The 114,787-nt window shown below is 40.7% G+C and overlaps 7 protein-coding genes and 1 long non-coding RNA gene across 16 annotated transcripts; 5 read left to right on the top strand and 3 right to left on the bottom strand.

The window, feature by feature from the left end:
- Positions 1-4,466: 4,466 nt before the first annotated feature.
- LOC120545217 (transmembrane protein 150C-like) lies at positions 4,467-11,674 on the top strand. Its single transcript, XM_039779357.1, is given in 9 exon segments — positions 4,467-4,670; positions 4,877-4,981; positions 5,850-5,903; positions 7,071-7,106; positions 7,186-7,253; positions 7,474-7,601; positions 8,826-9,003; positions 11,254-11,421; positions 11,424-11,674. Coding segments are annotated over 8 exon segments (750 nt in total). The 5' UTR covers positions 4,467-4,670; positions 4,877-4,907; the 3' UTR covers positions 11,468-11,674.
- Positions 11,675-14,702: 3,028 nt separating this feature from the next.
- On the top strand, positions 14,703-19,952 carry LOC120545218 (transmembrane protein 150C-like). The gene is made up of 7 exons (XM_039779358.1): positions 14,703-15,099; positions 15,696-15,749; positions 16,892-16,927; positions 17,007-17,068; positions 17,296-17,429; positions 17,782-17,959; positions 19,416-19,952. Exons 1-7 carry the CDS (start codon positions 15,026-15,028, stop codon positions 19,628-19,630), a joined length of 753 nt encoding a protein of 250 aa, XP_039635292.1. The 5' UTR covers positions 14,703-15,025; the 3' UTR covers positions 19,631-19,952.
- Positions 19,953-21,391: 1,439 nt separating this feature from the next.
- enoph1 (enolase-phosphatase 1) lies at positions 21,392-27,105 on the bottom strand. The gene is made up of 6 exons (XM_039780775.1): positions 26,717-27,105; positions 26,168-26,269; positions 24,998-25,200; positions 23,886-24,018; positions 23,540-23,663; positions 21,392-22,358 (listed from the first exon to the last, which is right to left on the bottom strand). Exons 1-6 carry the CDS (start codon positions 26,798-26,800, stop codon positions 22,219-22,221), a joined length of 786 nt encoding a protein of 261 aa, XP_039636709.1. The 5' UTR covers positions 26,801-27,105; the 3' UTR covers positions 21,392-22,218.
- A 719-nt stretch (positions 27,106-27,824) lies between these two features.
- Positions 27,825-35,589, top strand: LOC120544907 (heterogeneous nuclear ribonucleoprotein D0-like). Of its 5 annotated transcripts, XR_005636601.1 has the most exons (9): positions 27,825-28,332; positions 28,616-28,784; positions 29,399-29,560; positions 29,732-29,863; positions 32,105-32,204; positions 33,820-33,975; positions 34,081-34,172; positions 34,532-34,633; positions 35,452-35,583. XR_005636601.1 is itself a non-coding variant. In XM_039778776.1 (8 exons), the coding sequence occupies exons 1-7, from the start codon at positions 28,166-28,168 to the stop codon at positions 34,146-34,148; spliced, it is 954 nt and encodes a 317-aa protein (XP_039634710.1). In that variant the 5' UTR covers positions 27,825-28,165; the 3' UTR covers positions 34,149-34,168; positions 35,452-35,589. The 5 variants fall into 5 exon arrangements, 4 of the variants coding, with proteins under 4 accessions (XP_039634710.1, XP_039634709.1, XP_039634708.1 ...); XM_039778776.1 differs by lacking the exon at positions 34,532-34,633 and having other exon boundaries at positions 34,081-34,168; positions 35,452-35,589; XM_039778775.1 differs by having other exon boundaries at positions 34,532-35,583.
- A 240-nt stretch (positions 35,590-35,829) lies between these two features.
- Positions 35,830-41,102, bottom strand: si:ch73-234b20.5 (uncharacterized protein LOC449923 homolog). 2 transcript variants are annotated; one of them, XM_039778779.1, is made up of 3 exons: positions 40,971-41,102; positions 38,783-38,953; positions 35,830-36,476 (listed from the first exon to the last, which is right to left on the bottom strand). In XM_039778779.1, exons 1-3 carry the CDS (start codon positions 40,971-40,973, stop codon positions 36,339-36,341), a joined length of 312 nt encoding a protein of 103 aa, XP_039634713.1. In that variant the 5' UTR covers positions 40,974-41,102; the 3' UTR covers positions 35,830-36,338. The 2 variants fall into 2 exon arrangements, with proteins under 2 accessions (XP_039634713.1, XP_039634712.1); XM_039778778.1 differs by lacking the exon at positions 40,971-41,102 and adding an exon at positions 40,540-40,870.
- Positions 41,103-42,956: 1,854 nt separating this feature from the next.
- Positions 42,957-55,439, top strand: mat2al (methionine adenosyltransferase II, alpha-like). The gene is made up of 9 exons (XM_039778780.1): positions 42,957-43,515; positions 45,423-45,500; positions 46,580-46,702; positions 50,305-50,417; positions 51,344-51,487; positions 53,227-53,445; positions 53,540-53,722; positions 54,784-54,917; positions 55,005-55,439. The coding sequence occupies exons 1-9, from the start codon at positions 43,440-43,442 to the stop codon at positions 55,105-55,107; spliced, it is 1,173 nt and encodes a 390-aa protein (XP_039634714.1). The 5' UTR covers positions 42,957-43,439; the 3' UTR covers positions 55,108-55,439.
- Positions 55,440-56,365: 926 nt separating this feature from the next.
- On the top strand, positions 56,366-79,386 carry LOC120544911 (aryl hydrocarbon receptor-like). Of its 4 annotated transcripts, none has more exons than XM_039778783.1 (11): positions 56,366-56,763; positions 60,960-61,138; positions 70,272-70,384; positions 70,479-70,568; positions 71,124-71,244; positions 72,409-72,548; positions 73,424-73,626; positions 73,722-73,831; positions 74,679-74,820; positions 75,413-76,937; positions 77,393-79,386. In XM_039778783.1, exons 1-10 carry the CDS (start codon positions 56,705-56,707, stop codon positions 76,899-76,901), a joined length of 2,646 nt encoding a protein of 881 aa, XP_039634717.1. In that variant the 5' UTR covers positions 56,366-56,704; the 3' UTR covers positions 76,902-76,937; positions 77,393-79,386. The 4 variants fall into 4 exon arrangements, with proteins under 4 accessions (XP_039634717.1, XP_039634716.1, XP_039634715.1 ...); XM_039778782.1 differs by lacking the exon at positions 56,366-56,763 and adding an exon at positions 60,588-60,789 and having other exon boundaries at positions 79,054-79,386; XM_039778781.1 differs by lacking the exon at positions 56,366-56,763 and adding an exon at positions 60,591-60,789.
- On the bottom strand, positions 70,476-82,348 carry LOC120544912. Its single transcript, XR_005636602.1, has 3 exons — positions 82,119-82,348; positions 71,114-71,271; positions 70,476-70,575 (listed from the first exon to the last, which is right to left on the bottom strand). It is a non-coding gene; the product is annotated as an uncharacterized LOC120544912 (long non-coding RNA).
- Positions 82,349-114,787: the final 32,439 nt, after the last annotated feature.

The following is a 114,787-nucleotide window of genomic DNA, read 5'->3' on the forward strand; positions in this document are numbered from 1 at the left end:
AAATAGGGCCCTTAGTGCGTTAACTTTTTGATATTAATGAGCGTGCGTTACATTCAAGCCATTGCCAAATGAGTTGCTACAAAGCTAAGACATTTAAAGCAAAATGTCTTCTTTTTAATGTACCTAATATGACTTTTGTTCGTACTCTAATCCTTATATAATAATCTTTCTGTTTTCTCTGGCTTACTTTCACCACTGGTGTCACTACGTAGAACACATTGGACCAAGATGTTGTCAGTGTGTGGGATATGTCAATGCAAAGCAATGCAATCCCATTTGTCAGAACGTTAATTTTTTATTTCTTTTTTTATTCTTTTTTTTTTTTTTTTTCAGTGTAATCATGAGGCTCAGCAGAGTGCAATGGATTTAAAAAAAAAAAAAAAAAAGAGAGAGAGACTGTGCTTTTATGGAATTTTAACGTATGCATGCTTAAACAAACGCTAACAGTCGTCTTTAATGGCATCAGAGGTAATTATCGGCTAATTAATCAGACCTCAGAAGGAGACTGGAAGGAGACTTATAAGTCATTTTCATTAAGGATGATGAGGGCTGTAGTCTGAGTGGTCAACCTCAGTTTACGTTGTCAATAAAGGAAAACAAGTCTTTGTTTAAGATTGACTACATGCGATATTTTCAATAAATAGTATTTATTTACAATATGATGTTGCGTCATTTTGATTTTACTTGCTTTCTTTTGAATTAAAATCGTTATGTACATAAGACATGGCCTACACCTGTGCTTTGTCTCCAGATTGAATTTTGTTTTTTTAATTTGATTTTAAAGCATCTTTCAGATAGATTCTGTCTTGATAGCAAATGTTCTAGAGAATGTTTAGCCAAAGCAGAAGATTAGCAAATTAACTGGATGCACAATAAAAACACCTGTTTCCCCACATGAAGGGCCCCACACTGCCACAAAGTTCTGGAGTTGAAATGCTGAAACTTTTATTTATTATTTAGTTTTCTTAAAGTAGTCCAATTTAAATATTCTGACTCTTATCAAGACAAAGAGTTTACAGCCACAACAGCAGCTCTGTGTTTATGTTTATCATGTTCGCCGTCTTAGTTTTAACGTGTTAGCATGCTAACATTTGCTAATCAGCACTAAACACAAAGTGCAGCTGAGGCTGATGGGAATGCCATTAGTGTAGGGCTGCGGCTAACGATTATTTTCATTGTTGAGTTTTTTCTCAATTAATCGATTAGTTGTTTGGTCTTTAAAATGGGGAAAATTGTGGATCAGTGTTTCCCAAAGCCCACGATGACGTCCTCAAATGTCTCGTTTTGTCCACAACTCAAAATATATTCAGTTTACTGTCACAGAGGAGAGAAGAAACTAGAACATATTCAAATTTAACAAGCTGGAATTAGAGAAATCTTCCTTTTTATTTCATTTAAAAAAAATGTCTCACTCTTCAGGATGGAAAACAGTGTAACAATTTGTGATACCAATTTAACATTAAAATGGATGAAAGAGGCTTTGTTTTTACAGAATGGAATGTAACTATGTATTTTAACTACTTTTTATTGACAGTATTTCCATAATCTTTCATGTGTAGTACTGTACTTGGGATCGACCGATACTGGTTTTTCAAGGCCAATATCGATATTCTGGTTATTAGTAGTTAATGAAACCAATATTTGGAACCGATATGCATTTACAGTGAAAATTAAAATCTTTTAAGTGCTCGTATTATGCTTTTTGGCTTTTCCCTTTCCTTCATCGTGTTATATATCTTTTTTTGTGCACATTATAGGTTTACAAAGTGAAAAAGCCCAAAGTCCCCCCCAAAGGGACTTACCATCTCCAACAGAAAACACTGTTCACCAACTGCTCCAAACAGCTCTGTTGTAGTCCAGCCTTTACTTCAGAGACAGACGTGGTCACTTTGGAACACATGTTATAATGCTCGCCTAGCTGCTAGCATGGTACACCCTCATACTCTGCTTCTGACTGGCTAGTAGTCCTTACCTAGCTACTGTCAGGGCGCGCCCTCATACTCTGCTTCTGACTGGCTAGTAGTCCTTACCTAGGTACTGTCAGGGCACACCCTCATACTCTGCTTCTGACTGGCTAGTAGTCCTTACCTAGCTACTGTCAGGGCACGCCCTCATACTCTGCTTCTGACTGGCTAGTAGTCCTTACCTAGGTACTGTCACGGGGCAGCCCTCATACTCTGCTTCTGACTGGCTAGTAGTCCTTACCTAGCTACTGTCAGGGCACGTCCTCATACTCTGCTTCTGACTGGCTAGTAGTCCTTACCTAGCTACTGTCAGGGCACGTCCTCATACTCTGCTTCTGACTGGCTAGTAGTCCTTACCTAGCTACTGTCAGGGCACGTCCTCATACTCTGCTTCTGACTGGCTAGTAGTCCTTACCTAGCTACTGTCAGGGCACGTCCTCATACTCTGCTTCTGACTGGCTAGTAGTCCTTACCTAGCTACTGTCAGGGCAGGTCCTCATACTCTGCTTCTGACTGGCTAGTAGTCCTTACCTAGCTACTGTCAGGGCACGCCCTCATACTCTGCTTCTGACTGGCTAGTAGTCCTAACCTAGCTACTGTCAGGGCACGCCCTCATACTCTGCTTCTGACTGGCTAGTAGTCCTAACCTAGGTACTGCGCATGTGCGACTCCAAACAAAGATGAAACAGAAGTGAGATGTCGCTCTCTGTAGCTAAAACAGAGAGCTCAACACACAGGGTGAAAAGAGGAGCTGCAGCAATGTGCAGTACAACAAAAATATGGTGGTTTTTTTTGGGGAAAATTAAACCATGTAAACCTATTCTGGTACAACTTCTAAATACAATTATGAACCTGAAAATGAGCATAACATGAGCACTTTAAGAAACTTTGTTTAAATGCTTTAAGCAATTATTTAATAAATTAAGAAACTTTCAACATAATACACAGTAAAAGTCAGATGGTGTTGTGGGCGGGACATTAAGTCAGACTCAGTGGGGAGTGAAACAGAAGCAGAGGAACAGACACAGAGCTGGAGCCGTGCCAAAGTAGAACACTTTTTAATTCATTAACTTTATCAGTTATCGGGCAAATAAAACGCAGATGCATATAATCTGCAAACTGTCAAACAGCCCGATTATCGGTCTATCCCTAGTCTGTATACCGGCATAGACGGTACAGTTAATCCCACTTTATTAAAAGAAGGATATACACAATGTAGATGGCAGGATTACAGCTTTGTTTTAACTCCCAAAAAGCAGCTTCAAATTAAACAGTTGTGTCACATTCCTTTCACTGTTTAAAACAGTGCTTCAGATAAAAGTTCTGCTCTGTTTACCAAAGTCTTCTGTGTTTGTCATGGCTGGGTGATCCTGTTTGGGGCGTCCCGGTGGAGATGTGCTGTTGAACCGTTGTTGCCCCCGACAAATACTCCTTCCTGTACCAGAATACTCCTCTTCTTCATCTCGGTTACTTTGTGGTTATTTGATAAAACATACACAATATATCTACTGTTACTTACTTTCCACCATTGCAGACAATAGCTATAAACATATATCCAGTGATGGAAAGTAATTTTATTCAAGCACTTTTTTTAAGCTGTTCACAGAATACAAAACACTCTGAGGACTTTCATCTCCCATTTTGTTGGACGTCTCTTAAAATATAAATTGAAATGGAGAGGACCATCTCTCCTGGCATCACTACAATCAACATCTACATTATCATCATTCAAAAACATCAACAATGACTTTTAAGATCTTATTGTAATTCATCCCATTTTGTACACTTTTTCTAATTTTCACCGCTGCTCAGTCTAACTGGTTTCTAACCTCCCCTGCACAATGTCCTACCGTGTGACTAAACTAAACTGTAACTTATGTATAAATTCCTTGCTACTGTTACTTTACGTGAGTATTTCAACTTGATGGTATGTTGTACTTATACTCCACATTTCAGAGGAAAATATTGCACATTTTACTCCACTACCTTATTGTAGTTACTTTGCAGAATCTGATTATTAAGAAAAATATGAATCAACAAATAAATTGCAAATTATTCATTTCGTAAGATTCCTTTATTGTTACATCTCAATTATACAGGTATAAGAGTCAAATAATTTGGGTTTGGCTCCCCAACATTGCAGAAAAAAATAGCATAACAACAATAGGCTATATTATAAATAATGTGCATATAGTGTGTGAAAATATGCATATGGAAAAGAAGCGGCAACATTTGCATCACTAATTATAATAATACTTTTAATAATATCTGCTAAATTTGTACTTTTACTTTTGGTACTCTAAAGTTTATTTAATTATACTTTTGTACTTTTAAGGACGATTTTAAATGCAGGAAATGCTCTTGTAATACTGATACTTTTACTTAAGTAATAAATTAAAAAAATCCACCCCTGCATAATCGGATACTGTCTTTATTTATTTACAATTCCACGCTTTTATTTTGAAGGACAGATACCCAAACCGGAAGATCTGTCCTGCCAGGATAAATGTAGTCATACCTGCTCTATGACGCCACGACGACATCACTACAACTCTATCAGCAATGAAAGAACTGTTGCGACGTGTATTACTGACTATATTTACAAGATAATGTAGAGGAGACGTTTATGTGACGTTGCCGTATTTCCAGTCTGCAAACATTTAGCTGAACCACGGAGCGGTGAGAGAATCGCCTCAGGGCGGACAGGTGAGGCAGTTTCATCTACAGTTCGACCGTTCATTTATGTTACAGACCAACAAGAATAACCTGTTTCCCATCCTTTATGTTTATTTTGAAGTGCTGTGTTCTCCTGCGTGCTCACTTCCTGTATCTCTCTTTGGAAGTAAGTGTGCCCACACCATGGCATCTCCCTTATTATAATAAAACGTTGTTAACAGATTCATATCTTCCAGACAAACTGTGTGTGCTGTCAGAGGAGACGCGATGTGGAGCAGCAGTCGGTGGGCTCTTCTACCTCCCGTCTACTCTGTGCTCACTGCTGCCGGACTGTGGCTGGTGTAAGTTCTGTTCATTATAGGACTTCCTCTTTTTTTTTTTACTTTTTTTTTATAAATGGAAAACAGAACCCACAAGTCAAGCTTTCTTTGACACAGTGTGATTAGGCCTAAATATAATCTCTGCAGAGGTGTGGCAGGAAGCTTTGGACAGTGAGTCAAATCACTTCTCTTTGTCTCCAGTGTTAAAGAAATACTGAAGTCAAGGTGCAGTTACAGCAACTATAGAGAAATGCAAAACAACTACAAAGAGACACAAATGACTACAAAAAGACAAAAAGTTGCAAATAATTACGAAAAGACGCAGAATACTACAGAAAAAGAGCCAAATGACAACAAAGTAGGGTTGGGCATCGTTTGGATTTTAACGATTCTGATTCCAATTCTGATTCTTCCTTTCGATTCTGGTTCTTATCGATTCTCGATTCCGATTCTTTGAGGGGTTGAGTTGAAACGGGTCACATGCCTATTTTCACAAATAAGAGCAAAGTTTTATTTTGATTCAACGGTGGTTTGCAGTTTTACAGCTTTTTCAACGTAAAATAAAGCCACACTAGAGCGCCGCTTACTGTGCTCCATGACTGCAACACAACAAGCACCTGGCTGCTACGGAAACCCAAACTTGCGCTTGTTAAATTGGGAAGTGATGATCGGATTTGAAACCAAATCCTCCAAACGATTCCAAAACAGAAACGATTCCGATGGAATCGTAATTTTTGAACCGATTCCGATTAGGAATCGGTTCTCGATGCCCAACCCTACAACAAAGTGACAAAAACAACTACAGAAAGACGCAAATGACAGGTGACGCTACAGTATACTATAACTTCTATTCATCTTTAATACTATATTCCCTCCTTTGTTCTGATAGATACTTTGTAGCTGTAAATGATGAGAAGATCGCACCCCTGGGTTCATCATACAGGTAAGAATAGGGCTGCATCATATGACCTAAAATCTAAATCACGATTCATTGCACATTTTATCTCGATAACGATAATTAATCACATTGTTCTAAATAATCTTTTCTGAAGCCAAACTGTTTCCAGACGGACACTGCGTTTTTTGGGGGGCACAAGTTGCTCAGTTGACTCGGACTCGGTGTTTGAGTTATCCTCCATGATGCTTTCCATGGTCCGGGTCCAAGTCACGTGACTACACACGCGGTAGAATGTTTTTTAAGTGCTCATATTATGCTTTTTGGCCTTTTCCCCTTTCCTGTATTGTGTTATATATCTTTTTGGTGCACGTTATAATGCTCGCCTAGCTGCTAGCGTAGCACGCCCTCATACTCTGCTTCTGACTGGCTAGTAGTCCTTACCTAGGTACTGTCAGGGCACGCCTTCATACTCTGCTTCTGACTGGCTAGTAGTCCTTACCTAGGTACTGTCAGGGCACGCCTTCATATTCTGCTTCTGACTGGCTAGTAGTCCTTACCTAGGTACTGTCAGGGCACGCCCTCATACTCTGCTTCTGACTGGCTAGTAGTCCTTACCTAGGTACTGTCAGGGCACGCCCTCATACTCTGCTTCTGACTGGCTAGTAGTCCTTACCTAGCTACTGTCAGGGCACGCCCTCATACTCTGCTTCTGACTGGCTAGTAGTCCTTACCTAGCTACTGTCAGGGCACGCCCTCATACTCTGCTTCTGACTGGCTAGTAGTCCTTAGCTAGGTACTGAGCATGTGCGACTCCCAACAAAGATGGAACAGAAGTGAGATGCCTCACTCTGTAGCTAAAACAGAGAGCTCAAAACACAGGGTGAAAAGAGGAGCTGCAGCAATGTGCAGTACAACAAAAATATGGTGTTTTTTGAAAATGAAACCATGTAAACCTATTCTGGTATAACCTCTAAATACAATTATGAAATGAGCATAATATGAGCACTTTAAGGAGAAAGTAGGCCTATCAACAGGAATAAATAATTGAAATTATCGTCATGGGAAAAATACGTCAATAACGGCTTCAAAATTTCAATGTCAATACATTTTCGATTAATCATCCAGACCTAGGTAAGAGTCACACAATATCATCCAAAGATGACTTTTCATCTCTTTATCTTTTGGGTTAATCTTCTTTTTATGTGTTTTCAGGAGAAGAAATGGATCGTTTTATCCTCCCTACATTAGGTACATACTCATCATTCTTTCCTTATTGTTGTAAATCATTTAATATTTTAGCGACAAATCCAAATGTTTCCCATTCCAGTGTTGCAGGCAACTTTTCACCAGCCAGCTGCATCTTCAGCGAGGTCATGAACTTGTCTGCGTTTGGGGGTGAGAGCAGCGTTGATCACGTTGATCGTTGTAATACTAGATGTCACAAATGCAAACGCTGATATTTTAAGGACCGACACTTCAGTATTTTGTTATTTCCAACAAATCCCATGAAAAGACTAAACCAATGTTGCGTTGGTGTGTCTTTAGGGTTTTTATACACACAAGGCTTGTTAGCAGGATTGATTACATGGTTTCCATTTGTTCTTCTCTATTTCAGGGTTCATAATTGCTGTCCTCAGATACCTGCAGCTGAAACACAGAACATACCATCAATGGCTGAATGTCGGTTGTCTGGTGGCTTTCTCTATCGGCTGCTTTGGGATGACGCTGATTGGAAACTTCCAGGTAACGTGCACCACTATACTATAAAATACATGTATTATTTATAAGGGATGGATGGATGGATGGATGGATGGATGGATGGGTGGGTGGGAGAAATAAGATAAGTAATACACCATGTACAAATAATGATAAAAAAGATAAGTAATATCTACAAATAAAGATTAAAAAAAGATAAGTAAAACTCTACCGGTCAAAAGTTTGGGGTCACTTAGAAATTTCCATTCCACTCATTCCAGACAGAATACCAGCTGAGATCAGTTGCATTGTTTTTTTATCAGGGCAGCAGTTTTCAGATTACATTATGAACTTACATAATTGCAAAAGGGTTCTCGACTGTTGTAGACAGAAGTGGCTGATCTTTAATGCAATATCTACATTGCCCGTTATCAGCAACCATTCATCCAACGGTCCAAAGGCAACTTCTGTTTACTAATCTGATATCATTTTAAAAGGCTAACTGAGAAAACATAGGAGAACTCTTTTGCAATTATGTAAGCACATAATGTAATCTGAAAACTGCTGCCCTGGTTAAAAAAACAATGCAACTGATCTCAGCTGATACTCTGTCTGGAATGGAGAGGAATGGAAATTTCTAAGTGACCCCAAACTTTTTGACTGGTAGTGTTGACTGGTAGTGTATGTAGTATAGATAAGTAATATGTACAATACAGTTATACATTCTAAATAGTGCAAATGTAAGGCAAAATCAAATTGTATAGAAAACTAAAGATGAAGATATTGAAATGTGAAATATAAAAGGAAGAGTTCCTGAGTGTCTTCTTTTATATAAAGTGGCCAGTGCATATCCTAATGGCGGGGGATGTTCAGAGTCCAGCGTTCTTGGGGGCTGAGGGGAGGGGAGGGAGAGAGGGGAGGGAGAGAGGGGAGGGTGTCGAGCTTCCTGACAGCTTAGGGAATGAAGCTGTTGGCCAGTCTGGTGGAACAGGCTCGCATGCTCCGGTATCGTCTCCCAGATGGAGGCAGAGTGTGTGATCTTGGTGAATTTGTTTTTGTTAGAAATGGTGAGCATGTTGAGGAAACAGGGGGAACAGTACAGCAGGATGGGTTGGACGATACGATGCTTTTGTAAAGTAACAGCAGGACGTGTGGAGCAACAGAAAGCGCTCTGAGTTTACGGAGGACATGTTATCTCTGCTGAGATCGTCTGTGGATATCGGTGACGTGTTGATCAAAACTGAGATTATTGTCTTAATTGATTGGTTTTAGGTATTTACTGAGGAGATGATCCACAACGTTGGCACCTTAATGACGTTTGGACTGGGAACGCTGTACTGCTGGGTGCAGTCCTACATCACCCTGAGAGTGGATCTGAAGAATGAAGGGAGGAAGGCTGGGATCATCCGCTTCCTGTTGTCTGGATCCATCACCGTCTGCTTGATCCTCTGTATCCTTTCACTCTGACCGCTTTAAGAGTGGAATGAACATATTGTTTAAAAGGTAACGACAGCAACCTGGCATCATGACTACGCGTAAACATACACGCCACTTTCCTAAAGCCAAATGGTGCGTTATCTGTACGCATTTTGAGCTATCTGCGTTTATGTCTACGCTGTATACAGCCGATGTAAACATACACAACACGTGGCGTCGCGAGAACGTGCTAAAGTTGGGTTTAGGAAAAGAACATTGGGAAAGGCTTTAGTAACACAAAAAAACGACACCGCTCTCCTGGGTGAATGTCCTGTGTTTGACCCATCCGCCACCCCAACCAGCCTCCCTCCACGGACTTCCGTCCTTTCATACTAGGGCTGAACGATTAATTGCATTTGCGATAATATCGCGATATGTTAAAACGCGATTTCCTAATCGCAAAGGCTGCGATTTGGTCTCGATTTGATGACTCGCAAAGAGCAAATCAGTCTGCACTACGCAGAGAAAGCATCAACTTAGCACGCTAACGCTACACTGTACCTTGAGCTGATCTCTGTCATTCAAACAATTCTGAGTTGAAGTTTAAAACTTTTACGCCATTTTAATAAAATGAAGGGTTTTGTTTGGGCTCGAGTCCATACATGCAGTTAATGGATACAGGCACGCAGAACTGAAGGCTCGGTTGGCACGGAAGCTAGCTCTGATTAGCGGTTAGCTCCGGTTAGCGGTTAGCTCCGTTATAAAGATATAAAGATATGGGTGGAGGAGCTGCCACTGAGAGGGGTAACAATCAGACTGATAAATGACGGTTTGGGGAGCTTTCACAGCAGCGCGTGGCCGCGTGTTTCAACGGTTTTATTAGTACAGTTAATCCCACGGCAAGACCACAGCAACTAACGTAACGATAGCCTCTGGCTGAGCGTGCGTGTGACGTTGTTGCGCACTTCCACCGAGGGGGGGGGGCTGGAGGCAGCTCCTCTCTGTGCACTTAAAAAATATATGTGTGTGTGTGTATGTATATATATATGTGTATATATATATATGTGTATATATATATATATATATATATATTATATATGTTTATTTGTTTTCTTATTTAACTGTCTAGTGTGTAATTGTGTGTTGTTCATACTATACAATGATTTATTGTTTGTCTTTGTTGAATAATACAGAAGACAAAGAGCTTAAAAAAATAATCGAATATCGAATCGCAATCGCAATATTTGGGGAAAAAATCGCAATTAGATTATTTTCAAAAATCGTTCAGCCCTATTTCATACTACTCGCTACGGCGGTAATTCCCACGTAACATAGGTCAATGGAGGCAAACCGGCGTCGATAAACACGCTAAAAACCGAAAATGGCATACAAATGAATTACATCAGTCTGACGACTGACAAACTGTACTGTATGTTGTGAATTTAAAGGGGCCCTTTGACTGACAATCATTTGAGTCGTTGGGTTTGTCAAAATTAAGAAAATAGTAAAAGAAAAAATGTACATCATAAGATTCCTAAAGCCCATGATCTTTGAATTAATTGTTTTGTTTGGCCAACAATCCAAAACCCAAAAATATTCAAAGCAGCAAATCCTGGAATCGGCTAGCCTGGCTCTGTCCAAAATGTGCCTTTTTTACACAGATTAAACTAATAAAATATAATGTGTCAACTTCTGAGCTTTAGAGGTGCTGGTAGATGGATTTTGTCACATTTGGACAGAGCTTCTGTAGTTGTTTCTCCGTGTTTCCAGTTTTTATGCTAAGCTAAGCTAACTGGCTGCTGGCTTTATTGCCAGACCTTCCTCCACAGCGCAGCGGAGGAGGGTCTGGCCAGTCCACACAGCATTCTTGGATGGGAGAAAAACATGCTCTGGTTTATCGGCATTTCTTTAAACCAATCACAATCGTCTTGGGCGGCGCTATGCACCGGACGGAGCAACGGTGCCTCTGGAAAATAGCCTCAGGAAGGAACTTGTTTTGGTGGAACATGTGTACGGTCAAAAGTTGTTTTAGTCGTGCAACAGAAAACTCAGAGTGGACAGATAGTCTAGCTAGCTGTCTGGATTTACCCTGCAGAGATCTGAGGAGCAGTTAACCAGAGTCCTCAGAAATCAGCCGGAGGTTAGAACGCCAACACAAAGGAAGAGGAAGGTGACGGACATCCGGCAGAATTTCTGCCGGCACCTGAACGATCCCGACAATTAAACATCGCAGATAAAGATGTTTTCATGATCTGTAATCTCATCCTTAACTCACCGGCTGCAGACTTCTCCCTGATGGGTCAGCGCCTCCACATGCAAGCAGCTCAGAGCCAGTGGGCGCTGGTCATGTTCTTCATCACCTTCCTCGGCACTTTTGCCATCGAGTTTCGCCACAACCGCTTCGACATCGTGTGCACAGACAACTCTGGGCGTACAGCGAAGGCGGCAGAGGCGTCTCTGAAGCGTCCAGGTACCAGCCGGACCAAATGTTGGGATAAAGATATTCAGGTTAAACTGCAGGAGGCGCATGGATCAGCAACTTTGAGATGCATTTATTCCATCTTTTTTTACTCTACTCACTCTTACCAAATAATCACCACTTCATGTACGCATGTCTGACTGTAAGATATTTTTTATCTACAAACATTCAAAAGTAGAAAGTCATTGTACTCATTTCTCTTTATATGCAAGGACACTTTTTTTAAACATTAAAACGTAACAATCTAAAGTTTTACTTGTCTATATCTATCTATAGATGTTATGAATCAAAACGCAAGTTTGCACAGTACGCAATCAGTATCAATAAAAAGACAGCAACATTGTTTTTGTAGTCTTCAGTGTCGATAAATTTAGCACCTTTTGAGTTTTCACACTGTTTTCTTGAGTAGGTTTTTCCAAAGAAAACAGTCTTGTGGTGATCTATTGTAGATATATAAAAATGTGGGTGGGGGAAAAGCAGTAGCGCTTAGCATAACGAACGGAGAGCATGGCGCTTGGCTCTGTGAGTAAATTAAAGTCTATAGTTAAAACTTTTTTTTAACAGGAACATGCTGACTTATTAGGACTTTGTCTTATTCACTATCCCCAGAGTTAGATAAATCATACATACCCTTCTAATCTCTGTGCATGTAGGTTTTTGCATGCATTTTATCAGCACAGCAGCCTTATCGACTAGCTTAGACATCCTGGGGGTAACCGCTCCATCTAGCCTACTGCTCTACCGATAACTGACAAAATAACGCCAACATGTTCCTTTTTACATGCTGTGATTTGTAGAGTCACAGCGTGTACAAATAACAAGGTCACATGAGACACAGCCATCTTCTAACCATATACAAACGGAACTATATTCTCAGTAAGGTGAAGCACTGCTACTTCTGCTACTCAGGCGGAGTGACATTGGGGCTTCTCCGGTGCTGCGAGCAAATCACTCCGCCCAAGTAGCAGTGCGCCTTTCTGAGAATATAGTTCCCAGTATGTATACGGTTAGAAGATGGCTGTGTATCATGTGACCTTGTTTGTACACGATGTGACTATGTAAATCACAGCATGTAAATAGGAACATGTTGGCGTTATTTTGTCACTTATTGGTAGCAGTAGGCTAGTTGGAACCAGTTACCTCCAGGATCTGTGCTAAGCTAGGCTAGCGGTGGGTGCGTCAGACAGTTACGACACGCACAGAGATGAGAAGGGTATGGACTTATCTAACTCTGGGGGATACAGTGAATAAGCTAAAGTCCCAATAAGTTGGCGTGTGCATTTCCAGAGGAATTTCTTTAAAGGAACTCCATTTTAAAAGGAATAGTACAACCAAGGCCGCTTTAATGCACAGGCTTACCTGGGCTGAAGCCCAGGGGCCTCCCAAGTTCAGGGGCCTCCCATGTTCAGGTTCATGATGAGCTGAAAAGGTCATATTGTTTTGTAATTTTTCAGATTTTCTGTCAATCACTCTAATCACACCTTACATGGCTGCTGACTGATCCAAATTAGGAGTGACCCACGTGGCCCCATAGCCTATGGCCCGTGGGCTTACCTATCAGAATGTCTCTAGTTAGTTTTGGGGTGTGTCCCTCTATGATTGAGTGACATTAAGTGGAAAATGCCGGGGAGGACGTTTGAGAGTGGTGCCCAGAAAAGAAAAAAACTTATTAAGAAGGAGTTGCGCGAAAAAGATCTACTGAAGAGCATCCCAAAGCTCACCGGATTTTTTAAACCAGCTGCTACTGAAGATGGACCCAGCACCGGAGCAAGATCGCTATCCCGCACACCGGAGGGAGCGGAGGAGGCGCAGGTGGATGTAGCTGGTGAGCATGGAGAGGAGCAGGGGACCGCCCGCAGCAATGGAGGGGGGGGGAGCACACGAGACCCAGAGAGAGGACCAGGCCGCAAAACAGGAGGAGACGAGTCAGATGACCCATATAACTGTGACCCGGGCCGCTGGGGAAACGATACAAAAATGTGCGGGCTTATTGGGCGGAAATGGGACCGGAGTCCTGTCAAAATAAAGATGCTGATGTGTCGGCATCGGAACGCCAATATTAAACAGCAGAGGAGATTTTTCTCAAAAATGCATTTCAAACGCAAACTCAGTAACGGAGAGTATGTGCCCAGAGAATGGCTCTGAAAAATAGACTGCGATCAAGCATGCAGCAAGACCGAGTCAGTCATCTCACAGTAATGTCTATTGAGCATGACATCCTTCATGATTTAGATTTTAAGGACATAATTAGGGCCTTTTCTTAAAGACGAAAGCACTTCAAAAAAGGTAAGAAAGTGCTGTATTTATAGCTTGTGCAGGTTTTTTAAATTGTGATGGTTGTGCATTGTTTTAAGAGAAATGCACATTTATACTGCAAACCTTCTATAAATGTTGCTCAGTTTCATCTTTTTGGTACCTGGCACTAGCCCATGTTGCTATCATGGTGCATGTGATTGGTTCACAGGGCCCGCTGAGGCCAGAGAAGAGGCTCCTCCTTTGATCTGCTGCGGTTCTTTGCTTATACTGTTATCAGTTATTATCAATGTTTATGCAGAGTCTGCAGACAGGTGATGGCTGGTGACGTTTTTCATAATATCGTTTGAAATCATACTTTAACACATTTTGGTTTTATTATCACCATATAAGTTGCTGTGTGTGGTTGTTAAATGAAATGTCTTGTGTTTATGCTCAAGTGGGCTCAGTGATATGTTAATAACAATATGATGGTGTTTTCCGGCTCAAAGAGGGAAAACTCACTGTTGTATGTCTCCAGAGAAACTAATGCATTTTGTGATGTAGATTACCTAGATATTACACTTTTTTTAAATGAGACTCTGTAAATCGAGGGGATGGGGGGCCTACAAAACCTCTCAGCCCCGGGGCCTAACATTAGGTTAAGGCCGCCCGGAGTACAACATTGTGGGAAATGCACTTGTTTTCTTGCTGTAAGACGAGAAGATTGATGTCACTTTGTGTCTGTACGGTAAATATGAAGCTGCAGCCAGTTAGCTTAGCATAAAGAGCGGAAACAGCTAGCCTAGCTCTGTCCTAAGGTAACAAGATCCTCCTCTAAAGCTCACCAACACGTTATATATTTATTGTACAGACATGACAGCTGTATCAATCATCTTTAACCCCTTGGCGAAAAAAAGTCAAATATAATTGTATTTCACAAAATGTAAAAATAAACGTCCTTTAAGTAATAAAAAAAAAACCCACCCCTGCATAATCGGATACTCTTTATTTATTTACAATTCCACGCTTTTATTTTGAAGGACAGATACCCTAACCGGAAGATCTGTCTTGCCAGGATAAATGTAGTCATACCTGCTTTATGACGCCACGACGACATCACTACAACTCTTATCAGCAAAGAAAGAACTGTTGCGACGTGTATTACCGACTATATTTACAAGATAATGTAGAGGAGACGTTTATGTGACGTTGCCGTATTTCCAGTCTACAAACATTTAGCTGAACCACGGAGCGGTGAGAGAATCGCCTCAGGGCGGACAGGTGAGGCAGTTTCGTCAGACTGGCAGACAGGCAGACTGTGTGTGCTGTCAGAGGAGACGCGATGTGGAGCAGCAGTCGGTGGGCTCTTCTACCTCCCGTCTACTCTGTGCTCACTGCTGCCGGACTGTGGCTGGTGTAAGTTCTGTTCATTATAGGACTTCCTCTTTTTTTTTAAACTTTTTTTTTATAAATGGAAAACAGAACCCACAAGTCAAGCTTTCTTTGACACAGTGTGATTAGGCCTAAATATAATCTCTGCAGAGGTGTGGCAGGAAGCTTTGGACAGTGAGTCAAATCACTTCTCTTTGTCTCCAGTGTTAAAGAAATACTGAAGTCAAGGTGCAGTTTTTAACTACAGCAACTATAGAGAAATGCAAAACAACTACAAAGAGACACAAATGACTACAAAAAGACAAAAAGCGAGTACCAAGAGAGACAAAACGACTGCACGGATAAACAAAATGACCAAAAGGCGCACAACGACTACAAAGAGACACAACGGATTATCAAGAGACAGAAAATGACAAAAAAAGATGCAAAAAGACTACAAATAGACACTAGGACTACAAGAAAATGCAAATAATTACGAAAAGACGCAGAATACTACAGAAAAAGAGCCAAATGACAAGTGACAAAAACAACTACAGAAAGACGCAAATGACAGGTGACGCAAGAGTATACTATAACTTCTATTCATCTTTAATACTATATTCCCTCCTTTGTTCTGATAGATACTTTGTAGCTGTAAATGATGAGAAGATCGCACCCCTGGGTTCATCATACAGGTAAGAATAGGGCTGCATCATATGACCTAAAATCAAAATCACGATTCATTGCACATTTTATCTCGATAACGATAATTAATCACATTGTTCTAAATCCTCTTTTCTGAAGCCAAACTGTTTCCAGACGGACACTGCGTTTTTTGGGGGGCACAAGTTGCTCAGTTGACTCGGACTCGGTGTTTGAGTTATCCTCCATGATGCTTTCCATGGTCCGGGTGAAGTCACGTGACTACACACGCGGTAGAATGTTTTTTAAGTGCTCATATTATGCTTTTTGGCCTTTTCCCCTTTCCTGTATCGTGTTATATATCTTTTTTGTGCACGTTATAGGTTTACAAAGTGAAAAAGCCCAAAGTCCCCCCCAAAGGGACTTACCATCTCCAACAGAAAACACTGTTCACCAACTGCTCCAAACAGCTCTATTGTAGTCCAGCCTTTACTTCAGAGACAGACGTGGTCACTTTGGAACACACGTTATAATGCTCGCCTAGCTGCTAGCGTGTGAGCACCTCATACTCTGCTTTTGACTGGCTAGTAGTCCTTACCTAGGTACTCGTCAGGGCCGCCTCATACTCTGCTTTCGACTGGCTAGTAGTCCTTACCTCGGTACCTGGTTGTCGGGCGGCCCTCATACTCTGCTTCTGACTGGCTAGTAGTCCTTACCTAGGTACTGTCAGGGCACGCCCTCATACTCTGCTTCTGACTGGCTAGTAGTCCTTAGCTAGGTACTGAGCATGTGCGTCTCCCAACAAAGATGGAACAGAAGTGCGATGCCTCACTCTGTAGCTAAAACAGAGAGCTCAAAACACAGGGTGAAAAGAGGAGCTGCAGCAATGTGCAGTGCAACAAAAATATGGTGTTTTTTGAAAAGGAAACCATGTAAACCTATTCTGGTATAAACTCTAAATACAATTATGAAATGAGCATAATATGAGCACTTTAAGGAGAAAGTAGGCCTATCAACAGGAATAAATAATTGAAATTATCGTCATGGGAAAAATACGTCGATAACTGCTTCAGAATTTCGATGTCGATAAATTTTCGATTAATCATCCAGACCTAGGTAAGAATCACACAATATCATCCAAAGATGACTTTTCATCTCTTTATCTTTTGGGTTAATCTTCTTTTTATGTTTTCAGGAGAAGAAATGGATCGTTTTATCCTCCCTTCATTAGGTACATACTCATCATTCTTTCCTTATTGTTGTAAATCATTTAATATTTTAGCGACAAATCCAAATGTTTCCCATTCCAGTATTGCAGGCAACTTTTCACCAGCCAGCTGCATCTTCAGCGGTCAGCTGAACGTGTTTGTCTGAACGTTTGGGTGGAGAGTAGCGCGTTGATCACGTTGATCGTTGTAATACTAGATGTCACAAATGCAAACGCTGATATTTTAAGGACCGACACTTCAGTATTTTGTTATTTCCAACAAATCCCATGAAAAGACTAAACCAATGTTGCGTTGGTGTGTCTTTAGGGTTTTTATACACACAAGGCTTGTTAGCAGGATTGATTACATGGTTTCCATTTGTTCTTCTCTATTTCAGGGTTCATAATTGCTGTCCTCAGATACCTGCAGCTGAAACACAGAACATACCATCAATGGCTGAATGTCGGTTGTCTGGTGTTTTTTTCTGTCGGCTGCTTTGGGATGACGCTGATTGGAAACTTCCAGGTAACGTGCACCACTATACTATAAAATACATGTATTATTTATAAGGGATGGATGGATGGATGGGAGAAATAAGATACGTAATACACTATGTACAGATAAAGATTAAAAAAAGTTTGGGGTCACTTAGAAATTTCCATTCCACTCATTCCAGACAGAATACCAGCTGAGATCAGTTGCATTGTTTTTTTTTAATCAGGGCAGCAGTTTTCAGATTACATTATGAACTTACATAATTGCAAAAAGGTTCTCGACTGTTGTAGACAGAAGTGGCTGATCTTTAATGCAATATCTACATTGCCCATTATCAGCAACCATCAAAACTGAGATTATTGTCTTAATTGATTGGTTTTAGGTATTTACTGAGAAGATGATCCACAACGTTGGCACCTTAATGACGTTTGGACTGGGAACGCTGTACTGCTGGGTGCAGTCCTACATCACCCTGAGAGTGGATCTGAAGAATGAAGGGAGGAAGGCTGGGATCATCCGCTTCCTGTTGTCTGGATCCATCACCGTCTGCTTGATCCTCTGTATCCTTTCACTCTGACCGCTTTAAGAGTGGAATGAACATATTGTTTAAAAGGTAACGACAGCAACCTGGCATCATGACTACGCGTAAACATACACGCCACTTTCCTAAAGCCAAATGGTGCGTTATCTGTACGCATTTTGAGCTATCTGCGTTTATGTCTACGCTGTATACAGCCGATGTAAACATACACAACACGTGGCGTCGCGAGAACAACGTCACACGGGTGTAAAAAACAACAACTTGGGTTTAGTCCAAGATAAGAAAGAAAGTCCTGTGTTTGACCCATCCGCCACCCCAACCAACCTCCCTCCGCGGACTTCCGTGCTTTCATACTACTCGCTACGGCGGTGATTCACAGGTAATGTAGGTCAATGGAGGCAAACCAGCGTCAATAAACACGCTAAAAAACTATTATGCGTCTTGATAACGCGCCAAAATGGCATACGAATTAATGAGATCAGTCTGCCGACGGACAAACTGTACTGTATGTTGTGAATTTAAAGGGGCCCTTTGACTGACAATCATTTGAGTCGTTGGGTTTGTCAAAATTAAGAAAATAGTAAAAGAAAAAATGTACATCATAAGATTCCTAAAGCCCATGATCTTTGAATTAATTGTTTTGTTTGGCCAACAGTCGTTTGAATCGTCAAATATTAAAAATATTTTCAGCTCTAATATAAAATATATTTATTTTTTATAGTTCGCCTATACCTTTAACGATACCACTCTCATGTCTGTACTGTAAAATATGAAGCTACACTTAGCTTAGCATAGTATAAAGACTGGAATCGGCTAGCCTGGCTCTGTCCAAAATGTGCCTTTTTTACACAGATTAAACTAATAAAATATAATGTGTCAACTTCTGAGCTTTAGAGGTGCTGGTAGATGGATTTTGTCACATTTGGACAGAGCTTCTGTAGTTGTTTTTCCGTGTTTCCAGTTTTTATGCTAAGCTAAGCTAACTGGCTGCTGGCTTTATTGCCAGACCTTCCTCCACAGCGCTGCGGAGGAGGGTCTGGCCAGTCCACACAGCATTCTTGGATGGGAGAAAAACATGTTCTGGTTTATCGGCATTTCTTTAAACCAATCACAATCGTCTTGGGCGGCGCTAGGTGCCGGACGGAGCAACAGTGCCTCTGCAAAATAGCCTCTGGAAGGAACTTGTTTTGGTGGAACGTGTGTACGGTCAAAAGTTGTTTTAGTCGTGCAACAGAAAACTCAGAGTGGACAGATAGTCTAGCTAGCTGTCTGGATTTACCCTGCAGAGATCTGAGGAGCTATTAACCACAGTCCTCAGAAATCAGCCGGAGGTTAGAACGCCAACACAAAGGAAGAGGAAGGTGACGGACATCCGGCAGAATTTCTGCCGGCACCTGAACGATCCCGACAATTAAACATCGCAGATAAAGATGTTTTCATGATCTGTAATCTCATCCTTAACTCACCGGCTGCAGACTTCTCCCTGAAGAGTCAGCGCCTCCACATGCAAGCAGCTCAGAGCCAGTGGGCGCTGGTCATGTTCTTCATCACCTTCCTCGGCACTTTTGCCATCGAGTTTCGCCACAACCGCTTCGACATCGTGTGCACAGACAACTCTGGGCGTACAGCGAGCCGGTCAGAGGCGCTCTCTGAAGCGTCCAGGTACCAGCCGGACCAAATGTTGGGATAAAGATATTCAGGTTAAACTGCAGGAGGCGCATGGATCAGCAACTTTGAGATGCATTTATTCCATCTTTTTTTACTCTACTCACTCTTACCAAATAATCACCACTTCATGTACGCATGTCTGACTGTAAGATATTTTTTATCTACAAACATTCAAAAGTAGAAAGTCATTGTACTCATTTCTCTTTATATGCAAGGACACTTTTTTTAAACATTACAAACGTCTACATGTTTTACTTGTCTATATCTACCTATAGATGTTATGAATCAAAACGCAAGTTTGCACAGTACGCAATCAGTATCAATAAAAAGACAGCAACATTGTTTTTGTAGTCTTCAGTGTCGATAAATTTAGCACCTTTTGAGTTTTCACACTGTTTTCTTCAGTAGTTTTTTCCAAAGAAATCAGTCTAGAGTTATTGTAGATATATTAGAGAGATTTATTATAGTGTGGATTGTCTTTCTGGAAAGATGAAGCCAGCAGTAGCCTAGCTTAGCATGAAGACGGGAAACCGATAGCTTGGCTCTTTGAGGAAATTAAAGTCTATAGTTAAAAACTTTATTTTTTAAAGGAACATCAGACTTATTAGGACTTCAGCTTATTCACTCTGCCCAAGTAGCAGAAGTAGCAGTGCTTCACCTTTCTGAGAATATAGTTCCCAGTTTGTATATGGTTAGAAGATGGCTGTGTCTCATGTGACCTTGTTATTTGTACACGATGTGACTATGTAAATCACAGCATGTAAAAAGGAACATGTTGGCGTTATTTTGTCAGTTATCGGGAGCAGTAGGCTAGATGGAGCCGGTTACCTCCAGGATCTGTGCTAAGCTAGGCTAGCGGTGGGTGCGTCAGACAGAGTTAACGACATGCACAGAGATGAGAAGGGTATGTATGGATTTATCTAACTCTGGGGGATACGGTGAATAAGACAAAGTCCCAATAAGTTGGCATGTGTATTTCCAGAGGAATTTCTTTAAAGGAACTCCATTTTAAAAGGAATAGTACAACATTGTGGGAAATACTTGTTTTCTTGCGGTCAGACGAGAAGATTGATGTCACTTTGTGTCTACGGTAAATATGAAGCTATCGTTTGCAGCCAGTTAGCTTAGCATAAACATACCTGTAAACTTGTCGCTTTTCGGCGAAAATCGCCGTTTTGAATGGGAAAACGTCATCCATGTGAATCGTGTAGATCCGAAGAGTTTTTATGGGGCGACCCGGTGCTAATACGGCACCAGTGCCTTAAAGACAGTTTTCTACCGGACCGAATAGCAACGCGGATTTCGGTGCCTTATTTCGGTGCCACTTAAATGCCTGCACTTCTCTCTGATGCTCCGAAAACAGACGTTAGAGGGAACTGGGGGGTGATGTGTCACCTTTTTCAGCCCTTCTGAGTTTGCAGGTATGCATAAAGAGTGGAAACAGCTAGCTTAGCTCTGTCCTAAGGTAACAAAATCCTCCTCTAAAACTCACTAACACGTTATATATTTATTGTACAGACATGACGGCTGTATCAATCATCTCTAACCCCTTGGCGAGAAAGTCAAATAAACGTCCCTTAAAAATGTTGGCACATGAAACCAAAACAAATATTTGTATGGCTCAATACCAGTACAGATAATTGAGAAACTTATTTTTTGGACCCTTTAACCATTTTAGATTTACACTAAAGTGTTTAATGTACAAGCTTTTCCGTTACATAGAACATAGAATATTTTTAGACACAGTAAAAACAAACATTTGGACTGAAGGGAGAAGACAGGCTTATGTGTGAGACAAGGCATTTATTGGAAGCAAGATTTTAGACGATCATTTCCTGAATCATAACACTTATGTTTCACACACATTAATCCTCAATTTGGCAATTTATTTCGGGTAACTTTCCAACACCAACGTTACGAGGATGGCACATTTAAATAGACACCATTCACCAGCTGAGTAGACCAATTAAGACAACGTTTGAAATGAGAACTTCCTGCCAGCAGCAGCACCACTGCTGAGTGCATCTACACTGTAGTTCTACTTTCTAAAACATTACAACGTTAAACAGTTCAATCACTGGTTAAAACTTCAAAACATCTGCAACACGTGTGTACGGTATGTGTAGAGGGGGAGGAAACGGCACACGGATGGAAAATGTTCACTAAACGGTGACGAAATACAACACATACAGTTGGAAAGTTTGGAAGCGGTTTGGCGACCAAATACGGTTCATCTAAAAAAGGTAAAGTAACTTCACAGGTTATGTGCAGTTTCCATCAGGCTTTGTTCTCTTCTCAGTCAATCAAATGGTCCGACTAGCGTGACGCTCCTACGTAGATCTGTTTCCGTACATGCGAAGGGCATCCTAAAAGACCTGTGTAGATTGACTTCTTACCGACTGGGACTATGTTAGCCCTACTGGTGGCTAACTGGAGTCCCGGCAGCATCTCCTACACTCCTTGAACTGTCAACGTGGCACAAACAAAAACAGAGTTGCAAAAAGGAGGGAGGTGAAGGGGGAGCTGGGGAGGGCTGGAGAAGGAGGAGGAACAGGTCAGTATGGAACGAAGTCAGAGACGTTCTCCCAGTCTTCTTCCACACGCACCCTGTTAAGCCCGTCCCGTCAGTTCGAGTTGGCTAAAGGATGTAACGAGGTCGTAGTGGGCCCTCTCGTCATCAGTCAGCTCCATGTTTCCAGGCCGGACCACCACCACCACGTTCACCCCGGCTTCTTCAGCTGCTTTAGCCTCTGCGGACGACAAATACACGAGTGAATATTAGCATTCCTGTATTTTCCATGACAGTACTGTATCAATACCCGGACGCCAAGTATCTATCTTTTATTATATACATTGCACATGAGAATTTAACTTTTTGGTACTAGAATAATATTTGTTTTGTCAGTCCACTAGATGGTGCAGTTGTGAGAAACAAACAGAAGTTTAGATGAAACAGATGTTGACTAAGTTTTCCTTTGGGGGGGGACATCATTTGAAGTTGGAAAAAAAGTTCATAAATTGCAATATATCGCAATAATATCGTATTGTGACGTAGGTAATCTGCTAATATTGCGAGGTATATATTATCGAGGGACCTTTGGTGAGTCCCACCCCTAGTTGAATATATGGATCCAAAATGTAATGCAACATTAACAGAGCCTTACTGCAAAATGAAATGCGTTTTGTTTATTTTTTGGCATTTTGTGCCCATTAAATTTAGTATAATCCAGACCGCGATTAGCGGCACTGGGCCTCATTCACAAATATCTTTTTTTCTGAAATCTGTTGTTGAGAAAAGGAGCGGAGAAAAGTGCGTCAGATCATGACGTGTTTTTCAAACCGCGGCATTGTTTGCACATTTGTTACACCTCAAACATAGGCACAAGGAGTTTTCTAGAGTAACACCGAATGTAAACAGAAACTTTGTGTACGTGAAAACTCCGCAGGGCACCTTTAACGAGACTAGCAGCTTTGTGAGGAGGTGCTTCAAGCTAAATGCTAATGTCAACAGACCAACATGCTCACAATGCTAGCGTGCTGATGTAATGTTTATCGTCTTAGTTCAACATTTGCCAATTAACAGACTCAAACGAAGTCCGCAGATGTTTTTTACAGTTTTCAGCGATGATCTAGAATGAAAATCTGCGGAAGATAGCGGACTGTTTTTCTGCTTGAGGTGTGAATGTGTTTAATTTTTATTTTTAATTTTTTTTTTTTTTTAAATCGCCGGAAAATTCTGCGCCCTTAGATTTCGTGTGGCCCCCGCGAATCAGCACTAAACACACATAACAACTGATAATAGGCTGAGGCTATGATAACACAAAACTTAAGTACCGTACTAAATCACATAATCATATTAAAAAGGAACACATTCTAGTATGTATTATTAGCAAGACTTCCACAAACATACTGTTGCCATTAACAGTCTTACCACGAGTGACGTCGGTCAAGAACGTGATTTCCTCCGGTTGACAGCCAATCCGCTCAGCAATTCTCTCGTAGCTTTTGCATTCCACTTTAGCTCCTATACTGGTGTCAAAGTGACCATCGAATAACTGAAACAGTTTGAAAAAGAACATCTCATCAGCCACAAACAAACAAACATATCTATCTATCTATCTATCTATCTATCTATCAATTAAAAACAAACAAACAAATTGGTGTAAAAAAAAAATAAATAAAAAAAAAAAAGACATATGGTAAACAATGTTTGTATTGAAAAATGTTAATCTTCTTATGAGTATTAAACACACGATGAGAGAGGCGGCTGTACTTACATCTAAAACATCTCCTTCGACAGAGTATCCAAACAGAAGTTTCTGTGCCTCCACGCTTCCAGACGAGTAAATGTACACTTTTAGTCCCTGTCCTCTCCATCTTTTGATGGATGGAATAACATCCTGGTAGACCCTGTTGGCAACAAAATCAGAAGATAAACATTATTTTAAAGTGCTCATATTATGCTCATTTTCAGGTTCATAATTGTATTTAGAGGTTGTATGTTTACATGGTTTAATTTTCAAAAAACACCATATTTTTTGTTGTACTGCACATTGCTGCAGCTCCTCTTTTCACCCTGTGTGTTGAGCTCTCCGTTTTAGCTACAGAGTGAGACATCTTCACTTTCACAATCTTTGTTGGGAGTTGCACATGCGCAGTAACTAGGTAAGGACTACTAGCCAGTCAGAAGCAGAGTATGAGGGCGTGCCCTGACAGTACCTAGGTAAGGACTACTAGCCAGTCAGAAGCAGAGTATGAGGACGTGCCCTGACAGTACCTAGGTAAGGACTACTAGCCAGTCAGAAGCAGAGTATGAGGGCGTGCCCTGACAGTAGCTAGGTAAGGACTACTAGCCAGTCAGAAGCAGAGTATGAGGGCGTGCCATGCTAGCAGCTAGGCGAGCATTATAACGTCTGTCTCTGAAGTAAAGGCTGGACTACAATAGAGCTGTTTGGAGCAGTTGGTGAACAGTGTTTTCTGTTGGAGATGGTAAGTCCCTTTGGGGGGGGACTTTGGACTTTTTCACTTTGTAAACCTATAACGTGCACAAAAAAAGATATATAACACAATAAAGGAAATGGAAAAAGCATAATATGAGCACTTTAAATACTTTTAGAAAAGCTCATCTCAGAAATCAAACACTTGTCACGAAGGAAATTCTCGCATGCTGGAATAAATGAATGTTTGGCATTTTCCAGCATTTCGGTACGCTTGGATTTTTCCAGGTTTGAAACAAAAACCAAGGGGAATGGTTTCAAAATTACAAACCCATCAACCGATTCGGACCGAAGCAAACCAGCTCTAGGTGTGAAATGCCCTTACATTTCTAGAAACCTTGCCAAGTCATGACTCGAGTTTTTGAAGTGAGGAAAATGATAAGTGTACTTACTCGCCTTTGATTCTCCCAGATGAATAAGCTGCCCTCCACATGTGCCCCTGGAGCTGTTTGAGTGCTGTTGACTTCCTGTCTGCTGCCATTTGCCAAAGCACATTATCCATTACTTCCCTAATGGCCTTCTCCTCGTCTGTGTGAACCGTCTGGTCCACGGTGTGGACAGGGCAGGACCGATTCTGTCTCATGTCCTCTTCAATCTGCAAGGACAGTCAGGCTTTTTTATTATTAAGGGAACACCATTAAAATCCTCGGGTATCAGGAGCAGGAAATGCTTTTTCACCATGTTTTGGAATCACATTTATTGGAACATTTTGTTGTCCACAGGTGTAGCATTCCCTGCTTCAAGTCTCAATATTTTAAGCAAAATGAAGGCTATTTAGGACTTAAATAAACTACATTTTGCAGGGACAATCTGCAAAGTCCTGCATCCTGACACATTTGTTATGTAACGTGGACTATGAGGTTAAACTTTTGACTTTCTAATGTATGAGTGTTGACATCCGAATGAAATTAATTTAGACAAATTAACATTAAGATTTGGTTGCAAATGTTTTGCAATATTATTATAAATATACAACAAACCCATCATCTGTGCAAATCACCAAAATATAAAATGGGGAATCGGGACATCATTTCATTTGAAATGAACAATTCTCTACAAAATGTAATATATTGGTTTGTTGGAAAAATGTATGCCATATACGTCAGTATATTAATACACACTGTAGAGCTGAAACTAGTATTTACAGTATATTCTATATTATAATCAATTAATCATTTATTCAAGCAAAAATGCCAATATTCCACTTTCTCAAAGGTTAATCTTTCCTAGTTTTTTTTAATCTCATATGATACTAAACCAAACATACTTGTGTTTTGGACTGTCGGTTAAACAAAACAAGCGACATTAAAAAGCTAACTTAAATTTTTTGGGAAATTATGGAAATTTTTTTCAATAATGTATAATATATATATCAATAAAATAGTGAACAGATCAGGTGATCAAAACTAATCAATAGCCTCTGGCCTAATACACTGACATACATGTCGAGGGCCAAAGTCTCCCCTCATTCACTCACTGAGCCGTTGACACTAAGAGATTGTCGGCAGGAAGAGGTTTGTTCCTAAATTTGATTAAATCGTGAAAGCTCGGCCCTGCTTTACCTGTTTCTTTAGGAGATGAACATCTTGTTTGCACTCGTCCTCCTCCCAGTGAGTAGACAAATACTCCTCAAGATGCTCCCTGATGTATGGAAATAAGATATCCTGGAAAACACAAAGTGGAGTCATTAGGTGGCTGCTTACAAGGGGGAAAAATTAATAATTCAGACATAAAATGTACTGGTTCGTATTCCTAAAAAATTTAAAAAAAATCAAGCTTGAATACTAAGAGGAGGCAAAATGGTCTAATAGTATTTTATAAAACCATTTTTGTGTGTTCTGGTTTAAAAAATGATGAAGAACAATTAGATATAAAGGCTCTACAGGATGATTTTTTTCCCCTTAGCAACTACAATGTTTTATCCCAAATAATGTACAGATTTTATAAGAATAGCGATATCTAAAACTGTACAGATATGTGTTAGAGAATTGAAATGATTCATTGTGCGCCGCACATAAAAAAAAAAAAAAAAATGAGCGCTACACAATTAGCTTATAATGCTATGGCATTAGTAATATTTCAAAACAGCATTTCCATCAAATAAAACGTACCTTTACAAATGTGATTGGTGTTGTTGTTCCTTCGATATCCAGCAAAAGTGCATTGGTACAAGCAGGAATTGAAACAGTGGCCATTTTTTAGGAGAGTCTGCTGCAGCTGGTTAGCTGACGTTAGCTTATAAATTAGCAGCACCACAGTGTTCAATGTAAGCGCTCTTCTCTGGTTGTCTGACCCCGGGATAGGTGAAGCAGAGTGAGGAGTATCCAGGCGCGAAGAGATGTACCACCTGGTTAGATGTGAAGCCACTCGCTAGCTGTGCTTTGCCATCAGCTGATACTGACACTGACTGTTCTGAAAGAGCAGTGAGCACACATGTTCACACAGCTTCCAGTCAGAGCTGTCAGTTCAGGCTGCAGCTGGGTGGGGGCGCTACTGAGCGTGTTCTTCTTCTTCTTCTTTCGGGTTTATTGGCGGTTGGCAAGCAACGATTTTGGTGCATTACCGCCTCCATCTGGTATGGAGTGTGGATCAGAATATAAAATATGTACAATCATAGATAGTAAACACTGAAACCAAAAACGTGGTATATTTAGGAAATAATAGAGAGGATTTAGTTTTTTTTGTGTTTGTTTGGATTTGTTTTTCTGCTAATTTACTGCTCCGCACACCATAGACCAGTGTTTCTCAAATGGGGGGTACGTGTACCCCTAGGGGTACTTTGGAGGACTGCAGGGGGTACGTGAGATATTTAACAAAATGTTTAATATTTACGAGGCTGTTGTCCAGAACACTGTTCCTCTTTATGTAGATTTTTTTTTTTTCCTACCAAAAATGTGACATTTGTGTCGCCTTCTTTGGACCTAATCTATCCTTCCTTCTATTGTCCTTCTACTTTTTACAAGTTTCTCGCTTTTTTCTTCTTATGTCACTGTTTTTGAAGTTTTTGATACTATTTTCGACCTATTCTTGTCTTACTTCCTTCCTTCTTTCTACCATCTTTTTTTCTTATACAGTTTTTGTCTCTTTTTCTCATTAGCATTTCAATATTTTTTTTAATTACAAGGCTATTGTTTAGTAAATGTATCGCTGACATCGCTGTACTGTTCCTGTTTATATACACTGTTTTTCCAGCAGGTGGCGGTAATGCGCCTATAAAGACGTTTGTTAACCGCCAATAAAACTCAAAGAAGAAGAAGAAAAAAACGACGCTCACAAACCCCCCTAAATTGTAGCAACTGAAACTAAATTTTGTCTCTATGAAACACATTTTTACCTGAAACCAGACTAACTTTGCAGTTATATTAACTTAGACAAACGAAATAACTTGCTCTAATTAACGACAACGAGTTACAGCTAACGATACATGATAACAACAATATTAGCTAGCCGCTAGCTAGCATTAGCTGTCAGCAAGCCAACTAGCTAACGTCAGCTTTTAGCTTTTGCAAATAATTCTGACGTTGCTCGAGTTCAGCGACAACGTTTAAAAGCCAAAAACAATGTCGGACGACTATGAGTTCAGCGACGACACGACCATGATGAGGATGGAAGAGGACGGGGAGGCAAACAGCGATGAGCCGATGTCTGCAGCCGGGGACTGTGGCCCGGTGGGGGGCGAGGCCGAGGGATCAAGAATTGACGCCAGTAAAAACGAGGAGGATGAGGGGTAACGGCTACATTACACTTATCGTAGAGATGGAATGAGTCTCTCCACAATTAAACATGTCTAGCCAACCATTGTGACTCCATTAAGATACCGCAGCTGTGTTGTAAACACCAAACCAAGTGCTGTTTCCCAGTAGTGGAATGTAACGAAGTACATCTACTCTACTCTAGCGTTACTTAAAGTGGTGTGCTAGCGAGTGTGAGTTCAGTGTGGTGATGGCTTGTGGAAAGAATTGTGGTTTGGTAATTGTGGTTCCTTTTTAAATGTGCTGTTTTGTCAACAGTAAGATGTTTGTAGGAGGGCTCAGCTGGGACACGACTAAGAAGGACCTGAAAGATTATTTTTCCAAGTACGGGGAGGTTGTAGACTGCACTTTAAAACTGGACCCCATGACTGGCCGTTCACGGGGCTTTGGCTTTGTGCTCTTCAAAGAACCAGACAGTGTTGACAAGGTACTGGCCTGCTCCCGTGCATTAATAAAGTACTTCTAAGTACTTTAATGCCACATGCACAGTGCTGACCTTTTTGTGTAATGATAAATGAAGCTGCCAAAAAAGGGAATTAATCCTGTATTATTGCTATACCTTAGGAACCCGCGCTAGTTTTGCTTATTTTTAGGCAAATCGGATGTTAAGCTCTATGACTTGAATGCAAGGGCAAACTGGGGCTGAGTTAACAAAAAACATTTTTTTTCAAATTTAAATCTTAAATGGGATTATTTGCTGCTTCTCTCTGTTGTAGATCATTGTGAATTGAAAATCTTTGCGTTTGACACAATTTGCAATTTTAAATGTCACCTTGAGGTCTATGAACAGGATTTGTAAACTTCTCCCCACACATTTTTGTGATTATTTAATAAAAATGATGAATTGACAAAATAACCGTCAGATTCATTGATAATGAAAATAATTCAAACGACCCAGTCTGACAAAGAAACATCCTTTGCATTGGGGTTATATGTCTTTAATAGAAACAATCTCCTACAAAAAATAATTGTGAATTAACACTTAAAGATTTTTTTTTTTCTAAATGAGCCCTTTTGTCAATTATTTGTTTTGCCATGTAGGTTGCCACACAGAAGGAACATAAACTCAATGGAAAGGTCATTGACCCCAAAAAAGCCAAAGCCATGAAGAGCAAGGAGCCCGTCAAGAAGATCTTTGTTGGTGGTCTCTCTCCAGACACTCCTGAAGACAAAGTCAGAGAGTACTTTAGTGCCTTCGGAGAGGTACACGCTTTTTCTAACATTCCCATATTTAGCTTTTAGTTTGTGCTGTGGCTCATTGGGATCATTTAAAAAAAAAAATCAATTTAATGAATTTCTTTCTCGTGGCTCTGCATGACTGTAAATCCAAATTAACTTCCTCGTTTCTATTTATAAACATAATTAAACACTTAGCTGGAGTCAATTGAACTTCCCATGGAAAACAAAACCAACAAAAGGAGAGGCTTCTGCTTCATCACATTCAAAGAGGAGGAACCAGTTAAGGGCATCATGGAGAAAAAGTACCACAATATTGGACTAAGCAAGGTACACACTTCTTTTTCTCTCCTGCCAAATAAGACTTTATTACCTGGTAATTGCTTTGACTATATATATATATATATATATATATATATATATATAAATATATATATATATATATATATATTAAAAAATACTGTTCACAAGTCTGTCTAAATCTGTGTCAGTGAGCACTTCTCCTTTGCTGAGATAATCCATCCACCTCACAGGTGTGGCATACCAAGATGCTGATTAGACAGCATGATTATTGCACAGGTGTGCCTTAGGGTGGCCACAATAAAAGGCCACTGTGCAGTTTTACTGTCCTGGGGAGGTCCGGGGGGCTCCAAAAACCACTCGGTATCTGGTGTGACCACCGTTTGCAACCCATCTCCTTCGCATAGAGTTGATCAGGTTGTTGATTGTGGCCTGTGGAATGTTGGTCCGCTCCTCTTAAATGGCTGCGCAAAGTTGCTGGATATTGGCAGGACCTGGAACACGCTGTCGTATACACCGATCCAGAGCATCCCAAACGTCCACAATAGGTGACATGTCCGGTGAGTATGGAACTGGGATGTTTTCAGCTTCCAGGAATTGTGTACAGATCCTTGCAACATGGGGCCGTGCATTATCATGCTGCAACATGAGGTGATGGTCGTGGATGAACGGCATAACAATGGGCCTCAAGATCTCGTCACGGTATCTCTCAATAAAATGCACCTGTGTTCGTTGTCCATACCATACGCCTGCCCATAGCATAACCCCACCGCCACCATGGGCCACTCGATCCACAACGATGACATCGGCAAACCGCTCACCCACACGACTCCAGAGAGAACACCTCTCCAAAGTGCCAAGACGCCATCGAACGTGAGCATTTGCCCACTCAAGTCGGTTACGAGGACGAACTGCAGTCAGGTCGAGACCCCGATGAGGACAACGAGCATGCATATGAGCTTCCCTGAGACGGTTTCTGATAGTTTGTGCAGAAATTCTTTTGTTATGCAAACCGATTGTTGCAGCAGCTGTCCGGCTGGCTGGTCTCAGACGATCTTGGAGGTGGAGGTCCTGGGCTGGTGTGGTTACACGTGGTCTGCGGTTGTGAGGCCGGTTGGATGTACTGCCAGATTCTCTGAAATGCCTTTGGCGACAGCTTATGGTAGAGAAATGAACATTCAATTCACGGGCAACATCTCTGGTGGACATTCCTGCAGTCAGCATGCCAATTGCACGCTCCCTCAAAACTTGCGACATCTGTGGCATTGTGCTGTGTGTAGGGCTGGGTATCGTTCAGAATCTTTCGATCCGGTGCCAATTTCGATACCTCAGTTTCGATACCGATTCCTAACGATACTTTTTTCGATACCATATGTTTTAAAATCCATTTCAACATCAACAAAAATACATTAAACACAAAGCTTTTATTTCCACCTTAATTGTGAATCAAAACAGTTATCAAAATTAAAAAAAATCTGGTAAAACTGCTCACTCGGAGTAACATTAATAAAAGTGCCTTGCCTTGCAAGCTCAGCCTGTCAGTCAGTCATCAGGGCAGAGAAACCACCGTTGTGGCTGCTTGTATGAGGGAAGTGGAACGTCAACAGCACCCGACCGCTTTCGGCTCGCCATTAATATCATATCGCAGCAAACGCTGTCTGCGTGAAGTTTTAAAAAACTGTAACCACACTTGAAACCAACCGTGACTCTCTGTGACTTCAACAAAACTGCAGACAGTTTACTCCGTCCGCACCTCTCAGTGTGCGTATGTTGGTCGGAGCTCCGCTCTGTGTCAATATGCAGAGAGGACAGATAAGCTTGCGCTTACACGCTAAGACGCTTTTGGAACCGAAATTTGGCACCGAAAGATAAAGAATTTTTCGATACTCATAGGATTGGAATATTTTTTTCGATACCATAAAAGTATCGACGTTCGGTACCCAGCCCTAGCTGTGTGATAAAACTGCACATTTTAGAGTGGCCTTTTATTGTGGCCACCCTAAGGCACACGTGTGCAATAATCATGCTGTCTAATCAGCATCTTGATATGCCACACCTGTGAGGTGGATGGATTATCTCAGCAAAGGAAAAGTGCTCAATGACACAGATTTAGACAGATTTGTGAACAATATTTGAGAGAAATAAGCCTTTTGCGTACATAGAAAAAGTCTAAGATCTCATGAAAAATGGGGACAAAAACAAAAGTGTTGCTTTTATAATATTGTTCAGTGTAATTACTGTGGACATTCAACTTTACTGGTGTTCCTTCAGTGTGAAATAAAAGTGGCAATGTCCAAGGAACAGTATCAGCAGCAGCAGTACTGGGGAGGCAGAGGTGGCTACCCATCCAGGTCTCGAGGAAGAGGCGGTGGTGAGTGGAGAGAACTTTGCACGTATAGAAAAATGTAAATAATGCACCTTTTTCATCCTTAACAGTAAATTCAGAACTTTTGGAATAAGAAATTACAGTATAGGACCAGGCCCCCGGGAAGTGCGTCCGGCTTTGAAGCAAACCTACCGGCCAAATGGTGGAACTGCTACTCCTGGCCCGTCACGTGATGCCCTCTGGTCCGTAGACTTCCATTGAGAAAGACACATCTGTAAATCAGTGGATACATTTTTTTTTTTTCAGGAAATAAGCATATTCACTTTCTTGCCGAGAGTTAGACGATCAACATCAGTTTTATGGCTGCACAGTAAATATGAAGCTAAAGCCAGCAGGCGGTTAGCTTAGTATAAAGACTAGAAACAGGGAAATATCGTCTCTAAAGCTCACTTATGAACACGTGGGGTCTTGTTTGTCTAGTCTGTACCATGCAGCGGAGTAAAAGTGACCGGTTGTGCTGTTGTGGCAGCTTATGAGCCTGACTGTTCTTGGCAGGAAAACGTGACTTCTTGGAGTTTTGTCGACTTCGTGGGACCTCAGTAAGGGCCTTTTTACAGTGGCCGCAGGTGAGCTGGCGCGCGCGAATGTGACGTCAAAATGACGTAGATCTCGCTGCTGCCCCAGGATTTTGAGTGCGCGACAAAGCGGAAAAAGGACCTATGGACGAGTTCGAGGGCAACCGGATGCCAGGTCTCTCAGAGTGACTGCAAATCTCTCTTGTAAACTTACTGGGTTAAGATGAGTTCTTCTATGGCGAATGATCCGACCAAGTAGGTCATCGAATCAAATCGAAGCATTGACGTCAATGCTGCTGCCAGTTCTGCCGTTGTTTACCTTTTTCTTCGTCTTCTAGTCCGTAGAAAGAGCAAAGTCGGTAGCCTTTGCTCATTAGCGCCACCTCTGTTCAGGAGAAGACTGCAACTAGTGTCGCGACTACCACGCGAAACTATAAACAGTTACAGCGCTCCCATGACGTCACACTGGCGCTCGACAGGTCGGCCGCAGCGAGTATACCCCACGATTAAGTCACTGCCCCCCGCCCAACAAATAGTCTGTCACATAACTCCCCCATAACACCACCACGTTTCATTTTTAAGCCACTGTTTTTATACGGTTTGGCTTTGATGGATCATTTGCAGGGTTTTCCCCAACATCCTAAAGCTTTGGCCACCACCTAAGCCGAATGAATGTAAAATCAACTTGAGCAGCAAAACTAACTAAAAGACTTTTCTCATATCTAAGGACTGTCGTTGGTCCCCAGTGGACTTCTTTAGTAAGTTTTGTCTTTAGGCTTTTTGAGTGTTATTTATTATCTGCTTTAGCTTTTCCAACGTTTTGCACACAGATATGGTGATAATTATGGTCCAAAATGATGTAAAATTACTTTTTTTGTAATTACAAAATGTAACAATTTTTTGAGGGAGAGCCCCTAATAATATGTGCACCCAAGTCTTCCACAAACCATGATGTCAGCTGTAATAAACGGTTAAAATGCTCAATAATGTAATTTTAATAGAGATCTATCTAACCACATGTAAAACAACAAGCACTTTAATTAGTGTGATCAAAAGCATTTTATTTAAATCCTGTTTAACTGCAGGTCCCAATCAGAATTGGAACCAGGGTTATGGCAACTACTGGAATCAAGGCTATGGGAATTATGGCAATTATGGTTACAATAATCAAGGATATGGAGGATACGGTGGCTATGATTACCCTGGTTACAACAACTATTATGGATATGGTGACTACAACGGTGAGTAGAACACCCTGACGTGCTCCAGTTTAATTTTCCCTTCACTTTCTATTAGTTTTGAAATGACAAAAACCCCTGAAATCAGATTTTGCTCCCCGCTTGTAGATGAATCTGGTGGATATGGCAAGTCGCCGCGGCGTGGTGGTCACACCAACAGTTACAAGCCATATTAACGGAGGAAACTCATCTTCAAGTAGGTACGTAAAGACAAAAAAAATACACCATTTACTTTAAACTTAAGGTAGTTATATTTACTTTGCTGTTTTGGTAACATTATGATTAATTTCCTCTTGTAAATTTCTTTTTCTCAGCACCCTCAAGTGCTTTACAGTAGTGGTAACATAGAGGCTACAGTCTTGTGGCGATTATTTTAACAGCTGGCCTTCTGCTGCCTCTTTTGCACCTTCATTTTTTTTTTTTTTTTTTAAGTGTAAAGTTAACAGGTAAAGTACTGATACTACAGTAAATGGATGCCAAAAGTTAAGGATGTGCAAGGAAAACAGAAAAGGAAGTATGTTGTCTCCTAACTCTGACATACCTTGTTTGTACCTGCCAGCGGAGCTTCCTTGCAGGCCATGAGCTGACTCCCAGATACTCTCAGGGCCCGCTCAATGCGGACCGGGTACGAGAAGCATACGCTCTCGAATGCTGCCATTTGGTATGGTCTTACAACATCCTGTATCAGCATTTCTAAACTAAACAATATGGGACAATTCCAGCTTTGTCATCTTTCTTTCCATTTTACTTTCTTTGCAACTGTTTTTTTATAATGTAAAACTTAAAATATACACATGTAATTGTCATTTTTTACAGGCCCTTACTCCCCCCACAAGTAATGATTATCAGTATGTAAAAAAATAACTTATTTGCTTTTCAAAGGATACTACGTACTGCATTCTCTGGACTTTCCAGTTCCTATTGTTAATATATGCATTCCTAATCTTATCTAAAATGCTTGTTTCTTTATTTAGCTCTTGTAGCCAGTAAGTCCATGAGCTAAAACCTGGTTCGTATTTGGACGAGACTGTGTTGGGGGGGGGATAAAGTGCTTTACTTTGTGTACATGTATTGCTCTGTTTTGTCTTACTGACAGCGATGGAAAAAGACTCCTCGTTACGTTAATTTTCCTGTAACAAATTTTCCCTTTTATAACCTTCTGTAAAAGAAAGAAGTTTCCAGAAATTTGCATGTAATGTTTTCTTTAATGTGTATTTTTTTTTTGGACCGATCGAAGGTTTCTTCCATTTAGTATTTTGACTTCTTCAATTTATTGCACTTCAGGATTTCTAGCTTATGGACTAACTATTATTTGTTGTTATTTTAAACTGTAAAATAATTGTTCTCAGTTTTTTTAAATTGTTTTTTATTTTATTTTTTACATTGGACATTATAAACACGGGGGATTCCTGTTTTTATTTATAGTTTTAGCAGGTTTTGGTTCATCTATAGCTGATCTGTTTTGTTTGTTTTTCGTAGGTTTCAGAGTGATGAAAGACAGCAGAGCGCTGGTGGAGCGTTGGCCAGAGAGATGATGGTATCCAGCAAAGATCACTAGCTGATTGTAAGAAACTCATGAAGAGCACTATGACCTACACTACATTTCCTCTATATTTAAAAAATTTTTTTTTAAAAAAAAAAATTTTTTTTTTTTTTATTTTTTTTAAAAAAAAAAAAAAAAAAAAAAAAAAAAATAAAAAATTTTTTTTTTTATTTTTAAAAATTATAAATAAAATTTTTTTTATTAAAAAAATAAAAAAAAAATAAATTTCTTTTTTTTAAATATTAGATTAATTAGATATATTTTTAATTTTTTTTTTATTTTTTACACACACACACACACATATATATACAGTATTGTAGTAGCAAAGAATGCATAAAATGCATTGTTAAAATTTCCTTTTTATCGTAGTCATCAGTCATATAATGTTATTACAGAGTCTGACAGTCATAAACAGAATATATATATATATATATACAGGTAATTGGACATAAAGAAGTACAATAAAAATAAAGACTCATTTGGATATGTGATCCGTTGTGAAATAGTAATATTACGTCACATTGACTGTTGGAGTGTGCAAGAAGTATTTCAGCCAAGTTTCTAACAATTTAAGCTCTAATTTGTATCCTGTCATCATAAGCTTTATCGCAGAGCAGCCTGACCAATAAGCTTGCAGGTGTTACAAAATCATCTACCCTTTTTGAATTTACATAAATATTTCTTGAAATGTCCGTTTGTTTGAGCTGAAATGATCTGAGACTCTCTTCACGAGAGCAATTACACGCTAAATAAAAGAGGTGAGCTTCATCCACCGTCTTCATCGCTTTCAGTCCTGAGCTGCTGAAGGGGTTCAGATCGGGTGTTATATAACTTTTGTGGCAAAGAGGATGATGAGGATAACGATGATCAGCACAATCACACCAATTATGATCATCATTTTAATGTTTTTCCACCAGTATTTCCTGGCAACCCGTGTGGATGTTCTTTGGAAAGAGTCAGCCTGAAAAGAAACATAAAGGAAACCTAATTAAACACAAGTGATGGATGAAGCACCCAGATCTTTGACTTAAAGGGGAACACCTCTAGTTTAACATATAACGTTTAACAGAGTTTCCTAAATGCGACAAATATTTTATTCGTTGTTTGAGTAAAAACAAAATGTTTTATTCAAATTTAGGTATCGTTACTTGGTAAATACTTATTTTCTCGGGCTTGAAATCCAAACTGATTTTCCATTATATGGCCGTGAAGTTGGCATTAAACCAGAACCCTGGAGAGTACCAATGCATTATGTAAAAAAAAAGTTGCATAAAGCCTTTTGTGTGTGTGTGAAGTTTGATGAATTTCAGTAGGGCTAAGGACTACAAGTTTGAAAATTAACCCTTGTGTTGTCCTTCGGGTCCCAGTGACCCGAAGGACAACACAAGGATTATGTACTTCCGTTTACTTTGTTGAGAATTGCTCTCTAAACAAGGGTTAATACAGCACCTTAGTCTTTGTTTGTACAGCATTTTGGTCAGCTTAAACTGTGTTTAAATGTGTTCTAGAAATAAACTTTACTTACTTACTTTACACAAACAGGGTTTAGAGAGCAATTCTCAACAAAGTAAAGGGAAGTACATAATCCTTGTGTGGTCCTTCGGGTCACTGGGACCCGAAGGACCACACAAGGGTTAAAAACAAATCTGGAGGTGTGGAGTTAGAAAGACGGGAGTTAACTAGACCGCTGTAGCCCGCTCCTCTCTACTAGGCTACTGACCTCTAGCACAGCACAGCTGAATCTCCAACCTAAACTGTTGACAATCGAGTTGCATTGTGGGTAATGTAGGCACCAGAGTTTGACCAGGAAAAAGTGAGTGGAATAAAAAAAAAAGACCAATTGTGGTTCTGCTGCTTTAACTACTTTATATACAGTTAGATAGTTTAGTCCAGAGGTTCCCAACCTAGGGGTTAGGCCCCTCCAAAGGGTCACCAGATAAATGCGAGGGGTCGGGAGATGATTAATGGGAGAGAAGAAGAAGAAAAACAGTTCTGAAACATAGGTTTTCATTTATTGGATGTTTCTTATTTATTGGATGTTTCTCTAATGTTTACCATTTTGTTAAATACTGGATAATTTTACCTCTTTGAACTCAAAGCAGTTATTTAAATGAAACCATTTGGAAAGTTTAGACGGGAAATGTCTCTGATTAAAGTACCTCATAACATGAGTGCCCCAACTAAACGCATGAAAAAAAGGTTTGAAACACTATTTTGTAAGCTTAAAACGTTTTTTTTTTTTTTGTTTTTTTTAATGTTAAATCTTAATATGTAAAGTAGTCTATATCCTTTGCGTTCCACTTCCGGGATTGCCGCAGGAAATTCCACCGGGTGCATGTATTTTCCTAGCCTGGTTGGCACCAGATCCTTCTCAGTTGTAACTGAGAGTCGGGCTGGGGAAGGTTCATTCACAGCCCATTTCCAAAGGGGCGTCACCAACAGACGCCACTCAAATGCCTCTGTGTGCAATTGGATAGTCCTTCTACCATAGACTTTATATTAATGGACAGAGCATGTGTGACGTCACCCATTGGTTTGTGGAGATCTAGTTTGCCATTACGGGCGCGGCCATCCTGGTTGCGGATGTGACGATTTTAGACGAGAGGGAGGAGTGAGGGAGGAGCTGCTTACACTCTACGTTACACCACACTTTCACTGGCAATCACATCATAGCCACGCCCTAAAACACCCCCTGCTTTATCGTTGATTTTAAAATCAACGAGACCATAATTAAAAAAAATTAACATCATTCTGTGTTGCAGAAGACTTAAAGCTAGCGATTGAGACCATAAAGTCATTATGAAGATGTTTACTGAGGTAATAAATCAAGTGAGAAGTGGGTCACTTTCTCATAGACTTCTACAGAAACCGACCTGCCGGAAGTTCTTCAGGGTTTTCCCAGGCTTGTTTTTTCCGTTTCCTTGTTCTTTCTTTGTGTTGGAATTTTAAATCCGATGGATTTCTGAGGACTATGGTTAACTGCTCCTCAGATCTCTGCAGGGTAAATCCAGACAGCTAGCCAGACCCTCCTTCAGCGTGCTTTGGAGGAGGGTCCGGCAAAGCGAGACTATATGTAAAGTAACTCACTATAGTTCCCTGATATAGCAAGTAAAAAAGTACAATATTTTCCTCTGAAATCTTGTAAAGGAACAGAAAATTATAGTACAAGTGTCTCAAAATTGTACTTAAGTACAGTACTTGAGTAAATGTACTTTTTTTTTTAATGAAAGCCTAATCTCTAAACACACTGTACCGGGAGATACTTACAGACGCCTGCAGGTCATCAGTCTTGCCGATCAGATCATCTAATCTGTCCCCTCTCTCCAGCACTTTGCTGATGTTGTCTTTCAGAATAACTTTAACCTCGTTGACCTGGCCTTGCACCTCGTCGAGTTTAGCCGCCGAGCCAACGGCCGGGGACTGAGACCTTGTGTCAGCCTGCGAGAAAAATGAGGACAAATTGTTTTATTTTTAGTCACAATCTCTACAAATTCACCAGCACAAAATGCACACTTAAAGCACTACACAGTGCCCCTTTAAGCAATCTGACAACAATGTAGTAAATAGTATGCTGCTTGCTCGTTAAGATCATAGCCGCCAACGCTCCGTTTTTCCTGGTTTCTCCCGTTTTTTTTAGCCCTATCCACCGGGCCCCTCCCGGTTTGTTATTTCTCCCGGGAAACTCCCGTAATTTGCAGCACGGCCCAAACTCCTTTATAAATAATCAGACCAATATGTTTGTTTAATGTTGACCAGTGTCCAGATCTTGTATGAAACGCAACCTATTCCCACAATCCACACACCATATACAATTTTTAACTGGTTTGTCACCTCAACCTGGCAACCCATAACCCAGTTGTGCAGTTTTATGGAACATATGGAACAATTATTTGAAAGTCAGAGTAGTAATTGTTCTTTAAAAATGTGAATGATCTTAAAAAATATGACTCACTAGAGAGAGACCAATCTAGGAGGATGGCTAGGAGAACAAAACAACACCCATGTTCTTCTTCATCCCAACTTACGACTCTTCACAGAAATCCACCATTGAGTAAAATACAATTAATTTTCCTAATTATACTGTGATCAAATTAGTGGCGGAAAGTTCAGACCCGAAAGCGAGCAGATAAAAATGGCAGGTGAAGGTGGTGTTCCCGCAAAGAAATCGAAATATAGCTGTAAATTTCAACATGTTTGGCACAAAAATTGACATGCATCTTAACCCTAGTCATATCGACAACCTCCACGCTTTTTGTAAGGTGTGTCACATTGATTTTAATGTAGCGCACGGCGGGGAAAATGACATCACCCAGCACGTTAAAACACAGCGGCACCATCGCGCAGAAGAAGCACATAAGGGCACACGGGCGATTTCATCCTTCATCACGAAAGAACAGACAGAGGCAGAAAACGTGAAGCAAGCTGAACTCAAGATGGCAATGTTGGTCGCACAGACTTACAGTACACTTAACAGTAACCCCCCCCCTGGTTGTGCTGCCATGCCCCCACACAAATCTCCCGGATTTTGAAAACCAAATGCTGGCAGGTGTGGTTAAGATACCAGCAGACGAGCTAATCCAGCTCAAATTAGTGCATAAAATATTACCCAAATTAAGTATTTGAACCTCATAATTAAATCCAAAATGAGGAGGAAAACTGCAAAAGGTCCACTTTCAGAAAAAAAGAGCCCCGATTTCCACTGGGCTGGCTACGGGCCTGCTTAAAGTCAGACATACTGTCGCAGCAGAAGCCTCTGTAATGACATTTAAATGACCAAACCTCACTTCCTGTTAAGAGGAGAGCGAGCGCTATCAGGTGTGTCTCAGTTTATTGAGGCCTGTGTGATTGTCACATGAAAATCTCGAGCATAAAGTCAACCTGGATAGCACGGTGTTCTTACACGAGAATAAGAAGGGAATGATTTTAAACGATATTAGCATGAAGAACAATCGATATCTTAAAACATAAACAATATTTGAGATTAAAACTAAACTTCATTTGTATAAAAAAAGTACACCACTCACCATGGAAGCTCAGTTTCTCAGACACAACCAACAAAACAACTCCTACAAAAAAAATAAAAGCCTCCACAAAGTCCTGTGATCCAGTCCTGCCAGTATAGTAAACATACGCAGAGATCTGTGCTTCTTGTGACTGTATGAGTCACACGGTAAGAGCTGAACAAATGTCTGCTGAAGGTTGCAACTCTCCTGTTACTCATTAACTCCCGGTTGCCTCAATCAGAGTCTCATTGGCTTAACAGGAACCAGTCATCATCGCCACGAAGAACTGAAGTCCGATAATGAACACGCAGTACTTTCATTTCCTGCTTTTCATGGACTCTCCTACCACACATTTATCAATGATTCAAGAGTAGTGGGATAGTTAAGACAATAAAAGAACACATTCTAGTTTAAAACGTATAGTTTTGTCCCAGTTCTACGCGTTCACATACCATCAGCTGTCAGTGTTGAGCAGATGCGTCCAGGCAAAGGGCTCGGTTTTCAGCAGAGAGATATTTGCAAGGCAATAAAGGGGTGAAGTCACACGGTTGCTTCATTTCCTCATCCTGTGTTGTGCAGATTGTTATTTCAGCAGCCAGTGACCGTTTATCTATGCAAATATGCGATTCCATGCTGTTTTGAAGCATGAGTTTACCTCAGTTTAGCACCCAGAATGAATTCTGCAACAGCAGCTCCACTTTGTAAACATTTTGCCAGATATATTCAAGAACAATAACTCATAAGTATGGAAATAGATATGGCACACCACCTACCAGCAGTCTGTATACATAATTAATTCTGTGTAAATACAACTGACTGATACTGACACTGACTAACACAAGTAAAACTCCTGGATTTAAAGTGATACTCAAGTAAATGTAAGAGAATTGACCCCAATGTAGTTACATAGAGAAAGAAAATAATTGTACATAAGCTTTCTTTAGTGCTGAGGGTGTGATGCATCGACAATATACTTAAAGCCATACATCTGTGAAAATGCCAGTTTTTCCCTTTTCCCTGCCAAACTTTTGCCTCACTTTGGAGCATTATTTAGCATGATATGGATTCTTAGATCGTCTCGTTTCATATGATACCAATATCTTCACAGAGCCTCTGGATCGATCTCAGGATTTTATGAATTGATATCGGATCAAAATCAAAATGTAACTTAAGTAAACGTATAAATGTTCTCATTATGCAAAATGGCCCATTTCAGAATAATATATATTGTATTACTGATTAGAATTATTGATAATATATTATTGGGTAAATGTACTTAGAAGTCAAGACATCATCTTGTTCATATAATCCTAAATATATACATATATATACATTTATATATATATATATATATATATATATATATATGTATAAAAATGTGTTTGTATATAAACAGGTCAAAAATGCCTTGATAGTAATTAGTTGGTAGAACCAACTAAGTACTCTCAAGGCATTGGTACTGTAGAGGACACTTTCCTGATAAAGAGGATCTGGCCATGAGTCACACAAACTAAACATTGGGAGTGTGCTGCACTAAGTGGTGAATGATTGCCAAATATTCAAGAAACGTGTCTAGGCATATGATTGCTTAAATTCAAATATAAATATATACATTAGTCTGAAATGTACTATTACCCTAAATAATCAAGACCATAAAGACAAAATGTGAGTGTGACAGTGCAATATTCAACCTTGTAATCATGGACTTTGCAGGGGCAGAGGGAGCGCATCGCTTCTGGGGCTTCAGCCCTAAATGTTTGATCAAAACCCCAGAATATTTTAGGTTTTTAAAATACCTTCAACTTCGTGTCATTTCCCCGAAAGACAAAACAATGCAGAAAAAGTTCTATTACTGGGGAAATATTGCCGTTCATTCTGTGAACTCTAATTCCTACCCTACAGTACCTATCTATTACCTACCTATTATACCTGCTGCTGTAACACAGCACAGCAGTTTGGGATCTATCTATCTATCTATCTATATATCTATCTATCTGTTTGTCTGAACATCTATCTATCTTTCCATCTATCTATCTGTATATCTATCTATCTATATATCTATCTATCTGTCTATCTGTATATCTAGCTATCTGTCTGTTTATATATCATATCTATCTATCTGTCTGAACATCTATCTATCTTTCTATCTATCTTTCCATCTATCTATCTATCTATCTATCTATCTGCCTATATTTCCATCTATCTATCTAGGCTATCTATGGAATAAAAAATGTTTACACTGTGGTATTACTCTTTTTAATACATAAAAGGTCTAAGTAGTTATTCCACCACTAAATAAATTGCCAAATTCAAGGTGAGTTATTATCATAGTTATATTATTTTATTAGTTTTTATTTTATATTATTATTTTATGTATTTATTTACTTGTTTGTTTTTTAATTTAATCAAAGACTTTCTATAGCTAAACCGTCGATCTCTTATTTAATTTAATTAAGCTCATGGATGTATGAAGGGTATTAAGAGATTAAGCTTTCAGCGCCATCTTGAGGCTGTCCGTGCTGCTGCCTGAAAGACTTCCACTTGTAAACATCCTCGTTCAGCAGCTCACAGCCGTTTACAGAAAACCCACCGAAAAGATGAGTACTTAAATGTGTGTATTCATAAGACTATTTATTTTAATAATTATTTCAAACAACCTCATACGACTACCAGCGAGACGTTGCATCGGTTGTTTTCCGTTAAACCCGCCTGTCTTAAATCGACTTTACTAACAGTTAAAATCAGGCAAACATCCAACCGAGCAGTCTACGCTTCACATGCTTCTTAGCTCAGCCGTCATAGTTAATTATTGCTTATTATAATCGGTGTCGGCGGACGTCAGAAGGTACTTTCACTTAAAGTGCAACGGTGCCGTTTATTCGGTTAAATTCAACTTCCCTGCACCGACCAACGAGCTGAAGATGAATCCGAGCGGAGCAGCCCGCAGCGGGAAGACTTTCCTGTTCACATCCGAGTCTGTTGGAGAGGGACACTCCGGTACTGTATTCATGTTTAACTGTGTGTGTGTGTGTGTGTGTGTGTGTGTGTGTGTGTGTGTGTGTGTGTGTGTATATACCTGCATGGGCATGTTCACTGTCTGTCTGTTAAAGTCAGTGGTGAAAAAAGTAACGCGTTACTCACATTCTGTAGTTAAGTTAAAGCAGTGATGGAAAGTAACTAAGTACATTCAGCTACATGGCAGCGATGGGTGGAAGTAACCGAGTACATTCAGTGGTGGTCAAGTACTTTACTTGAGTAGGCTGCTTTACTTAAGTTTAAGTCCAGTTTTTGCTAGTTTAATCTTCTACTCCACTGCATTTTAGAAGGAAATGTTGTACGTTTTACTTAACTGCATTTATTTAACAGCTTTGGTTACTTTAAATCCTCTGAACACACACGAGTTTTCAGTTATTATATTAGATCACTGTTCAGGTTGAAGGTAGGCCGGAGCTTTGATGGGGATTTATTAGGTCATAAATGTTATTAGGTCACAAATCTTCATTTCGAAATAAGAATGGAGTAAAAACTGCCCTAATTGGTGCAATAAAGCTAACAGGAGACTCAATAAGATTACATGTCATTTAGCTGACACTTTTATCCAGAGTCGCACAATTGCTATATATGTCAGGCAGACGCCTCTGGAGCAACTAGGGGTTAAGTGTCTTGCTCAGGGACACGTTGGTTGATGTATCACAGTGGGAATTGAACCCGCATCTCCCACGCCAAAGGTATGTGTCATATCCACTGCGCCATCACCACCCAAGTTGTCGATCAATTAGTCTAAACACATTCACACAGTCCTGTAAAGAGTTCTAATGAAAAGACCTTTGTGGGTACTTTGTTCAGGGCTTTTAATAATCAGTTAATATGCTAAATTATAATGCATGGCAAGGTTGGATATTGCACTTTCATACTGCATATAAATACTCAGTTATAAGTAAAATTCTTGTATTAAAAATGTAAGTAAAAGTACCAATTGTTTAAGGCAAAATCTTAAACAATTGGTCTAGACTCTAGATTATTTAAAGTACATTTCAGACTAATGTCTATATTTTTATTTGACTTCAAAAAATCATGCCAGGACATGTTTCTTTAGTATTCACCAAAGTGCAGCACACCCCACAATGTTTAGTTTGTGTGACTCCTGGCCGGATCCTATTCATCAGGAAAGCACATCTAAAGTAGTCTGGCTATCACAAGACCAAGCTCAATCTTTTAAGACTGAGCTGCAGGGTGAAATCAAATCGCCAGCAGATCGGACTGGGTTTACCCAGTCTACAGCTAAAGTGCTCACCAACTGAAATAAAAAAAAATTGTAATCAAATTTTGAGCTAAATTAGCCCTTTATCTGCATAGAAAAAGTCTTTCAGCTTTTTTATTTCAATTCCTGAAAAATGGGAGCGAAATCAAAAATTGTTTATTTGCAGAATCAGAATAATACTATATATATATATACATATATATATATATATATATATATATATATATACATATATATATATATATATATACATATATATATACATATATATACATATATATATATATATATATATATATATATATATATATATATATATATATATATAGCTGCAACAGTCAAAGAAATGAACACATTATTGCATCAATAATTGTAATCCTATAATGTATATTATTCTGAATTGGGCAATTCTGCTTACATCTTTACTTTTGGTACTTACAGTAAATATTGATGCTAATTCCTATGTACTTTTACTTACATTTTTAATACAAGAATTTTACTTATAACTGAGTATTTATACACTGTGGTATTGAGTCTTTTACTTAAGTAAAGATTTAAATATTGATAGTTTCCAAAAACAATACATGTATAGAGGTGTCTGTCCCTGTTCTTTCCTTTTACATCTCTGACTTTGTGTTCACAGATAAAATGTGTGACCAGATCAGTGATGCTGTGCTTGATGCGTACCTGAGTCAAGACCCCGACTCTAAAGTGGCTTGTGGTGAGTTGTAAAACCGGATATTTAAGTTTTTATTAAGCCCCCCCCCCTCCAGTCAAAAAGATTTTTTGCATATTGTGACTTCACTTGGATGTTTCACTGTGCAGAGTGATGAATGAGCAGAGTTTGACGCTAGAAGGCTAAAGGAGGAACATTTCTCTGCGCTCACCTTAAATCTCAGTCATAAACTTACACATACACACATGATTTCTAGTTTGGAAGCCAATTATGGTTCAATATGCAAAAGACTTTTCAGTTAAGTAGGGGACATCTGTGTGCAGCAGTTAAACTTTTCATAATCATAGATGTTTTTTTAATGAGAGACAAGAAACGGATGTAATTCAATAGTATTTCTTGACACAAACCTCATGTTTTGAATACTTTCTGCCAAAAAGCCTACTGGAACAATTCAATATGAAGCCGAATTGATTCTATGGCTTGTTTTGAAGCTTTACAGAAGTGTGCAGAATAATTCCTTTGGTTTGTTTACTCATAACTCTTCTCAGTCAATAATCTGGCTGTGAGCTAAACTGGAAAGCAACGTGAGAGGGTTTTAAAATCCCAAATGTACCCCTGTGAGGACCACCGCAAATCAAAACTAAAACGGTAGCAAACATGAAAACAGTATCGCCGTTAATACTTGTTTGAGTCTAATGTCAAAGGTGTTTTGATAACTAATAATGAACAGCCAATTATCTTTGACTGGATCAGTGTTTCCCCTTTCGAGCAAAGTTCAGTACAGCGTTATCTCGTGGCTGATTACATGCATTCAACTCCCGCTGAAACATCATAACTTAATTTTTTTTCAACCTGGACCCTATTTTTCGATTTTTGTGTGTATAACACTTTTTGAAATTGGTCCAATATTAAGAAAAACCGCTGCACCGGCAAAACCGTAAGCTGCAATGTAACGTCAATGGGCAATTGCGCACCTTTTAATTTACGTCCACTACAAGTGCCGTTTTGTAGTGTCTTACTACATTATAGAAAGGATCCCTAGAATTGACTGTTTTCAGAAAATTGTTTGATACACAAAAAGTGCCTGAGTCAAATTCTTGTCAAGTAAAAACATCTTGTTGCAGAATGTGTGGCGAAGACGGGCATGATTTTACTGGTCGGAGAAGTGACGTCTAAAGCCATCGTGGATCTCCAGTCAGTGGTCCGAAATACTGTGAAGAAGATTGGCTATGATGACTCGTCAAAAGGTGGGATTCTTATTTTACTGACTTTAAAGGCGCTCTAAGCGATGTTGGGTGACGTCACTTCTTGTTGACGTTCGAAGTATTGTCAAACAAAACGGAGGCTAGCTCGCCCCTCTCTTCTTCATTCCCCACACCCCCCTTCATGTGCACGCGCACTAACCCCCCAATCCCCACCCCCAAATCCTTCTTGTCGGGTTATTGTCTGTAACGCTGTTTGTTATGTTTGGTGGTGCAGGTTGGCCCAGTTTGTTTTAGTTGCCGTTTGTGGAGCCTGGGCTGTCTACAGAGACCGCGTTTTTTTACAGTGTGTTCAGGGGACAGGCAGCTCGCGGATAGTGGGGAGATGTTTGCTGTATGTGACAAAACATTTTGTAGCCTAAAAAAGTCGCTTAGAGCACCTTTAAATTTGTGCAGAATTATGGTGCGTTCTTTTTGTCTTGTAATCGCGACTAGTAGCTCGAGCGTGACGTCACATCTGTGTCGAAAAACGAATAACCAGCGGGGTTGTTGCGTTCTTTTTGTCACACAATACTACAAGTCGGAGAAAAGATGGATTTTTGTAACATTTTTAGTAACATTTAGGATTCTATTCACCCAGTTATTGACATATTACACACATATATTTCACAGTTTGATACATGAAAATTACGTTTTGATTAACGTTAACGTTAGGCTACTGCTCTGCTTTCTGCTCAAGACTCGGCTTAAAGCCATTGTTGTCATATAGCAACCGAGCGTCTCTAGCCAATTTCAGCTGCACAAGCTACAAAATAACTAATCAGGCGGTATTTAACTCCTAATAAGACTGTAGAGACATGCCTATAGGTAGCAGTATACAGCGCTATGTTTAACTCCTAATAAGACAGTAGAGACATGCCTATAGGTAGCAGTATACAGCGCTATGTTTAACTCCTAATAAGACTGTAGAGACATGCCTATAGGTAGCAGTATACAGCGCTATATTTAACTCCTAATAAGACTGTAGAGACATGCCTATAGGTAGCAGTATACGGGCTATGTTTAACTCCTAATAAGACTGTAGAGACATGCCTATAGGTAGCAGTATACAGCGCTATGTTTAACTCCTAATAAGACTGTAGAGACATGCCTATAGGTAGCAGTATACAGCTATGTTTAACTCCTAATAAGACTGTAGAGACATGCCTATAGGTAGCAGTATACGCGCTATGTTTAACTCATAAGACTGTAGAGACATGCCTATAGGTAGCAGTATACACGCCATGTTTAACTCCTAATAAGACTGTAGAGACATGCCTATAGGTAGCAGTATACGAGCTATGTTTAACTCATAATAAGACTGTAGAGACATGTCTATAGGTAGCAGTATACAGCTATGTTTAACTCATAATAAGACTGTAGAGACATGCCTATAGGTAGCAGTATACAGCGCTATGTTTAACTCATAATAAGACTGTTAGAGACATGCCTATAGGTAGCAGTATACAGCTATGTTTAACTCATAATAAGACTGTAGAGAACATAGCCTATAGGTAGCAGTATACAGCGCTATGTTTAACTCATAATAAGACTGTAGAGACATGTCTATAGGTAGCAGTATACAGCGCTATGTTTAACTCCTAATAAGACTGTAGAGACATGTCTATAGGTAGCAGTATACAGCGCTATGTTTAACTCCTAATAAGACTGTAGAGACATGCCTATAGGTAGCAGTATACAGCGCTATGTTTAACTCCTAATAAGACTGTAGAGACATGCCTATAGGTAGCAGTATACAGCGCTATGTTTAACTCCTAATAAGACTGTAGAGACATGCCTATAGGTAGCAGTATACAGCTATGTTTAACTCTTAATAAGACTGTAGAGACATGTCTATAGGTAGCAGTATACAGCGCTATGTTTAACTCCTAATAAGACTGTAGAGACATGTCTATAGGTAGCAGTATACAGCGCTATGTTTAACTCCTAATAAGACTGTAGAGACATGCCTATAGGTAGCAGTATACAGCGCTATGTTTAACTCCTAATAAGACTGTAGAGACATGCCTATAGGTAGCAGTATACAGCGCTATGTTTAACTCTTAATAAGACTGTAGAGACATGTCTATAGGTAGCAGTATACAGCTATGTTTAACTCCTAATAAGACTGTAGAGACATGCCTATAGGTAGCAGTATACAGCGCTATGTTTAACTCCTAATAAGACTGTAGAGACATGCCTATAGGTAGCAGTATACAGGGCTATGTTTAACTCCTAATAAGACTGTAGAGACATGCCTATAGGTAGCAGTATACAGCGCTATGTTTAACTCCTAATAAGACTGTAGAGACATGTCTATAGGTAGCAGTATACAGCGCTATGTTTAACTCCTAATAAGACTGTAGAGACATGCCTATAGGTAGCAGTATACAGCGCTATGTTTAACTCCTAATAAGACTGTAGAGACATGCCTATAGGTAGCAGTATACAGCGCTATGTTTAACTCCTAATAAGACTGTAGAGACATGCCTATAGGTAGCAGTATACAGCGCTATGTTTAACTCCTAATAAGACTGTAGAGACATGTCTATAGGTAGCAGTATACAGTGCTATGTTTAACTCCTAATAAGACTGTAGAGACATGCCTATAGGTAGCAGTATACAGTGCTATGTTTAACTCCTAATAAGACTGTAGAGACATGCCTATAGGTAGCAGTATACAGCGCTATGTGTACGACTTCTTCATTTGGTTACAACAAAGACAAAAGTGCTTAAAATTGTAGATAACCACAATGTTTACTACGTGTGATGCACGACGTAGCCATTTTTGAAAGTGAGCTCGGGGTCCTCTGAGTTCAGACGACTTGACGAGTCGTAGATACGACCTCGGGGGCGTTCTTTTTGCAACTTCCGGGTCGTAACTCCGGAAAACGACTCGTAAAACGACTTCGGTGGACAAAAAGAACGCACCATTATCCCGGGAATTAGGGATAGACCAATAATCGGGCCATTTTTTGGCAGTTGGCAGATTCTCTGTTTTATTTGCCTGATAACCGATAAAGTTAATGAATTAAAAAGTGTTGTACTTTGGCTCGGCTACTACAGCTCTGTGTCTGTCCCTCTGCTTCTGTTTCACTCCCCACTGAGTCTGACTTAATGTCCCGCCCACAACACTATCTGACTATCTCTTACTGGGGATTATGTTGAAAGTTTCCAATGTATTAAATGATTGCTTAAAGCATTTAAAAAAAGTTTTGTTTGTAACGTTCCAAAATCTTAATTTGGACTTAAAGCTTTAGTGCGTAACTTTTTGATATTAATAAACATCCGTTACATTCAAGCCGTTGCCAAATGAGTTGCTACAAAGCTAATTAAGACTATAAGCTCCACACAACTCTCTCTATATTTCTCAGTGTGACTATGTTCAGAAGATTGTGGCGTCCGGCAACTTTCGCGCGCAGAAGCTCGAGTGAAGATAACGAAGAGTCCATCATGTTTTCTTAATCCCTTGTCCACTTTGGTAAACTAGTATCGATTATCGGTTTCATTGACTACTAATAATCGGTATCGGTATCGGCTTTGAAAAAACAGTATCTGTCGATCCCTACCGGGAATTTAAGCTTCTGATTCTCAACTGTGATCTGCAGGTTTTGACTATAAGACCTGCAATGTGCTGGTGGCGCTGGAGCCGCAGGCTGTGGAGATATCGGACTGTGTGTTTGAAGGCAGGGATCAGGAGGACATCGGTGCAGGGGACCAGGTTCAGTATTTCACCTTTAAACCTCAGCTTTATCTACTACTGACTTACTATAACGATTCACCACGTGGAAGTTAGAATTTTTTTATGACATGAAAAAGGTTGTAAAAAGTCACTTTGGTAAAGGAGCCCTTATAGAGTATTTGCAATGTGATTGTTGTCATTTATTGTAGTGTATTTTTATTGGCTACTTCATTTTTATTTAATTTAAAAGCTGAATTTAACATTTCCTTATGCAACAATTCGTTTAATAGACTAGACATCAGAATAGTCTGCAGCTATGCTAGCAGCTCTATGTGACTGTGCTGTTCACCCTCTTAGTTAGCATGCTAACATTTGCTTATAAGCACTAAACACAAGGTACAGCAGAGCTGAGGCTGATGGGAATTGTATTTTTTTTAGAGCAATCATTGTGCAAACCACATGCATATCTTTACCGAGTGGACTGAGTCCAACAATTGTACGGTCATTTCTGCTTCCCAATGATTTGTGACTCTATAGAATGCTGCTTTTAAAATAATTAACTTTAAAAAAAACAACAAACTTTTTAACCTGAGGATCCATTCAATAGTTGTAGACCTTTCACTCAAAACCAAAAATGTCAACCTCATGGTGGCACTAGAGGAAAAGTCAGGGGATCAACAAAGTCATTAGGATTCATCCTCTGGGGAACCTGAATGTCTGTATAAAGTTGAGTACCAATCCATCCAGTAGTTGTTTTCGATATTTCAGTCTGGACCAAAGTAGCGGATAGACTTTATCACGCCTCGAGGCACGCTGCTCGGGTAGCTAATAAAAAAACATCTGAAGGCTCTTTTATTTAATTGCATTTACTTCAATTTGAGGATCTGAATTTGAAACTTTTGGCATGACTTCTCAGACTGGGTTTCTGACATTTCTGCAATTTATCGTGCTGCTTGTCTCCGCAGGGTTTGATGTTCGGCTACGCCACGGACGAGACCGATGAGTGCATGCCCTTAACCATCATTCTGGCTCACAAACTGAACTACAGGATGAAGGAGCTCTCGCTGAACGGAGAGTGTCCTTGGATACGACCGGACTCCAAATCACAAGTGAGCCATCTCGAAAGCGCACAGAAGGGCCAACTGGTAGCCTGGATGCCAGCCGAACTTAGCCCCGCCCACAAAATTCGAGGTGGGGAAGTTCGGTCTGGAGTCGCTCCGTTGAGAAGCAATTATTGCCCGAACAGGATCTGTTCGGAACAATCACATTGTCGGACAGATGATCAACAGTAACAGAATCAACCACGTCACCAAAGAACGCTTGGGTTGAATTTGTTGAGATGTGTAGATTCCACCATCGCGTCAGTTACAGAAGATATCGACAGCGCATTCATTTTAAAATCCTCAGCGGAGGAGCCTCAACAACTGCCTGAAAGCATGGTAGCGTTATGGTGGAGCGAGATAGAGAGAGACTGAAGAGAGAGAGCGTTATATGGTGGAGAGACATAGAGAGAGACTGAAGAGAGAGAGCGTTATATGGTGGAGAGACATAGAGAGAGACTGAAGAGAGAGAGCGTTATATGGTGGAGAGAGATAGAGAGAGATTGAAGAGAGGGAGCGCCCAGCGGCGCTAGAACAAAGCCGTGAATCAGAGAAATAAAACGTGTTTTCGCCAATTCATCTCTAGAAACGCGACTGTAGCAAGCATGTCACTATCACTAACGTTATCCACATTTATATTTACACGCAACAAATGATATATCCAGCTTCAAAAAGGTCTAAAAGTCGGAAGTTAGAACGAATGCATTGTGCAAAGAGTGGTTGCTATGGAGACGATACACAGTGTTGAGTTCTGTTGACAGCTGAGTTGAGTTCCGTTTCTCTGATTGGATGTAGGTCTATCCAATGAATGCAGAGGCATTTTTTTTTCCTGGTTCGGTTGGAACACGCCCCATAATCACAGCCCAATGGAGCGGTTTCAGACTCACATTCTGACTAGAATCTGAGTAGGACCACGTCAGGCTAGCCAACTGGTGGACTAAGAAGGGAATTGTTGGGTCTTTGTAAATTATAGAGTGCGGTCTAGACCTACTCTATCTGTAAAGTGTCTTGAGATAACTCTTTTTATGATTTGATACTATAAATAAAATGTAATTGAATTAAGAGTTAAAAGTCACCGACCGTGAACCGCAGCGTTTCCTGGATTTAACTCTGACCTTTTGTTTCTTGATATTCCCCATCTCTCTCCCCTCTTTTCCTGTCTATTGAAGACATAAAATGTCAGGCAGGTGTGTGCGAGGCAGCAGGGAAATGCACACAATCCAGGCAGACAGTTGAGTTATTTATTGAAGAAGCGAGGATACAGAAGCTTACAGGCAGGCAGGTACAGGTTCAGATGGCTGGAAAGCAAGACACGAAACAACATTGGCTAGGTTTACATGCACATAATATTCCAGTTTTTGCCCTTATTCCGAAAAAGACGATATTCCGACTAAGCTGTTTACATGGCTAATGAAAATTAATATTCCACTACTTTTTTTGGTTTACATGCAGCCACGCAAAAAGGACTTACAGCCGTTCCTCTTTCATTCCTTCAACGCCCTTCTTGAAAAAGGTTGACGTCGCTGACCCTTTTCAGCTCCTTTACGTTTACGTTATGTGACGCACACTGTTGTCAAGCCTCTTGAAATACCACAACAGCACACACGCAAAGCCCCGTCTCTGTGCTCATGTTGTGTTTTGAAATTTGCTGTTGACTGACCAGGCATTTCTTCGATACTTTGGAGGTACGTGATGCTACTATGGAAGTTGGTCGGTGCCTAGAAGTATTTTTGCCCTCTTTTCTGCAGGTCACAGTGGAGTATAGAGACAACATGGGAGCCATGGAGCCGATGCGCGTTCACACTGTGGTCATCTCCGTACAACACAGCCCGGACATCACCCTGGAGGAGATCAGACGCAATCTGATAGAGAAGGTGGTGAAGCTCGTCATTCCCGCCAAGTACTTGGATGACAAGACCATCTACCATCTGCTGCCAAGCGGGAAATTCCTTACGGGTGGCCCGCAGGTGAGTGAGGACTAAAACCACAGCGGGAAATGCAATCTTAAAAAAGATAAATCAATGTGTGGGCAAGACGAAGTTTGTGTTTTTGTGTCATTAGAGCGATGCAGGACTCACAGGGCGTAAAATCATAGTGGACACATACGGAGGATGGGGTGGTCACGGAGGAGGGGCTTTCTCCGGAAAAGACTACTCCAAAGTGGATCGGTCCGGAGCTTATGCGGCACGCTGGGTCGCCAAGTCTTTGGTCAAAGCCGGACTGTGCAGGAGAGCCCTCGTTCAGGTGAAGATGTTCATTAAGCTGCACTTGTTGATCACTTTTTGTGTAATAATTGTGCATAATAATAATATAATAAAAAAAAAAAGAAGGTAAAAACTTTTTTTTTCTAATTAGATTTAGAAGATTAAATCTGCTACAAAACAAACTTACTGAATAACCGAGTTGTGGAATGGGATGTGAACGCTGAGTGGGAGATTCAATTTCATCTTTGATTTCTTCCAGTAACTCTAATATTGCATGGCTGCTTGATCTGTAACGCTAAATGATGTTGTGTTCACTGACAAAGTGTGATTCTTGTGTTAAACCTATTTTCAGCCTCGCCTATGTCTTCGTCTTGCTCAAATTACTGTTGCCATTTCACCAGCGGCATATAAAGGTCTACGAGGAAACTCGACTGCGGCTGGTTTAGACCTGCTTTTAAGAGGCGGAGAATTTCCCCCGCAGAATAGAGGTCGCCTTACTGGCAGTCTTTGTAAATACCACGGAATATATAATTAGGTGCACTTTGCGCTTATCCTCCCACCTTTTGGGTGGAACTCCTCACCTTCCCCCCCACGACCCACCCAACGAGCATTGAAAGCGAACTCTCTTCGCCGACGTCACGTCGGTACAATCTGCGCTTTTACCACGTCGCGCCCTGTTTGTAAATAGCCCGCATTGGTAACGTCCGTCTTTGCGACCAATTAGCGCCTGGAAACGGGCGCAAACGGCTTGATAAATCTAGCCCTTTGTTTCTCTCACTACGACTCTAGAAGCGCTACTCGCTCCGAAGCTACTCACCATCACTCTCACTCGCTCTACCACACACTCCCCACACACACATGCCGGCCCTGCTATTCTCTTAAAGAGATCAACGCACACACCAACGCACAAGTTCAGGCCACTTACGTAGGCTTCGGTGAAAGCTCTGCGTGGAGCCTTCCGCAGAACCATAAATCACGCTTAACACACCACAACGGACACAAAACCTACAGGAATCAGAGGCTAAAAGGCAAATAATGGCATGATGAAGTTAGATTTGAAAGCCGATGACTGAAAGCGTTGGTGTCTGTTCTGCCTTTTAGATCTCCTATGCGATCGGTGTGAGCCACCCACTCTCCATCTCTGTGTTTCACTACGGCTCGTCGAACAGGGACGAAGACGAGCTGCTGCAAATAGTACAAAAGAACTTTGACCTGAGGCCCGGGGTCATTGTGAAGTAAGTGTACTTGTTCACAGCTGAAACCTCATCGTTCCAGTGTTATTCTGTAAAAATATAACCGTGTAATGTTGACTTGTTTCACAGAGAGCTGGGTTTGAAGCGGCCAATCTACCAGGCCACTGCCTGCTACGGTCACTTTGGCAGAGAGGAGTTCCCCTGGGAAAAACCAAAGTCTCTGGTGTTTTGAGCTCCAATCCCATTCCAGTCATGTCCTAACAACCAGTCGTGAAACAATCAAGAGTCACTGAATCCATATATCTAAATACGACAGAGATGTTTTTCTCTGACCTCAAACTGTAGGGCAGTGGTCAGTGCCTTTTGTGAGAAATGAATTTAGATTTTTTTTTATCATGATTGAGCTACTTTCCTGTATGAGAAACTGTACTTATTGTTAAAAAGAAATGATGCAATCAATGTGATTTTTGAATATCAAGGAAGAATTGTCAGATTCTGTGAAATGTATAAAAATCATGCATTTTGGTAACTTGTAATAAATAATATTTGGTGATTGAAACGCTGCATAAGACTTCCTCGAGGACTCAATTTTAAAATCTGAGGTACTTTTACTTTTCTTGATTAGTAATAAAAGAAAAGGGTAACTTCAGTTAATGTACTTAGTTACTTTCCACCACTGCTAAAAAAAACATTTACTCCAAGTACTGTACTTCAGTACAATTGTGAGGTACTTGTACTGCCCATTTCATGCTACTTTATACTTTTACTCCACTTAAATTACTTTGCAGAATCAGATTATTAATCCAAAATATAAATTAACTAATCATTTATAATATATTATTAAAGGTTAATCTAGCTGGTAGTAGTACATACTGTAAAGTAATCAAAATGAGCTCCACCTTTATCAAGTGATGAACACATTAATCAATCAATAATTATATAACAATATAATATATTTTATTCTGAAGTGGGCCATTCTGCATAATTAGTGCTTTTACTTTTGGTACTTTAAGTATACTATACTATATAGTAGTCATTACTCTTTTATTGTCTCTGTAAGAAACCTGTGCTAACTTGAACTGCCACTGGATGGAGTTACAGGTTACTCTGTTTTAAACAGTCTGTGGTCAGACAACATTTTTCAGGAGGTTAAGCACACACAGCAGTGTCAGAAAACGATGGGAAGTTGAGCTGCTGTCACTTTATGTCAAACTTGACATCTGTTTTTTTAATTTATAAAGGAAACAAGCGTTTTCTCTCTTATAACTTTAATGCGTAACTTTAGCAACTTAAAAACTACGCACTATAGCTTTAAGTAGACAAAGCACATTTACGTGTACAGTTTGTGTATTTCACAGCTGAGGACAAGGAGGCTAGACAAAGAAGAAGCTTTACACCAATCATAAAGGGTGACACAGAGAAACGGCGATGCTACAGTGGATTTGATTGGCTGACGCGAGCAGAGACACACACACACACACACACACACACACACACACGAACAGGGAGGACTGGCTAGTGTGTTTGCTGCTGTACTTCCCTCTGAAAAGTTTGCGACTTTTTAAGGAGGTTCTGACCCGCAACGTAGTGCTGCAAAATGCTGCCAGACTTCATGTATCTGGATTACTGATCTCCTGCGTCGCAGCAGTGAGCCGAGTTAAAGTTAAATAACCAGTTGTTGATTTTTTTTTAAAGGTGGAACATACTGTACAAGGTGTGTCTGTCTGGAGATTTTAAAAGTGAAACTTTTTATATACACATATATGTTTTTTTGTTAGTTTTTTAAAGTGAAAGAAAGAGACAGTTGAGGCTGAAACTTGAGCAACACTATGCTGGGGAATGGTCGAGTATACCCGGTGAAGAGGAGGAAGAAGCCCGTTCTGAAAAGGTACCTTTTCATGTTTGGAAACGTTATTTTGTTGTTGTTGTTGTTGTTGTTATTGTTGTTGTTGTTGCAGCGCAGGCTGTGAAACAGACCTCTCTCAGAGGGTCAGAGGGGTTATGGCGGGTCACTGCGGGCCAATGGATCAGGCAGCCATCACCGCTGTATTAATTACTGTGCAATTATTATTATTAGCCGTAGTAGTTAGTTGTAACACAACCTATCCCTTAACGTTAAACCTAGTGCTTCCACAAAGTGAGGCAGGTTGTTGTTTTAGCTTTACTTTAGTGATTTCCAGAGGGAGGGGGGAGGGGGGTTCACCTGCAGCGGATGTCTCTCAAAGGTAATGAGGTCAAGGGCAGATAAGGTAAACGTGGAAGCAGGGGTGATTCTAGGATCAGACCTTTAGGGGGCTCAGCCCCTAAAGAGAATGCAACACGGATACAGTGCTAGGGGTGGGGGAAAAAATCAATACAGTATAGTATCGAGATATTTTTTGTGGCAATACTGTATCGATACACATACACCAAGTATCGATCTTTTATGATTTATTTGTTGGTCAGTCTGTCTGCTTGACAATCTGATTTTGCAGAAAAACAGAGAATGTAGCCTATCTTTTTCGATAAAACCGATGTGACATCTTTTGAAATTGGGAAAAATTTGAAGTTGGAAAAAAGGTAATACATTCCAGTATATCGCAGAATATTGCAATATGTTTAAAATCGCAATAATATCATATTGTGACATAAGTATCGTGATGATATCGTATCGTGAGGCCTCTGGTGATTCCCACCCCTACAGTGCCTTGCAAAAAGGGTTCACATTCAGCAATTTTAGTTGCTTACGTTTCAATTTGGGTTCTAATCTGCCTGAACTTACCTGATGAAGGTCTGAGACCGAAACGTTGTATTTTTCTAAATAAATTATTGCTTGCGTAAATGGTCAGTGTGCGGGACTTTCTCTAAACTTTTTGATCTGCTGCTTTTGATCATATCCTACGCACCTGCCCGACAATAGCCATTGACAGGCCATTCTGTGTCATTGGACTAAAACTACAGATTTATCTGGGTTTGAACATAGTTGGAAACATTTGGGATAATGTTAAAGTGCTCATATTATGCTAATTTTCAGGTTCATAATTGTATTTAGAGGTTATATCAGAATAGGTTTACATGGTTTAATTAAAAAAACAAACATTTTTGTTGTACTGCACATTGCTGCAGCTCCTCTTTTCACCCTGTGTGTTGAGCTCTCTGTTTTAGCTACAGAGTGAGACCTCTCACTTCTCTTTCATCTTTGTTGGGAGTCGCACATACGCAGTACCTAGGTAAGGACTACTAGCCAGTCAGAAGCAGAGTATGAGGGCGTGCCCTGACAGTACCTAGGTAAGGACTACTAGCCAATCAGAAGCAGAGTATGAGGGCGTGCCCTGACAGTAGCTAGGTAAGGACTACTAGCCAGTCAGAAGCAGAGTATGAGGGCGTGCCCTGACAGTACCTAGGTAAGGACTACTAGCCAGTCAGAAGCAGAGTATGAGGGCGTGCCCTGACAGTACCTAGGTAAGGACTACTAGCCAGTCAGAAGCAGAGTATGAGGGCGTGCCCTGACAGTAGCTAGGTAAGGACTACTAGCCAGTCAGAAGCAGAGTATGAGGGCGTGCCCTGACAGTACCTAGGTAAGGACTACTAGCCAGTCAGAAGCAGAGTATGAGGGCGTGCCCTGACAGTACCTAGGTAAGGACTACTAGCCAGTCAGAAGCAGAGTATGAGGGCGTGCCCTGACAGTAGCTAGGTAAGGACTACTAGCCAGTCAGAAGCAGAGTATGAGGGCGTGCCCTGACAGTAGCTAGGTAAGGACTACTAGCCAGTCAGAAGCAGAGTATGAGGGTGTGCCATGCTAGCAGCTAGGCGAGCATTATAACCTGTGTTCCAAAGTGACCATGTCTGTCTCTGAAGTAAAGGCTGGACTACAATAGAGCTGTTTGGAGCAGTTGGTGAACAGTGTTTTCTGTTGGAGATGGTAAGTCCCTTTGGGGGGGGACTTTGGGCTTTTTCACTTTACTACTAAACATATATACTAAACATATAACATGCACAAAAAAAGATATACAACACAAAGGAAAGGAACAAGCCAAAAAGCATAATATGAGCACTTTAAATACACCACTCAACAAAATATATAAAATAGGTATAGTCGTTTTTAGACATTTTAATGCAGAAATATTACATATTATATTACATATAGGTTCCTTTATTAGTCTCCTTTTTACTCTGAAGTCTGATGTTTTCCTCCTGATTTTTCTTCTCTCTCTTGCCGTGTTTCATCTCCATATTCCTGCCTGCAGTGTGTACTTGTCTCTCCTCTTCTCTCCATCTCTCTCCTCCATCTCATTCCTCAGATCTCTTTGTGTTCAGCCAGGGAGGAACACTCACAGGGCTGCTGCATGTCCTGACATGTTGATGAGGAATCACATTGTGGTAGTTTGTAGTAATACTGGCACAGGCCAAGTGGGAGATCAACACACTCGTGCCGTCTCGAAATCATGATGTAACAACTAACTGGATTCTTTAGCCATGTTTAGCTTCAGCAGCAGTCAGTAGAGGTGTGGAAATTAATCAAATAATCAATGCATCGAATCGTGGACATGGACGATGCTGCATCGATAATCGGCCGGCTCATAATCGATTATTTCTGTTTAAAATGTAATGAATGCCTATATACATACATATTCTGTTATGTTTTGCACATTCAGGAAGTGCCATGTGCTCAGTGCTGTATAGTTTTATGTATCCAATTTATTTAGTATTAGAGCAATGCAGAATATTTTGTTTTTGAAGCTTGAAAAGCTATGAATTAAATATCCTACATGGCTTTAATAGAAAAATGTATTTGACGCATCGTGATGCATTGAGATATCGAATTGAATCGCTGACATGAGAATCGTAATCGAATCGAATCGGGAGATCAGTGAAGATTCACACCTCTATCGGACGGATTGCTATTTTGTGCAGACATTCACAGGGGGCAGCAGCTCAACGTATCTTAGCCACCTAAAAATGTCAATATCAGTTTAAGTGTACGCTATTTTTGGAATATTTTCACCGCTTTACCTTGCTGTCAGACAGCCCCTAGTCTCGCATTGCCAGACCTTCCTCCACAGCGCCGCGGAGGAGGGTCTGGCTGGTCCACACAGCATTACGGGATGGGAGAAAAACGTGCTCTGGTTTATTGGCTTTTTTTTTCTCAAACCAATCACAATCGTTTTGGACAGCGCTAAGCGCGGGACGGAGCAACGGTTCCTCTGCGAAATAGCCTCGGGAAGGAACTTGTTTTGGTGGAACCTCGTCAATATAGACTAGACAGCCCTTTACTACGGGGAACTGAAGCCAAAAACAGTAATTTTACCTTGCAGGACATTGGAGTTGCTGCTCTACCGCTGCCTCCATCGTATTTTAAAAGATTAGTTCGGAAACTAACTGATCGAGGCACCAGCTACTCCTGTGTTCAAGGAGTCTGGTGCCTTAGATTCCGTGCCGGTACTCCTGTCTGCTTCTCCAAACTAGGGGCATGCTGACCGCCATCTACTGCAACTAATACACTGACTATGTAGAAGTAAGTCATACAACCACACTTTAAAATATCCAAGCTATCCCTTTAATAACAGACCTTTAGTAAATGTACTTAGATTCAATCCCCTGCTGCTTTCCACTGCTTTCCACTTAACTTTGTGGACATAATTTCCAGAATTCACAGTAAATCTGATATTTCTGGGTATTTATTCCAAACACAGACTGTGAAACCAACATTTCTATCTATTTCTGTGTTTTCCAGTCTAGTAATAACAAAAGTATGAACCACACTTTCAGCCTTCTTAAAACCAGGAAGTTGCAGCTTTGTTTGATGTGGTTTACAGTTTATTTGGGCAGAAACCCACATTGTCTTTCAGAACTTCAAACACTGGATGTATTGTTGTCATGAACAGGATTTGTCAGCGTCAGTATCTCCTACATCCACGCATGCAGACGTTCCGATGTGAGCTTGTTACAGGATATGTAAAATTTACCTTGTACCAAAAACTCCCACTTCAATTTGAGATGGAAATTCCAACTGTGTGTGGCAGATTGTCGAGCAGAGCAAACATGTTTTAGCAAGCAAGCGTCACTGAACATACTGTATCCTCTTTGTCTTGTGTGTCGTTTCAGTGTGAAGCCTCCGCCCGTCAAGACCAATCCGTCTAAGCGCCACCGGGACCGTCTGAACGGAGAGCTGGAATGCCTCACCAGCATGCTGCCGTTCTCCGACGAGTTCAGAAGTCGCCTGGACAAACTCTCTGTGCTCCGGCTCAGTGTGGGATACCTAAAGGTTAAGAGTTACTTCCACGGTCAGTGCACTCTAACTCATGGTTTAGCGGTAATAAGGTCATATGAAACTTGCGTACGTGTGTGATATATTGAAAGTGAGAGATGGGGTGTTTGGGATCAGTGTGTCAGGTGAGCAAATATGCAGCTCCAGACATTTTTGTGGCTGAGCTGAGAGTGTTTGAGATGTCAGAGAGGGAACTTGACACTGTGAATAATGAATAGTCGCCCTGCTGGGAGGGAAACAGGAGAGTGTGTTTGCAGGGACAGATGAGAGTCTATGCAAAGGAACAGGCAGACGGGACTTCTGACACTGATCAAACACACACACACACATGCACACACACACACACACACACACACACACACACACACACACACACACACACACACACACACACACACACACACACACACACACACACACACACACAGTCAAAGTTGGCACTTGGTTGCCTGCACCTTCCTGCTGTTTAAAGTGATAGCTGATTAAAGTGTTGAACTTGAGCTTAATCACATATGTGTTTCACACTGCTTTGCATTATTGTCTTAAAGGTCCGTGTCTTTGTGCTGGTTGTTACGAACCAAACGATATTTTTTTTAAAAGGAGTGGTTCCCAAACCTTTTCTGCTGGGCCCCCCTTTTGTAGATAAAAATATTTTCAAGACCCCTGATGGGAGAGAGAAAGAGAGAGAGAGAGAGAGAGAGAGAGAGAGAGAGAGAGAGAGAGAGAGAGAGAGAGAGATAATCAGATGTTTCTCCGTTAAGGGATAGTCAACTAGACAATTGGCAGTCCAGTCAGGCTCCTTAGATCGGATTATGGACACCACAACGTATTTAGTTGTCTTTGTTTTGGTATTTGTATTTGATAGTCTTAATTAGCTTTGTAGCAACTCATTTGGCAACGGTTTGAATGTAACGGACGTTCATTAATATCAAACCAAACCAAGATGCATTCACCAGCTATCTAAATTTAGGCTTTAACAAAACTGCACCAGTGCCGTTGGGGCCGCAGATTTTACACCAAAAGAGTTGCAGAGTCCAGCAGGCCTTTCCTCTCTCTCTTTGTGCTGCTCTCTGCTCTGCTATCATCATGCTGATCACTGCTGCTGATGGAGCAGAGGGAGGGGGGCTGAAGCACGGTGGCACGACATGAGGGCTCTTGACAAGGCGGTGCAGATCAGGAGTGTTTGTGAATGGAGACGACTGAACAGCTAACACACTGCAGCTTCACATTACCTGAGTGTTTAGTTTATGGTACTAGATCGTACTGTCGTACTAGATAGACATGGTTCTAGATTTGGAGATTGTTTTAGTAACGCATATCCAGCTTTCCCAAGAGGTTTACAAAAAAGGTAAGGGAAATCAGCAGAGAAAGAGAGAGTCGAGACGAAGTGTAAGGAGAGTGAGCTGGTTGACGTCACGTCATTGTATGACGGCTGTATCTGCATCAGCACGCTATCTCCTCTCAACTTTGATGTTCGTCCAGACCGACATCGCACACAAGCTGTGAAATGTCGCCCAAGAAATAAGCAAAACAATTGATAGTGTCAAACTCACAGGCAAAGCTCATGTTATTATTTTTTTTAAGATAATTTTTTGGGCATTTTTTTAGGCCTTTATATATATATAGGACAGCTGAAGACATGAAAGGGGAGAGAGAAGGGGGAATGACATGCAGCAAAGTTTTGAACCTGCGACCGCTGCGACTTCGTAAGCCTGACGAAGTGTAAACCTCTATGTATGGGCGCCTGCTCTACCAGGTGAGCTACCCAGGTGGCCATGTTATTATTTTTAACAATAAAAACCCTGCTAATATGATACAATCAGGAGCATCATGGTCCCATCAACCAGAACAAACCATCAAAAAGACATAAATGCCATATTGTTTTGGAGCCATTAACGTCTGTTTAAAATGTTGTGCAAATAAACCCAGTTGGTGTAAAGATATTTCACTGGATAAGTGAAAACTTTGACCAGATGATGGCACTTGAGGAAAAGTCAAAAGGATCATCAAAGTTATTACACTTCATCCTCTGGACACTGTGAATATCTGAACCAAAGTTCACGGCAATCCATTAAATAGTTGTAGTAGTAGAGTAGTAGTATAGTAGAAAAGTCAGGGGATGATCACAGTCACAAGGATTTCTCCTCTGGGGATCATGAATGTTTGTAAAAGAAATCATGACAATCCACGTAAGAGTTGTTGAGATATTTTAGTCTGGACTGCTTGAGCTGCTAACGAGCTAAAATCTGTCAATCAGGAATTCTTCAGGATGAAAGCGTTGCAGTTTTCATTGTTTTTACATAAAGTACCTCTCTGTGGCCTCCTGAATTTTCTTCTAAGTCTCCATCTAATCTTCTACATCAGTTTCCTCCGATTGTGGAGGATGTTTGTTCAGGGCCTGATGTTTAGGCCCATTATGTGTCGATGCTTAAATATAACACTAAACTTTCATGCAGTCCTCACGCAAATCTTTCATGTCTGTTATTAATTTGATAGTTGATGTGTGTTTGGATGTTTTGAATGTGTTGTTACATCAAGAAGAGGGAACAAAAAGAGGAAGGGCTGTAATATGTTATCATAGTTTAAAGAAGAAATCCGGCGCAACATTAACCTAGGGGTTAAAGGTCCCATGACATGGTGCTCTTTGGATGCTTTTATATAGACCTTAGTGGTCCCCTAATACTAATACAGTATTAGGGGACCACTAAGGCCTATATAAAAGAGACCTCAGATACAGTATTAGGGGACCACTAAGGTCTATATAAAAGAGACTTCAGATATAGTATTAGGGGACCACTAAGGTCTATATAAAAGAGACTTCAGATATAGTATTAGGGGACCACTAAGGTCTATATAAAAGAGACCTCAGATACAGTATTAGGGGACCACTAAGGCCTATATAAAAGAGACCTCAGATACAGTATTAGGGGACCACTAAGGTCTATATAAAAGAGACCTCAGATACAGTATTAGGGGACCACTAAGGCCTATATAAAAGAGACCTCAGATACAGTATTAGGGGACCACTAAGGTCTATATAAAAGAGACTTCAGATACAGTATTAGGGGACCACTAAGGTCTATATAAAAGAAACTTCAGATACAGTATTAGGGGACCACTAAGGTCTATATAAAAGAGACTTCAGATATAGTATTAGGGGACCACTAAGGTCTATATAAAAGAAACTTCAGATACAGTATTAGGGGACCACTAAGGTCTATATAAAAGAGACTTCAGATATAGTATTAGGGGACCACTAAGGTCTATATAAAAGAGACTTCAGATACAGTATTAGGGGACCACTAAGGTCTATATAAAAGAGACTTCAGATACAGTATTAGGGGACCACTAAGGTCTATATAAAAGAGACTTCAGATACAGTATTAGGGGACCACTAAGGTCTATATAAAAGAAACTTCAGATACAGTATTAGGGGACCACTAAGGTCTATATAAAAGCATCCAAAGAGCACCATGTCATGGGACCTTTAATAAACTGTCTGTACACTTACAAAGTTCTCAATGCTTCTGTTTACATGTAGGGACTAGGGGTGGGGGAAAAAATCAATACAGTATAGTATCGCAATTTCTTTTTATTTTACCCGTGCCCCGACGACTAGAGTTATAAGCTAATTAGCGGTTTGCCCTAAAACTGGTCACATTCGTTTAGCATGAAAACAGATCCCAGAGAACGGTCACTTGTGTTATTAACCCCCTAGGTTCATTTTGCACTGGATTTGTCCTTTAAGAGTAAGACAAAAATAAATTCTGCGTTATGTGTCACCTCGAGATATCCAAATAAAGAAATATCAGTCTTAACATTTTTCTTTTTCTTGGCATAAATAGGGTTCCTCAAGTTGTCTAAATCAAGTTAGAAGAAGTGAGATTGTAGTCTAGATTTTAGATTATTTGTTTTTAAGCACACAAAAAAAATCAGAAGATATTTTGAAAAGTGTTTACATGTTTGCGTACATCCTCGTCTGTTGCAGATAGTTTTTGTGTGAGTAACGCTCTATTGTTGGTTTGGAGGCTGACGTCAGCCCTGCAGGCCCTCCGGCAGCGTGCTGAACACAGAGCACACTGTTTGCGGACTACTGACTGCATGTGTGCACACTGAAACTGAAGCACTGTCAACAAACTCTTCAGCAACTCACAACTCGAGTGAATCAGCCCCTCTGTGAGGGAGCGAGCTGGCAGGCAGACAGCAGGAGTCACAAGATGAATACAAATAAAAAAGGGTGGGTTTATTCACCCCCAAAAAATGAAAGACCAGGCGCCTGGGTAGCTCACCTGGTAGAGGTGCCGCCCATATATAGAGGTTCAATCCTGAACGCAGGGGCCATGGGTTCGACTCCGCCCTGCGGCCCTTTGCTGCATGTCATTGCCCTTCTCTCTCCCCTTTCATGTCTTCAGCTGTCCTATATATATATATATAAAGGCCTAAAATGCCCCAAAAAAATAATCTTAAAATTAAATAATCTTAAAATTAAAAAATGTTTTATAAAATATGCAACAAACATCATAAAGAGGTCAACTAAACATAACTTAACACAAACACTATACCAACTAAACTACAGAGAGAACCAAATATTTTGATTATGGTGCATGAAACTAACAATATGCGTCACCATTTATTGCATCAAGTTCATCAGTTCAACCACCTAAATGAGGAGAAAATGAACTATAAAGAAAACCAAGGGGTGTGTGATCACAGACTAGTGTGTTGTTTCCGTCAGTGAATGAGTCCCAGGTGATGCTTCTGCCATCACCTGGGAGTTGCCATGGTGAACCCCTGTCACCTTGGCAACAGAGTCCAGAGTCTGACTTGCTCAGGATGTCTGACACCGCGGGGAGGGTTTAAGCTGGTTGTTCATGTCTGCTTCCTGTGTTTGTCGATAATGAGGTTGAGGTTGCAGCGAGGTCAGCTCTGTCATTAACTCGGCCTCCAGCTGCATTTTCCTGCAAGACGAATCTGCTGCGCTGAGTCATAAACAGGCTACAGATGCCGCTGAGGCTTTTATACAGGCAATGACTGGCTGCTTAATTTGGACAATTAATAATATATTAGTGTAGTTTCAGAAGGCTGAACATGAAAGTAAATACCTTCAGGAAGCAGAAATGCTGCAAAATTTCTCCTGATTATATATTTTAGGTAGTGCTGTCAAATGATTAAAATATTTAATCGCGATTAATCGCATTAATGTCATGGTTAACTCGCAATTAATCACATATTTTTATCTATTCTAAATGTCCCTTGATTTCTTTTTGTCCCATTATTTTTTTCTCATTTTAATGCTCTTATCAACATGGAAAAGTGGATCGGCTTGCTTTGTGTTTTGGTGCCTGGTTTCGACGAGGGGGCGGAGAATTGAAATCAGCTGTGTGCTCGGCCATCGGCTGTGTGTTTGGTCATCAGCTGTGTGCTCGGTCATCGGCTGTGTGCTCGGCCATCAGCTGTGTGTTTGGTCATCAGCTGTGTGCTCGGCCATCGGCTGTGTGTTCGCCATCAGCTGTGTGTTTGGTCATCAGCTGTGTGCTCGACGTTACATCGGCTGTGTGCTTTCGACATCGGCTGTGTTCTCGACCATCAGCTGTGTGCTCGGTCATCGGCTGTGTGCTCGGCCATCGGCTGTGTGCTCGGCCATCGGCTGTGTTCTCGGCCATCTGCTGTGTGCTCGGTCATCGGCTGTGTGCTCGGCCATCAGCTGTGTGTTTGGTCATCAGCTGTGTGTTTGGTCATCAGCTGTGTTCTCGGCCATCGGCTGTGTGCTCGGCCATCGGCTGTGTGCTCGGTCATCGGCTGTGTGCTCGGCCATCAGCTGTGTGCTCGGCCATCAGCTGTGTGTTTGGTCATCAGCTGTGTGCTCGGCCATCAGCTGTGTGCTCGGCCATCAGCTGTGTGTTTGGTCATCAGCTGTGTGTTTGGTCATCAGCTGTGTGTTTGGTCATCAGCTGTGTGCTCGGCCATCAGCTGTGTGCTCGGCCATCAGCTGTGTGCTCGGCCATCAGCTGTGTGTTTGGTCATCAGCTGTGTGTTTGGTCATCAGCTGTGTGCTCGGCCATCAGCTGTTTAAGTTTGAAAACTGCGGGGTTGCTTTGTAGTCGGACAGGCACTAGTAGTTAGGTAGGTCTGGGTAGTCCACACAGCATTCTGGGATAGGAGAATAAACGGTCAGGGGTTGTTTGCATTTCTCTAAACCAATCACAATCGTCCTGGGTGGGAAGGAACTTGTTTTGGTGGAACATTTGCACTCCGCAAAAGCAAACGCCACATACAATATTAAATTAAGTTAACTGTTCCAACAATACAGAAACGTGAGCTATATAAATTAGCTGGATACACGGTCAAACTTAATTTGCTCTTACCAATGTATAGCTGTGTATTTTGTTCATAGCAAATCTCCGCCAATCGGTCCCAAAACGTCCCAGTTAGAGAGTCAACGCCGTAAACGTATTCTCTGTAAATCTTCACAATCATTCCCTGAACGAGACAAACAGACCTGCCTTGTTGCACGATCCACATTTTACTTAAAACTTGGCTATTTTTAGCCTGTAACGTTGCTCAGAGGTTCCAGTTAATGTTGCTCGATGTGACCGGAGTTTAAAGTTAAAGGGTAACTACAGTTTTTGTTCAACCTGGACTCTGTTTTCCTATGTTTTTGTGTCTAAAGGCCATTTTATAGTTGTGCGTAAAATTGACGGCGTAGCCCCGCAGACCCCTCTGCGTCGTAGCTGGACCCTACGTCGTAGCCTGACGTGCACCTCTCGAAAAATGTAACTACACGTAGCAGCGACGCACGTTGTTCGGCCGTTGTTTTGTAGCGTTGCATTTCCTCTGGCTCATTTCCTGGTTCTCCTTCTCCATAAACAACATGAAATCAAGGAGAGGGTTAACTTCTCCTGCTACAGATTTTCCACCGTGGTCAGAAAGAACGGGGGAGACGCTTTGTTTCTCTCACTAGGACTCTAGAGTCGCTACTCGCTCCAAAGCTAACCCCCGTCACTCTGTCACTTCTCCCTCGCTCTATCACCTAATCCACCCACACACACACACACACACACACACACACACACACACGCCGGCTCGACGCACAGACCAACACACAAGTATAAACATCAGGCCACTTATGAGAGCTCTGCGTGGAGCTTACGCACAACTGTAAAACGGCCTTAAGTGACTGATGGGAACAACAGTCTTTGACATTGGTCCAAGTTAATAGAGCAATTGTCCAGCTTGTATTTACCTTCACAAAAGTGCTTGTTTTGCCACTGACAGGCTCAGATTAATATTCTAAGTGTCTGACAACATTACGTTGAAAAAAGTGACAAAAATGTCGGGGAAAAAAGCTTCAAAAACATCAAAAACTGCATAAAAAAATCGGCAGAGAAATCAGATAGGCGTGACAAACTTGGAAAAAAAGTGACAAAAATGTCGGAAAAAGCTTCTTGGAGAAAGAAACAACAACAAAAATTCACAAAGACATTGGAAAAAATGACAAAAAAATCTGGAAAATTGACAAAAACATCGGGAAAAGCCACAAAAGTGTCGAAAAAGACGACCAAAGTTTTAAAATTTTGACAAAAAGTTGCACGGTCGACGAGAAAACAACACAAAGGTTAAAACATGAGAGCGTAGTGGTGTAGATGTAGCGTTAGTTTTCACAGAGTCCGAAGGGTGACTGCTCTCCAGCCCCCTCCTCTCTCCAGGCCCACATCTTTGGGGAGGTGTTCTGACTCTGCGTGTGAACCCTCTTCCTTCAAAACTCCACACAGCTGAGCAGAGGAGGGAGGGAGGGAAGTGAAGGGAGTAGGGGAGAAGGGGAGGCCAGATTACAGATTCAGGTTAAATCTGACTTTTCATTAAAACTGTCCAATTTGTTTTACAACTTTTTGAGGTTGCACGTTGCGTCTTTTATTTTTCGGTATCACTCTGAGCTTAACACTCGCCGACATGTTTGACATGTTGAATTTGAGCTGACCTCCCTGAGTCGGTTTCAGCTCATGCTGTGATAACAAACTCGAGATTCTTTCTGGGTTTGTAGAAAAGCTGCTCTTGACCGAGATGACAGGGCAAATTCCTGGGTTTGTGAGGTGGGGAGACAAGAGGCAGATCCAGAGGGTTTGTTTTAAAAAGGGGATGGAGAGTGACGGGAAGTTTATTAGCGTGCCATAGAGTCATTACTGAAAGGAAAGGAGCTATTGCTTAGCTGACTGGATGCCAGTGATCATAGATTAGATTACACAAGATTTGGCTTAAAAAACACTTATTTTGAACACGACAGAAAAAAAACTGCTGTTAAATCCTGTTTGACCAAAATAAAACTGGTAAAAGCTGCCTGCAGTTAGGCATTGTAGGACGTCACTGATGCTTTGTGCCACAAATGATGAAAAGAACATTAGCAGGGATGCAGAGAGTGTTGCAGAAACACACAGGATACCCAACAGGGTTGTTTCTTTAGCATGTAGTGACCAGTCTTTGATTACAGTTAAGTTTGGCCAGTTAAAGCGAGACATTACAGGCAACATCATAGTATTTTTTACTTGAATTTTATGGTGAATTTTGAGATTTTGGGTTTGTTTTGCTTCCATAACATCTCCATAACATTATTTTACAACACTTTGTCTATTTGTGTCCGTAGATTTCTCCTAAATTTACCAAAAGTGAGCTTTTGGTAATGCCTCAAATGTAGAATTTCAGAAAACTTGTAATAAAAAAATAATATACTGTAAGTAATCAACTGAAGAAGTTTCAAGGTAATCTCTATTAGTAAACATATTTAACCCTATTCACCTGTAGTGTCTTTAAAATGTTCTCAGACTCTGAGCCAGAAATCTCAACTTCAGTAGCACTTATATACACCAAACTTTGCAGTTTCATTCCTATCTATATTCTGAAGGTTTGTACAGATATCACTCAGAGTCTGGTTTATACAACATTTTATTCCCAAAAACATGACGAAAATTGATTTTTTTGAATGGTGGTTGAAACTATTTTCTGATTTATGGAGCGATGAAATAAGAAATCCAAAATCCCCTCTGTAAAACCCTTTTGAACCTGGAAATTGAGTTCACTTTCATTCATTTTGGCAGCTTCAGTACACTAAATATCTTTTAAGTACCTTTTTTGACTGAGATGTTTTGATATTGCAGCAACACTCCAGAAGGACACGAGGTCGGCTCCTCTTGCGTCTGCAAACGGCAGAAATGGGCCGTCAGTGTCTCTGGATGGAGTCCGTTTCTCAGAGGGGGAACTCCTTCTCCAGGTACAGCAACAAAACACTGGATGACCTGCGTGCATACAGTAGGTGTGCATTTGTCCGTTCGGATGTAATTTTGTATTTCCTATTTTTTGCACAGGCTTTAAATGGCTTCGTGTTGGTCGTGACGAGTGATGGCACGATCTTTTACGCATCTCCGACCATCCAGGACTTCCTCGGCTTCCATCAGGTAAAAACTGTGACAACAAACACATTATGAATATCTTTATTTGTACCGGTGATGGAGGAAGTATTCAAATGCTTTACTTAAGTAAAAGTACAGAAGTATTGACAGAAAAATTTACTTAAAATATCAAAAGTAAGTGTACTGGTTCTGCAGAGTGCACTCTGTGTGTGTTCCATTTTATTCAGTATTATTTATTGCTACTGTTTTAAACACAGCTATTTTCATTGTAAAAAGAGATTTTTTTTATCTATACAGTATTTCTTTTTTTCATATTGTTGTATTTTATATTTATGATTCTTGATTTTTGCTGTTTTTTTCTTTATGCACCAAAATACTAAGGCAAATGCCTTGCGTGTAAAAACCTACTTGGCAAAAAAAAAAAGTAATTACGATTCTGATTTTAACTATAACTGTCAGACAAAGTGCAGTAAAAAAAAGCACAATATTTCCCTCTGAAATGTAAAAGTATAAAGTAGCATAAAATAATATCTAAAAGTTGTATTCGGTACAGTACTTGTAGTAAATGTAAACTCTGTCCCCCTCTTCACCTGTCATCAGTCGGATGTGGTCCAGCAGAGTGTTCATGATCTCGTTCACATGGACGACAGAGAGATGTTCAAATGTCAGCTCCACTTCGCCCTCGACCTCGGCGACACGCACTCAGACATCAGAGCAGAAGGTATGAATTCAGCTCATCGAGGTCTACCTGTCACACATATACTGTAACACAGGTTGGAATCAGGGGGTAGCTCTAGATTTGTGGCTCCCGACCTTTTTGGCTTGTGAAAATGAAGTCCAAGTCAGGTCTCAAGTCTCTGAACTAGAGTCCAAGTCCAGTCTCTGAACTAGAGTCCAAGTCCAGTCTCTGAGCTAGAGTCCAAGTCAGAGCTCAAGTCTCTGAGCTAGAGTCCAAGTCAAGACACAAGTCTCTGAGCTAGAGTCCAAGTCCGGTCTCAAGTCTCTGATCTAGAGTCCAAGTCAGGTCTCAAGTCTCTGAGCTAGAGTCCAAGTCAAGACACAAGTCTCTGATCTAGAGTCCAAGTCCGGTCTCAAGTCACTCATCTAGAGTCCAAGTCAGGTCTCAAGTCTCTGATCTAGAGTCCAAGTCAGGTCTCAAGTCTCTGATCTAGAGTCCAAGTCAAGACAAGTCTCTGAGCTAGAGTCCAAGTCAAGACACAAGTCTCTGATCTAGAGTCCAAGTCAAGACACAAGTCTCTGAGCTAGAGTCCAAGTCATGACCCAAGTCTCTGAGCTAGAGTCCAAGTCAAGACACAAGTCTCTGAGCAAGAGTCCAAGTCAAGTCTCTGATCTAGAGTCCAAGTCCAGTCTCAAGTCTCTGAGCTAGAGCCCAAGTCAAGACACAAGTCTCTGATCTAGAGTCCAAGTCAAAATTCAAGTCCACATATTTTGCATTCAGCGCTTCTTTTCTTTGGGCCTTGTTGTATGAAGATTTTAAAGCCAAAGCTTCTGACGAATGGCACAGCAGCTGCCGGTGCGGTCGACATGTTTGTTGTCCTCTCCCACGTGTGGCCACGCGCTGCAGATACGTTACGTCTTACGTAGGTAGCGGTTCATCAGACATTTCCTAAAAATGATGATTGTTTGATTGTTGTGATTAATCAAAGCTCTAATAAGAACATCTTTTACATGAAATGTAGTGTGTCTGTGTAACAAGAAAACATCTGTGTCCGTGTGTAATGCTACTCAGACACACAGATACAGTATTTGTCTTATATGGAGATGTAACTTTCAGAACATCAGATGCTGATGAAGCTAAAAGACAGATTTGGTGGGCTGTAGTCCACAAACACCCCAGTTTGAGATTAATGTTGTTTCTCTGAAGATAGGCAGTCGAGCAGTAAAGCTGCGAGCAGCTCTGTGCGCTTGTTGCCTCAGTACATCCCTCCAGAGAACTCCTCTTTCATGGAAAGAAGCTTCTGCTGTCGCCTTCGCTGCCTCCTGGACAACACCTCTGGATTCCTGGTAACGTAATCAAAGCGTCTGTTGAACTCAGAGTCTGCAGCTCTGTGAGGCTGAGGCACTGCAGAGCTTTTGGCTAAATGCTAACATGATTAACAGGCGAATTAGATTTCGGTACTATACTTTCAAAGGAACTACTGCAACAAGTGGCGGGAGCTTTATAGCAAACACAAACAAAAAACATGAACCAAAATTAGAGCTGCAACGATTAGTCGACTAATCGATTAGTTGATTGAAAAATTATGGCCAACTAATTTTGGTAATCGATTAATCGTAGAAACTGCTGTTTTCAGCCTCTTAAATATGGAAGTTTCCTGCTCTATATCATATTAAAAATGAACATCTTTAATCATTAAAATCATCAAAAAGACATCAGCTTGGACTTTGCATGGACACCTTTCTCTATTTTCTGACATTTTGTAGACCAAACGATTAATCTAGAAAACAATCGGCAGATTAATCGATAATGAAAATAATCGTTAGTTGCAGGCCTAACCAAAATGGCTCTTACCATGAGTGCTTTTACTTTTGGTACTTTAAGTACATTTGGATGCTTAAATTTTATTTTAAAGTTTGTACTTTAATATAAGTCTCAAGTAAATTTGGTCTTGTAACAGAGTTTTCCTACACTGTAGTATTGCTACTTTTACTTGTTCTGAGTAGTACTTTCACCTCTGCTCCAAAGTTATTACATTTAATCTTGATGGGGTCATGAAACCCCCAAAATTTCATGAACATCTATCCAATAATTGTTGATATATTTCAGTGGTGATCCAAATTGGTGGGCCGATGTTTGCCACCCAAAAAGCCGTACTGCTGGCATCACTCGATATGTATGTTGATATGCATGAATGTAACTAAGTCTCCTTCACTTCCAGGCTCTAAACTTCACCGGACGTCTGAAGTTCCTGCATTTGCAGGGAAACATGGGGGCTGATGGGACCGCTGCTCCCCCTCAGCTGGCTCTGTTTGCCATCGCCACTCCTCTGCAGCCTCCTTCAGTCATGGAGATCCGGACTAAGACTCTCATCTTCCAGACTAAACACAGCATGGACTTTGCTCCTGTGGGCATAGACACCAGGTTGGCAATCTCTTTAATATAACTGAACATGTTAAATGCTATCCAGATCAGATTCTATCACTGTCTGTCTTTGTGTGTTTTTTTTTTCTTTTCAGAGGGAAACTGGTTTTAGGATATTCCGAGACAGAGTTGGTCACAACAGGCTCGGGCTATCAGTTCATCCACGCTGCGGACATGATGTACTGCGCCGACAACCACCTTAAGAGTAAGTAATCCTACAACCCACTGATACCACGCACTTTATACCTCTCAGTAGGGCTGGGTATCGCCAGTGATTTCCACAGTGATCCATTCAATTCCGATTGACGAGGTCCCGATTTGATTACATTTCTGATTCGATATCAATTAGGTTAGGGGAAAATTCAGCTCCAATTCCAATCTAGCTCACCAAATAAGAGCGCGCTCTCACGTTGGCTGAGTCCTGCAGCGGCGCAGGTTCAAATACGACCAGCTGCCCTTTGCTGCATGTCGTCCCCCATGTTTCTCCCCCCTTCCAGTCTATCCACTGTCACTATATATCTATCTATATATCAAAGGCAAAAGGGAAAAGCCCCCCAAAAAAATAATGTTTAAAAAAGAAAAAGTTACCGGGTACGGAGCACCGGGTACGGAGCACCGGGTACGGAGCACCGTGAGGTGACGGTTGTTGCAATTGAGTTTAGTCGACAAAAGGTGACTGTCCTGCGGCGAGAACAGTTAACTTTAGGCACCAAGACTAGTTAAGATTAGAACAATGTTTGTGGTTTGGGTTAAAACACCAGTCTTCCTTAAGTAGCTCTCCCGGGACACTAACTCCCGTTTCCTGTGCGTTTTCCCCTTAACTTCTTCAGGGACACGAACTCCGCTCCCTGGCTTGAAAGCACTGTGTGTGTCACGTGATACCCTTATACATCCACGCTGAAAGGGCATATATTAAAAGATTGATTTTGGGATTTTATTAATCAATATCAGATCACTCAAACAAAGATGAATTTTAATTGGTGAATCAATTATTTTAACCCAGGCCTACCTCTGAGTGCTGTTATTAATCTGACTACCATCACCGTCCTCAGTGATGAAGACTGGAGAAAGCGGCTTCACTTTCTTCAGGCTGCTGATCAAAACCGGACGCTGGTTGTGGGTTCAGGCCAACGCCAGGGTCGTCTTCAAGAACGGGAGACCAGACTTCATCATCGCTCGTCAGAAAGCCCTCACGTGAGCATCAGCTTCTTATCTTGTGCTCTTATTGTTCAAGGGCGTAATTTCCACACAGGACTTTCTTACTAAAATCTATCTGAACTTTGTCCTCTTGAAATTATAGTGCGCAACTATATTTTATTAATGGATGTCTGTTACATTTAAGCCATTGCCAAATAAGTTGATACAAAGCTAATGAAGCTGTCTATGGAAACAGCTAGCTAACATGATCCTTACCTAGCTACTGCGCATGTGCAACTACAAACAAAGATAGTACAGAAGAAGAGATGTCTCACTCTGTAGCTGAAACAGAGAGCTCAACACACAGGGTGAAAAGAGGAGCTGCAGCAATGTGCAGTACAACACAAATATGGTGTTTTTGGAAAATTAAACCATGTAACCTAACCTCTAAATACAATTATGAACCTGAAAATTAGCATAATATGGGAGCTTTAATGGATAGCTTCACCATATTTCATCTAAAAACAATTTAGGCGCTCAAATGCTTGTGATCATTCCTCGTCTTTGAGCTACACCCTTAATTTAAGCATTTAAAAGTATTTTTGGCATGTATATAAACCTTTGCTGGTTGCCCCCTATTTTTCTGTAGAAACGAAGAAGGAGAGGAACACTTGCACCAGAGAAGAAAGCAGCTCCCGTTCAACCTCACCACCGGTGAAGGTGTCCTGTACGACGTTTCTCTGGAGTCCATCCCTGGTCCCCCTTGCTCCGGCGCGCCGGGCACCACAGAGCCCACAACAGAGAAACCTTTGGACCCCACCTCCCTCCTGGGATGCCTTCTCAGGCAGGACCACTCGGTTTACACCCAGCCACCGAAACCCAGTCCCCCCCTCCCAATCTTCACCCAAATAGAGGACCCTGATTTTGAACTGCAGCCGTCCTTGGAGCAAGCCTTCCTGGACAGCCACGCTCTGCTCAGCGTGCCGGGCCAGATCCAGGCCTCACAGAAGAGGTCGGTCACGGGGGACTGCACAACAGAGGCCATGATTGACTCGTTGGAGCAGATTTTGGGGGATATCGGGGATGGAGGGATAGAGGGTCTTGAAGTTGAGGAGAGAGAGCTGAGGGACTGGGAGAAGACCGTCGCCAGGATGAATGAAGAGAGGGAAGATGTGTCGAGGAAACTGGATCAAATTCTGGCCAATGACGTGTTCTCATATGTGGAGGAGGCTCTGAGGAAAGAGACTGGAGGGTATGTGCAGGACTCAGATTTTCTGGGTTCAGTTTCTGGGTCGATTAACAGTTTATCCATCCAAGGACAGCATCCTGGGTCTGTGTTTTCAAAAAACGAGTGGCAGCAAGTGACGGACATGACATCTGGCTTTGCAGAGCACGCTCTGTTGGGAGCTGTCCCCGGTGGTGTTGGTTGTTCGACTGGACTGAAAGGTGCTTCTCATGTTGTGCCTCACACACAGTGTCTTAACGCTCACCAGGGACACGCCTCTTCCCTGTGGCCTCCAAGCAGCGATCACCACTGTGGCAACCAAATAATTTCAACACAACCCTGCCACGCTGAAGTGACTCAACACTCGTGGCATCCATCTGTTCAAAACACCAACAACTTCCATAACAGCAGCTATCAATCTGGCTTGAACCAAAGCGTACAGTACACGCTAACGGGTTCACATCAGACTTGCATAGGGCCAGAGCTTCAGAGCCCGTCAGTGTGGCAGCAACAGCAGCAGCTGCCGCAGAGTTTTCACCATCACACACTGACACATTCCTCACACACACCAGGCGGCGTGAACTCAACGGCTCAGTCGTTCCACGCGGAAACGCAGAGCTCGTACGGCAGCTGCATGTATGAAAAAAGAGAAGGTCGCATACCGAACGCTTCTACTGTTCCTATCGGACAGAACGGGCCTCTCCTGGGACCTCCGTGCTCCGGAGGAACCACAAACGCTGCCTTTTCCGTGCCCCATCCAGGCATGGCGGTCGGAGTCTTCAACCAGGGGACGATGCAGTCGTCTGCGGCTGGCTGTACAGATGTGGGCAACATCGGCTTAGTTCACCTGAGTGGAGACAACTCCGGCATGGGAACAGCTCGATCAGAATATCCTCCCAAAAACGGATCGTAACAGTCGCCGTTCTTCTGAAGGAACGATGAAGCTCAGGTAACAAAAAAAACAACAACTGCTATTAGAAACTCATTTTGGGGCGACCTCTAGCTCACCCAGTACGAGCGTGCGCCCCATGTAGGCTGCGTGTCATCACCCATCTCTCTCCCACCTTTCCTGTCTATCCACTGTCACTAATTAATAAAGGGAAAAAGCCTGGAAAAAAAGAAATAATCTTAGATAGTTAGATAATAGATAATATTATCTAATAGATAATAAGAAACTAATTTTTAGGACCATCTGGAAAGAAATGGCTCAGATTTCAGTCTATATCCAGATGGCTATGATTTGTCTCGGAAAACACAATATTTAGGCCTCAGGCAGCTCTGGCCCTGTTTTGATGAGCGTCTCCCACAACCTTGATAAAGTGGACCTAACCTCCTACAATCTGATCCATCTGAAGGTTTTAGTTTTCAGGATAATCACAGTATTTCTACGCTCTTCTTCCACAGTTCCCCAAAGTTCCCCCCGAACGGTGCAGTTGACCCGTTTGCCTTCCCTGCCCTTCCTACTGGGAGCATCAACCTTTCCCAAAAACACCGGCTCATAGCCGCCTCTGCACCTCGCTCAGAGACTCTAACTGGACTGAGAGCCAAGCGCGAGTATGACAACGAGTTTCCCTTCTGCGATACTCATGATATTTTATAGGTGTTGTGTCTGCTGTGGCTCAGCAAGAAATATGAACCTTCTCATTTCAAAGTAAAATACTTTTTTTTTTATCAAACAACCTTAACCAATAATGAGCTTTGTGCACATATTCATGCCGCAAGTAACCAACAATGTTGTGAAGTGTCCCGTCAGCTGATTGGAATCTGGACCCAAGATTTTAGCAAGTGGACTTGAAGAACTACAATCTTTCTACATCACATAAAAGTGAGGAATAAAAGGACATGTGCTCTTATAGAGGACCAGTTTAACTTTTCCTGTACATCACAATGTGAATCGGTGAACTCTGTGTTGTTCTGTAATGTCATTGTGGTTCTTTTTTTTATACTATTTTTGGGGCATTTTAGGTCTTTATTTTTATAAGACAGCTGAAGACATGAAAGGGGAGAGAGAGGGGGAAGACATGCAGCAGCAAAGGGCCGCAGGTTAGTCGAACCCGCTGGGCGCGCGCTCTACCAGGTGAGCTACCCAGGCGCCCTCATTGTGGTTCTTTGAGTGGTTTTTAGAGGACACGTCATAGTCAAGGAGGACTTTAAATCACGTCGTGGACCTTGTATTATCATTCATTTCTTACACGTTGCTTTAAAAGTAAAGAGTTGTTTGTAAAGTAAAGAAAATGAAGCTTGTTATTATCAGTGAATCCAACCAATGGGAGTTTGTTTTATTAGCTTTAAAGCAGGGATCTTCAACAGGGGGTCCTCAGAGTCAATGCCGGGGGGCCTCCAAATTATTGTTAATTTTGGAAAGTTTTTTTTCAGAAATTAAAAAGTCCTAACATGAATCCAACATATTTTAAGCAAATATAAATCCCCACTGCTTACTGGCCTAGGTGGTCACTAAAGCAATCCATAGATGCACTTAATTCTAATGATTCACTTTCCCACATGTATGTATGTTTTAACATTAAAACATGATTTATAAAACCATGCCAACAATTATTAGGCTATTTTAATAGCTTAGTATTAGGTGTACATCAGCATAAAAGGTATGTATAAAGGCTTTAGGCCGCCCTTCACGTTATTGTAGGCCCAGTTTATTATGCAACTTCATTTTATACAGTATATGTAGTAGGGGGTCCCTGCTCCATCTCACTTTCAGTTGACTTGGCTTAAAAAACTGCTTTAAAGGATAGGTTCATATCGGTAGGGCCAGGTTGTTTTATTTTCTGTCCACATGTACTGTATATTGAAACTGTTTTGTTTTTCTCTGCAAAGACAGCTGTGAAACTAAAGATGAAAATGTAGAAACTAATTTTTTCCCAACACTAACGCAGCTTATGTTGGAAAGAATTCAGACAGATGTTTTCCACATGTTAAAGTTACATTTGCCAATTAACTGGCCATTTTAAAAGACTGAAAAGTATTGAAATAACTGAATCTAACTTGAGACTAGTTAAAGACGTTGCAACCAGTTCTCAATAAATTCATTATGTCTCATGTTTTCACAGAAACAGATGATATGGGAGAAATGGCAGCTGTCGTGCTCTGTGTGAACAGATCTGAATTCAGAAGTTTGACTCTATACATGCTTTATATTTCAGTTTTAATCCATCTCAGCTCTATCAAAGAACTTTAATATGATTTGCCTTGTCAAGTAATATCATATCCATAACTAAGTATGCATTTCTGCGTGTTGGAGATGGACATATTATTGTGCTTCTGTAATTATCAGTAATGTTACACTCTATAGCTGCTTTGTATTCCCTGTCTACAAGACATATATAACCATTGGGGACGAGTCTAATTTATTTTGCCATTAAAGAACTGTAACCCCTCTGTTACCTCCATGTGTTATTCTCCATGCCACACATGAAGTGTTAAAGAGGTAATGTGAGGACGCTGTGCGGTTGTATTCAAACTGTGTCACCCGTTGACGTTCAGACCTTTAGATCGGAGCAGGTATCAGGTTAAGACCTTTATGATCGTGTGCACCGTCTGCAGCTCGGGTGCCAACTTGTAGCATTATCTGTGGAGTATCTGTGATAATTTCGTGTTTTTGTTTTAGTCTTCCTGCGTCCACATTATCCCTCCTTTGAGATATGTCTTCCCACAAGCCATTATGTAATCACCAGCAGCCGCCCTCCTCTGTCTGCTCCATTCCCCCCGGTCTCTTCACTGTCTCCTGTGTTTCTGATTGGATATACAATCAGAAAGAAGGAAAGACTGCTGACAGAGGCCAAACCAGATTACGGTTGTTTTCGGTCAGTGTAACGCTTATCAGTTCCATTTTCTAAGCACAAACGGACATTTGGAAAAACAGAAAAATGGGTTTAAATATTTAAAAAAAATTCTGCCTTGACAAATTAAAAAATTGGATCTTTAAACTGTTTTTCCAATTTTCTGTTTTTATTCAGAGGATCAGAAATTTTGAAAATTAAAAAATTGCGTCTGAGCTCCAATTATTCAATACTGCCATGGTATGCTCTCCCTCGTTCCGCCTAGCTACGCCCTGCCCCCCCACTCAAAACCATCAGTTGCAAGCACCTCTGACCCCAAAGTCTATCAGTTTTTTTTTTGGTCCATATGCAGTTAATGACCTGCATATTTCACAAAGTAGAGGAAGAGAATACCATTGCAGTATTGAATAATTGGAGCCCAGACGCAATTTTTTAATTTTCAAAATTTCTGATCTGACTAATACGTCTGAGTTCTTTTGAAGGGCTGAAACGGACCAAGTGTGAAAATGCCCTAAGAGTCAGCAGTCATGCTAGCAGCTTAGTGAGGATGTACATACTGTATGCACAATGGTGCTTTGAGCTACATGCTGTTATTTAGTGGTACAAAGTAGGGCTGCAGAATTAATTGCAATTTTATTGAAATCGCAATATGGACTAGTGCAATACCCAAATCGCAGGGGGGCGCAATATTTGTAAAAGGCAAAATATGTGTCAAACCATTCTGAATGAAGTATTGTGGTGCTGCCTACAAATCCTATCCTACAGACTTAAGAAAAAAATCTCTGTTTGGTACAGATCGCAAAATTCACACTATAATAATTTTTTTTTTTTTAAATCCATTCAATGAAAATGAAAATAATACAAAAATGATCATTCCCTCCAATATTGTGAATCATATCACAATCACAATATCAGTCAAAATAATCGCAATTAGATATTTTCTTCACATCGTGCAGCCCTAGTACAGAGTAACTTTTTAAAAGTGGTGGAAGAAAGTAGGAAACCTTTACTAAAGTAAAAGTAGCGATACCACAGTAAAGAAATACTCTGTCCTGCAATTAAAATTGGACTTGAGTGAAAAAGTATTAGCATCAAAATATACTTAAAGTATCAAAAGTAAAATTACTTATTATGCAGAATGGCCCCTTTCAGAATATTATATATTACTGGATTATAATTATTGATGAATCATCACGTTGCAGCTGGTAACAGTTGAGTTATTAACACCTCTGGGAAGCTTTTGAATTCCCTCCCTGGGGATCGATAAGTCTCATCTTAACCTTTAATAACACATCATAATTAATCATATATATTTTATTAATCTGAATCTGCATTCTGCAAAGTAACTTGTGACTACATTTATGGAGAAAAAAATGTAGTAGAAAGTGCAATATCGGGCTCTGAAGTATAACGTGTAAGAAAACACCAATTATATGCACAGAGCTGATTTGCTGTTGCCCCGCTGTGTGCTCAGCGGTTATCTCATTGGCTCGTAGTAGTCAACCGTTAGATCACAACTTCGGTCACCATAAACAATGTGGACTATGATATGACAGTCCATAAAAATACTTTATACGCATGCAGTCTGTCTTTTGCAGAAAAAAATAGAATAAAAATCTCGGTGGCAACTAACCGCCCGCGGGAAATTGTTATAAACCAAACCTCTGCTCAAATAATTATATTTAACATGGAGTAAGTGGTTCTCCGGGACCAAATAGCTAGCTAGCTAACGTTAAAACGGCTAGTTTGTCAGAGAAGACATTTGTTTTGGCTTTCTGTGTGTTGTTATTCGGAGCGGATGGGACAATTAAGATCAAGAAAAAGACTTTCAGAGTGCCAAGCATCTTTCTGAGAGGCTAACTATACACGAAAGCAGCAGGACAACGCCGTAAAATTGGGCAAACATAACGTAAGCTAGCTAACGTACCGAAGCTGACAGCGCATTCAAACGAGGAATTGAGCAGGAGAGCAGGTATGTATTCAGTCAGACAATCACAACCACATTTATTTACACCTACCACTAAACGTGCATATTAGCAGGTAACGTTAGTTACAAACAAAATGTTAGCGTTAGTTTAGCACTATAGCGCCGGATGCTAAATCGTACCCACAGAACGTGGTTACAGAAGTTAACTCGTTTACTGCGCAAGCGTCAACATACAAACGGTGACCTATCATAGATATATGGACCTATCTATGTAACCGTGCCACACAACGCAACGCTGAAATGAATAAATATAAAGCCAAACGCAGCAATAATCTACTTTATAAGACGCGACGCACAGTATAAGTAACGAGATGTAACCTAACCCTAAATGTATTTGAAGTGTACTTACGCAGTTTGCCAGTTACGTTAATACTTTCAGTAAGGGTAGGGCCTGCCTATATCAAAACATAACGGTGCTTTCAAATGGAACTGAGTTCGTTATGAAATGGAAAGTTGTGTACACTCGTGCCATGAGCTTTCAGAAACCTTTCACTTACGAAGTCGTAAATGCAACAAGATGAGGGCGTCCATATGGACTCTTCTAGTGAACACGGTAAACACGACCCCATTTAAACTTGAATTTGCACAGCCTATGGTATAAATTCCGATTTCCCAGTTTATACTGAACGCACCATTTCAGATAAATGCCGCGTTGCGTTGTGGGTATTGTCGGCGCAATAGCAAGCAAGCAAAATACATGTAATACAAAGAGTACAATATATCTGGTTTCTGCTGTATTTAGATTTTGATCGTTTTCTTAAAACTGTTCATTAGTGATGCGCGGATTGCAGTTATATCCGCGGTTAATCCGCGGATCGGGCTTTTAAAGAGTATAATTTCCCGTCAGGCACGAATTAGGAGACTAGACTCTTCGCGGGGTCCTTCTTCCTTTCAAACCACAGCAACATGAGCAACATGAAGAGTGTAATGGAGGCGAAAGAGATCCGAGAGAAAATTAAAAAAGGACAGTTAAAGACAAGAAAAAATAAAAGACGGAGAAGCTCCGTGTGGGAGCGGTTTCGGGAAGTGCTTAACGCCGACGACTCGAGTGCTGGGTATGTCATATGCAACGCCTGCGAAGCGCTGTATGTTTACGATAGCCACAAAACGGGCACCTCTAACATGGTACACCACCAATGTGGCGCTACGAGAAGCCAGCCGAGACTGCCAAACACCACGACCTCTTTCGTCAGTCGAGAGAGCAAAAAAGTACCAAGTGAAGTTAAATCTAAATTCGTGGATGAATGCGTGGACCTGTGTTGCCTCGATATGCGCCCATTCGATATTGTCAGCGGCAAAGGTTTCGTCCAGGTGGCCCAAACACTAATAAACATTGGCGCTACATACGGTGCTGTTGACGCTAATGGCGTCATACCGCATCGGCAGACGGTGTGTGACCGGGCAAAGCAACGCGCTGCTGCAGATAAAGAGAAACTGTCTGAAGTTATCCACAAAGTTATAGAAGACGGTGGAATTGCTGTTACCATGTCGACGGATGAATTCAACAAGAGGGCGTACACAGTGCTTACATGTCACTACATCAGTGAGAAATGGCACCTGGACAGTCACATCCTGGCTACAGTGGAATTTGACTGTCCTCTAAAGAAGACCAGCGAAAATATCCGTGACCAAGTAACCTCTGTGTTGCTAAATTATGGAATACCAGGGGAAAAAGTCTTTTTTGTCAGCGACCAGGGCCCGAACATAAAGGCTGCACTCCAGCCCTACCACTGGATCCCGTGCTCTGCACACATACTGAACACGGTGCTGAGGCAAACGTTCAGTGAGAAGAGTGCACCGGAAGGCATCAAAGATGTGCTGACCTTGCTGGATAACTGCAAAAGCCTCGTGACGTTTCTTAAGAGAACGGGCGTTGTCGCCAGTTTAACGCACACTGTGATCCAAGAGTGTGAAGTTCGCTGGAACAGCAGAGTCAACATGCTGGAAGCTGTGCTGAAAACGTACAGCGACATCCGAAAGCTCCTGGAAGACAAAGACCAGCTGCATCGGATGGAGGGCATTTTTGAGGAGCAGCTGTCGCACTTGATTGAATTCCTCACCCTCTTCAAATTGGCCATAAACGAGCTGGAAGGAGAGAGACACCCCGTAATTCACACGGTTTTGCTTTGGTTTCTCAAACTCAGCAAACACTGCGAGCCCAAGTTGGGAGATCCGTCGTACATGGTCCCGCTCCGTGCTCGGGCGTCCAGCCTGCTTGAGGAGAATATGCTCATAACTCCCACTCACAAGGTTGCCACGTTTCTCTGTCCCAGATTTAAATCACTAAAAATGTTGACTCTGGAGGAAAGGTGGGAGGTCATGAGGCAAGTGCGGGCACTCATAGGCCTAAATGAACAACCCAGCGGCCCCCAGAACACAGCAGAAGAAGGCCCCTCAGTCACCAATGCATCATCAGCGGCAGGACAAGGTAAATTTAGGCTGACAATTAATTTTACACATCATGCCTTTTAAGCCGCTGGTGACTTAATACTACTGTGTAGGGCTGGGCGGTATGGAGAAAATCAAATATCACGATATTTTTGACCAAATACCTCAATATCGATACCGCAACGATATTGTAGTGTTGACTATATTCACAAAATATTTACACAATGAGATTTTTGATAAATAATCATCAGTAATGTGGATATTACGACTAAGTGGGTAAAGGCAAATAATAGAACAGTTACAACAGTCTGGTAAGTTCAGAAAAGTACATCACGTTACTGTAATGTAGCCTTTAAAACCAGGAAAAGACACTTATGTCATATTACAATATTACGATATCTGAAATCTAAGACAGTATCTAGTCTCATATCACGATATCGATATAATATCGATATATTGCCCAGCTCTACTGCTGTGTGCAAGGTTAAACTAAACCTAGATGTAAAAAAAATTCTTACTTTATTAGTTAATTTTAGTAACCTGAAATATAAGGATGTAAGGATGCACTCAACTCACGATTCACAATTTTAAGTTCACGCTACGATATTTTTCAGCCGAATGAGCTGCAGACAAATTATAGTAGTACTGTGTGAGGTTGAACTGAACTGAGATTTGAAAAGAATCTGGTGGTTCAAGTGGAAATGTGTGTGTGTGTGTGTGTGTGTGTGTGTGTGTGTGTGTGTGTGTGTGTGTGTGTGTGTGTGTGTGTGTGTGTGTGTGTGTGTGTGTGTGTGTGTGTGTGTGTGTGTGTGTGTGTGTGTGTGTGTGTGTGTGTGTGTGTGTTTTAGTCCGTGGTTCACACTGCTGTTGTACAGTCTGATTGCAGCGGTGACAAAGGAGCAGCTCATTGATGACAACCCAAAAAATAAATCAAACGAATAAAAAAAAAAAACTGTAAAAACAAAACTGAAAAGAGCAAACCCACTTGGAAACAAATTGAAACTAAACTCAATTGAAAAACCAAAAAATTAAAACTGCAACCTGGCATCACGACTTTGCGTAAACATACACACCACTTTCCTAAAGCCAAATGGCGCGTTATCTGGACGCATTTTCAGCTATCCACGTGTACGTCTACGCTGTCTACATCTGCGAGAACGTGCCGTACTATCTCGCGAACGTCACGCGTGTAATTAAAAAAATAAAGGTTGGGTTGAGAACATTGGGAAAGGCTTTAGTAACCCCAAAAAACGACCACAGCGGTGACCAACGTCACACGGTTGGGTTTAGGAAAGAAACATTGGGGAAGGGTTAAAAAGAAAAGAAAAACGCCACACCCAGCTCTCCTGGGTGAAAGTCCTGAGTTTTACCCATCTGCCGACTTACATCTCTTCACACTACTCGCTACGGCGACATTTCACACGTAACGTAGGTCAATGGCGGCCGAACGGCGTTGGAAAAACATGCTAAAAAGCGATTATGCGTCTTGATAACACCCGAAATGGCATACGAATAGGGTTGGGCATCGAGAACCGAGTCCTACTTGGAATCGGTTCAAAAATTACGATTCCATCGGAATCGTTTCTGTTTTGGAGGATTTGGTTTCAAATCTGATCATCACTTCCAAATTTAACATGCGCAAGTTTTGGTTTCCGTAGCGGCCAGGCGCTTGTTGTGTTGCAGCTGTGGAGCGCAGCAAGCGGCGCTCTAGTGTGGCTTTATTTTACGTTGAAAAAGCCCCGTCAAACTGCAACCCACCTTTAAATCAAAATAAAACTTTCCTCTTATTTGTGAAATAAGCACGTGACCCGTTTCAACTCCACCGCTCAAAGAATCGGAATCGAGAATCGATGAGAACCGGAATCGAAAAGAAGAATCGGGATTGGAATCAGAATCGTTAAAATCTAAACGATGCCCAACCCTACATACGAATTGGTGTGTCATACATACGCCACTTTATGAGATCCGTCTGAAAACTGTGACTCTGATGCCAGCTGTGTGTGTGCGGCTGTGCGTGTTAACGAGCCTAACCTCTCCTGTTGTAGGCGGACATGACAGCGGGCGAGCCAAAAAGCAGCAGGTCGATTTCACGGAATGGGAGGACGAGACGCCCTCCATGGATGAAGTGGAGGAGTACTGCGCCACGAACGTTGCGTGCGAGGAGTCATCGGAGGACAATTTACTCTCTTTCTGGGAGAAACAGGACCGCTCGTTCCCGCGGCTGCGGCGCCTGGCGAGGAGAATCTTGTGCATTCCTGCAACGAGTGCTGCGAGCGAACGCTCGTTCAGCGCAGCAGGGCGCATCATGGAGGCAAGGCGCAATCGGCTGAATCCCGGCACAGTCGATGCCATTTTATTTTTGCACAGTGCGAAGAAAACCTAGATTAGCACGGAAGCGTAATGATTTCACTTGCAGAGCTGCAAAGATTAATCGATAAATTGTCAACTGTTAGTGCTCATATTATGCTTTTGGGCTTTTTCCCCTTTCCTTTATTGTGTTATATATATTTTTTGTGCACGTTGTAGGTTTACAAAGTGAAAAAGCCCAAAGTCCCCCCCAAAGGGACTTACCATCTCCAACAGAAAACACTGTTCACCAACTGCTCCAAACAGCTCTATTGTAGTCCAGCCTTTACTTCAGAGACAGACGTGGTCACTTTGGAACACACGTTATAATGCTCGCCTAGCTGCTAGCATGGCACGCCCTCATACTCTGCTTCTGACTGGCTAGTAGTCCTTACCTAGCTACTGTCAGGACACGCCCTCATAACTCTGCTTCTGCTGGCGATACTCCTTACCGCTAACTGTCAGAACACGCCCTTATACTCTGCTTCTGACTGGCTAGTAGTCCTTACCTAGCTACTGTCAGGGCACCTCTACACTCTGCTTCTGACTGGCTAGTAGTCCTTACCTAGCTACTGTCAGGGCACGCCTCATACTCTGCTTCTGACTGGCTAGTAGTCCTTACCTCGGTACTATCAGGGCACTGCCATATTTCTTCTTCTGACTGGCTAGTAGTCCTTACCTAGCTACTGTCAGGGCGCACTCATACTCTGCTTCTGACTGGCTAGTAGTCCTTACCTAGCTACCGTTCGGGCACGCGCCTCATACTCTGCTTCTGACTGGCTAGTAGTCCTTACCTAGCTACTGTCAGGGCACTCATACTCTGCTTCTGACTGGCTAGTAGTCCTTACCTAGGTACTGTCAGGGCACGCCCTCATACTCTGCTTCTGACTGGCTAGTAGTCCTTACCTAGGTACTGTCAGGGCACGCCCTCATACTCTGCTTCTGACTGGCTAGTAGTCCTTACCTAGCTACTGTCAGGGCACGCCCTCATACTCTGCTTCTGACTGGCTAGTAGTCCTTACCTAGCTACTGTCAGGGCGCACTCATACTCTGCTTCTGACTGGCTAGTAGTCCTTACCTAGGTACTGTCAGGGCAGCCCTCATACTCTGCTTCTGACTGGCTAGTAGTCCTTACCTAGGTACTGTCAGGGCACCCTCATACTCTGCTGCTTGACTGGCTAGTAGTCCTTACCTAGGTACTGTCAGGGCACGCCCTCATACTCTGCTTCTGACTGGCTAGTAGTCCTTACCTAGCTACTGAGCATGTGCGACTCCCAACAAAGGTGGAACAGCAGTGAGATGTCTCACTCTGTAGCTAAAACAGAGAGCTCAACACACAGGGTGAAAAGAGGAGCTGCAGCAATGTGCAGTACAACAAAAATATGGTGTTTTTTCAAAATTAAACCATTTAAACCTATTCTGATATAACCTCTAAATACAATTACGAACCTGAAAATGAGCATAATATGAGCACTTTAATACGTGTATTCTTTGATTTGTTGACAGTAGCCTTATGTTTTTGGCATTTAGCCTGGCTCAGGCTATTGCATGGTTAAATCATTTGAATGTTATATTTATAATCGATCTATCTGGGCACAGCGGCCAAATTACAATCTCAATTATTGTTCTTTTACATTGTTTGTGATTGGCAGTAAAATTATGGTTATTATTTCAGTTTTTAAAGGGATTAAAGATGTCAGACTCAGCGCTGAGCGGCTTTGAACGATGGGGCGGAGTTGAACAAAAAACTCTGTGAGGAAATTCTCACTGCTCCACTCCGCTCACGTGCTTTTAGTTTGAAGAGATTAAAGATGTCCGCCTGACTATTTTCAGGGTTTGGGGGAAATATCTGTCCTGTTGCCATTTTCACTTTACCATAAAAGAAAACATCCTCCTTTAAAATAAATGTCCATTTATTCAAAACAAGCATACTTCCATGATTTTTTCCACTTTTTTTACAGGCTGAGTGGTCCTTGTAAGGCTGCACAATATGAGGGAAATATGCGATAACCTTGAATATCGCGATAACGATATAACTTGCGATACACTTTTTTTTTTTTATGATTTTTTTTGGGGCCTTTTAATTGACAGGACAGCTGAAGACGGGAAAGAGGAGAGAGGGGGAATGACATGCCGCAAAGGTCTGTGGGTTGGGATTGAACTTGTGGCCACTGCGGTAAGGACTGAGCCTTTGGACATGGGGCACATGCTCAACCAGGTGAGCTACCAGGGCGCCCCAATAAACCGATATTAAAAGTGTTCTCAGTTCTGCTAAAATGCAGCAAATTGCTTGTTGTATTTAAAACAAATGAAAGCACTATTAAGGGCAGCACTAAGTGACAGTTACATTTTAAAGGGCCGTTTTCTGCTGATAGTTCCTTTTAACTAACCTAAAAAATCTGAGTGTCTTTCGCGATATGTTTATCTAGGCGGTTGATATCGCCACGGCGATAAAAAAATTATATATGGTGCAGCCCCATTTTCAAGTGTTGAATAAGAAAAGTTCCCCTTTTTAACATGATCTCCGTTAGTACATAGTTTTAAATGCAAGTCATTTATTTACATGTAAGTGACTTCGGGGTACTTCAATTTGAGTAGAATATTCTAGCACTCTTTCCACCTTTGAGTAACTGCAAATGATCATAAAGACTTCAGAGCAATCACAATAACCACATGCTGCAGATAGGTGTGTGTAAAAGCTTAAAACTTTGGTTTGAAACGCCTGCTCCTAATTTGTTTTGTGACGTTGATGGCTTATTTAATTCAATTCAATTTTATTTATAGTATCAAATCATAACAAGAGTTATCTCAGGACCCTTTACAGATCAGAGTAGATGGTCTAGACCACACTCTATAATTTACAAAGACCCAACTATTCCAGTAATTCCCCCAAGAGCAAGCATTTAGGAAAAAAAACAGTGGCAAGGAAAGTCATGGATGTCACTGCAGCGTGGATAACTATACAAACACTGTACTTAATAATTATTGATCACGCTTCTAATTGAAGATAATTAACCATTGACGTCATTTCCTTCCTCTTTGTAAGTCCTTTTAATATGACCTTTCTTTTGGAAACAAAGAGGTTAATGCATCCTGTTTCATCTCCTCAGGTTACTCTTTGTGTTGTGCTTAGAGGGTTTCTCCCTGAACACAGTCCTGTCTAAGTGAGCAGTCACCTCATGCAGTGCGAAACCATCATTTTACTTTTTAGAATATACGCAAACGACCTGTATTTTAGCTTTTTTTTTTTTTTTTTTAACTTAGTCCAGCTCTGAAATCCAAGCTGCCCCTGAAGAAAAGGCTGAGTGGGCCGTCTGAGTGAGGGATTAAAGATTAAGGAAAAATAAAGCAACCCAATATCACCATCAACCGGACCCGATACGACGTTCTCACGCGAGGAATCTGATGCTCTATTAAGAGGCGAAAGGAAAAAGAGGAAGACAGGCTTGAGAAAATGGAGGGGGGGGGGGAATAAAGTGGCTCTAAAAACAAATGCCTGCTCTGGGAGTTGGTTCATAAGCGCTAAAGGCACTCTAGTTCAGCTTGAGTTCACAAAAGGTAGACTAAAGTGTGGAAAGAAATGATGGTCAATAACTTGCTGTCAGTTTGAGTCAGTAATCATCAAAAAACTGTTATTATTTATTTATATATATATATATATATATATATATATATATATAAACAGTTATTGCTCTTGGGGAATTACTAGAATTGTTGGGGCTTTGTAAATTATAGAGTGTGGTCTAGACCTACTCTATCTGTAAAGTGTCTCGAGATAACTTGTTATGATTTGATACTATAAATAAAATTGAATTGCATAAACTGTTTTTGTTATTTTAGGAAGTGACTTATCAGGTTGTTGTGGTTGCCTGAATAAAGTACTGTACGAGTTAGGGGTGGGAATCAGCAGAGGCCTCACGATATATCATCACGATATATCATCACGATACGATATTATTGCGATTTTAAACATTTTGCAAAATTCTACGATATAGCAATGTATCACCTTTTTTCCAACTTCAAATTTTTCCCAATTTCAAATGATGTCCCCAAAAGGAAACTTTGTCAACATCATCTTTAACTAAAAAGATACATTTCTCTGTTTGGTCATCTCACTTCTTATTGCTGCAAAATGGGATTGTCAAGCAGACAAACTGACCAACACATATATAATAATAGATCGATACTTGGCGTCTGTGTATCGATACAGTATTGCCACGTAAAATATCGTGATACTATGTTGTATCGATTAGTTTTTTTTCCCCCACCCCTAGTACGAGTGCAACTTGGAGGTACTTGTACTTCACTTGAGTTTTTTCATTTGATGTTGCTTTATGCTTCTATTTCACTATATTTCAGAAGGAAAATATACCTTTTAATCGACTATAGCCTATTTATTTGGCAGCTATAGTTACCTCCCCCAAGGATGTTATGTTTTCAGGTCGGTTTGTCTGTCTGTTAGCAGCATTACGGAAAAACTACTGGCCCCATTTTCATGAAACTTGGTGGAGGAGTGTAGCATGGGCCAGGCAACAACCAATAACACTTTGGAGCGGATCCGCGTCACCGGGCAGATAGACCATTGTTTTTTAAAATTTTGTTAACATTGATGAACATGAGATAGGGCTTTGCCTCGGTGGAGGTCTGTGCTCTCCGAGTGCCCTTCTAGTTACTTATCAGATTAAAATGTGTGAGTTGACTCAGGTCTACTTGTTAAGTTTCATGTCTAGGGCAGTACATGTTTAGTGCACTATGAAGTAAATGGGACAGTTTTGGCCACAGCTCTGGAGTTTCACCAAACCAAATGTCCATCCTAGACCTCTTGATGGTTTTATTAATTTTTGAGGCCAAAGAGGTAAAATATTAGTGTGGCTTCCACCAGACCAAGCTCAAACTTTTGGGTTTACCCAGTCTAGTAAAATATCATATTCAACAAAAAAGCAACTTCAAGGTTGGGACTGGACTAAACTACCAAACAGTAGTTAAAATCAGCTCCACCTTGAGCAGCTAAAGCTGCACATTGATTAGTATTTTCTAATAATGTAATATATCATGTCAGTCACAGGGGAGAGTTATTGTACTTTTTATACTTGAGTACATTTGGTTGATAATACGTCTATACTTAAGTAAGATTTTGAATGCAGGAGACCTACTTGGATTGGAATTAGTTGTTTTTTTTTACATTGTGGTTTTGGTACTCCACCAGTCCGGCATATCTTGGCCCAGCAGTGGAACAGAAAACATTCAACCAGTCTGCAACACAATAATGCTACTTTGGCTCCATCATGTGGCAATGAATAATTCTACAGGTAATACTAAAGATGCTTAAACAGGTGCTCTCACTTTGTGGAAGGTCGAGGTGGGATTTATTGTCATTCTGACATGTTTAGCAGTCAGGGGAGTCCAGCGTATAATTCCTTCAGTAAGTTGGTGAACACAAAAAGAAAGAAACGGGTACACACAAACCGTGCGAGCGGCATTTTATTGTTGCTTGAGGTCAAGTCAGTTTCTATTTTGTGTTCATGGGGCCCTTGGATAGCTCGCCTGTTAGAGCCTGCACTCCATGAACAAAGGCTCAGTCCTTGTTGCAGCGGTGGCTGCTTCAACTCTGACCTGTGACCCTTTGCCACATGTCATTCCCCTTTCACATCTTCAGCTGTCCTAGGCCTAAAATGCCCAAAAAATAATCTTAAAAATTAAAACTATTTTATGTCCAGTGACTCCCAACGTAGGGGTTGGGCCCCTACAAAGGGTCACCAGATAAATCAAAGTATTTAAGTTCTGATACACATATCTGTTTTATTTTAAAGATTCATTTTTGGGGCTTTTATTGCCTTTATTTGATAGGAGAGAGAGAGAGAGAGAGAGAGAGAAAGAGAGATGACTAGCAGCAAAGGGCCGAACCCGTGGCCGCTGCAGTAAGGACTAAGCCTTGGTATGTAGGGCGCACGCTCTGCCAGGTGAGCTACCAGGGCGTCCCAATCTGTTTTATTTTGACGGACTTTTTCTCTAGTCAAATACTGAATGAAAGACGTGAAACATGACAATGAGCCCCAAATATAGTTTTTTTTTTTATGTTGCACACCACTGAATAATGTATTTTATAGGGCTGCAACTAAGGATTATTTTTATTGTTGATTTAATCTGTCGATTATTTTCTCTCTTAGTTGTTTGGTCTATAAAATGTCAGAAAAAAAAACAAAACACTGATCAGTGTTTCCCAAAGACCAAGATGACGTCCTCAAATGTCTTGTTTTGTCCACAACTCAAAAGATATTCAGTTTACTGTCACAGAGGAGAGAAGAAACTAGAACATATTCACAATTTAACAAGCTGGAATCAGAGACGTTTTTGACTCAAATCTATTATTAAAACTGTTGGTGATTAATTTAACAGTTGACAATTAATTGCTTCATCTTTACTATTTCAAAATCTTAATTTGAAAAGTAACTGAAAAGTTCATTAGTAAAAACAGATAAAAGCTATTCTAAAAATGAATAAAACCAACCACTAGTTTGATTGTTATTCCCTGGATTGGACAATCGACACAAAAAACATGATTAGCACAATATATAAAAACGGAGCTATCTGTTTTTTGCAAATAAAACCTTCAACTGAAGTTGTCCGGTAGATTTTGTGGAGTAATAAGTACAACATGTGCCTCTGAATTGTAGTGGAGTTGAAGTACAAAGAAGCATACGTTAAAATACTTTCCACATCTGGCCATTCTCCTTCTGTTAAATTCTCCTGGAGATCATTTCTTCTCCTTCGCCTGCGTCATGTTGTTCAAAGAGTCTTTTTAGTATTTCACAAATTGTTTATAAAATATAACATAAGAACACCTGTCCCCTTGTATCTAAGAAGTCCAGAGTGATGAGCTACATTATTTTTCAGGTAGTGAAGTCCTAATCTGAGGGAATGCAGAGAAGTAGTCCTGAACGGTTTTTTATTTATTTTTTAACTGATGCTTGTTCTGCAGATGCCTGAAGGGGGCGCTGTAGTATCAGGAGAGGGTTGAACCACAGTCCTGGGTGTTCCTGTACTCGGTGAGTAATTTACCCAAGAGGAAATTCTTTCTCACAGTCAGGGCAGAAACATGACATCCACCTACTGACTGAACAGTTACATCAGCTGTTTCCTAGAAACTGATGAATAATGTCATCATAGTTCAGTCCTGACGGGGGAGTTGGTTGAAAATGTGGGAAAAAGAGAAACTCTTCTTCAACTGAATACAGAATATTGACATTTTACCATGCGGCGAAGTGGGTCAGTTTGCATAATACATATATATATATGTATATACTTTATTTAATCAGGAAGTCCCATTGATATCTCATTTGCAAGGGAGACCGGAGTACAGAGAATGAAAGCATATATACAATAAACATAAATAATGATAATGACATAGAAATCTAGTAATAATATAGAAGATTTAAATATAAGTTCAGCACGTCCAATTAAAATAAATGCTTTCTGAAATATCCTTGGCGTAGGTATAAGAAGGAATGAAATTACAAGCATATAATGTAAAACAGTCACACCTAAAATCAATAAAACCTTGAAGCAAAGTTTTGAATAATCATTACACGTGTCAAGTTTCTGTCTGCTCTGTAAGTTATGCCTGACAAACAGGGCAACACATCTGATTAGTGCTGTCTGCAGGAACACCCAGGGTAAGGCCCTCCTGAGAAGGAGTGCTAGAAGTCAAATAATTGTTAATAATAACATTTTTGGTTGATTTGGTCAAAAATTAGAGTACAGTTTAAAACATATTATTTTCTGAAAGTGGTGATTTCAGTTCAGTGTCAGTCAGGGAAACCTTGTTTCTGATCAAAGCATTACTGTGTACATATATACTCTATATATACTCTATTTGTAATACTTTTCATGCATGCAAAGTATTTAGAGAGTATACAGAGTAGTGGAGTAAAACAGACAATGTTTGCCTCTGAAGTGAAATAAAAGTACAAAATAGCAGAAAATGGAAATACCAAAGTAAAGTGCAAGTACCTCAAAATTGTTCTTAAGTACAGTACTTGAGTACATACTTCTTTAGAAGATCGCCGTCTTTAGAACAAGCGCCTTTATCGATGCATCAGAAGATTTCTGGAATTGAATCCTGAGCCGTTATTTGGACTCATCCCGTTGGTTTGTTGATGCTACAGACTGTAGTTGACTTCGTTTTATGATCCTAGTGTTGCTTTCATCTTCCTGTAGCTGGCACATTCATCTCATGGGCAGTGGTTGACTAAAGGTTAGAGAAGCGAGCTTGTGACCGGGAGTCAATCCCCAGACCGACAGGATAAAATCTGGGTGGGGAAAGTGAAAGAACAGCGCTTGTCCCTCCCTCGTTACCACAACTGAGGTGCCCTTGAGCAAGGCCCTTAACCTCCAACCGCTCCAGTAGAGCTGCTCAGTGGCCAGCAGATCAGACTGTGGTTGTACTGGGCAGCTTCCAGGTATGAATGTATAACTGGGTGAACGTGATCAGGGTGTTCCAGTGAACCATTTAAAAAACAAACAAATCTATGCTCAGTCGTGGAAAGTAACTAAGTATATTTACTCAAGTACTGTACCTAAGTACATATTCAAGATACTTGCACTTTACTTGAGTATTTCCCTTTTCTGCTACTTTATACAATACTTCACCCCACTTTAGAGGGAAATATTGTACTTTTTACTACTGACCAGTTACTAGTATACATACATAATATAATCAACCAATGCATACCATGTATACTAATAATAATAAATAATAATAATGTATACTTTATTAATCCTGCAAGGGAAATTACAATGTTTTCACTCTGTTGTTATTATAATACACATTACACACAGGCCTGAATTACACACACATGCTCAGTACCTGTACATGCACTAATGGAGAGATGTCAGAGTGAGGGAGCTGTAGCTGTCCATGGACAGGCGCCCCGAGCAGTTGGGGGGGCTTCGGTGCCTTGCTCAAGAGCACATTGGCAGAGCGCCCAGATAGCTCAGTTGATAGAGCAGGCGCCCATATATAGAGGTTTACTCCTCGACGCAGCGGGCTGCAGGTTAGACTCCGACCCGTGGCCTTTGCTGCATGTCATTCCTCCTCTATCTCCCCTTTTATGTCTTCAGCTGTCCCATCAAAAATAATGGCCAAAAATGCCCAAAGAAATAATTGTAAAAAGAAAAAAAAAAGTACCTTGGCAGAGGTGAACTGGCACCTCTCCAGCTACCAGTCCACCACCATGCTTTGGTCCATATGGGGACTTGAACCAGCAACCCTCCTGTTCCAACCCAACTCCCTACAGGCTGAGCTACTACCACCTCTATTATTATAGGCTTAAGATAAGAATGCTTTATTGATCCCATTTCAACTATCTGCCCTCACGACTCTATGTCGTCTCATATCATATGAACACGTTTCTTTCTTTTCATTAAAAGATTGAATGGCTGCAGAAGAAGAAGAGGTGAAATTTGAATTGTCTATAAACCATTCCAAGGTCTTCTGTCTTATAAAATACATTTCATATTGCAGCAGGCAACGTTAAGGTATGTAATGAAATGTCAGTGTGCTTTGTGACGCCGTTCTTTTGTTCTCACTTTTCACCCATCAGGCCTTCTCTCTCACTCACTCAAAGAAATTATTCATAATTTTCCATCAGCAATTCGTCAGTGTTTAACAGTAATTGAATTTTGATATGGAGCAATTATTCATCATTTAAGGTTATTTGCATTAATTTGAAATATTAATGGGTTCTTTTGGGTGAGAGAAGAGATGAGTATTTGGTCACAGAGGAGCTCCACCACTCCAGGCACACATCCACTGACATTACCCAGCATCCTTTGCACCGTCTGCATGGTGCAGGTCGAAGAAAGGACAGGAATTAGAGAAAGAAAGGCGATTCTTTGAACATGCGGAGAAGAGCTTAAGTAAAATCCTTCAATGTCTCTTGGAAGGGTTTCCTCAAAATTATAATTGCAAATGATGATTTTAATGAAATCCAATGACCTCATTTAATCTCATCTATATTCCCTCCAACGACCCTGTCGAGAACATACACGTTGTCATGGTGACGGTGACATTTGCCTATCAAACTCCTTTTGTCACCCCCAGTATTGTTCAGCAAACTGTAAACGTAGAACGTGTGTAACTTGAAGTCATCCGTTTATTTCGCCATGCTAGATATCGCTCTGTCGGTTGACGGGTTGGTCCACCATTTTGTTCCAGACTGAAATATTTAAACTAAATATGGTATGGATTTCCATGACATTTAGTACAGATGTTCATGGTTCCCAGAGGACGAATCCTAATTACTTTGGTGATTGTCTGACTTTTCCTCTAGCGCCACCATGAGGTTGAGATTTGAGGTTTTAGATTGATCTTTATTGTCATTGTATGCGATACAATGGAATTCTGTTGGAGCCATCCTCTCCAAATAGCAGCATAGCGTAAAAAGATAAAAAAAAAATATATATATATATATATATATATATATATATATTAGGGCTGGGCAACGATTAAAAGTTTTAATCATGATTAATCGCATGATTTCCCTGATTAATCGCAATTAATTACATTGTTATACGCAAAATCCAATAATGAAGTCAAAAGTAGTGTATAGCGCAATTTTATTTTAAATGTTCTGCCATATGAACGATAGTGCCATAACATTTGTTCTGCAAACACTTAACATCAGCATTTAGTTTATACAGTAGCAGTTAAATAAAATATTTAGTGTAAATCTCAACTTAAACAATGTAATCAAAGCAGATACAAAATAAAAGCTTATTGCCACTGCCAGGGCATTCATGTTATCCTGTTTGTTATATATATAGATATATATATTTATATGTAAAAATCCTGAGCCACAATCATAACATTAAAACTGTAACTCCGAGGTAACTATGGTTACCCAGTGATGTCCAGTAGTCCCCAGTGAGAGTAGCACGTTGTAAAGGTGTCGCTTTTGAAGTCCTCTCCTTTTCGTACAACTGGAGTATTCTTCTTGTGGTGGTGCGTCTTGTAAAATCTCATACCTGCCGTCATTTGTTGCGATTCTCAGAATGTTTCTCAGACCGACGTCCTCCACAACACTAATGGGCCTGCAGTCTGTAGCTATCCACTTCGCTGTGGCATTTGTTAGCTTCTCTTGCCTTTGTTTATCTATACTTCTCTCACACGCTGCATCTAACGTAGTCTGCTGACGCGCCACTGTTTGTTTCGTTGAATGATTTGCTGGTATCAACGGTGTGTGTTGCACTTAGGTGATATTTCAGACTGGAAGTACTCCGGGGATAAGAAAATTCAACTTTGCAGTGGTTACAAATAACTTTGGTTCTGTCGACTGCGCCGTCTGGAAGAACTTTAAAATGAAAATGTAAAAGTTCTGTTCCCTTCTCCATGTTTGTTGGTTTGTTTATCCGCCAATTCTTTTTTTTTTACGGTTCCTGTAAGCGCGGCAGCAGTCAGCAACAGACTTTTACAATAATAAAAGCCTGTGAGCAACAGACTTTTACAATAATAAAAGCCTGTGAGCAACAGACTTTTACAATAATAAAAGCCTGTGAGCAACAGACTTTTACAATAATAAAAGAAATAATAAAAACTGCGTTAATGCGCGATAAAATAATTGTTGCGTTAATTAATTAATGAGTTAATGCAATAATAACGCGTTAACTTGCCTAGCCCTAATATATATATATATATATATATATATGTATGTATGTATATATATATATATATGTATATATATATAGCCTATATATATACACACACTTACACCAGCACATTCTCACCCAAGCACATCTCGCACATACACATTCATTCCATGTTCTCAATAAATACCTAAAAATAAGGAGTTGTTGCAGAGTCCGATTGCACTGAGGGGGTAAGGGATGTGTGTATGTTTTTATGTTTGTATGTGTGGATGTGTTTTTATGTTTGTATGTGTATGATTTTATGTTTGTATGTGTGTATGATTTTATGTTTGTATGTGTGTATGATTTTATGTGTGATGTGTGTATGATTTTTATATGTGTGTATGATTTTATGTTTGTATGTGGATGTGTGTATGATTTTATGTGTGGATGTGTGTATGATTTTATGTTTGTATGTGTGTATGATTTTATGTTTGGATGTGTGTATGATTTTATGTGTGGATGTTTTTATGTGTGGATGTGTGTATGATTTCTGTAATATGTTCACAGCTCTGGGGAAGAAGCTGTTCTGAAGCTGTTGTTTTGAGTTAAATTGCGCAGAAACTATTGGAAGGATTGCCGTGAAATATGTTGCACACGTTCATGCCCCCCTTATGATGAATTGTATTAACTTTGGTACAGATACAGATAACTTTATAGGCCGAATCACCGTGATGTGTGGCTAACCCAAAAATAAGCTTCTGGGTAGATAAAATGGCAGCTGATTTGAATTGCAGAGATATGTGCAATCAGCAAACTTGTTTATTTCTGTTTGACATTTGTAGCCGTAAAGGTTAAAGGTATAAAGATATATAGTTAAACATGGAGGTCCGACCTATCTGACATTTCTGCTGTGCTTATTTTCTGTACTGTGTTGCTTTGCTAGCATCTTTGAGAAACCAAATCTAACGTTACAAACAGCAACGTGTCACCGCCGGTCGGACTAACTGCTAGTCTGTGGCCCAACAGGTAAATTAGCAGCAAGCATGGCTGTAGACTTGTCTTTTGGTTTGTCGTTTCAATATACCCTCAAGTACCAGATAATAACAGACATTCCTGTGGTGTTACAGCTTCCCCTTAACTTTCAAATGTAGTAAGATTGTTGGGGCTGGACACAGAGAGAGGTTACAGCATGTGAAGGTGTGAGATAAGAACATTTTTGTCCATTAAGAAAAAAAGACCGTTTCAGTCTGGAATAACCGATTTTCTGATTCAGCGCTCAAGAGTGTCACATGTCATCGCCTTGATTGTTTTGACAATCCCGTTAAGAAATTCAGGAGGAGGACGGCCAGCTCATGAAATTTGCAGATCCTGATTGAATTTAGGATATTTTCATAAAGGCCATGCACTCTGTGTGTGTGTGTGTGTGTGTGTGTGTGTGTGTGTGTGTGTGTGTGTGTGTGTGTGTGTTTGTGTGTGTGTGTGTGTGTGTGTGTATGTTGAGATGATGGGGGTGGGCTTGGATGTCTTTCTCAGCTGTTCTCCTCTTATGGGATTTGAAAGAGGAGGGGGGCGAGACTCCTCCATCCATCAATGTAGGTGCTCTGTTACATCAAGCAGACAGAATATTGGATCTTTTTCTTTCTTTCTTTCTTTCTTTCTTTCTTTTTTGTCTCACACACCTCTCTGTCTGGTCACGCTTGACTTTGCTCAGTCTTTGACAGACCTCAAAGGCTTCAAAAGAGTCCAAGTCCCCCCCACACACACACACACACACACCACCGACCACTACAGAAGGAAAGTACTTGGAGTTTTCTTTTTCGTTTGATAATCATTTTTTGTAAAAATGAATTTCCCAACTTGAGGTTTAAATTCAGTTTCAAATTCCTTTTTGCAAACCCAGGAAGAAAAATCTAAAATAGTGAATCCATTATTTTTATTTGTAGTTTAAAGCTTTAGTGCGTTAATTTTTTGATACAAATGAACGTCCGTTACATTCAAGCCGTTGCCAAATGAGTTGCTACAAAGCTAATTAAGACTACTATACTGGAATCAGCCCCCCAGGAACAGCGCTTAGTCCTTCCGCCAATTCTTTCTAGTGGCCACTGGTGGTATTGCAGCAACAAAAATCCCTTTGCGGCGCAAAAAGCATTCTCCCCATAGTCCGCCATTGTAAAAGAGACATCTGTGAAACTGTTGCCACGACACCTCGAACTGCAAAGAAGTTCGGTTATGACTCTTTCTATTCAGAATTATTAATCCATGGACTTTTTATATGCGAAAAATCTCTCCTTGAGCCCGAGAAAAGCGGCTTAAAAACCTGTGACATCACCACAATGTAAAGTCTCTGGGCCGATCGGGAACTCGTGGGTGGGGCCAGCGGGACAAACACTACTGCGCATATTCAGTGGGCCGCATATCACAGAAGTTAACCCAGAGGCTTCTCCATCTCCATTGAACTGAATGGGCGCCATTTTTATAATCTTGTATCCAGTCGATATAATACATCCATGAGTGGAATACGCCAAATGACTCCACCATGTTTTTTTTCTTGGAACCTGAACTGATGTCTTTATTTGGCCACTTGGGGACAGTGCAACAATCTGTAAACACAACACTGATGACTCATATTTTCATCATCTTATAAAGATGATATTGGAGATGATGCAGAGTTTGGTCTTAATTCTCAAATAGTTGTTGAACAAATTGCCCTCAAAACCACAAATGTCAATCCCATGGTGGCATTAAAGGTAAAGCCTGAGGATCAACAAAGTCATAAGATTCATCCTCTGGAGAACAGGAATGTCTGTACAAAACATCATGGTTATCTACATTACATCATATTACATTACATGTCATTTAGCGGACGCTTTTATCCAAAGCGACTTCCAATTAAGTGCTTTCAACCTTGAAGGTGAAAACAAGTAGTAAGTGCAAGAATAAGCAAATAAGCAAAACTACAAAGAGCCATATGAAAGTGCAGCTTTAAGAATACTTATATATATATATATATATATATATATATATATATATATATATATATATATATATATCCGAGGTGCAGTTGGAAGAGATGTGTTTTTTAGCCTTCGGCGGAAGATGCATGATGTCAATAATGAGCTAATTTCACCATTTAGGAGCCAGGACAGCAAAGAGTTGGGATTTCGTTGAGTGATTAGTTCTCCCTTGCTGTGAGGGGGCAGCAAGCAGGTTGGCTGATGCAGAGCGGAGTGGGCGGGTTGGGGGTGTAGGGTTTGACTATGTCCTAGATTTAAGTACTAGTGTTTCCAAATTCCCCAAAAAATACTGACCTTCCCGAGATCCTAACCTAAAGTATTTAGTGCGTGACTTTGTGAAGTCAGAACGATTCCTTTTAATGTCCTAAATCTGCCATCCGCTCACAAAATCCACCCCAAGAAAATGAAGAAATCCCGCTGACTTCACCCACTGAAAGGTGTTTGCTAATATGCAGATCAGGGGCCGGAGCGGATACTTTCCCCTCCTTTTAACTTCTCAGTTCGAATGTATCACCTTGAAATCCACAGGGCATCCTCCCAGGAGTCCCTTTGTCTATGAATGCTAATGGGATCTCTCTATGTTAATAATATATAGCTGCTGATAAAATAATAAATTTCTAATGTCCCTCTCAGACCTTTTCCTCTCTCCTCCGTCTCAGATTGGTTTATAAGGGCTTTGCCGCCCCAAACACTTTGGGCTTAATTATTTAAAATGCCTGAAAAATTCATATCCTTCTTTTTTTGGGTGCAAAAGCCATCGTTCAGCCTGTGAAAGTTTAGAAAAAGAGGCGGCAGGGGGATGAAATATTCAGTAGCGTGCAGGCCCTTCAATTATTTTTCAGATGCACGAATGTTAAAAAACACATGCACAGTGAAACGAGCATTTTAAGGCAGAATAATTCCTACAGCGGTATAATACAGTACTGTCAATTATTCAGGGATAAATCTCCCCGCCGACACTTTACACATTTATGTTTAATCACATTCAGGGAATTTGGATACAATCACATGGCTGTCATTTGTTTTTTTTCACCCTGAAGCAATGCAATTAAATGTAAAAAGAAAAGTTCGAAGATATTTTATTCTGGCAAATATATATAAAAAAAAGGGATATGTGTCCATGTGGGAGCGCAGCCCAGTTTTTTGGGGAGGTGGAACACTGTCTCCGTCCCCACTGGTTTGGCTCGATGTTTAACACACAACAAAACTTTAAAAAGAAAAGAAAACATGTTTCCGTTCTCATCTGTAATTTAAGCATTCCTCTGTGATATATCCTATCCCCGGTATCGCTCCTCGCTACACAAATGCTTTTGTTTGCTGGCTGTCATTGTGCTGTATTATTTAGAGGCAGAACAAACAGAAAGCCCGCGCTATCTTCTTCTCCTCTTCCAAATCCATTTGAACACTGGCTCCTCGGGCCTGTCAGCGCATCTACCGCAGGGATCAATTTCACCACTGCAAACCCACTGGATCAGATCAGATGGGACGCCCACGCTATCTTTATCTTTGGCGAGCACAAGCCCGCTGAGAAGCAGGGTGACGACATCTTTGGGGGGGGAGGGGCTTTCTTCACACAAGATAATTTTGTGAAACTTACTTCACTCTTTTTGAAACTTTCTGATTAACTTTCAGCGGATAAGGTTTGCCGTGTTAATGCTCCTTCATGTAATTGAAAAATAAAATAAACGATTATGAGAGTTAAATGATGGGCTTGGAGACGTATTTGAGTCTCAAATTAATTTAAATTGCTGCGTGACATGCCCAGAGGTTCTGGGTCAAGTTTTTCTTTTTTTTTCTTTCTCTCCCTCCATCTCATCCACTCCACTGTCCCTGTTTAACCTACTATTTAAATACAGAATTAGGAAATAAAACAGAGACGATCTAAAGATAAATCTTTGAGATGAATCGTTAAGAGACATGTCACACAATTGCTCGAGGGAAGTTTTTGTAAATTGAATAAAAAAAAAATGGATTAGGAATAAAACAATCGTTTAATCAATTAGCCGGGCAGGGCTTCTCAAAGTAAGGACCGAGGTCCGCATCCGGACCAAATGACAAGTCAAATTGTACCCAGCCCTCTGGTTATGAATACAATACCTTATGAGGTCCAACGTTTTCTATTTTAAAATAGATTTTATACTGATCAATAAACCGTTAGTGAAGTTGAATATACAGTACTGGTGTAACGGACCGTACTTGATATCTCCCTCCCTAAAAAGATAAATAGGTTTGGACTTATTTTTACAACTGAAATAAACATTTTATTAGAGAGAAAGTAGGCTACCAAAGAAAGGTACCGGTACCGAATTCCAGGTAGTGGTATCGGTCCAAAAGTTGAACAGAGAACTCAACTTGAATGTGTGTGAGTAAGTTGATTACCTGTTTTTGTAATTGCCAATAGTTCCGGATCCCTGACCTGAAAAAAACAAAATGTAGATTCGGACCTTTGAGTGATACGTTTGAGAACCCCTGGCCTATAGAGAGGAAGTTCATCTGCAACTACTTTGTCAGTTTTTCTATGAAAAGTTGTAGCCCTAAAATGGAGATTTACACATCACATTTGACAATGAAGCTGTAGCCGTAATATTGGAGGAACTGGCTTTCCTACAATATTTAAAGTTATTTAAAAGTGCTAAAAAATATATAACTGGAACCTCCTTGTTGGATAAATACTGTTCTACATACCAGCACAACGTAAACAACGAGTAGAAGTTGAATTTAGAAGTTTGGAATAAGAAACAGGTGCTGAAGTATTTCTCTCTCTGGCATGTATCTCTACGACATGTAGCCTTAAACAGCCAATCACAAGCATTATTATGTCTTGGTAGAAGCATGCTGCATGCTTATTGGCTCATTGGCTTATTGATAATTTACTCCTTTAGGTATTGAAATTTGGTATTGAATGACAAGGCATTTTTGGATATACAATGGAGGTGCCTGAAAGTATCAAAGTTCAGTAGCCAGCCATAATCCGGTTATCAGAATTGAAACTAAAGTCTAAAATGAGCTTCAAAGACTGTGCGTGATAAACTGAGAGAAACATCTAAATCAAATGGAGTTTATTTGATATTTCAGAGCAGGCTGACAGTTTGGTGACCGCTGAAATGTTAAAAACTAAAAGATGACATTTGACCAAGGTTGTGAAGGAGCTGCATATTACTTCAAAAATAACAGATATGAGTAAAACTAATTCCTGTCTGTGCTGAGAATGAAATCTGTGTTCATTCGTTTTACACTTACAGGTTTTGAAAGCGTTATTAAAACATTTATTAACCAGCTTCGTGCAATAAATTATTCATTTGGACAGCTCATTTTAAAAACCATGTATGGTACATAGTTTACATTATTATATTAATAGTATTATATTAGCATTATAGCATGAATTATTAAGCATTACGTTATGTTAAATGTCTGAGACTGCTCGCTGCGGTCGTCAGCAAATCGCAAGACACATTAAATATTAGAAGAAGAGCTTGAGTTGATTGACAGTGACACACGCTCCACGCTCAAGTCTTGGAATAAAAGCAATCGATCGACTAGTGTTGATGTTTATTAATATTAGTTAGTGTTTAAACCCACACTTTGGGTGTTAGTGGTGCAGTGCGTGTGCATGTTCTGTGCACGTGGGTCATTTTTAAATGTATTTACATGTGAATCATTTTGCATATTTGCATTTGAGTGCACTTTAATATACACTTTAAAATACTTTAATATTCTGGTTTATGACCAAATACCTGCAAAACTAATGACATTCAAGTCTCAGCTGCAGTTTGCAAAATGTTAGCATGCTAACTTGCTAAACTAAGATGGTGAACATGTTAAACCTTATACCTGCTAAACATCAGCATGTTAGCATTATTATTAGAACTGCAAAGATTAGTCGATTAGTTGTCAACTACTCAATTAATCGCCAACTATTTTGATAAGCGATTAATCGGTTTGAGTAAAAATTCTCTGATTCCAGCTTGTTAAATGTGAATATTTAAACTGAATATATTTGAGTTGTGGACAAAACAAGACATTTGAGGATGTCGTCTTGGGCTTTTGGGAAACAATGATCGGCATTTTTTTTTACCATTTTCTGACATTTTACAGACCAAACAACTAATCGATTAATCAACAATGAAAATAATCGTCAGTTGCACTTAACTTGCACATTGACATATTTATATCTACACCTATTTTGTCACCTTCTTGTATGTATCTACATAGTGTGTGCGTGTTCGTGTGTGTGTGTGTGTGTGTGTGTGCGTGTCGTGCCAGGTCATGCATGGAATCATCTTTATATTTAATTGCAGTAATTAACATGTTGTCACCTTCTTGTATCTAAATTGTGTTTATTTTCACCTCTTTGTTCAGCTTTGTTTTCCTTGTTTTTAGTCAAATTGCTCTGTGTGTAAGTACATTGAGAGCAGCTTAAAACCAGAGTCAGATCCATGTGTGTCTACACATACTTGGCCAAGAAATCATATGTATATATATTTAAATCTTTGATATATGCTGTATATTTTGGAGATATTAGGACTGGAGGTGCATAAAGAAGTGGGCAGCTCAGAGCTGTATGACAGCAGGTGGAGGGCAGAAACAGGAAGAGAGACACAGACAGAAGGCAAAATATGAGAAGAGACTATTCAGTATGTTTTAAACATTAAGTGTATGCAGCGCCGAAGATGAGTTGTGGACACCAGTACAGAGAGACACACGCACACACACACACACACACACACACACACACACACACACACACACACACACACACACACACACACACACACACACAGTCTTATATCCCTACAGGCCCAGGGCCTCGCTCTCAGGCCCCTCAACTGGGTGACAACAAACCTGCCTCTCTGATTTATGGAAATGCAGATGGAGTTTTTATTATGCCTCCTGCTGCCACACACACACACACACACACACACACACACACACACACACACACACACACCCTTACATCCTTCTGGGTTCGGCTAAAGGGAGGACAAAGGAGGTCAAACTAAGAAATGTGTCAACTCTGCAATGAAAATGTTGATTCGATTACTGTGGTGTGTGTGTGTGTGTGTGTGTGTGTGTGTGTGTGTGTGCCGGGTCATGCATTAAGTCATCTTTATATTTAAATGCAGTAATTAACATGTTTAGGGACACAATAAATTATACAGTATTTTAAGCAGCAAATAATTCATGCTCAGCTGAGTTTGTTTGCTGCACGTGAATATTTGTATCTGTGTCTGTATTTATGGGTTTTCTGCGGTAGTGGAAGAAGTATTGCGATCCTTTACTTAAGTAAAAGTACAGAAGTATTATCAGCAAAAATTGTCTTCAAGTATCAAAAGTAAAAGTACTCCATCTGCAGAAAAATCACCCCTGTGGCTGTTGTTATATATTAAATCATTAAATTGTTGCTACTAATGCATCCACATTATCTTCAGAAATTCGTTCTTGCCAAAAAATCTTTGCAACCTCTTCACCCCATCGGCTCCTTAATTTAATGAAACTCAGCTTCTTACAATATATTAATATTAATTAATGTTTTCCAAATATGTGCTTTTATACATAAGATGTAGTTTAAATAAGGGAAATCTTTTCAGATCATTTCAGGTCACTGCCACCTAATCGTCATCTTCCCAAACATCTTACAAGCAGAGCTCAATTTTACATGACCAGAAGCCAGACAAAGACAAAGACAAAAAGACAAAAATGGGTTGGAAACCCATCGTTTCATCTTTAATCTAAATCTGAAAAGTAAACTATATGTCAGATAAATGTAGTGGAGTAAAAGGATACGAATTTCCCTCTGAAATGTATACAGTACAGCGTAAAATGGAAGTACTAAAGAAAAGTACAAGTATCTCAAAATTATACTTCAGAGCCACCAGACTTGAGACCAGAGTTGCTTGTCTAGCGCTGCCTCGATCGGTTTGTTTGTTAGTTTTGTTAGTTCCCGGTCTTTTAAAGCACCAAAGTCACACAGTAACACAAACTAACTAACTAACCGATGGAGGCAGCGCTAGAGCAGCAACTCCCGTGTTCTGCGAGGTAAAAAGGAGTCTGGTGGCTTTGACGAGAGGCTTCAGTTCCCCGTCGTAAAGGGCTGTCTGACAGCAAGGTGAAGCGGTGATAATATTCTAAAAATAGCGTAGACTTAAACTGATAGAGATGTTTTTAGGTGTCTAAAATGCGTTTAGCGGCTGCGTCCGTCCACAGCAGGACAGCGCTTAGCTTCCGTGTCGGTACACCTGCCTGCTTCTCCAAACTGGAGAAATACGTACACTGACTTAACGAGAAGTACCCCCAAGTACAGTACTTGAGAAGAAGTAAATAATGTACATTAGATACTTTCCACCACTGTTTGTCTGTGTGTTTAGCAGCATTTGTTCGTAATGGTTCTTTAACATTCGCACAACTCTGTGTTGACAGTGAGATTTCAGACAACGGCACTTTTTTTTTTATCGGCAGCAAAAATCTGCAATCACATGCAGCGCAAACAAAGAGGAGAATAAAATGTACAGCTGAGCCGGGTAGCGTTGTTTTTTTTCCGGGGGAAAGATCATAGGTGTGAAACATCCAAATGAGATCATTGTTCGTTGCGTTGAATATTCATAACCACCAAATCATGTGTGTCAAAGAAGGAGAAGAGGGAATGGTGGGGGGAAGGTAAAGGTGGGAAGAAAAAAAACCTGCTTGGTTTTCATTATCATACACGACATAATCCTCTTTGTGAAAGAGACTCCCTGTCACTCTTTAGAGAGGAAGAGGAACAAAGGGAGAAATAAAAAAAAAAGGAGCACTAACGGGAAGACTAGGGCCCTGCTCGTCCACGTACTTGTGAGATAAAAACACATCGTTCATCCTCTGTTCCCGTGGTGACGCCTCTTCCAGCTCCTCAACACTTAGAATAAGAGCTCTCCCCTCAATCGTCTTTCTTTCATTCTCCCCTCCTCATTTTTTATCCTCTTCACTATCCATCCTTTCTTCATTTTTCACTAGACTTTCTCCCCCCCCATCCTCTGGAGTGCTCTTCATCCCCCCCCCAGTCCTCCGTATCCTCCCACACCCTCCCTCCCTTCTCTCTCATCTCATCCCCTTATCCCCGCCCCTCAGCGTTCAGTGATTAATGCGAGTTTTAATTGTCATGCTCACTTTTATGCTCATTAAAGTGTATTATGCAGCAGTTAGGGTATTAAAGTTCAGTGAGAAATTTCATGCATACTGATGAGAATGCAAATGAGCCCAGCGTGAAAAGATACTATGGTTTGTGTTGTATTGTGTGTGTGTGTGTGTGTGTGTGTGTGAGTGTGAGATTATCCCCAGGAGTAAGCCACAGTGTCATTATCACCCATACTAGACATCTCAGCTGAGCAGAGAGAGTCCATCCATAGCAAGCATGTTAATGGGAGTCTTAAAGCATTCTTTATGCCCGAGTCCCTGAATAGTATTTAACATATGATGCTGTATGTCGATGCATGGGTTTTAGTCAGGGAGGCACAATAAACTCTATTTATGACTAGTCTCGCATTGCCAGACCCTCCTCCACAGCTCTGTGGCGGAAGGTCTGGCTAATCCACACAGCATTCCGGGTTGGGAGAAAAACGTGCTCTGGTTTATTGGCATTTCTTTAAACCAATCACAATCGTCTTGGGCGGAGCTAAGCGCCGTACGGTGCCTCTGCAGAATAGCCTCGGGAAGGAACTTGTTTTGGTGGAACGTGTGTACGTTCAAAAGGTAGTTTTAGTCGTGCAACAGAAAACTCAGATTAGACAGATAGTCTAGCTAGCTGTCTGGATTTACCCTGCAGAGATCTGAGGAGCAGTTAACCATAGTCCTCACAAATCCACCGGAGTTTAAAATGCCAACGCAAAGAAAGCCCAAGGCAACGGATATCAGGCCTAAATGAGTGAAATCCGACGGAGCGATCCCGGAAGTGGGACGTCGTGGATATAGACACATTTTTGGCATAATGGCAACAGGCAGGGCAGGAATTTGAAGGACTAGACCATCTGTGCAGACTCCTGATTGTAGCCTATATCATTCATCATCACTACACTGTTTACAACAACTACATTAAAACACAGCCACAAATCTTTGCTCCGTGTCGTTCAGAACTGGACTAAATGGAAGAGCCCTTTTAACTATGTAGACGACTTACTTTTATGGTAGAAGTACAAAGATCAAAAAATTACCAAACAATAAATTCTGCGAGTTAGGCGCCGCTTCTGAGACGCTCCCGGTGTGGTATGACGCATGGCGGACCACGGAACAACGGCGCAGCCGCAACACGGCACAGGGCCGGGTCGAAATTCTGGTGTTAAATGAGGTGTCTTGATGAAACGTGTGCACTCTCAGCGAAGCAAAGACAAGAACCGTATTAACATAATGAGCGTCTGAAATTTAAATGTAATACGGTGGAAGAGAAATGCCTAAAAGATGAATGTAAACTCAGTCATTGGAAGGGGACTATCTCACTCAAGACGGTGTATCATGTGTGTCTGTATTGCTGCCTTCCTCTCTCAGCCCACCTGCCGTTACCACCACGCTGAGTGAATGGGATCAGTCATTACTGCGCTTCTACATGCGCTGTCTTCAGGGTAAAATGAGACAATAGTAAAGATTGTCAACCAGGGGGCCTTAATCATTTACACAGCATGGAGCAAGTGTGCTGAAATGAGGCTGCTGATAACTCTGTCCTGCAGGAGCAGCAGGTGGTACTGTAACTGGAAAAACATGGCAGGAAACAAGACCGATAAACTCATTACAGTGACAAACAGAGTGTTTATGCATGAATAAAACGGTTTCAAATCATGACTGAAATGTTCCCCTGGTGCTGAGCAAAAGGAGATATCCAACATATTTGGCTGAGGCTGCTGGGACACAAGTGTTAGTGTGTGAGATAATCTCAGTATTATTGTGTGAGAAGATTGATACCACACTCGTGTCTGTACGGAAAATATGAAACTACCGCAAGCAGCCGATTAGCTTAGCTTAGCTTAGCTTAGCACAAAGACTGGAAACGGAGGGAAACAGCTAGCCTAGCTCCGTTTCTCTGTTTCCAGTCTTTGTCACATTTACTGTACGTATCACGAGAAGAGTGTGGTATCAATCTTCTCTTCTATCGCTCTGCCAGAAAGCAAATAAGTATTTTTCTAAATCCAGAACCATTCTTTTAAAGTCATAAATAGTGACGTGAGTTTCAGGATTGTGTTTTAATTTTTATCTTTATTTCAAATTATTTAAACAAAAATGAATAAAAAAAAAAAAAGGATATCAAAAAAATTAGTTACTTTTATGTAACTTTTTAATGTTTCTGAAACTGTGTCATTTTTCATCCAGTGATCATAAATGACCTGTAACAGCAAACGAGACTAACAGTGAAAAGAACGCTAGTTTTATATAGTTTTTATTAATGCCTTTGGCCGGGTCCGCTGCAAAGTCACAAAATGCTTTACGGCAGGACGTCTCCACAGTAACGCACTCTGACGGGTCACAGATTTCTTTGTAACACCGGAAAAGCCTGAGACATTTATGGGATTGTAAATTATTCAAAACCGACCCCGAATTGGCCCTCAGGTATGTAATATGTATATTTCATTCATAAAATAACTTTACAGTGCGTGAAGTGGTTGTACACCAGTACACAACAATATGATGGAAGACAGGTTTTTAAATTTGCAGATGACTCTGTCATTGTGTCTCTACTTAATGAAAGTGTGATTGAACACGGACCAATAGTGAAGGACTTTAACGATTGGTGTAAGCGTTCTTTTTTAAACATAAATGTCTCTAAGACTAAAGAATTGATTATTGATTTTAGGAAACAGTGCCCCCCTCTTCCCCCCACTATCATTGATGGCCAACCTGTTGAGACAGTACAAGAATATAAGTACCTTGGCACAATAATTGATAGCAAGCTATGTTTTGAACCGCACACTGATGCTGTCTGTGCCAAAGCCCATCAGCGTATGTACTTTTATCAAAAACTGAGGAATTTCAACATTGACCCCACGTTTATGAGAATGTTTTATTCTTGTTTCATTGAGTCTGTTTTAACCTTCTGTTTTATCTGCTGGTTTGGGTCTCTGTCCATGAAAAACCCGAAAAAGGCCCGATCCATTGCAGCTGACCCTAGCCACCCCTTGTCCTGCCAGTTTAAGTGACTTCCCTCAGGCCGTAGGTACTCCATGCCCAGATGCAGGTCCAATAGACTCAGAAACTCTTTTATCCCGACTTCTATTTCCATTTTAAACAATTTGCCAGAATTGTTTTAAATGTATGTATTTTTATTTTACTATTGTGGTTTAGATATTGTGGGTATTTTATGTTTCGCTGTATTGTTGTTTGTCTTGTCTTTATGTGTGTCTGCTGGCTGTACGAATAATTGCCCCTCGGGGACAACAAAGTTACCTTGACCTTGACCTTGACCAGTAGCCTATATTAAATTACGTCCCCCTTCCATTTAGCGCCGACTTTTTATTTCTTTTATACGTTTGTCTTGGCTTACTATTTTCTTTTTCCTTGTCCCCCTGTACTTGTGTAAAGCATCATTGGGTTTCATGAAATGTGCTGTATTAATCTAAGTTAGGTGGACTAAAGGTTAGAGAAGCGAGCTTGTGACCAGGACCAGAAATTAGTCCCCAACCAATGTACCATTACCTCCTGTTCGTTTCATAAAAACTAAAGTGACCAGCTGACACGAAAGCGGAGCAAAGGGCCGCAGGTCGGAGTCAAACTTTGGACAGTGGTGGCCCTAAAGGTTAGAGAAGCGAGCTTGTGACTAGGAGCTTGTAGATAATTTCAACTGTAAAATTACGAATGTTATTGATGCTATTGCTCCCACTAAGATCAAAGCTGTCTCTGGTAAGAAAAGATCTCCATGGAGAAATTTTATAGTTGTGAGAACAGAAAAAAGAGAGTGTCGAAAAGCTGAACGCAGTTGGCGAAAATCTAATCTCCAGGTCCATTATAACACTTATAAAGAGAGACTTCGCATTTATAATCTGGAACTAAGAAATGCAAGGCGGTCCTTCTTCTCTGACATTATTGCCAGAAACAATAATAATTCACGTGCTTTGTTTGCTACTGTTGATAGATTAACTAACCCTCCAGTACCAGTAGCATCTGAACTGTTGTCTACCAAGGCTTGCAATGACTTTGCCTCCTTCTTCACAGACAAAATTCAGAAAATTAGACAAACAGTAAGTGCTTCCATATCAAGTACAGGATATGTGTTGTCACAGTGTGCATGCAAAACAAATTCCAACATGACACAATTTCATACAATCAACCTTAAAAACCTGGAGGACATTATACAACATCTGAAAACCTCCTCCTGTTGCCTTGATATTCTACCAACGGGTGTTTTCAAAAATGTTTTGAATTGTTTGGCTTCAGATCTTCTACAGATTGTAAACACATCTCTGCTCTCAGGTATCTTCCCACAGGCCCTGAAAACTGCAGTCATCAAGCCACTCCTAAAAAGGAACAATCTAGACACGACACTAATGAGCAACTATAGGCCAATATCAAACCTTCCATTTTTAAGTAAAATCATAGAAAAAGTGGTTTGTCAACAACTCAACCTTTTCTTATCGTTAAACAACAGTTTTGATGCCTTCCAGTCAGGTTTTCGACCACACCACAGCACTGAGACGGCTCTTGTTAAAGTCTTTAATGACATCCACTTAAACACAGATAGTGGCAAAATTTCAGTCTTAGTATTACTTGATCTCAGTGCTGCATTTGATACGGTAGACCATGACATACTGCTTGACCGATTGGAAAACTGTGTTGGTCTTTCTGGCTCAGTACTAAAGTGGTTTGAGTCTTATTTAAAGAATAGGGACTACTTGGTCTCTATAGGTAATTATACATCTGAGCATACAAATATGACGTGCGGAGTTCCCCAAGGCTCAGTTCTGGGGCCTCTTCTGTTTAACATCTACATGCTTCCACTGGCTCAGATTATGGAAAACAACAAAATAAGTTACCATAGTTATGCGGATGACACCCAAATTTACATAACCTTATCACCAGGGAACTATAGCCCAATACAACAATTAAATATGTGCATTGAACAGATTAATGACTGGATGTGCCAGAACTTTCTTAAATTAAATGAAGAAAAAACGGAGGTGGTTGTTTTTGGAGCAAAGAGAGAACGATTGAAAGTCAGAGCTCAGCTTCAAACGACAATGTTAAAAACAACAGACAAAGCCAGAAATCTTGGTGTAGTCATGGACTCAGACCTGAATTTTAAAAGCCACATTAACATAATTAAAAAATCAGCCTATTATCACCTTAAAAATATATCAAGGGTTAAAGGACTTATGTCTCAGCAGGATCTGGAAAAACTTGTCCATGCTTTTATCTTCAGTAGACTTGACTACTGTAACGGAGTCTTTACAGGTCTTCCCAAAAACTCAATCAGACAGCTGCAGCTGATTCAGAACGCTGCTGCTCGAGTCCTCACTAAGACCAAGAAAGTGGATCACATCACTCCAGTACTGAAGTCTCTACACTGGCTTCCAGTGCCTCAAAGAATTGATTTCAAAATACTTTTACTGGTTTATAAATCACTAAACGGTTTAGGGCCAAAATACATTTCTGATCTGCTACTACATTATGACCCACCCAGACCTCTCAGGTCGTCTGGGACAGGTCTATTTATTGTCCCCAGAGTCAGAACTAAACAGGGGGAAGCAGCGTTCAGTTTTTATGCTCCACATATCTGGAACAAACTCCCAGAAACCTGCAGGTCCGCTGCAACTCTCAGTTCTTTTAAATCTAAGCTAAAGACCTATCTTTTTGATGTTGCTTTTCTTTAAATAATCTATTAACTTTAATTTCTTATACTGCACTATCAATTTTATTCTTGTCTTTTAATGTTTTTAATTTGTTTATTAATGTTTTTAAATTGTTTTCAATTGTTTTTAACTGCTTTTTAATGTTTTATGTAAAGCACTTTGAATTGCCCTGTTGCTGAAATGTGCTATACAAATAAAGCTGCCTTGCCTTGCCTTGCCTAGGAGGTCGTCGGTTCAATCCCCAGACCGACAGGATAAATCTGGGTGGGGAAAGTGAAAGAACAGTGCCTGCCCCTCCCTCTTTACCACCACTGAGGTGCCCTTGAGCAAGGCCCTTAACCCCAACCGCTCCAGTGGAGCTGCTCAGTGGCCAGCAGATCAGACTGTGGTTGTACTGGGCAGCTTCCAGGTATGAATGTGGAACTGTGTGAATGTGATCAGGGCGTTCCTGCAAAAGAGAGGCTGCCTCTCAGTTAACCCTTGTGTTTTCCTCGAGTCAAAGAGTTGTTTTTTAATATCAGAAGTATGGGTTTCTTTCACCCAAAAATAACAATGATGCATGGAGGAACGGTGGACGGGTTCCATACAACGTTCTTTGCTGGTCAAATGAATGATTAATTTAAAAGAATCGTGGGTGTTTTATACAATGTCTATAGCAATTGAAAAAAAATTTTTTAAATGGTTTCAAAACCAAAAACTAAACTTTGACATAAACCCATCTGTGATTCACTCAACATGCTCTGATCTTAACTATGAGTCCAAATACCTCATAATATTTGTTTTTTTCTTTAACTCAAAAATGAGGTTTAATGTCATATAAATAAGGTTTATTGATCACGAAGAAA

This window comes from Perca fluviatilis, chromosome 17, assembly GCF_010015445.1.
Source record: "Perca fluviatilis chromosome 17, GENO_Pfluv_1.0, whole genome shotgun sequence".
Classification (NCBI taxonomy): domain Eukaryota; kingdom Metazoa; phylum Chordata; class Actinopteri; order Perciformes; family Percidae; genus Perca; species Perca fluviatilis.

Excerpts from the sequence above, each read along its gene's own strand:
- LOC120545218 (XM_039779358.1), top strand. The coding sequence starts at position 15,026 with ATGTGGAGCAGCAGTCGGTGGGCTCTTCTACCTCCCGTCTACTCTGTG. Across the intron at positions 15,750-16,891 it reads CCCCTGGGTTCATCATACAG|GAGAAGAAATGGATCGTTTT; the intron begins GTAAGAATAGGG and ends TTATGTTTTCAG. Across the intron at positions 17,960-19,415 it reads CACCGTCTGCTTGATCCTCT|ACTTCTCCCTGAAGAGTCAG; the intron begins GTATCCTTTCAC and ends CACCGGCTGCAG.
- enoph1 (XM_039780775.1), bottom strand. The coding sequence starts at position 26,800 with ATGGCCACTGTTTCAATTCCTGCTTGTACCAATGCACTTTTGCTGGAT. Across the intron at positions 25,201-26,167 it reads TTCATCTCCTAAAGAAACAG|ATTGAAGAGGACATGAGACA; the intron begins GTAAAGCAGGGC and ends CTGTCCTTGCAG. Across the intron at positions 24,019-24,997 it reads TCTGGGAGAATCAAAGGCGA|GGTCTACCAGGATGTTATTC; the intron begins GTAAGTACACTT and ends TGTTGCCAACAG.
- LOC120544907 (XM_039778776.1), top strand. The coding sequence starts at position 28,166 with ATGTCGGACGACTATGAGTTCAGCGACGACACGACCATGATGAGGATG. Across the intron at positions 29,561-29,731 it reads ACTTTAGTGCCTTCGGAGAG|CTGGAGTCAATTGAACTTCC; the intron begins GTACACGCTTTT and ends TTAAACACTTAG. Across the intron at positions 33,976-34,080 it reads TGGATATGGTGACTACAACG|ATGAATCTGGTGGATATGGC; the intron begins GTGAGTAGAACA and ends CCCCGCTTGTAG.
- si:ch73-234b20.5 (XM_039778779.1), bottom strand. Across the intron at positions 36,477-38,782 it reads CTGATGACCTGCAGGCGTCT|GCTGACTCTTTCCAAAGAAC; the intron begins GTAAGTATCTCC and ends GTTTCTTTTCAG.
- mat2al (XM_039778780.1), top strand. The coding sequence starts at position 43,440 with ATGAATCCGAGCGGAGCAGCCCGCAGCGGGAAGACTTTCCTGTTCACA. Across the intron at positions 50,418-51,343 it reads ACATCGGTGCAGGGGACCAG|GGTTTGATGTTCGGCTACGC; the intron begins GTTCAGTATTTC and ends TTGTCTCCGCAG. Across the intron at positions 54,918-55,004 it reads AGGCCCGGGGTCATTGTGAA|AGAGCTGGGTTTGAAGCGGC; the intron begins GTAAGTGTACTT and ends CTTGTTTCACAG.
- LOC120544911 (XM_039778782.1), top strand. The coding sequence starts at position 60,719 with ATGTATTGTTGTCATGAACAGGATTTGTCAGCGTCAGTATCTCCTACA. Across the intron at positions 70,385-70,478 it reads AGGGGGAACTCCTTCTCCAG|GCTTTAAATGGCTTCGTGTT; the intron begins GTACAGCAACAA and ends TTTTTTGCACAG. Across the intron at positions 72,549-73,423 it reads ACAACACCTCTGGATTCCTG|GCTCTAAACTTCACCGGACG; the intron begins GTAACGTAATCA and ends CTTCACTTCCAG.